General features: G+C 36.0%; 1 protein-coding gene and 1 long non-coding RNA gene across 6 annotated transcripts; both read right to left on the reverse strand.

Annotated features, from left to right (window-relative positions):
* Positions 1–12,478: 12,478 nt before the first annotated feature.
* Positions 12,479–27,803, reverse strand: LOC143242536 (uncharacterized). Of its 5 annotated transcripts, none has more exons than XR_013022886.1 (4): positions 27,743–27,803; positions 23,797–24,111; positions 23,623–23,703; positions 12,479–13,244 (listed from the first exon to the last, which is right to left on the reverse strand). It is a non-coding gene; the product is annotated as an uncharacterized LOC143242536 (long non-coding RNA). The 5 variants fall into 5 exon arrangements; XR_013022885.1 differs by lacking the exon at positions 27,743–27,803 and adding an exon at positions 27,344–27,571 and having other exon boundaries at positions 23,797–24,077; XR_013022883.1 differs by lacking the exon at positions 27,743–27,803 and adding an exon at positions 27,344–27,570.
* Positions 24,004–109,113, reverse strand: LOC143243282 (sodium- and chloride-dependent GABA transporter 2-like). Its single transcript, XM_076487134.1, has 3 exons — positions 109,015–109,113; positions 107,859–107,959; positions 24,004–24,111 (listed from the first exon to the last, which is right to left on the reverse strand). The coding sequence occupies exons 1-3, from the start codon at positions 109,109–109,111 to the stop codon at positions 24,004–24,006; spliced, it is 306 nt and encodes a 101-aa protein (XP_076343249.1). The 5' UTR covers positions 109,112–109,113.
* Between the last annotated feature and the right edge of the window lie 17,241 nt (positions 109,114–126,354).

Raw genomic sequence — 126,354 nt, forward strand, 5'->3', positions numbered from 1 at the left:
GATAATGACAATATATTGCACTCCAGTGGTTCAGCTGCATGTCTGCGAACTTGCAACGCTAAAAACAGGTTTCGATATCCGTGGTGGGCAGAGCACAGATAGACCATTGTGTAGCTTTGTGCTTAATGAAAACAATGACGACATATTTCCAAAATTTGTCACCAAATGGCGCGCTCATTGCTCAGTATGGCGTCGTTGTTCCAGAAAGTGTCACCAGAGGCTGGTTTCTCGAGCGCCATGAGTTGTGTCACGACGTTATAATCCGTGATGCCTTCTCTACCCACAGCAGCCACTTTTAAATATATATTGACGTTATAGTTCCACAAAGTAGGACTAGCATAAATTTGGTCAGTATGAGTATAACTAATACAGTTAGTTTAAATAAACTTACAGTTTGACTCTTTAATTATAAATCTAGCGACTAATAATTTTTAATAACATGATTATAATATTTCTTTTTTAAACAATTTATTACTTTTCTTACTGTAAAGATTTTGGAATTTGATACATAAACGACATGACTATTAACACAACGTTTTGGGAAAACATGTAACCTGTTGGTCCACCTCGGCTGTTCCATAAGTAAAAAGATTTAAAACCAACCCTTATCATTCATATACTAATCAAGCTTTCTTTTGAACTCACTTATATTTACTGCCACTACAACATCCAAAGATCAATCAAACTTTTAGATTTCAGCCTCTCCTTATATGACAACCCCCTCTATCCCAGGTACCGTAGTAACAAATAGGCCGGGTGGTTAAGGCACTCGACTCGTAAGCGGAGGGGCGCAGGTTTGAATCTGTCACACCCAATATGCTCGCTCTTTCAGCCGTGGGGTTTTATAATGTAGCGCTTAATCCCACTATTCGTTGGAAAAAGAGTAGCCCAAGAGTTGACGGTGAGTTGACTAGCTGCTTTCCCTTTTGTTTTACACTGCTAAATTAAGGACGGTTAGCACAGATAGCCCTCGTACTGCTTTGCGTGAAATTCAAACCAAAACTGAACACAATATTCCAAATGAAGTCTAACCAGTGACATGTTTAATGAAGTTATGACCTCGTTAGCTTGTATTCAATATTTCTGTAGATACAATATGAAGTCCTATTTGCCCTACCGCAAGTAACCACACAACACTTGGATAGCTTTAAAGATTAATCACTCATTATACCATAAATCATGTAATGTCATATATTTGATGTCTTGTAACTGTTACAATAATAACACTTTAACAGTAAGCGAAAATTACGCGTTTAATGATTTTATTCACTATAATTTAAGCCAATCTTTTACTGTTAAACTGAACGACTCTTGTATATGGGACTTTGACAGATTTGTATTAGACCAAGGGCTTTTGCCTAAAATATATAAACTGACATAGCCTGTTTTTGTTTGCTCTTAAGTTATATAATATACCTGCCAGGCGAGTTGTTTAAAGAATTTTTACAACAATAATTGTGATTATCTAACAAGTATTGTTGTCAAACAACAATATTTTGTAATAAAAATCGCGTAACCTTTAACATTCTGTGGGCTAAGCAGATAGCCCGATGTGGTTTTGCTGTAAGAAAAACAAACACAGACATAATCTTTAGATTTTTTCCATCTCCTTTTAAATTTGTATACTTTGAATTCAAATCAAAGCTGTTTCCAAACTGAATTGTAGTTCTGTTGTGTTACCACAAATGCTCCACCTTCTATTTTCTGTACTTTGTCAGTTTTTGGTGTTTAACATGTAAATTTTTATAATACATTATTTGTCTAGTATCTTTGTTCCCTCTAAGGATTATAGAAACACGTGGTTACAATATTAATATTATTAACAATGATTTAGTTTCTTAGCGACACAGAAATTAGGAAAATTTTATTACCTTCGTTACATAAAACGATTACATTTACTGCAAGCATACATTAAATTCTAGTGAAGATGAACTTATTTTTACAGGCATTTATTTTTATAGTACAAGGTGCTGTATTAACCGCAATGCCCACACGCACAAAAGATACACGTGAAGGTATTAAACTCGACGCCTTGAACAGCTTATTTTATTAAGTAGTTAATATCTATTACTGAGTATATCTTTAATTTTGGGCCCGACATGGCCAGGTGGCTTAAGGCGTTCGACTCGTAACCTGATGGTTGCGGGTTTGAATTCCCGTCGCACCAAACATGCTCGTCCTTTCAACCGTCGTGGCTATATAATGTTACGTTAAATCCCACTATTCGTTGGTAAAAGAGTAGCTCAAGAGTTGGCGGTGGGTGATGATGACTAGCTGCCTTCCGTCTTGTCTTACACTGCTAAATTAAGGACGGCTAGCGCAGGTAGCCCTCGTGTAGGTTTGTGCGAAATTACAAAAAAACAAATCTTTAATTTTGATCTAAGTAGATATCTTCGGCTGTCGGAAGTTAGTGTTATACGTGTCAATGAAAAAGGCAAAATTCGAGAATAAATACAGCACTGCGTATTGTTCTCTCTCTTGGGATTTGGGTATCATATGGTCATGCAGTGTTGGTTGGTGTTAGTTACTACTTTAGGGTCAGAATGGGATGAATTTACTCCGACCCTTTTATCATCAATGCTCATGTACTGGTATACATATATAGATTGTTTGTTTTGGAATTTCGCACAAAGCTACTCGAGGGCTATCTGTGCTAGCTGTCCCTAATTTAGCAGTGTAAGACTAGAGGGAAGGCAGCTAGTAATCACCACCCACCGCCAACTCTTGGGCTACTCTTTTACCAACGAATAGTGGGATTGACCGTCACATTATACGCCCCCACGGCTGGGATGGCAAGCATGTTTAGCGCGACGCGGGCGCGAACCCGCGGATTACGAGTCGCACGCCTTACGCGCTTGGCCTTGCCAGGCCGTACATATATTGATATTATTTTGCCCTATCAGTTTGAAGTCTAGTTTGGTGGTGGCCCTTTTTAAAATACATATATATATTATTATTTTGTTATTTTTTTCATTTATTTATTTTTGTGTTTAAAATATATGCTGATCGGATAGAAATGTTTAGGACTATCTTCATCGTGTTTGAGGTATGTTTTGTAAATATTTAGTAAGTTGTCTGTTGATGCTCTACTTTTCTTGCGAATGAGACTCCGAGCATAGTTGGTTCTTTGCCAGACTTTAATTTCATTTACATGGTTAATACATATTAATTTTGAGTCATAGGTTAGACCTAGAAATTTTGCCGATGTGGTAGGCGGAAGTAGTGTTCCATTCATATATATTTCAGGCTGTAGTTTTTTGTATTTTATCAACTTTGTAAAGACACACAAGTTGCGTTTTTGCTGTATTTATTTTTATTCTGTATCTTTGACAGTAGTCGCTTATTCTGTTTAGTTGTGGTTATATGTTTGTGACTGCTATTGTTGTTGTTGTGGCACTTTTCCAGACGGCCACATCATCACTGAACTGTGAGGAGAAAATATGATTAGGACCCTTCAATGGCAAATTGTTTACATACATGGTGAAGAGTATAGGGCTAACCACCCCTTCCTGAGGGACGCCAGCTTCTGGAGTAAAGTACTCAGAAAAGGTTCCCTCTACATTTATTCTACACTTTCTAGTTTCGAAAACGTTAGATTACAGCGAATAATTCCACGCGGTTCATTCATGTGGAACTGTAGACCATTGTACCATACAGTGTCACATGCTTTCTCAATGCCAAGAAAGCAGTGCACTGGTTTTGTTAAAGGTTTATTAGGTTTATTTGCTGGCTGTTATTCCTTATGGAACATCAATATATTAGCATGCTTCCGAGAAACTGGTATGTGTTCTGAGGATAGTGATAAGTTAAAAAGTGCTTTTAGGTGGTCAAACAATTTTGTAGTGCCCTTTTTTAGAAGGATGGCTTGTATCTCATCTTCACACGGAGATTTGCTTTTTTATTGCTTCAAGAAGTTCATGTATGGATATTTCTTTCATTAGGATCGTGTCTTTGTAATTTGTGATGAGTCTTGTATTTGTTTCAGATATACTTGTTGGGACAATTGGTCCTAATTGTTCTTTGTTGTTTAGTGTATAATTTGTTACTTTGTTGTAAAATAAGCATTCATATCTGGATCTGTATGTTTTGAATGTATTCTGTAGTTGGTTCACTTACATTTGTTTGTTTTGAATTTCGTACAAAGCTACACGTGGCCCATCTGCGCTAGCCGTCCCTAATTTAGCAATGTAAGGCTAGAAGGAAGGCAGGTAGTCATCATCACCCACCGCATTTACATTATAACGACCCCACGACTGAAAGGGCGAGAATGTTTGGTGGGACGAGGAATCGAACCCGTGACCATCAGATTACGAGTCGAGTGCCTCAAACACCTGGCTATCCTGAACTATTTGCAAAAAAAAAAAAAAAGAATACTGAACAAAATTTGTGTATATATTACAATGTACATCAATTGATAAGGAAGTGACTGAAAACAGAAAGAAAAAGAAAACTTCTAGAAGATTGTTTACCCTTCTCAAGTGTGAAAACATTTAAAATTTTGCTAAACAAGTTTAAACACCTGGCCATGCCGGGACCTGTTTACTCTCTCTTCTGTAAAGATAATAAACTCAGGAGTTCGTAAATAATTTTAATATTTTTGGAATATCGTCTTTCCAAGATTTGCAGTCACGTTATGTTTTTTCTTATTATGAAAATGTGTGTTTTTCTTATAGGAAAGCAACAACGAGAAATCCTCGTGTCTACCCTAGGGAGATCGAACCCTAGATTTTAGCACTGTAAATCCTTACATATCGTTAATAATGAAAATATATTGAGTTGAAACCTATGGTGACTTACAATACCAAAAAAATATATTTTAGGGCCATAATAAATTATTAACTACTTTTCTTCAGGAAAGCTCATAAATCGAAAATTCTGTTAGGAATAAACAAAGTTTAACAAATGTAGTTGATAGTTTATCTTGCTCTTTATCTATTTAATAAAACGTAGTTTATCGACTTGTAGAAGTTTGGTATAATAACATTAATGTTATATCAGTTCAAAACATACTCCCGTGGTACAGCGATATGTCGGTAGACTTCCAGTGCTAAAACCGGGTCTCAATATGTGTGGTGGGCAGAGCACAGATAGCTCATTGTTTAGGTTTATGTTAAATTCCAAACAAACAGTACAAAGTAGTTTTCCTGATGTCAACAATACTTGAACTATGAATTATATTATTCTTTATTTTAGCATTCGAACAACCAGACAAAGACTTCGACGAATGTCCTGATGGATACGCGATGAGATTTAATCTGTGTTGTGACCAGTATTTGTGACTTCTAATTTTAAAATAAATCGAAAAAGGAAACACTGTTTTGAACAAACTAAGCAGTCAATTATTAATTATATATTTCATCCTGCATTTTATTATTAATTGTCAAAGTTAACACTATTTACATATACGGACGTTTTTTAGATCCATGTGAACCAGAAGTGAATGTCTCATCATTCAGTCCTTCTCCAAACAAAAGTTAGTTACTATACAAATGATGTTATTCAACGCTTATTTTCAACATGAGACAGTATGTTTAGAAAGGCTGGTGACAAGATGTCGTGACGGAAAAATGTTACTGGTCATTATTTTCTATCATGAAGAATACATCTCTTACCATTTCACCACCCGTAGCAACTTTAAAAAAAAAACGTTTATTCACTTTGAATTGTTTCCGATAGTTTTTCAAGGTGTTCTCTTTGGTTTTTAGTTCTTGTAAACACTAATTATAGATTTCTATGAGTAGTCTATCAGATAAACAGTATTCAGTTTACAAATTGTAAGCAAGTCAGTATCGACAATCATGCATCTTTGAAAGTCTGAGAAATCGTTACTCTTGTCTTTTGTCTTGTTATAAATATATCTGAAATAAAGGTGTTTAGTCACATGTTACATAAAATTATCATACTATTTTAATGTGAAAACACAGTCAGTATATTTGGTTATTATAAAGTACAAAAACAAGAGATAAAATAAATTTTAAAATGTGATAAATAAATATATTTACTGGTATTATCACTGGAGAAGTAAAGCCATACTGATACTTCACACTTCGTCACCTGTACTGTTTTATCGATGTGTATGTGTATCTCTGTTTGAATACTGAATGGAAATTTGATTCTAGTAACTCAGAACGCTGTCATTATATGGTTCTCTTAACCGTAGGTATAATGTATGAAACATAATCTCCTTCAATATTATCACAGAACAAAAAACAAACTGCTCTAAATTCATTTTCTTTTAACTTGTATTTTTCCATTTCAGTAACATCAATATTAGATCATCCCATTCCCCTCATGATTGGTGCAGCAGGAATAATACTTTTGATAACTTGTTTAAGGCAAGAAAAAATATTATTTTCTTATGTTTAGTTAAATAGATCTTAATATAATTTCTAAGATAATAATAGTTGAACCATTTGTGTACATTCTTGATGATAAATTTCAAGTGGCTGAGAAATCCAAAATGTTCATTAACTGGAATAATAAATAATGGTTACAAACACTTGCAGTAAAAAGAAATAATAAGGTGAAATTAGCATCATTAATTTATAATAAACTAATTTATGTGTGGATCATCATTTAAAACTTAAATTGTGGAGCAGTTTTTTCAATATTACAAGTTCTTGTAAGTATGTTATTGTTTAACCAGTTTTATATGTAAATACAATAAGGTACTGTGTGTTATTACAAATACTTGAAGTTGAAACGTGTTAAAAAATTTGGAAACCTAAACTTTTACAATTAGAGTAATTGGAAAACACTTGAGATAAATACAAAAGGCATTTTCATTCAAAGAAGTTATTTTTTAATTAATGATTATCGTATTTATTTTAATACGATATTTAATTAAAAGTGGAATTTATTAGCAAGTATAATATTTATTAAATTATCCCTGTTATGTTATAACATTTTATTTCTGTTTAATTACTGCCATTCAACATGTTGAGGAAGCCCTGTGCCTCTGGTTGCTAAATATTATTATTTCTAGATTATAATTATATTCTATTTTTAATTGAAATAACACTGATGTATAAATTATAGTTAAATTAAATCACTTATGTTATTTATTGGTGGTTTTCTTCTGTAGTCTTATAAGTTTGAAATGGTGCTGCCAGTCAGAAAGGGGGAAAAAAGATGAGGTGATCGTCGAGAAAAATACATTAAAACCACAAAACTCAATAGTAAAATCAAATAAACATTTAAAATACAATAGAAAACCACACAATATTATGAAAAATAGACCAAGGAAAGTGCGGTATGTTCAACTGCCTCAAGTAAGTAATGTAATGATAGAAAATGTCATCATATTATTCTCTTTCCCAGCAAGAGCCTTGTAGTGGCAAAGCGGTAGGTCTGAGGACTTATAAAGCTAGAAACCGGGTGTCGTTAGCCGTGGTGGGTAAAGCACAGATAGATCACTATGCTTAATTTCAAATAAACAGACATAAGAATAATGTAATTTATCTTCAATCATGTATGTTAACTTACTTTCTATACATTTTTATGCTTGTGTTCTTCGTGAAGGTTAGACTCCGTTATAAATATAATGTGTTAAGGTTATAAACTTTACTCTCTAATCTTCCACCTTAAAATAAAGTTTCAATTTGATGGCACGGTATCACTTTTGGATGGAAATTGTAGACGGTTTGAATGGACACCTAATGATACCTACCTTCTGGAAACGTTGTATATATCTATATAAAATACAGGTTTCTTCTTTATCTCTGCAGCCATTTCCAAACATGCATGAAATTTGTATACTCACTTGACCCTGTTTATGCGTCATGCGTTTCCACAGTAAATGCACAAGTTACACAGCTACGGATGAATCTTAACCAAGTTTGGTGTACAGCTTCCCTGTATAACAACGATCACTTTGTGTCATGTCTCTTAACAACAAATGTTATAACCTGATATTGTTGTTTGTCTATAAACTGAAAGTATATGATGAAATGTATAGACAACAAAAGTGGAAAAATTACACATTTTCTACTGTTTTAACATTTGGAAAGATATATATATGCAAAAACGGCTCGTTTGGGTTGAGAAAATATTTTACATAGAAGAGCGAACAACGTTTCGACCTTCTTCGGTCATCGTCAGGTTCACAAAGAAAGAGGTAACTGACCGGAAGCTGACCACATGTTTAGAAAGGGTTGTGTAACTGAGTGTCGGAATGTAGAGGACGGTGTTATATGTCTCAATATATAATTTTATTATATTATATTAATATAGGTATAATGGCGTTCCTTTATATTGGTTTATTTTGGGTTAACGAATTTGCATTTATGTTAGCTAGAAAGTATTGGATTCTTTTACGGTCCACAGAAAGTTTAAAAATGTTTCATTTCATTTTTTATGAAGCTTCATTATTGTCGTGTTCTTCTTCCTCTTGCGTTTTAATTCAAATCTATATTCTCGATGTTGATAAATGTTGCAGCGCCATCTCGAAGCCAAACGGCTTCCAGACAAACCTTGAATGTTAGAATATTGAAATGAAAAAGCAGTCATAGATTAAGAACCACTATTGGAACTCAGTAGTAAGACCGAGTGCTCATTACTCTAAAACTGCTTTTAATACTTGTGGCGAGTACACACAGATAGCCCATTTTGTAGCTTTCTGATAAAAAACAAACAAATAAACATGGAGGAAACTTATTGCCTCACAATTTTCTCGATATTTACAATAAGCTAACTTAAATATGCATCACGCAATTTAACATCCTCAAACGTAAAGCTGTAAATACCGAAATCCTTTTCATTTCAATTTCTTCTGTTCTTTATTGCTTTTGACATTCTCATATTTTTAATATAACTTATAAATAATTGTTTACATTTTGTTCTCATTAGTACAAGAGGAATGTGATATTTTCCACATACTATCCCCCAAATCATTAAAGTTGTAAATATTTTGCTATATATAAGATAAACATTCCCCCATTTTACTCATTAAAATCAATCATGGAGCCAATTAGTTTGTTTAAAATTTGGATATTTAACTAGAAATGTTGATTGAAGACGTATTATTTTAGCTGATATCCATTAAATTGATATAAACCAGTTATAAGTTTTGCCCTGTATAAATTTTCTATATAATGGTATTTAAAATCAACTTATCATGATTCTTGATGTTTTAGGAAGAAACAAAGAAAAAAAAAAGAAACCATTTAAGAAATACAGAGCTTACAGACCACCTTATTTTAAAGAATTAAGAGACAAGTTCGAGAAATCCCACAACAGATTCTGACAGTCCATAAAACTATCCCGAATGTCTTTTCCATTCTCGACGATTTTCTCCACCAATCAGAGATACTGAAATGAAAAAGCCCGGGGCGAATGGAAAGCCCTGAAAACCGCGTCCTCGGGTCTTGTGGAGTTTTGCCTATTCAATGCTAGAAGACCAGGCGCTTGTAACTGAAAAGATCACCCTAGTGAGTTAGATATTTTAGAAGCTGTTTCAATGATCCCTGATTATGAAAAGGCCCCGACAAATAAGTTTAATAAAAGAGAAAATAATATGATGTTAAAGCAAAAACTGACACAACCAACCATCTTGCAGACAAAAAACGACCCGCTTGTACAGCGGTAAGTCTACGGATTTACAAAGGTAAAATTAGGGGTTCGATTCCCTCAGTGGGCCCAGCAGATATCCTTATGTGGCTTTGCTATAAGAAAACACATACACATAAACACCCATACAATAAATGAAAAGTACACAATAGAAAGGAAAACAGAAAGAGCGGAAAACATGAGAAAGCCTGCTTCAGGTTCTGATAAAACTAAACCAAAGAAATGCGCTAGGATAATCGTGAATGATGACAAACCTAAAGAGACATTAAACTCTGATTTACTGACAACGGTTTGTAGATTTAAAATTCTTTTTCTTTATAGTACTCAGTATTATACAGCATCAGTATATAACCATTAATAACAAGGATCTGCTCTTTATATTAAACTTTCACTTCATACAAGTTTATTTACACCTACACATATATATATATTGCACTGAGCAACTGAAAAATAATGGAATTAATAGTACATTATTAATGCTAATACAAAATTATTGTTATAAAATAATTACAACCATTCTCATATTTAATTTCTGTGAATATCTGACATCTTATTATCTGTATCTGGTTCAAAATTCAATTAATTTTTCATTTATCTTACGTTTACGATTAATATTTAGTAGAAATGAATTCACATTTTTAGAGTTAAAAACATTTCACTTTAATTTATATGCAAAAACGGCTCGTTTGGGTTGAGAAAATATTTTACATAGAAGAGCGAACAACGTTTCGACCTTCTTCGGTCATCGTCAGGTTCACAAAGAAAGAGGTAACTGACCGGAAGCTGACCACATGTTTGAAAGGGGTTGTGTAACTGTGTGTCGAAATGTAGAAGGCGGTATTAGATGTTTGGATATATAATTTTATTTATTTTATTATATTAATATAGGTATAAAGGCGTTCCTTTATATTGGTTTATTTTGGGTTTAAGTTGTTGTATAAGTAAGGCTTCTTTAATTTTGCGTTTGTTTATGTTTGTTTCTTTATTTAGTATTTGAGTGTTTTCTATGGTTATGTTGTGTTTATTTGACTTGCAGTGTTCGAAAACGTGTGAAGGTGACTTTTTATGTTCTTTGAACCTGGTTTCCATTTTTCTACTTGTTTCTCCAATATAGAAGTCGTGGCAGTTATCACATTGTATTTTATAAATAATGTTGGTGTGGTGTTTGTCAGTGTACTGACACACAATTCAAAACAGAAATCCACCGAAAAATCACCCATACTGGACTATACATTCCTTGGGACTCAGCACATGAAACAAAACAAAAACTCAACATACTAAGAAACCAAATAAACACAACCATAAAACTATGCTCACCAGATAAAATTAACGATGAATTAGACAAAATAAAACAATACTTCATCAACATCAATAAGTTTCCTCCACAAACCGTAGAAAACATTATAAGCACACACCTACACAGAAAGCAAAATCAACCAACTAAAGTAAATACAGCTCACGAATCAAAAAAACCACGAAACCATATACTGCTGTATACCATATATTCCTGACATCAGCAAACAAATAACCAACATTTGGCAAAAATTAGTAACAAAATATGACATTCCAGTTAATACCAAATTTATTCAAAAACCCGGCACAAAACTGAGGTCTATACTATGTAAAAACTACACTGACAAACACCACACCAACATTATTTATAAAATACAATGTGATAACTGCCACGACTTCTATGTTGGAGAAACAAGTAGAAAAATGGAAACCAGATTCAAAGAACATAAAAAGTCACCTTCACACGTTTTCGAACACTGCAAGTCAAATAAACACAACATAACCATAGAAAACACTCAAATACTAAATAAAGAAACAAACATAAACAAACGCAAAATTAAAGAAGCCTTACTTATACAACAACATAACCCAAAATAAACCAATATAAAGGAACGCCTTTATACCTATATTAATATAATAAAATAAATAAAATTATATATTCAAACATCTAATACCGCCCTCTACATTTCGACACACAGTTACACAACCCCTTTCAAACATGTGGTCAGCTTCCGGTCAGTTACCTCTTTCTTTGTGAACCTGACGAAGACCGAAGAAGGTCGAAACGTTGTTCGCTCTTCTATGTAAAATATTTTCTCAACCCAAACGAGCCGTTTTTGCATATAAATTTCTCAACAAGTGGGTTTCTCGACATCACTGATTATTATTTCACTTTAATGTAATGTATACTGTGTCAAACTGTGTGACCAATATCATATCGATGTTGCATGCTTACAATCAGTGTTGTTAAGATCCTGAGGCATCCACAACTACTGAAAAAGATGCATTCAGAGAATCCTTAATGTTCAGTCATTTAAATACATGTAATTCTTCCAAAAGAGACCGATACATGTTCGATACTATTGAGGTCTGATAATTCTGTACCCTAGTTAAGCTGATCAATCATCTCTTCTTCAATATTATTACACGTGGGAAGACAATTATCATCCATTCAGCTGAAGTCAGAACCAAACGTTAACATATATGACAGCATATTATGTATCGTCTTAATGACATCTGGAAAACATAAAGGTCAGAGTGTCCATTCGTGATTTTTCATTATCACACATATTTCCACCACTGATATAAAAGTGAGTTATTTTGTGTCTTACTATAACTAAAATATACCTTGTCTCAGTAGTATTACCAAACCTCTTGTGTTTTTAACCGTACATACACTGAAATGAAGTTCTGTTGTAACTACGAACATCTGATTCTGTTTTTAACAGTTATCACATAATTGTAGCGAATCGTTAGATGACGGTAACTTACTTAAATGTGGACTTTATTCTTTTCAGTCCAGTAACAGTGTATTTGTACCATTTTGTTACACGTGATTCCACCATATCTTGTTAATAACACTTTGAGACATTTTGCATCAGTGTTTGTTTTATAGTCAGTCAACTTTCATTGGTCTGACAGACATTTAGTGAAATATCCAGCTGTCTTCTTTTGGACTTTACTAAGATTATTGAATATTTTAAAGAACTATAAACTCCGTGATTTACTACAGTGTTACAACTATGATAAGACAGTTTGAAAACTCTTCCTCTTTATAGTCATTTGTAGATCAGATTACATAACTTTTCATGCTTAATTTATATAACAATGAAATGAGGAGAACAATTGACATTTATTTATAACAGTAGTTTTATCTTGTTTTAGCAAGTTAATATTTGTGAACAAACAATATAAATGTAAAACATTATTTAAAGCTATTATCTGCTCTATATTACCTTTCTCACTATTTGGGACAATACTTGAGATATATTTCGTAGTTTTGAGAAAACGTTTATCAGACACCTGAAACCAATTTCATAACTTACAATTTTCATACAAACATTTATTTGGTTTTACTCATATTATAGTAAAACGACTGCTACATAAAGAATAAATTATATATTTTTAAAATGTTTATTAACTTATTATTGTTATTAAAACATTTTTTCGATTGATGATTAATCACTAATTATAATGAAATCTTCAGGCAGAAACACCAGCTTCAAAAGAAATAAAAGACGATGAATGTATCCAGAGGGATATGTCAAGCAACATCAGGCCTCCCTCTACTAGACTTGTCTACAATGCTGATAAAAGTATCACTGTAAGACTTGGCAGTAAATCAGAACATCACCAGAGACACGTTTTTATTGTTATTGAAAATGCTGAAACCGAAACAAATTTATTACTGGGAGAGCTCCGAAATCAACACTCATGTGTCAATTAAAATGTTGCCAAAGCGAACATAATCTTATTGTACATGAAACTAAAAATAATAATCAAGTTAAATATGTTGACATCCCTCACAAGATTGTTTTTACAAGAGATCCGAAACTGAAACCAAAACCCAAAATTAAATAACCCATGGGCTGCTCAAAAGCATACCAAACTAAAAAGAATTACTTTACCTTATCTCATAAGTTACATTTTGTACATTTTACTCAGTGATATAAATAATAAATAAAACACACATATGAAAAATAAAGAATATAATATTCTCCTGGGTCTTCTCTTTTTTTGCTGTAAACTGTCATGAAACTTAAGCTCACTTTTCTATTTACGAAATTATTACAATTAATAATGTTTTATGTAATTAAATAGTACAACTAAGAACAGAGAATAATAATACACAGAAAACACTGTTCTATAAATGTGATAATATACGTTAAGGAAATCAGCTAAGCTCACCTGTGTGATTACTGTGTAATCAGTAATTTCCATCAAAAAAATTTGAAACCAAATGATAAAATAGACAAAACTGCATAAAGAAAACAACAAACCAGATCGCTTGACAGATTGAAACTTTAATTTTCTATTGGGTATAAATAATGTAGTGTATAACTATTAGCATTTGTGAAAGATGAAATTGCAAGAGTTGGTCTGATTATCTAGTTAATGGTTTGTAGACGAATAACAAACAGAGCTATATCACCGTGTTAGCTTTGGTGTTAATTGAACAAGAAACGTGGAGACATATGAGAAACAGACACATACTGACATTTATTTATATAAATTCAATGATAGTGAACATTTTAAAAATTCAACTAAAGCCCAGTAAAGTATGGCTGAAAGCTCCATTGTAGAAAACAATAGGTCGTAATGAAACTCCTTTACAAATATAAGGTAAACCATAGAAAATTATGGCTGATACCTAATGGCATAATATTCAAATTGTTTTTATAAGTAAGAATGCCATCTTTATTAATTTCAGTGAATATCTTGGCAGTTTTTCATCACTTTTATTAATAGGGTTACTCTACAGCTCCTCTGTCTTTACGAGAAACTATCAGAGAGATGGATCGTTAGTTCCCACTGATATATGAACGATACTACACCACAATACAGGTAGACCTAACTTTCAAATGAGTTGCTCAATTTTAGTCAAGAGTGAGATGTGGCGAGTCAGCTGTAAAGATATTGTTAGTTTAGTTACTGTGAGGAAAATATTCATGTTTGCGCTCCCAGTGGGGAGAAATAACTCCATCATTGATAAGGGTAACATGTGTAATAATCTTAGGTGGATCACGCATTAATGTACAATATTCTTTAACAAATGCTACATACATCAACTAGGTGGCATTCGTGACAGTAACACTAGTAGATATTGATAACTATCATTTTCTCCCCCTTATTCATACCTGTGAGCATCACCCAACAAGGTGAAGCACCCATACAGAAAACACAACACTCCTACTACTGAAGCTGGAATCAACATACAGGTGTAAAATCCAAGTCAAGCAAAGTACAAGACTATCTTAAGTCCAAAATATTCCCTGAAAAATTGAAAGGAACAAACACTGAAATGTTTCTTATCAAACAAAATATAGTGGATACAATAACTAATGAGACTTCTAATTTAAAATGTTGAACATTTTCAGTAGCATATAAAACAATCAGATCACTTTCAGTTAGTGACTTGGGTACACCACCTGTGACTAAACCTGGATTTTAAAAAGATCTATTGATAACTATATTTAAGTTGAACTATAGTTAATTATGAAAACTTCTTTCACACCTACAAACACATGGAAACAACAAACTATGGATATCACAAACCTAATGGATGCTTCCTCCATGATCAATTTTAATCAATACAATCTTAAACATAGACATCATAAACAATGTAATGCATTTCTCTGCAACTGAGACCAACAGTAACATGAGCATGTTTCAACATGAAAAATAACGTTAAAGACCTAACAAGAGCCCATTGATAATGTGCTCAAAAGGTGCCTCAGACAGCAGACAACAATTAAGGAAAGTTTAGTTCTTATATGCTTTCAGCAAAAACAACAACTTATGTTTGGGCTAGTACGGTATGTTTAGTATGATTTACATTTTATAAATTGTACCATGTAGTTTCCATGTACACACAAAAGCTTATAAGAGAACAGTTTTGGAAAAATAAACCGAGGATAAACATGGGTGAGTTTTCAGTGAACATTTCACTGAAATATATATATTAGCTGGAGTTTTAAAAGCCACCTAGCCCTCTTCCCCCAAAGCTATGGGGTTGTACATATTTTTAGATGCATATTGAGCTATCCTGGACAACTTTCAGTATGAATTAGGCTTTGTAAACAAAAATCAAATCACTTACTTGTCATTTTACCACATGAATCAATCTGACAATCACATAAACCTAGTAAAGTATTTGAAACAACATATCCAATTAGGTTTGTAAGACCTCTAGTTACACATTTCTAAATTAACCAGCTATGATTTGTCTTGTAAAAACAAAAGTTTATTTCACATTAAATCTGAATGAAGTTTTGTGATCATATGCAATAGATGTTTAAATATTGTATAAAATGCAACTTTACGATATATGTGCAGCTGTCCAGTCAACAGTTTTGTTTTTAATCCTTGAGAAGCACAACCTAATACTGAAGTATTAGGTCACATATACCAGAGGTAAGACATACAAAATTTATTTCAGTACTGCTGAATTTTGTTTACATGCTTTTGGTTTCAAATAACTCATCTTCACTGTCCCCATCAGAATCTAATGCTATACATTATTTTACCAAATTTAAAGTTTAAGTCAAAATAACTTAGGAAGAAAGGATATGTTTAAATTTAAGCATAAAGCCACATGATGGGCTATCTGTGCTCTGCTCACTGTGGGTATCAAAACCTGGTTTCTAGCATTATGAGGTATGTGGATGTATCACTGCCCCACTGAGGGAGCAGAAAAAAGGACAAGCATCTATAATACAGAAATTGTTCCTGCGAGTAATGACTAATGAGAGTAGTGTTTGTAAAAATCAAATTAAGGCCACATATGGGTATGTATTGATTCATTTTGTCTCAGCCAAATCCAGCTTTTGGATTGAAAAATTCTGTGAAAAACAATCAACAACAAACTACATTTTCATTGTTACAATGATATCAAACAAAGCTTTATATGGCTCAGATATCCAACTTTAATGTTATATGTATCACAGGAGACAAAAAACAAATACAGGAATTATTCCAGTAATACCATGATTCTTGCTGTACTTTAGTGTTTATCTTATTCTTGATATATATAAAACAAAAGGTTTATTTCTTTGTAATTAAGTATATAGTTGCGCAATGGGCTATCTGTGCTGACTATCTTTTATAATCATTAGACAAGGTTCTAGAAATTTCAGTTGGCAACAATACTGGCAGTCACTAGAACTTAAATACACATATCTTCAATTGATGATTCTTTACTCTAGAATCTTCTACAAATTTATATAACAGATGAGAATTTCACAATACATATTTAACACAAGAAGTGGCGTGCTTTTCCAAATATTAATATATACTTAACTAAAACAAACGTTCATATTAAAATAAATATATGTTAATGAAATGCCGTTACAATCGAAACTTCGTGAACTAAACCCAGGTTTTGTTTGCTTGTTTTTGAATTTCGCACAAAGCTAGTCGAGCTAATCTGTGCTAGCCGTCCCTAATTTAGCAGTGTAAGACTAGAAGAAAGGCAGCTAGTCATCACAACCCATCTTACGGATGTTTATAAGAGAATAACTGTTGAAATAATCAGAAAAATCGTTTCATTGAACTTGTAATTTCATGTTAACGTACGTTAGCATTTTGTAGCAATGACTGTTATTTTCATTTTTGAGGGTTAAAAACTTTAATGATTCATGACTATTTTATAATACTTATTATTTTTTGTGGTTTTTCTTTTTGTTATATTATCTTTTGACAATTCTGTACATTTTCACAATATTTGAATTAAATTTTGACAAACTGAAGTGATTTTGTACCATGAAATGCAGTGTAGGGAAAAGATGCATGTTGTGTGCGTTTTATTATTGCAAAGCCACATCGAGCGATCTACTGAGCCCACCGAGAGAAATCGAACCCCTGATTTTAGCGTTGCAAATCCGTAGACATACTGCTCTACTAGCGGGGGGGGGGGTTATGGAAGAGATTTCTTTTTTTTTTCTACATCCAGGTAAAGGAGAAACACCTTCTGTATTACTACTACCCTCAAGTAGAGGCAAAATTTAAGATTTAGAGTCAATATAAAAGTAGAGAATTGTAAAATGTTTGTCTTTTTTGGTGATTTTTAATGATTTTGAGCTATTTTTAGATGTTGCTATTTCTGGATGTTCTAATGACCTTTTTACATCTTTCTTTTTTTTTTAATTTATTCATATCACAGTGGAATACAAACTATTTTTATTTATTTCTTGAGGGGCCCGGCATGGCCAAGCGTGTTAAGGCGTGCGACTTTGTTGTTTTTCTATTTATTTAATCTAAAATCATCATTGTTTCATTTTCTTTGTTTTCAGTTATAATATGAACGTTGATATGTATGTCATTCATGTGGCTTTCAAAATATTTCTTTTTCTTCTTCAGAGTTGTAGCTGCAAAAACATCATCGATAGCCAACACCAGATTTTGGATTGTTTTGAATTGCGCGCAAAGATACTCGAGAGCTATCTGCGCTAGCCGTCCCTAATTTAGCAGTGTAAGACTGGAGAGAAGATAGCTAGTCATTACCGCCAACTCTTGGGCCACTCTTTTACCAACAAATTGTGGGATTGACCGTCACATTATAACCTGGATTCGAGCTCACGACTCCTCAGATTAAGAGTCGAGTGCCTTATCCACCTGGCCATGCCGGGCCCAGATTTTGGAGATGACAATGTTTAAGGTACTAGAAAATATTGTTTCCAATTTTATAAGCTTTTGAGTTCTTCTTTATTCATCATCTAGTAACCCAAAGAAAATAAAAGAAATTTGTAACATTAAATAGTTGGTCAAAATCATAAATTTGGCCAAGGAGAACAATATTATTCACACACTCAAATAATCTTGGTTACAAAATAATAAGTTTAAAATGACCTAAAGACTTTATAAATATTTCACCTCTGGAAATATGTACGTAGTGCTGTGGCGACATGTAACTGATAAGTAAATAAATATTTATATAAACAATCCAGTTATGTTGCGTGTATAAAGCATTTTAATATACAAAGTTTGGGATTAAAAAACAACTGTGTTCCTTTAATATGAAGAAAGCCACCCGGCGGAGAGCATGGTAAGTCAGTGGATTTGCAACGTGCAAACACGGGTGCGACCTCGACGCCTGTGTTGAGCACAAAACAGATTGCCAATTGTGCAGCTTTGCGCTTATCAACAAGCAAAGAAAAATAATCCTTATCTTGATAGTAACACATATATTGATTACTTAATTATCAATTTATTTGATTTACTGAAAATCAGCGTGGGATGTTTGCACATTTTATAAACAAAAATAATGCAGATTGCACAGTGTTATGGAAGAAGAGTTCTAGAAGAAGAAATAGTATCTCACCCTCCAAGTGGTGCACAACACAACCAAAACACCTATAATATTTTAATGTTATTTAATCAACATCAATAATTCTTTGACCAAATACGAAATGTTCAAATTATCTTAAGAAAAATGCGTGGAAAAGTATTTTTAGACAAGAAAAATAAGTTGTTTTTTTTCTAATGTGCAAATGCCGACATTCAGAAGGGGTGTATTGAAATCACTGGATATTTCGGAAATTATGAAATTAGCTAGCACGCACATTTAAGCCCTCCTGGTGGCACAACAGAATGTCTGCGGACTTACAACGCTAGAAACTCGTGGTGGGCAGTGCGTAGATAGCCCATTGTGTAGCTTTGAACTTAACTTATATCAAGTTAAAATCACACCTTTTATTATTATTGTATGTGAGAGGGTGTAGAGGGTGTGGACAAATAAAATAAAATAGCATTAACCGATTGTGAAGTATGACTAAACGTTTAGTGCTGAAACGTTAATGATAGAAACTGGTATGTTGTTAGAGTAATAAAACAAAGTAGACCTTTTCATCAATTTTTTTTCTAGCTTCACTGAAATTCGCGTTTCGTGAAAGAAATTCACAAGTGAAACATTTAAAACAACCTGTTCAAACACCTAAATTAATGATGAGTAATACAGTCTACAAAATAAAATTTAAATCAGGTAAACAACATACATTCCGTCCCTATAGGGCCCGGCACGGCAGATGGGTTAACGCATGCGACTCGTAATCTGAAGGTCGTGGGTTCGCTTCCCCGTCGCACCAAACATGCTTGCCCTTTCAGTCGTGGGGCGCTATATAATGACGGTCAATCCAAGTATTCGTTAGTAAAGAGTAGCTAAAAGTTGGCGGTGATGACTAGCTGCCTTCCCTCTAGTCTTACACTGCTAAATTAGGGACGACTAGTGCAGATACCCATTAAGTAGCTTTGTGCGAAATTCGAAAACAAACAAACCGCCCCTAAAGGCATAGAACATGAGGTTTAGGTAATTAATTTTCTTTTATCATAACCAATGTCTCCCACTGGTACAGCGGTAAGTCTACGGATTTACAACGTTAAAATCATGGGTTCGATTCCCCTCGATGAACTCAGCAGATAGTCCGATGTGGCTTTACTGTAAGAAAACACATACGCACACTGATGGCCTGTATTTTTAAGAAAACAAGAAAGCAGCAAATCAAAACATAAACTGGGTACTAATTAATCACTGAATTTAGACGTAAGTAGTTAAAACTCATAAAAATAATTGTTTGTTTGTTTTTGAATTTCGCACAAAGCTACTCGAGGACTATCTGTGCTAGCCGACCCTAATTTAGCAGTGTAAAAGTAGAGAGAAGACAGCTAGTCATCACCACCTACTGCCAATTCTTGGACTACTCTTTTACCAATGAATAGGGGGATTCACCGTCACATTATAACGCTCCCACAGCTGAAAGGGCGAGCATGTTTGGTGCGACGGGGATGAGAACCCGCGACCCTCAGATTACGTGTAGCATGCCTTAACTCGCTTGGCCATGCCGTGCCTAAATATAATTAAACATGCCATTACTGATTCATGTTTCTAATTACTTGTCATTTGCTACCCAGTGGCTCAGCGGAATGTCTGTAGACTTACAACGCTAAAAACCGGGTTTCGATAGCCGTGTTGGGCTGAGCACAGATAGCCCATTGTGTAGCTTTGTGCGAAATTTAAAAAAAACAACAACAAACTTGTCATGTAGGTTTTACTGCATGTAATGTAACTCCTTATTTGAATTAATTTTGGCAAAATTAATAAAAATAAAGTGGTTGTAAGAATTATGAAAAATGTGTTAAAAGGGGATTACTTAAACATTTGTTAGGTTTAGAAAATATATTCATTTTTCTTTTCGTTTTGTAAAGTGTCGCTTGTTCCTAGCTAAATTTGATTGGTTACAACACTTATACTATGTCTTATAGCATCGTTCTATTCTGAGATATTGTTATTCGGTTGCTTAGCAAAATAGAACGTTTCTAACCGTTTTGAGAGTAGGATTTAAACGTAAGTACACTTAGTTATCTATTTACCCACATATTCACGTTTTGATAAACCAAAACTTTTATTAAACTTGTATGTTTTTAATTTAGTGATTTATTGAGTTTTAAGTTTACTCTGTTCCAGACATTAGGTTAAAATGGCTCGTGCTATCAGGAAGCAACTGAAGATGCGGCGTAAAGCAAAAGGCATTGAAAATTGTAATGTAAGTATGTGTGATTCACATAATTATGTTTGATTTATATTAATTTGTAAAAAGTAGGCCAGTATGTTTCACCAACACATTTTTTCCTTTAACCTGTATTGGCAAAATTCTCGAAAGAATAATCAGTAATAGACTCTCCACATTTTTGGAGATAACATCAAAATTACCAAAAGAACAAAATTGATTTAGGAAATTTAGACAAACAACAGATCATTTAATTAGATTAAGTGAAACTATAATAAACAGCTTCAACAATATAGAATGTACTGTTGCTTGCTTCCTTGATATCGAGAAAGCATTTGACAGTGTATGGCATGATGGTTTAAGGTTCCAAATGATTGAAATGGGACTACCGCGTGGAATTATTTGCTGGCTGTCCAACTTCTTGGAAAATAGAAAGTGAAGAATAAATGTTGAGGATACCTTTTCTGTGTACTTTACTCCAGAGGCTGGTGTCCCACAGGGAGGGTTAGTTAGCCTTATACTCTTCATCATGTATGTAAACGTTTAATTTACCATTGAAGGATCCAAATCATGGATTCTCTTCACAGTTCGCAGATGATGTGGCAGTCTGGAAAAGTGCTATAATACCAATAGTAGCAGCCACTAACATACAACCGCAACTAAATAGAATAAGCGAATACTGTCAAAAATAAAAATGAACACAGCAAAAACACAACTCGTAGTCTTTACGAAATTGACAAAACAAAAAACAACTGCCAGAATTATATATGAATGGCACACTACTTCAGACTGCCTCAACGGCAAAATTATAGGTCTAACTTACGATTCTAAATTAACTTGGATCAATCATATTAACGAAATTAAGAATAAAGTCTGGTGAAGAACTAACTATGCTGGAAGTCTAACTGGTAAAAACAGTGGAGCATCTACAGATAACATACTAAAAATCTATAAAACATATATTAGACCAGTAATAGATTGTGCAGCTCCAGCATGGATAACTGTAAGCAATAAAATAATGAAAACCAAACTACAAACAATCCAAAACACACTTCTTACAACAGCATATAGATAGAGTTCCAAGAACAACATCATCAAAATTCATACATAAATACTCAAACACACCAACCATACTAGATAGACTCCTACATAGTACAATAACATACTTTCATAAAAACTGGATGAAAAATGAATTACTATGCAAACTAGATAGGTACCTCATACGTGATGAAGCTGGTCCTAAACATCTCTCCCCAGTCAATTTATATTTTAAACATAAAAATGAAAATAAATAAGTAAAAATAGCATAAATTAATAAAAAATAATAACAATAAAAAATAAAATTAAAAAAATAAATAAAGTGCCACCAACAAACTTGACATTATGCTGTTATGGCAAAATAACAACTATAAATGTACCAAAATACATGGAAATTGCCCTGAAAAGGACCAAAATAATTTTCAGTCTAAATTATATTACTGTAAGACCAATATAAATACAGGGAGGAGGAAGTGGTCAAGTAGAACCTGACCCTCCAGGGTAAAACATATACCGAGACAGAGAGAGTGGAGGGGGTAGGTATTTAACCATTTCAAAATAATTTCAGCTGTTGAAACACAAAACTAACATGTTTAAAATTTAAACTTGTACCCACAAAAGTTCATCTTGATTACAGAAGAGATATAGAGAGTAAGTTGTAAAACACATAAGCAATCATACCGAAAGATATTTCAACTAAATGTACATCACAATACAACAAAACTGAAGAGTTAACTGTTTGGTTCAGAGGAAAAGAATGTAGTAATTTTGAGTACAAGTGCTTGAATGTAGATACTGAGCATGGAGGATGCATCATCCTCCAAGTGTTGTTATACTCCATTACAGTTCCTCCAAACAAGATTTTTAGGTGAGAATCAGCTCGACCCTGGAAGCACACAAATTCCATCATCTCCAAAGCCATATTGTCCATATGAATGCCAATCTTTTGGTAACCTGGTCTAATAACTTATGTTGGAACTTCATCTAGATTTTGGTTTGTCTGTATAAATAGGTCTCTCTGAGCATTCTGATTTTCAGCATACCAATAAACACCTAGGAGAATTTATCAAAAAGTCTAAAATCAACAGTAGAAACATTTTATCTGTTGCTTGTTGTTAATCTTCTGTTAGCTGTCTTACATCACAGCTTCATCCATTTATCTGTGTGCAAGAAGTTAAAGTTAACATCTGCAAACCTATATTTTATTCTGGTTCTCTCACATGAATATTATTTAATACCTGTAACCTTTGGCCAATTTTCCCTTTGGACCAAGTATTTTTCCAATAGATATAGAGGCAAACATTTTTTATATTTAAATTCCTTTTCACTTTTTGTTTTACATTGTTAAACAGTAAGCACAAGCAATCATTTGATTTCAAGAGAGAATTACCAACTCTAACAAAATCTGTCACAGTAACACTCATTTGTATGTATCATGGGCAACTTTTCATTGACTAATCCCTCTATTTTAGAAAAATGTTAATTCTCAAAACATTATATTTACCTTTTTCTTCATTCAGTCTTGATCCACTACTTTTTGGATAATCTCTACTCATGTGTCTCTCTTTGTTGCATTTGTAGCAAACTGCAATAATTTCCAATATTAAAAAATTAATTCAAAGCAATTTGAGCAATAACAAGTTATTGCTAATACCTAATTTTCTAATTTTCCTAATACCTGAATTGTTTAATATTTCTATGAGTTTCTGCCTCTTCTCATATTGCTGGACTTGGTAGAAATTCTGTTTGACATCCATATTAGCAGAGCCAACAACACCAACTGCTAAAATTAAATAATCTGGCTTACGAAACTCCGCTGCTTGTCGCTATATTTCTTCAGAAAATGTAGTATTAAATATGAGAGTCTGATGCTTCAATTTTACTGTCATGGAAGGATCGTCCACCATTTTTTTTTCACAGCAGGCACAAAACCCATGTCTAACATTCTGTCAACTTCATCTAAAATCAGATAATGGACTTGAGAAAAAGTCACCTGTCAAAATAATAGAATAACTGTTAACTGAAAGAGGTAAATAACATTAAGCTTTGAAAAACTTAATATATCCCCTTAAACTTTCCTCCAAAATATCTTATATGATGAGATATTAAAAGTTCTTTTGATCTTTTACAACCATTTGTTTCAGATAAGAGTAAGCAAAAAACTGAAACTTTTGCCCATAATTTGATTTTTATTCCATTGTAATAACTATCAAGATGGTAGACTATTAAATTTTCAGCATATGTGAATACAGTTAGGTATAGACTATTAAATTTCACTGCACAACTTTTTGAAAAGTTTTGCTTCCTGAAAAGTTTTTGCTGATTGTGACAGGTACCTGGTGGGAATGCACAAATATAGTTTTGGTTTTGCTACATCACGTAGGAACTCTGAGAAATAGACAGTTTACTGGCAATAACGTATTTAACTGCATTTATGTTTCTAATACGCTATTAAGTTCAACATAATTAAAAGTGTTTTGCTCCTGATTTTTGTTTGTATTCAATGTCTGGTGCATCACGTTGGAGTATTCAACACTAGTCAGCAAGCATTGACAGATTCCACTTGCCCTGATATCGTTTTTCCATTGTAGCAATGTTCTGGTGAAATTGAAGATTTTGATGAAACAGTACATGATGGGCAAATTTGGATGTGATTTTTGTGATCAGCATCCAAAAATCTACAAGGAACACCCAACAGTGTTCAGGAAGCAAACACTTTGTTGTGCAGTGTTTTCAGCATATGTGTATACAGTTATTCAGTGTATAAAACTGAGTAATAAATCTATAGATTCCTAAGATTCTCAATTTTTTGAAGTTTACAAAATCATAAATATATTGTCTGAAACCTGAGATTTTCCTTCTTTTAAACTCCCTTCCTTGCAAACTTCATCACACTGTAAAGTTGTGAAACCCAGCATTTGGTAGCTACATTCAACTTTGATACTAATGCTTTTCTATTATTTATAAGCCTCTTACAGTTTCTCCACATCTGTTTTGGTACTTTATTAACAAGAACAAGTTTTGGTTTATGGTTATCAACTTTATTAATTCCAGGGTTATATTTTGCTCTGAGGTAAAGGAAAGTGTTACATTTCTTGAACACTTACATAAATTAGTATAAGGACAGTATGCAAGTTTTCTGTATACAGTGGGAAAAACACTAACTATTTATATTAGTTTTAATATTTTAATTTACCATTGCTCCATCTCTAATAATGTGCCCTATTATGGTCTATATACAAAAACTATCAGATGAACAGTTAAGTAGGTTTATGCATAATAGCATAGCAAATAATTATCTAGAAGTTTTTATTGTGCAATAAATAGTTAACTGACCAGACATTCAAGTTGACACTAAACTGTCCCACAAGTCCCATGCAAGTGCATGTTACAGTCAGTACCTAATGAGTCACCAATGGCGGATTAACTTGTAATAAACATTAGTAACAATTTTACAGCCAATATACATTCATTAGTCAGCCATTCTGCGATTTTCATTCAGCTTTGGGCGTGATGGTGAGTAAAACAAAATACATAAAATATAACACGCGGCCAAACTGACTAATGAATGAATACCAGCTGTAAAATTATTACCAAAGGCATAAATGTAGCTACAAGTTTGGCCTCCAAATTTGATTTGATATCTTTAATTCGCACGCTCAATCCATTTTTAGCCACACTTTTTTCCCACTTAAGGTGTTTTTTATTAGATTTTAAAGTAAACACGAATTATTTAAAACCTTTCAATAAAGATACACTTTGAAAAGATTATTTATTCGTGAAATAATTTACATAAATGTTTTTAAACAACGTGGTAGATAATTTAATCAAGAAATATGATTAACTAACCTCTTGTTTGGGTTGAGAAAATATTTTACATAGCAGAGCGAACCTGACGATGACCGAAGAAGGTCGAAACGTTGTTCGCTCTTCTATGTAAAATATTTTCTCAACCTAAACGAGCCGTTTGTGCATATAAATTTCTCAACAAGTGGGTTTCTCGACATCACTGATTAACTAACCTCGTTGTATTTCAACAACTTTGGAGATTTTAATTATTTAATTCTAAGTCAGTTATAAGGACAGCATAATTATCTAATTTTATATTTATTATATTATCTATATAGGACAGCTTAATTTTGAACGCTTTTTCTAAGCCAGCAAAACATGAATTTAATTAAATATATTGGTCGTGAGCCGTTGTGTTAGGCCTAACGTACTTTTAATATTACATCTTTTACGAAGAGTGTGTTTCATTGAATTCTCACATTGCTAGATTAGAAAAGACGCTTACATCCCAACACTTAGAGAATAAACAATATCATGTGTTATTATTTACATTTAGATTCTGAAAACATTAACTCTGAGTTTGTGATTTCTGCTTAATTAACCTCAAAGAAGGATAAAGGAAAATCTAAAAGTTTACTTTGAATGTATTCGGTAAGAAAAAATAAATATTTACTTATCTAACGTCATTTTCTTCAGGATGTGTATTGAAATGTTTCACAACATATTACTTTTACATGATAAGATTACTGTTTGCTTATGCTCTGCCCATCACGGGTATCGAAAACCAGTTTCAGGACGGCTGGTATGGTGATAACACTTTTACCAAAATAAAGCGGTGAACAACGTTTAGACTTTCGTACATTTTAACTGCAAGTGGGTTTCTTGTCATTACGAAACCGTTTTATTATCGGTTTGAGTCCACAGACATATAGGACTACTGAAGACAGACCAGAAAAACAATGAGTGAGACACTAAAGAAAATGGATAAAAGCCTGATCCCTTTTATACGATTGAATCACTGAAGGCAGATTACAGGAACAAAATATGAAGGACTAAAAGGGAATGGGCTTCTTATCCTTTCGTTTCTTACTGTTAATAATTAACACTAAAATCGCTCTTTTCTTACAATAAATGATAAACTAGTTTTTATTTGTTGTTACAAATGATACATCTTTCTTAATTAGATTAAAAGTTTCCATCCTATCTAGTTTGAAAAAAAATTGTCTTTTTTATCGTGTTAGGATACAGAATATCATAAAGTAAAAAAATATGAATAAATGCATGATACAAAAGTTCAGTTAGATATGTATTTTTATCTAAATATGAAAACCTAAGAATATTAATATTTTAATGCTATCAGTGTTGGAAGGAAAGTAAGTTAATTTTAACAGACATTTAAACAATTACACGTGCTATGCACAAACATAAAAACTTACAGCTTCCATGCTTTTCTGTTTCACAAGTACAAACGTCAGCCACAAAGATTTCCTTTGACTGTACATTTCTCAGAAGCTTAGACACATGCCTGATTGTTTACATGTAATGTTGGTTTTATGAACCTAATGACCGAAGTTACCTTAACACTTAACCAGAAGTACAAAATAACTTTATATTTATTAAAAATATTTTCGTTTTAATATGCACCTTTATTTTGGCGAATGAGGTCATCGCTTAATTTGCTTTAACCCAATTAAAAACATATTGTTATGTGTTGATATTTAAATTACCGCCAAGTGTCAATTACATAAGCATGTAATAAAAAAATTAATAGTGCCAATAAGCATGCAATTACATAAGATTTAAGTAATTCGTAAAAGAGTAAAAAGTTTACTTACGTGGAACCTGCAGGGTTACCAAGAAGGACAGAAATATCCAGTCGTACGAGGACTGTTCAAAATACGCGGACTGACGTCATAAAACAAAATGCACTTTATTTAGAAGTTACAGGTCTGGGATCCCTTCAAAGTACTCTCCTCCCCAACGCACATACTTATCCCAACGGTGTTTCCACTTGTTGAAACAGTCCTGGTACGCTTCTTTTGTCCTCCAGCTCCTTCGTTGCATTTGCCTTAATCTCGGGAAACGTCTCAATCTTCTTCCTTTCAAGGGTCTTTTGAGTTTGGGGAACAAGAAAACATCGCAAGGAGCAAGGTCAGGTGAGTAGGGGGGGAAGAACAGTGATCGAGTGTTTGGCCAAAAACTCATGAGTTCTGAGGCACAAATTTCGCAGCAACGCAGTGCATCTTCAATTTTTCGGTCAAAATCTCGTAACAAGATCCAACTGATATCCCACACTCTTCAGCAAGTTCCCTGACAATCAGACGTTGATTTGCCTGCACCAGGGTGTTGATTTTGTCGACGTGTGGGTCGTCAGTTGACGTGGAAGGACGTCCAGGACGCTCATCATCTTCAATGGACTGTCGACCATCCTTAAAATGTTCATGCCACTTGAAACATGCCGTACGATTCATAGCAACATCACCGTAAGCCGTGTTAAGCATAGCAAAAGTTTCAGTCGCAGATTTTCCAAATTTAACACAAAATTTCACAGCAAGTCGTTGCTCCTTCAGGTCATTCATTCTGAAATCCGCCAAACGAAAAAATCGCACTTCACTTAAGACCGCGTAGCTAATACACAAAAGAAAATATCTGCAATCGGGAAATGGCGTCATAATCAGCTGATCTGTGCGAACCTAGCAACACCAAGTGGATTCCCCTGGAACCAACTGGAGCCGCGCAATTCAAACAGTTCGCGTATTTTTTGAACAGACCTCGTACATACAAGATGTTAAAGTCAGTCACGACACAATAAGATTTGGAATGTGAAAGTTTCACCGTCTATTTCCTCGTTATTGAAGGTTGTAGAGCAGTTTACGCGTCAATGACGTCAAGCCACGTGAAACAACGACAGATTCAACACAAGTTTAAACAGTAAAATGTGTTGTTGTTTTTTTAAAAATTGATTACTTTTATAAATGTTGGTTCATTCATCGATCTGTCAGGTGAAGTCTATGTTGTCCAGGTGTGATAGTAAAGAGCTAGCTTTAAGCACTTTCATTTTGTTGTGCGATTCCAATCTATCATTGGTAGACTCACTCACGTGCTCTAGTTCTCACCTATTCATTGGGTTTGTAAGTGAGTTTAATTATTTACCATTTTCTGTAGAAACTCATCTTTCTCGTAATAATTTAGCCAGAGAATCAATTCAAAGCGTAATTAATCAAAACGCCGCTCAAGTGGTGTAAAATAACAACAGTTTATTAAATTATAACAACAGATAACCAAAATAACTAGCATCCGAGTTTTATTGTGTACAAAACAAGAGTTAGTAAGCCAGTATCTGGTCAGGACTAAGTTATATATATATTAATAAATAATACAAAATAAATGTCACTTAGATGAATATCAACAAATATCAAACAAAAGAAGAAAGAACCAGAGAATAACATAATGCTTCAAAAATGAACCATTTCTTGTATCAGTAACAATATTTAGCAATAATTCTTTTTAACTAACTCGTTTAGCCATCTTTATCTACTGATTAGACCACGAGATTGCATCTCATGTGATTAGTTATTACCATTAATCTACATAATCTTTCACAACATTAATATCTGTACCTCAACGCTAGGGGAAACTTGTCTCGGTTTCATAATACATGAGAACTCAAAATTAACGTGTTGTATCGAGAAAGTGAGTTAGCACTTTAACATAATTAAAAATTCATAGTTTAACTAAACGATCGAAAATGTACAAACTCAATGTTAACCGAAACGTCACAAAATAAAACTACAATCTGCTATCTCACAGTAATTATACAACATTATCGAATTTTCAAAATGTTATGAGACCAGATTTAATTCTAAAGTAAACAATGTTTCAAGTTGTTGTTTGATCAACAGTTTTTCGACTTGCTTTTAAGTGTAATGACTCAGAAGTTACAGAATTCTTCTAAAGACTGGTGAAGGTAATGTTAGGTTCAATTGTTTTTTTGTTGTTTTTGAATTTCGCACAGAGCTACTCGAGGGCTATCTGCGCTAGCCGTCCCTAATTTAGCAGTGTAAGACTAGAGGGAAGGCAGCTAGTAATCACCACCCACCTCCAACTCTTAGGATACTTTTTTACCAACGAATAGTGGTATTGACCGTCACATTATAACGACCCCACGGCTGAAAGGGCGAGCACGTTTGATGAGACCGGGATTCGAGCCCGCGACCCTCGGACTACGAGTCGAACGCTTTAACACGTTTGACCATGCCGGGCCGTTAGGTTCAATAAATCACGTTGTTTGAAGAAGTTTATTTACGTTAACATAATATCTGATAAAACAGATATTAAAAATATGTTATACTGTGTTACTCACTAGGTTTTTTTCTGAAAACTTAAAAACAAAGATGTTCCAGAATTATATGTTTGATGTTGAAAAAAAACTAATTTTAGGGACAAAGAAAAGAACTTTTATTGTTTTATTTTTATATACGCATTACGTATTCTTAGATTTAGTTCGACTGACCTTATGTGTCAGTTAAACTAAGTTCAGCTATTAAAACAACTCAACATTTCCGATAAAAATAGACGTAAAACACTGTAAACATTTTATTTTTTATTTGAGTTTTTACAGTAGAAATACAATATATACATAGATTTTATCTAAAATTGTAAACTAAAATAGAATGACTAGAGCTGACAGGAACATTTCATATGTTACGTTGTTTAATTACACATTTTGTTCGACTTGCAAAGCAAAAATTCGCCGAGTAATTTCATCACCAACTGAACAATATAAACAAGAATTATTTAAACACAAACAACAGAGAAATATTATGACACGGGATTCATGGTTTCATAGTAGAGTGAATTCGGTTTGTCGATTGATGGTATTAGCTTCTGCTGGTACATTTGGATTGTGAGTAGCTTCAGTTCGTGTACCGAGCCAACTAGCTGCTTTCCGGGTTTATGATCTAGGCTCGCCAGACGATAAAATCGCAGGCTATTGCATATAGATCTCGTTTTTGATGTCCATTTTGGTCATTTTCCAGAGGGATGAAACACGAAAGAACGACAACATAAAAGGGAAGTCCGGTCTCATTTGTGACAATAATAGTTTTTGTGCTTTTGACACCCGAACAGTGTCTGCCACTTATAATATCGTAAGCTGGTGTTTTCCGTATCCAGAATTGTGCAAGTTCACACATATCTTCTCCAATAACACGGACCGATAAAAGCTAGAATTTTTAAGTTACGATAGCATGAATTCAGTAAATTAATTTAGAGTATTTGTGTTTCCGTTATGTCACCAAATATTAACACAGATAACATACCTTCACACCGTACATGTTGTGATCGTCCGTAAGTTAAAAGTATCTCAACCCTTTTGCTCAAACTCTATTATACTGATATATGATGGATTAACTAACACATTGATGGTTAAATGTGGTAAGTACATGTGTCTATATAAAATACGTGTTATTTTTAGAATAATTCATTTATAATAACTTGAGGAAGTACACAAAGAAACAAAACAAAACATGAACAATATGTGAAGTAAACAAGTGTGATAACATAACAACTAAGGCTGACGGTGGGAAACATATCAGAATCTATTAAATGTTTTACATACATATATACTATTGATAAATTATAAATAAAGTTGAACCTCAATGAAAAACAAAATCATTGTTTATTACAACCCTTGTCTTTTCAGAAAGTTCATTTCGCTCAGAACATTAAAGAACATTAAAAAGGCAGTAAGCTAACAGAACTCGTCGTCAACTCTTTGGCTACTCTTGAGTGATCTGTTGATGTATATGACTGTCACACTTAGTGTAGCCACGCTACAAGAAGAAGTTATGAACATATTTTTTTAAAAAAGTAACGTATGAAAATAATTAGTTTTTGAAACTGATAAAATGGAGGCAGAATACAAAAAGAACAAATTACAATAAAGTCAAGACTAAGTAATAATGTGAAGTTAAAGTGTGTGTGTTTTGTTTTAACAAAGTCACATCGGGATATCTGTTTTGTTTTAACAAAGCCACATCGGGATATCTGTTTTCTTTTACCAAAGCCACATCGGGATATCTGTTTTGTTTTAACAAAGTCACATTGGGATATCTGTTTTGTTTTAACAAAGTCACATCGGGATATCTGTTTTGTTTTAACAAAGTCACATCGGGATATCTGTTTTGTTTTAATAAAGTCACATCGGGATACCTGTTTTGTTTTAACAAAGCCACATCGGGATATCTGTTTTGTTTTAACAAAGTCACATCGGGATATCTGTTTTGTTTTAACAAAGTCACATCGGGATATCTGTTTTGTTTTAACAAAGCCACATCGGGATATCTGTTTTGTTTTAACAAAGCCACATCGGGATATCTGTTTCTTTTAACAAAGTCACATCAGGATATCTGTTTTGTTTTAACAAAGTCACATCGGGATATCTGTTTTGTTTTAACAAAGCCACATCGAGATACCTGTTTTGTTTTAACAAAGCCACATCAGGATACCTGTTTTGTTTTAACAAAGTCACATCGGGATATCTGTTTTCTTTTAACAAAGTCACATCAGGATATCTGTTTTGTTTTAACAAAGTTACATCGGGTTTTTTTTTTTTTTTTTAACAAAGCCACATCGAGATACCTGTTTTGTTTTAACAAAGTCACATTAGGATATCTATTTTGTTTTAACAAAGTCACATCGGGATATCTGTTTTCTTTTAAGAGAGTCACATCAGGATACCTGTTTTGTTTTAACAAAGCCACATCGGGATATCAGTTTTCTTTTAACAGAGTCACATCAGGATATTTGTTTTGTTTTTACAAAGCCACATCGGGATATCTGTTTTCTTATAACAAAGCCACATCGGGATATCTGTTTTCTTTTAACAAAGCCACATCGGGATATTTGTTTTGTTTTAACAGAATCACATCAGGATACCTGTTTTGTTTTAACAAAGCCACATCGTGATATCTGTTTTCTTTTAACAGAGTCACATCAGGATACCTGTTTTGTTTTAACAAAGCCACATCAGGATACCTGTTTTGTTTTAACAAAGTCACATCGGGATATCTGTTCTCTTTTAACAAAGTCACATCGGGATATCTGTTCTCTTTTAACAAAGTCACATCGGGATATCTGTTTTGTTTTAACAAAGTCACATCGGGATATCTGTTTTGTTTTAATAAAGTCACATCAGGATACCTGTTTTGTTTTAACAAAGCCACATCAGGATATCTGTTTTGTTTTAACAAAGTCACATCAGGATATCTGTTTTGTTTTAACAAAGTCACATCGGGATATCTGTTTTGTTTTAACAAAGCCACATCGGGATATCTGTTTTGTTTTAACAAAGCCACATCGGGATATCTGTTTCTTTTAACAAAGTCACATCAGAATATCTGTTTTGTTTTAACAAAGTCACATCGGGATATCTGTTTTGTTTTAACAAAGCCACATCGAGATACCTGTTTTGTTTTAACAAAGCCACATCAGGATACCTGTTTTGTTTTAACAAAGTCACATCGGGATATCTGTTTTCTTTTAACAAAGTCACATCAGGATATCTGTTTTGTTTTAACAAAGTTACATCGGGTTTTTTTTTTTTTTAACAAAGCCACATCGAGATACCTGTTTTGTTTTAACAAAGTCACATTAGGATATCTATTTTGTTTTAACAAAGTCACATCGGGATATCTGTTTTCTTTTAAGAGAGTCACATCAGGATACCTGTTTTGTTTTAACAAAGCCACATCGGGATATCAGTTTTCTTTTAACAGAGTCACATCAGGATATTTGTTTTGTTTTTACAAAGCCACATCGGGATATCTGTTTTCTTATAACAAAGCCACATCGGGATATCTGTTTTCTTTTAACAAAGCCACATCGGGATATTTGTTTTGTTTTAACAGAATCACATCAGGATACCTGTTTTGTTTTAACAAAGCCACATCGTGATATCTGTTTTCTTTTAACAGAGTCACATCAGGATACCTGTTTTGTTTTAACAAAGCCACATCAGGATACCTGTTTTGTTTTAACAAAGTCACATCGGGATATCTGTTCTCTTTTAACAAAGTCACATCGGGATATCTGTTCTCTTTTAACAAAGTCACATCGGGATATCTGTTTTCTTTTAACAAAGTCACATCGGGATATCTGTTTTCTTTTAAGAAAGTCACATCGAGATATCTATTAAGCCATCTGAGAGGAATTGAACTCCTGATTTAAGCGTTGTAAATCCGTAGACTTACCGTTGTACTAGCGAGTGAGGGGCTGAAGTTAAAGTCTCTACTATGTAACTAGATGTTTATGTGAAACAAGTTTGGACACGTTCATGTATTTTATTCAACTGGAATTCAGAAATAATTTTTATGTCTTTTCAACAGATCAGTAAAGCATAGTATTATATTAACTTTAAAAGTGAACCAGTACCTTGTCGCTATATTTAGACATGTTTATAGCTAAAGCAAAACAAGAACTGTTATTTCTATCTATAGAAAACCAACAAGAATTTTAAGCAATGTTCACCTCTTGTTATACTACTACGAAAGGATAGAAAGTTTAATGTTTTGTTTTGAAATGTTACGATATATTATAGGATTTATCAAAAAATGGCCATCTAAGGACTTTTGGTTTGTTTGGAATTTCGTGCAATGCTACACGATGCTGGTATGGATGTAAGTCTAAAATAATATAAATAAATAGCCCAAGTGAACATATTGGATGTTAGTGTAAAATATTATATATAAATAGCCTTAGTGAACTCGTTGGATGTAAGTCCAAAATATTATACATAAATAACGTAGTGAACACATTGGATGTAAGTTTAAAATAATATAAATAAATAGCCTTAGTGAACACATTGGATGTAAGTCTAAAATAATATAAATAAATAGCCTTAGTGAACACATTGGATGTAAGTCTAAAATAATATAAATAAATAGCCCTAGTGAACATATTTGATATTAGTGTAAAATATAATATATAATTAGCATTAGTGAACTCATTGGATGTAAGTCCAAAATAATATAAATAAACAGCCTGAGAGAACACATTGGACGCAAGGCTAAAATATTATATATAAATAGCCTCAGTGAACTTGTTGGATGTAAGTACCAAATATTATATGTAAATAACGTAGTGAATACATTGGATGTAAATTTAAAATCACATATATCAATAATGTAGTGAACATATTGGATGTAAGTGAAAGACGTAAAATGGGTGAAAAATTAAGCTTTCTTTCTTTCTTTGTTTGAGATAAAGCTTTCTGCAACCTGTTCACTACGGATATCGAAATTCGGTTTCTAGCGCTATAAGTCCGTAGACATTCTGCAGTTTTACTGAGGGGTGAAATTCTACGAATATAGCTTTAAAAATAAGAGAACATTACAAACAATCACATAACATCACGAACAATCATATAGCATTACAAACCATCATATAACATTACAAACAATTATATAACATTAGAGACAATCATGTAACATTACATACAATCATATAACATTACAAACCATCATATAACATTACAAACAATTATATAACATTACAGACAATTATATAAAATTACAAACAATCATATAACATTACAAACTATCATATAACATTAGACAATCATATAACATTACAGACAATCATGTAACATTACAGACAATCATATAACATTACAGACAATCATGTAACATTACAGACAATCATGTAACATTACAGACAATCATATAACATTACAGACAATCATGTAGATTATATATGAAACAAGGAATAATATGTTTGTTTCTCATGCCTAGAAAAACAAGTTGTTACTGTTAGCCACCATTTGATATTACCGGCAGAAAAAAAAAACAAACTGTTTTTCAAAATACAGAACATGGAAATTAACGGAAAAATCTTGAAGACGATACACAGAGAAAGAGTAGATACACTAAACCTTGACAGATATAAGATGTTTGGATGCAAAGATAATCATTAAGATATAGTGACACATGATGAAGAAATGAAATACATGATGATAAAACTGGTATAAAATATATTGTTTAAAGTTTGAGACAGGTATAGTGACACATGATGAAGAAATGAAATACATGATGATGAAACTGGTATAAAATATATTGTTTAAAGTTTGAAAGAGGTGCAGTGACACATGATGTAGAAATGAAATACATGATGATAAAACTGGTATAAAATATATTGTTTAAAGTTTGAGACAGGTATAGTGACACATGATGAAGAAATGAAATACATGATGATAAAACTGGTATAAAATATATTGTTTAAAGTTTGAAAGAGGTGCAGTGACACATGATGAAGAAATGAAATACATGATGATAAAACTGGTATAAAATATATTGTTTAAAGTTTGAGACAGGTATAGTGACACATGATGAAGAAATGAAATACATGATGATAAAACTGGTATAAAATATATTGTTTAAAGTTTGAGACAGATATAGTGGCACATGATGAAGAAATGAAATACATGATGGTAAAACTGGTATAAAATATATTGTTTAAAGTTTGAGACAGATATAGTGGCACGTGATGAAGAAATGAAATACGTGATGATAAAACTGGTATAAAATATACTGTTTAAAGTTTGAGACAGATACTGTGGCACATGATGAAGAAATGAAATACATGATGGTAAAACTGGTATAAAAGTCAGTAGTACGAGTGCACAAATCTTGAACATCCAGTAAAGTTTAATTTGTTAACATTCTCAATCGATTTAATTATGAAATTTAACAGTAATTGTTAAGGACACTTTCTGAGATGTCGCTGAAACAGATAAAATATAACAATAAACAAGATTTAGTGAATATATATTTTAGATACGTTTTATTTCAGTTGTGGAATATTCGATTTAAAATGTTTCATTATAATTAGAGTTATAAAAACCATTCAACCGTAACTCATGTTGTTGATTTTTCAGAGAAGACTACGTTGGGCTATATGCGGAGAATCGAACCTCGTATATCAGTTTAGACATTTCGCTGTTCCATGTGTAATATCTAAATCGATCGATTGGTCTCTAATAAGTAGACAGAAACTGTTTAAACATAGTGTACAATATTCCTTGAGTTTATATCCTCTCGTAACACGCAAGAGAAACAAAATGATAAAATGTTCGCAGACCTTAACTGAATATTTACATTGGTTACAGTAAATCATTGATGTTTGTTTCTAGAGACGATTCATCAATTGGTTTAAGAATTACAATCACAAAATATATTTCATTTTATTCTAAATTATAGCCATATATCTATAGTTCAAGTTTTGTGAAATCTGATGTGAATTGTAAATATTCTGTTAAATGTAGTTACGCTATAGGGAGTTATGTTGTGATTAAGCTATGTTACCTATACATATTCACGTGTTATCATCCGGGAACTGTTCAGTAGTACAAATACACGATTCTTTGTGATATTGTTTAAAACATAGCATGAAAGTCCTAAGTAACAGGACCTTTAAAAACGTATTGTTTGAAAAACCATGTGCACATCATGACTTCATTATTCTTGGACAATATCTACAACGTCTTGTTTCAAGCAAGCAAATGCACAATACAAGGTAAACAGATGTATAGAACGAAGTTAATAATAGAACGAAGTTAATACACAATACTAGGTAAAGAGATGTATAGAATGAAGTTAATACACAATACTAGGTAAAGTGATGTATAGAACGAAGTTAATACACAATACTAGGTAAAGAGATGTATAGCATGAAGTTAATACACAATACAAGGTAAAGAGATGTATAGAACGAAGTTCATTCACAATGCCAGGTAAAGAGATGTATAGAACGAGGTTAATACACAATACTAGGTATAGAGATGTATAGAATGAAGTTAATACACAATACTAGGTAAAGTGATGTGTAGAACGAAGTTAATACACAATACTAGGTAAAGGGATGTATAGCATGAAGTTAATACACAATACAAGGTAAAGAGATATATAGTACAAAGTATGGTAAGGGGGTCTAGAATGAACTTAGTACACAATACTAGATAAGAGAGTGTAGAATGAAGTTAATATTTCGTGCTCGGTGATGGAGTGTAGAATGTGGTTACAACACTGGATTATGAACAGATTTATAAGGCTTAAGATGTTATCCTTTAGGATTTCCACACAACCAGTAGGCACGAATCCATAATGTTAAAGAATTTCTATCCAATTCGAAATTCACCGTGCAGTTTCACAAGTTATCATTGCAATGAAATAGGTGTATTACATTAAGAATCGTCTTAGAACAAATTAATTCTGGTAAGAGATTCCCAAGGTGCGAATGAAAGAAATAATATAAGAAGGTTTTACTGGTATTTCTAAATTATATTAGATAAATGTAATCGAAAGCATTATGAGACCTAACCTGTCTCATGTGATTGCTAAGATAAAAGAAGATATAACTTTATTTCAGAATAATATGCCCATGGTTGCAGTAATGTAATAGAATGATATGATATTCAACATTATATAATCATATTATCTTGACTGACAGTGTGACGTGTACATTAAATCATCAAATTATTTACGGTATTCTGACAGAAATAACGTTTTACCTTTGTGTGGAAGTTTTGTTTGCTTGGTAATGTTTAGAGCAAAGCCAATTTAGGCTATCTGTTGTATCTACCACCGGGAATTGAACCCTGGATTTTAGCGTTGAAAGTCAGTAAGATTGAAGCCGTACCACCAGAGGGACAAAATAAAAAAAAATATAGCAAAGGATTATGGACAGTTTTATCACCTCGAAAACAGAAAAAGGCAATACATATATAAGTTAAAACACTTTAATTTATTAATATATGTTTATGTTTGTGAAGTTAACGATATTTTATCCTGATTATGTGAACATTTTAGTAATCATATCTTCTTTATGAAAAGCATTGTGAATACCTTAACAATTTATTTTGCATGATTCCCATCATTTGCTAGTAACGCTAGTTTGGTGCAATGTAGAGAAAATTAATATTGATAAAGTTAAGTAAACAAAATTACAAGGAATGATTGCATTGAAAACAGCAAATCCAAATCTTTGACTAATTATATTAGTTTGTTTTAGCCTAAAAACAAGCCGAAAACAAAAATAAATTAAAAATAACAAACAAAATAAAAAACGCTGAACTAAATGAAAAGATCACAGGATACAAGCTATGATGTGGGATATAAAATGTACCCTAGGTTTTGGAGGTGACTGAAGAGGTAGGGCCCACACTATGGTGGGGATACACCGTCTTAACCTCCATTAGCCAGTCTCACATAAAGAAAGAAAATAAAGGAATAGCAATAGATATAGAAATAGAAAATAGAAATTGGGAGAGCAAGATGTGGCTGCTGAAGCCCACAACGTCCCACATCCATATCACCCTTCACTGCCTGCAGGGAGTTATGGGAAGGTGACTGATTTCCAAAGTAAAGAAGAAAATAATGAATTGAAAAATAAATATAAGGTAAGAATAAGAAAAAGAAACAAACAATCTGTAACAGTTTCATCAACTGACATTCACACCTCAACTCACTCAACAATAACTTCATGTCTGAAAAGTACATTGCTGGTATTTACACTTCATAATGATCCACAATGACTCTACCATTGCACTTTACAGCTCACAATGGTTAACACTAACTTCTAAACATTTTTCGTTGTTATCCGCTAGAAATGTTCAGTATATACTTTTTACCTGAGTGAAACATTAGCTAAATAGGCGACTAATTCATTTTCTCAGGTAGTTATTATTGATCACGCATGCGTTGATCATAATCGATCAAGTCTACTAAACAGGAGCCATTTTTGAATAAATCAGCGCCATCTTCAGGCAGACTGTGAGTGTCATATTTCTTGTTATCATTAACCAATAAACTCCATAATTCCTCCATAGCCTATTTGTATTGATTCAGGAAAGTTACGGTTTGATGAGACAACAGAAAGTCTCATTCATTTATTACCCTGTTTTTTTTTACGATTTCCAAATCCCATGTGTACAGCTGACACTTTATGCACCTGGCAGTTTTCTAGCAGAATTAAAACAGCTTTTAGTGTCTTCATCATATCCCACTGTTTGTGGTAAGGGCTTCTTTTAGAACACCCTGTCATGGTATTGTTTCTCAGAAGACAACATGCAACAATAAATAAGAGATTCATCAGTTCACATCCATGTAATATATCTTAACCTGCAACCATTATATGACTTTCACCATGGAATTCAATCTTGCGAAATCATCTAAACTTATATTCTTAGTTAATGGGAAGTTTTAGTTTGCGATACAAATGAACTTAGATTAGCCAGAACGAGTCTTGTTTTGTCTTGGAATTTCGCACAAAGCTATTCGAGGGCTATCTGTGCTAGCCGTCCCGAATTTAGCTGTGTCAGACTAGAGGGAAGGCAGCTAGTCATCACCACCCACCGCCTACTCTCAGGCTACTCTTTTACTAACGAAAAGTGGGATTGACGTTCACATTATAACGCCCCACGGCTGGGAGGGCGAGCATGTTTTGGCGCGACTTGGGCGCGAACCGGCGACCCTCAGATTACGAAGTGCACGCCTTAACATCTAGGCCATGCCAGGCCCGAGGGCATTGTCACCAAAATGTGTTATAGTTGTTACAATGTAAACATATTGTCATCATTCATTATATCAAAACCTATTCATAAAATACTCATTCTAAGAAGAACATACATTGACATTCGCAGGCAGAAAGAGTGTGGAACATGCCACAACTGTAACCAAGTCTAACCAATAACAAAACCTTAATTAATAAACACTGCAATATCTCCGTAATGAGCCATATCTGTCCGTTGATATTGTTGTGTGTTGGACAGGACTGGACAGCATAGCTGGCATATCTGCAGATGAAGAAACAAGACAATCGGTTTTACCAGTTCATGATTTTTTACACATGCGCATTAGAATAAGATGATTTTCTTAGCAATCACATAAGGTGTTACATTGTCATTGACTGTCCAATATTTTTCGTCACTATATCGCAGGTAGATGATGAAAAATATTAACATACCATTGCCAGTATAACTTACCAATTGTGCTTATGGTGTTAAGTTTCTGTGGCGACGGTGAAACTATGCCAGTAGATGTATTTGTTTGTTAAGGACTAACAATGTAATAAAAAAACTACTTATTTGTTTCTTTGGAGCAACTCCCGAATATTTTATTTTTCGTTTCTCTCTTGCTAGTGAAGAAACTATGGTTGAGCTATTCGACCATAAGTGAAGCGGCACGTGTACAGATGAATAGGAAAAAGATCTTTATTGATGTTTGAAATGTATCGTCACTTCTGATAAAGAAAGGCCACACAATGTTCAGGTTATCTTTAAGCTTTTCCAAATGGTTTTAGATTAACGTTCTCTTTATCTCAGAGACTTTCATGACACTTGAATTGAACTTGTTGACTTACGGTCTAACGCATCAATTGTAACAAACTGAATGTTGCTACACGTTTCTTTTTTTCAATACTTCCAAGTATTCCACTATCTGATCATTCTTTGTAGAACGATATAAACTATATCACAACCTTTTGTAACACAATTTCAAACTTTCATTCTTAAAAAGACTTATGTTTCTTTATGAGGTCTTTCTCCAATAATGCATTTGTCGTTTTAGTTCTGTTTTACGTCAAATTTGTATGGCAGTAAAACAAACTCGAACCGTAATAACTTTATTATTTATATTTTGATATTTATTTCTTGTCACTGTTACGTCTACGTCTCATACGTCTATTACTTAATTTGCTATTATCATATTCACTTTGACCTCGATCTGGCAGAGCGTGTACTACAAATTATCATTGTTTAAGTATTGGCTTACCAACTATAGCCAGGTGGCAACTAGCACTACTAATAATACACAAACATACATTTTGTTTGTCTCTTTTGGATATATGTGAAAACTACACGAGAGACATCTGTGCTTTCAATTTTGAGTTGTTAGATTCAAAAACACAACAACAACAAAAACCAGCAACCGCTGGAAACTCTTGGATTTATCTAATCGAATAATGAAATTTAAATGTTACTCCTATAACACATCCATAGCTTCAAAATACGATGCTTCGATAACGGGACACAAACCAATAACTCTTTGCTCGATAGTCCCTTATATATATGTAATGTGGAAACGTAGCTACAGTCATTATATTATTACCGTACCTGTGAAACTAAACAATAGATAGTAATGGTGCTAATCAAATGTGTTTGTAACTACAATGTGTATTTATGGAAAAATAAATTGTGAATATACCATTATAAAATTCAGTGATCTGTTGTCTAAGTCTGATGTGTAAAATTGGGTCACATTTACTACTATGGAATCAATATTAATTTCTTTATAAAGTATGGTTAAGTAGCTTGTTGTAATGGTTTCACATCTAATAAACTTTCTTACAATTTAATTGATAGTTTCAGTATATATAATTTTCATCACTTACTCACCACTTTGTCCCCTAGTGGGGCTAAGGTAAGCTTACGTACTTGAAATAACCTGCAGATTGTTAACTCATTCTACAACAAGATCGTATTCTGTGTCGTATAGCTTTAGTTACCATGAAAGTTTATGGTTTAGTTAAATTTCTGAAGTTCAGGATTAAACTTGTCTATTTTATGCTCTTTGCTAAAGATAATTTTACACTACATAGAATGTATAGAAAATTATATAAATATCAAGACATTTCTTTAACACTATTTGAATGGTGACTGCTTTACTCGGGTTATAGAAATATTCGCCAAATAATTAACATTTTTTATTATTTTATTGTTTTATCTATAATTTTCTTGAGTGGTAACCGATTTTTCTCTCTTCTGTGTCTTTTTTTCGAAACGAGTTTATAGTTTCAAATGTTTACAAAATTCTTTCGTAATAACGATATTTTAAAGTAGTTAATGTGTATGGTTCAAACTGGTAATTGTAACTATAAATCTATCCACATAGCAGCATTCAAATATACTAGGGTTCTGTGCACTGTTAACGTGCCTGAGACTTGTGGCTCCAAAATCGCCAAAGAAAGAAAAATAGCTTCAAGAGCTGGCGGTAGGTGGTGTTGACTAGCTGTCTTCCTTTTGCGCTGCCACCTGCAGATTCACACCTCTAAAAATCGGGTTTCGATATCTGTGGTGGGCATAGCTTTGTGCTGAATTCTAAAAGCACGACCTTCTGAGTTCTAATTTACTGGACAAAATTATAGATGGATGATTTACGTTGAAAAACGTAAAGAAGAGAAATCACGTTCATTGTATAGAGCTTGTTATAGAAACAAGTGTTCGTGATTTTGCTTAAATTTTTTACCAGTTTCTATGCAGCTTTGGGAAGTATACAAGTAACAAATATAAAATGAAAAATGTGATCGCTACTAGTAAATATTTCACAAGTGTGTTAAGGCGTTCGACTCGTAATCCGAGGGTCGCGGGTTCGAATCCCGGTCGCATTAAACATGCCCGCCCTTTCAACCGTGGGGGCGTTATAATGTTACGGTCAATCCCACTATTCGTTGGTAAAAGAGTAGCCCAAGAGTTGGCGGTGGGTGGTGATGACTAGCTGCTTTCCCTCGAGTAGCTTTGCACGAAATTCAAAAACAAACGTCGTTATAGTTGAAGGACTTAACGATGTTTCATTTGATTATAATTAGAAAAGTGTGATTTACATTATTAGAACAACTGTCTTAAAGGATAGGAAAATGATAAAGAAACAAAAATGACAACTTGGAATGATATCTGTTTCTGCTTTGGGTGCCTAAAATTAACATTTTACTTTTTGAACACTAAAATACCAGTTTTCGATTGAAATGTTTCTGATTCATCTTAAAAATTAGATTATCTGACGGAAGTTCCATATTCAACGCAAAATTTCTAAGTTTCTGAGAAAATATACCACAAGAAAATGACACATTTCATAATACTTAACCCTAGTTTTCTATCACTACACACAGTTAAATTACTTTATTCAAAGAGTTTAAATCCAATAAGATTTTCAGAACACTTACACTGTATATAGACTAATAATGTAAAAATAACATACAACCATAAGTTTTTGTACTTAAAACGCTAAAATCCGGGGGTAGATTCCCTGCAGAGGACGCTGCAAGCGGCTCAGTGTGATTTTGAGTTAAAACAAATGTATGCATTTTGACTAATATGCTATAACATATCTCAACTCACAACCTTTGAAACATGAATTGAATAAGTAAGCAAATAAGTAACTGGATTGAAGAGCATTCAAAATTCATGACAAGCACCTTTAAATGATTTTAACAGTTGTTCGTTTGTTTGAATTTCGCGCAAAGCTACACGCTATCAGTCCCTAATTTAGCAGTGTCAGACTAAAGGGAAGGTAGCTTAGTCGTCACTACCACCACCAGCTCTTGTGCTACTCTTTTACCAATGAATAGTGGGATTAACCGTAACATTATAACGCCCATATGTTTGGTGTGACGGGGATTCAAACCCGCGACCCTCAGATTACGAGTCGGGTCTAGAAATTGGGATAAGATTACTGCATTAATTCTGAGAAATTTGGATAAGGAAAATTGAGAAGTTAAAAAAATTGATAAGACTTCTGGGACAGATAACATTCTCCCAATGGCTTTGAAGGAAGTTAAAAATCGGATTTCTGAGTAATTTACTATACTTTTTTTCAGTCCTTGAAAAGTTGGAATTTAACTAATGTAATTCCTCCTTTTGAGGTTGGTGATAAAACTATTTCAATAATTATAGAGCCATTAGTCCTACATCAGTTGTGGAAAATTATTTAAAAATGTGTTAAAACAAGCCTTGCTAGGTCATTTAACTAAGTTTAACATTTTTTTGGATGCTCAACATGGTTTTGCTGAGGGAAATATTTTCTTACAAATCTTTTGACTATCTTTGAAAATGTTAATGGTTACGATTTTCAGAAAGCATTTGACATGGTGCTACATAAAAAAGGTTTGTAAAATTGTTTATGAACCTGTAAGGGATAGGTTGGATAGGAGAAAGGCTGGGTGGAAGAGAGCAGAACGTTGTTATAAATGGAGTTCAGTCTAACTGTATTAACATCACAAGTGGGGTACGTCAAGATTCGGTCTTAGGACTTTTGTTCCTTTTGATTTACATCAATGTCAGAGATGAAGAAGTAGTCAATAAGTTATTTAAATGATGTCAAAGTTTTGGGTGTTGCTAACTGTGAAGAGGATGCTGTTGATTTGGAAGACGATTTACATCATTTAGTGAGTTGGGCAAATATAATGGTAGATGGGTTTTAATTATGTTGAATCCAAGATAACACATGTGGGTTATCATAATTTGAATTGTAGCCATAATTTTGGTGGGAATAACCAGTGTTATGAAAGAAAAGGGATCTTGGTGTAATAATGGATCAGACTCTAAAGACATCCAAGCAGTGTGCTGTTGCTTGTGGTAAGGCATATAAAATTCTAGGTTGTATCTAAAGAAATGTTGAATATAAGTCTAAAGTGGTTATCATTTCATTACATAGGTGGCGTACCACATTTTGAATATTGTGTTCAGTCATGGGCTTCTTACCTTAGGAAAAGGTATTGAATTATGGAAAATGGTTCATAGCTGGGTTACTGCAACGGTGACTGGGATGGAGGGGTTGTCATATAATAATAGATTGAAATATTTTAAATCGTTTTATCTTGGAGAAACGAAGAGTTAGAAGAGATCTGAGCGAGATGTTTATAAAGATAATATAAAGTAATGGCAAAACACGGTGGGAAATAGAAAAGTGATAATGTGATGTAATATGTAGAAAATAATACCAGTGTAGAGAAATTAAAACACGAGTGATACTAACAATGAAAAGTAAGTTGAATTGTAAGTTTAACCTTGGAAATTGTTGTGGGATCGAGATTTGGCATCGAAGTATGTAATAATGTAAGATTTTTAAGTTTCCTGTTCCAATATATGTATATGGAATTATCTTTGATGTAAGTTAACGTCAACTATATTCATAGTTGGCGCCACGTCTTATACATAACCCAATAAAAAATAAAGAATATTACATTTTCTATAACACATCATACATGCAGTGTATAAAAGGCCGTATAAACGTCTTACATGTCTCGGACAGAGCTCTAGTATTACTTGTGGTGAAATTAAATGGAAAAGCATGACCATAATTATTACAATAATACATAAACTGAACTGAAGTTTCTGCTTCAACAGCCACAACAATGCTGATAAGAAGAGCCTTTGAGGTATATTAACTTCCTTGTTTGATCCGTGACCTTTCAACTTCGGTTCGTAAGGCACTTCTTCAGCCATTGACCTTTGCTAATTAATTACATGAAACACTGTGAGAGAACATTAAGATCTCGGTGTTGAAAGTGGGGGAGGCACAGATAGCCAAGCTGCTTTGTGCCATAAAACACTAAATCAATGAACAACAATGTTGAAAGTGGGTGAAAGAAAGTGTCCCTTCCGCCACAACTTTGGCCACTACCTTTTTCTACAAAGTCACACTGACCATTGCACAGTGTATATCTTGTTTAAAGATATAAATATTGAGTTTTCATAGCTTATAGACAGTTTTGGTAAGAATATAAGGGGGAATGTTATAATATCTTATGTTATAAATAAAGTGTGTGAAAGTTAGGACTTTTCTGTTGTTTATTATAGCATCAACCCACGCATTTTATTTTTAAGTTCATTATCCGGACAAAGGACCTCAGCTTGTATAAATCACATAAAACATTTCTTATTTCTCTTTATTTAATAACGTTTTCAGATTAAATACAAAACAGCACATTATTTTTCAAAAGTCTTGAAGAACAAAATTTATTCAAAATTAGGCTTAAAAACTATTATAGGGTGAATGATGTACAAATATGATTCGCAATTTCTACCTCTAAGCAAACACTTGAAATTATTTTGTAGTTTATTTGTTTGCAATTAAGCACAAAACTGCATAATGGGCTATCTGTGCTCTGCCTACCACGGGTATATAAACCTGGATTCTAGAGGTGTGAGTCCACACCAAACTCATGGAAACTAACACGTGAAATACGCACACTAATCACCAAAAGGCGCAGACTCAGACGTCAGTTCATAACTTCCCGTAACCCCATGATTAAAACAGAAATTAATCGGGTAACCAGCCTAATTAAGCGTCGCATCAACGAACAAAGAGAACAAAACTGGAACGAGTTTTGTGACTCTTTAGACAAGTCTTATAAAGACCCAGCCACATTCTGGAAAAAGTTCAGAAGTATCTGTAATGACAACTCAACCAGCAAAATTCCTAATCTAAAATACAACAACACTGTTGCAACTAATGACATAGAGAAAGCCAACTTACTCGCTGAACACTACAAGCAGGTTTTCTCTACCCCCAATTCGCCGCATTTTAATCATTCTCATATGTACACGGTCCAAAATTTTATCCAAAATAACATGGCAGCGTTCAGTTCACATTTCCCGTGCCGTTTGCCTCACGATAACTCTGTCTACAGTACTGCCCTTCAAAACTAGTCAAGCCAATCACACCAGCCGAAATAAAACTGATTATTAAAACTCTAAAAAACACTGCCCCAGGCGAGGATGGTATACGAAATATCATTCTCAAAAAAGCTTCGCCTTTATTCTTAAAACACCTAACCGCTTTTTTCAACATTTCCTTTTATTCTGGCTATTATCCACCACAGTGTAAATCCACCATTATTAAAGTCATACCTAAAACTAACCCAGCATCCAGCAACCCCAAAGATTATCGACCCATTAGTCTACTTAATAACATTGGAAAATTGTTAGAAAGGTATTAGCTAATCGTATATCATGGTACCTGGAAAAACAAGAACTTCTCTCTGAAATACAAAACGCTTCCCGCAAAAATAGACAGACAGCTGATCACTTAGCTCGGCTTACCGAATCAGTTATTCAAGGTTTCAACAGAAATCACACCACAGTTGGCTTATTTTTAGATGTAAAACAGGCTTTTGACTCTGTTTGGCACCAAGGGCTTAAATTTAAACTCTTCCAGTTCAACTTCTCGCCTACCCTAACGAGTTGGATTTCCAGTTTCCTTGATGACAGATTAGCTAAAGTTAAAATCAGAAATGCTACATCTCACATTGTTCCCCTCTCAGCGGGAGTTCCCCAAGGATCAGTACTCAGCCCTTTGTTATACATTCTTTATGTCAATGATATTCCCTTCCCGCCGCTCAAACATACTTATGCGTCGCAATATGCCGACGATATCGCGGTATGGAGCATATCACGTGATCCCTCCTCGCTGCCACGAAAGTTCAAGCCACATTAGACAAGATTACCACCTGGTGTAATACCTGGCGAGTAGAACTCAATGCCTCCAAAACGCAGGCCATAATATTTAAACGTAAAATTACGCGGAAGAATATATCCCTTCCCAAAGTCAAACTGAAATTGGCAAACACTGAAATTAAATTTTCGTCTACTATTAAATTCCTGGGCATCATATTTAACAGAAAGCTAACATGGACAAATCACTTTCAGTCAATCCTTTCTAAAATATATAAACGTATCTTTTACCTAAGACGCATCAGCAGCATAGTCCGTGGGTGTAGATCTAGCACGGTTCTCGCCATCTACAAAACCTATATTCGGCCAATAATCGAATACGGTAACATGATTACGGTATCCGCTCCCTCCACCCATCTTAAGAAATTGCAACAAGCCCAAAATTTGGCCATCCGTCTCGCGCTCCGTCTTCCCAGATATACTCCTTTAGCATACATTAATAGAGCTAGCTCCATCCCGCCTCTCAAAAAGAGACTAATCTATCTTGCAACTAAATACTATAAGAAAGCAAAAAACCGGACGCCATTAACAAACCAAATTCCACTATTAGCAGCTACCCCGTGCTCGTGGCAACGATACCTCTCACCTTATAATTACATACACGCCCTGGATGTAAACTCAAGTTTATAACCATTTATGTTTTCCTTTTCAGCATCGGGCACTGGTGAGGTTGGTTTCTTTCGGCGCCTCACCAGTGAAAGTGGGTTTTCTCGGGGTACTCCCGTTTCCCCCCACAGCTAAATTTCCGTTTGATAGGATCTATAGATCCCGGCCCTGAGAAGAGGCACATCATTTGACTTACTGTATTCAAACATAAATTCTATCATCAGTTTAGTTCTCAAAATTTCAAATAATCATAACGTCTCGTGACAACAACTCCTGTCCATGTCGACGCACTGTGTTTGCATCTCCCGGCTCTCTTTACGTCAGTCAATCAATCTAAACACATCTCATCGTAAGCCTGTGGATGTGGTTCTGGATCTCTCTTCGGCGGGCCTTACCGTGCTGACTCTCAGCTCTCCATGACGCTCCTCCTGATGAAAACTTATACCATATTAGACTCGCGGTCATCTATGACCATCACATTCGGAAAAATAAACCATTCGCCAGCAATTGGAACCTTACTCCATCTCTCCTATTCTCACTTACACTAGTTATTCTTGCCATGTGTGGGGTGAAGAGAAACAGCAGTTTCTGACCGCCCCTGGTTATTTCGTTCGTAATGAACGAAATCATAATTTAACCAAAATTCCTACCATGACCTATGAGTGTGAGTCCACAGATATCCATCTGTGCCACTAGGGGGACTTATTTCACGTCTCTTTGAAGGTTAGCGTAAACGAATGAGTTATATTATCATATTAAGTTATTATGGTGCTATGATTCATATTTTAGAAATTTAATTTGGTAAAAAATAAAACTCATTTTAGTAGATTAACAAGTAGTTTTGGAACTTTACTGCTTGGGTTTTGTTTTCCTTCATTTTGAGGTCGTTTGGTTTGACCCCTTTCGAATATTCACATAAAAAACTGCATAGCGTACTATTCGACCCTAATTTTGATGGGAAAGACTAGAAAGAAAACAGCTAATAAATGAACTTCAACGTTAGCACTTCTAACCCTTGGTTTACTTTAATCAAGTAGGAGGATTTGACTGTCACTCTTTTAATGCATCCATGAATTGAAAGTGAGGAACGCGATTCATTTTAATTTGTTTTAAACAGGGGACGGTTAACTGACCCTGAGTGGACAATGAGAGACGTTAACAGTATATTACACTCGATAATAATTTTAACGGGCAGTAATAAATATCAGTTTATATCGAAACTTCACTAACTTGAATAGCGATAGATGCAAATTTTTTTTATATCGAAACAGCAAACACTATTCAAGACGATTTCATTAACATATGTTACGTTTTTTGCTTATTGTATTTGATAAATAACTGCTACTCATAATACACGACCCGCGTGCTCAACTTCAAACAAACATACTTCGATAAACAGCTGCCATCTATCGGTATATTTTTAGATACTACCTTTGCAAAGCAAAAGTTAGTTTAAGTTAAATAAGCAATGTATTTTATATAATGACGACTATGAATTAGACGGCCAACCAATGCTGAAAAACAGTAGAAACGATCATACCCTATCATAAAAAACAACTGTAATCTGTGGTGTGTTTAATACATTATATTCGTAATTTACAACAAGTAAACATACATATAATGTTTCCTCTTTCTAAGTGTGAAATTTACCCTTCTGATTTCAACTTCACATGACTTTTTACATTATCACATAATACTACAAAACTCCTTTTATTTTCACATGTGTTAAATTAAATTGCATTTTATCGGTAAATTACGTTGAGAGCTTAATTTTAACAACAGGTAATGAGTAAAACTGAGTTTAATTCTTACTAAACTATCTACTGAAGATCAAGTATTTATAAGCCAGTTGAGGACTTACAAGATGTCGTACATTTTGTAAAGACCAAATGACAGAGGACTTACAAGATATCGTACATTTTGTAAAGACCAAATGACAGCAAAGGACTGGAAACCACAGACAGCCTATGGATGTGCTCAGAAGGTTTCATCAGGGCTCGGCATGACCAAGTGTGTTAAGGCGTGCGACTTGTAATCTGAGGGTCGCGGATTCGCATCCCCGTCGCGCCAAACATACTCCCACTCCCAGCCGTGGGGTCGTTATAATGTGGCGGTCAATCCCACTATTCGTTGGTAAAAGAGTAGCTCAAGAGTTGGCGGTGGGTGGTGATGACTAGCTGCCTTCCCTCTAGTCTTACACTGCTAAATTAGGGACGGCTAGAGCAGATAGCCCTCGAGTAGCTTGTGCGAAATTCAAAAACAAAACAACCAAACAGATTTCATCAGAAGACGTAACATACGTAACTTTAATTTGTTTAGAATAAAACGAACTAATTATATCTTACCATATTGACAGTAGTGTAACAGACATTAATAAATAAATAATTGCACCTATATTGTTTTATAACATTTTTTTGGGGGGGGGTTGATATTAACCTTCTTGTCCGATAGGTTACGTTCTGTATCGTGAACACTGACATCTTATTGTTTAATAAATATAGAGTTTATCGTAATTATACCATAAGGTTAACATTCTCACACTGGAAGAAATGTGAGATCATGATGGGATGTTATTTCTGTAAGTCATTTATCGAGGTTGTTTAATGATAAAAAATGAGCACAATGGTATACTGACTGTCTCTACTTATAACTAACATGAGAAGAGGTGTGAGTACTTTATATGTACCAATTGAGTAATTGCAATGAAGCTAGAAACGTTCACAACTGCTAGAAATTTACAGATGTCTAAATGGTATAAAAATGTTTTGTCACCTTCAAGCGATACTATTTTTACTACATTAAAACTTTTAAGCACAAAAAATAAAAATCTTTTAGCCAGCCATTATCATTCCTATAACTATTGAGAGTGAATTGATAGCCATTAGCAAGTAAATTTTAACTATTAAGCTTTATCCAAAATTCACTTAAACTTACTGCCTTCACACCATTCGAATGCAACTCGTTTTAAAGACCAAACATTCTGTTAGAACAATAAAACTCTTAGTTGAAGATGGCTCATATTAAATGTTTATATTTGTGTCCTACCATCATCACTATTAACCAAAATGATGCATCAACACTGTAAATTTCCTTTGAAATCTTATACGTCTCAATCAGGTCTTCTTAAGTCTTCTTCCAAGAGAAAACAACTTGAGAGATTTCAATCTCTTCTTGTATGACAACCCTTCAAGCCCAGTCATCGTTCTGGTAACCCTTTTCTCAACTGTTACCAATTACATTTTGATCTCTTTGGACTTTTATTCAATATTCTAAAGACGCAACCTAAAATCTTATATGCAATACTGCTGCCATTATTAACCTGTTTTAGTGGCTTTGGAGATTCTTACGGTTATTTCCATCCAAATTATACTTATAATTCAAATGACCATAACCTACATGTATTATCTTGAGTTTTATCATCATGAAAACAACCTACCTGTTACTTATTTGCCAACTAACTAAATCATCTAAATCGTTTTATAAACTAGCAGCATCCTCTTCACAGTCAAAAACACTCAAGAACTTACATGTTACAGACTTGTTACTTATTATTGTTAAATTCACCAAATGAAACATTTCATTGTTATCGACACAGGATTTTTACATATTTCTAAATCCACTAAATGAAACGTTTAGATGCTACTGACGTCGCCTTGTTAGATATTATTAATGAGTCCATTAATTTGTTTGTGTGTTTTGAATTTCGCGCAAAGCTACTCGAGGGCTATCTGTGTTAGCCGTCCTTAATTTGGCAGTGTAAGTCTAGAGGGAAGGCAGCTAGTCATCACCACCCACCGCCAATTCTTGGGCTACTCTTTTACCAACGAATAGTGGGATTGACCATCACATTTTAACGCCTCTCCCGGCTGAAAGGATAGCATTTCTGGTGTTAGAGGGATTCGAACCTTCGACCCTCAGATTATGAGTCCGACGTCTTAACCCACCTGGCCATGCTGGACCTATGTCTTTTAATTAAAACATTGAAATTTTGAAGTTCTTTTATTTTAAATTGGAGAACTTAGAAGATATACCAGATTATGTGGCCATTCTTTTAAAGATACTTATAAATAATAACTCTAGAACACCGTTTGTGTTATCACAGAGGAATTTATGTGGTGTGGATAAAACTGCTGAACAGTCGTACAGTTTGTTTGTTAACAAAACACATTTTTTTAGGTGTTGAACGTCCTAGAACTTTCATTTCTGAATAACTCATAGTTTCTCGAAACACATTCCTAATTCTATTTCGAAACTAATACTTGACATGTTGACAAACAAATTGATCCCAAACGTGTTGTGTCCTAAGGGTATATCATAACCAAGAAGTACAAATTTTTCGTAAGTTTTATGTACCAAAATAGTTCCGTTATGATATTTTTATGCTAACTAATCCATGAAACAAAATATGCTTTCATGTTATGAAGCTTCTTCCAAGCCGAACGAAAACATCCTAATCATTTAAATAAACTACACAAATCTGATTCGGTCACCCCTTGAAAGTGGTCATTCAATCACAGTCCCTTTTTCTGTTTACATAATCCCTAATTGTGTACAGTGGAACCCCTCTAATTAGGCCAGTCTGTCTCAGTCATGAAGGTGACTGCTTTATAGGGGTTCCACTGTATTGGGTCGAAACTATACAAGAATGGTATTCCAAGTGTGCAGTTTTAGTTATGTATTTTGATTTTACTTCATATTGCACAGAGATGTATGTGAGAGAACATAAGTATCTGAATTTTAAAAAGGAAGTCCTATTATAAATAAATTAGCTTTAGTCTGAACTTAATTTTAACTATAATTCCACATGTGTATTGCTTTAAAGTTATTTGAATTTTTAGCGAGTTGTTCTCTTACACATATTATCCAAAGTTATGACATGGACAGAATGGATTCAACGATGTTTGTTATGACATGGACAGAATGGATTCAACGATGTTTGTTATGACATGGACAGAATGGATTCAACGATGTTTGTTATGACATGGACAGAATGGATTCAACGATGTTTGTTATGACATGGACAGAATGGATTCAACGATGTTTGTTATGACATGGACAGAATGGATTCAACGATGTTTGTTATGACATGGACAGAATGGATTCAACGATGTTTGTTATGACATGGACAGAATGGATTCAACGATGTTTGTTATGACATGGACAGAATGGATTCAACGATGTTTGTTATGACATGGACAGAATGGATTCAACGATGTTTGTTATGACATGGACAGAATGGATTCAACGATGTTTGTTATGACATGGACAGAATGGATTCAACGATGTTTGTTATGACATGGACAGAATGGATTCAACGATGTTTGTTATGACATGGACAGAATGGATTCAACGATGTTTGTTATGACATGGACAGAATGGATTCAACGATGTTTGTTATGACATGGACAGAATGGATTCAACGATGTTTGTTATGACATGGACAGAATGGATTCAACGATGTTTGTTATGACATGGACAGAATGGATTCAACGATGTTTGTTATGACATGGACAGAATGGATTCAACGATGTTTGTTATGACATGGACAGAATGGATTCAACGATGTTTGTTATGACATGGACAGAATGGATTCAACGATGTTTGTTATGACATGGACAGAATGGATTCAACGATGTTTGTTATGACATGGACAGAATGGATTCAACGATGTTTGTTATGACATGGACAGAATGGATTCAACGATGTTTGTTATCATGGACAGAATGGATTCAACGATGTTTGTTATGACATGGACAGAATGGATTCAACGATGTTTGTTATGACATGGACAGAATGGATTCAACGATGTTTGTTATGACATGGACAGAATGGATTCAACGATGTTTGTTATGACATGGACAGAATGGATTCAACGATGTTTGTTATGACATGGACAGAATGGATTCAACGATGTTTGTTATGACATGGACAGAATGGATTCAACGATGTTTGTTATGACATGGACAGAATGGATTCAACGATGTTTGTTATGACATGGACAGAATGGATTCAACGATGTTTGTTATGACATGGACAGAATGGATTCAACGATGTTTGTTATGACATGGACAGAATGGATTCAACGATGTTTGTTATGACATGGACAGAATGGATTCAACGATGTTTGTTATGACATGGACAGAATGGATTCAACGATGTTTGTTATGACATGGACAGAATGGATTCAACGATGTTTGTTATGACATGGACAGAATGGATTCAACGATGTTTGTTATGACATGGACAGAATGGATTCAACGATGTTTGTTATGACATGGACAGAATGGATTCAACGATGTTTGTTATGACATGGACAGAATGGATTCAACGATGTTTGTTATGACATGGACAGAATGGATTCAACGATGTTTGTTATGACATGGACAGAATGGATTCAACGATGTTTGTTATGACATGGACAGAATGGATTCAACGATGTTTGTTATGACATGGACAGAATGGATTCAACGATGTTTGTTATGACATGGACAGAATGGATTCAACGATGTTTGTTATGACATGGACAGAATGGATTCAACGATGTTTGTTATGACATGGACAGAATGGATTCAACGATGTTTGTTATGACATGGACAGAATGGATTCAACGATGTTTGTTATGACATGGACAGAATGGATTCAACGATGTTTGTTATGACATGGACAGAATGGATTCAACGATGTTTGTTATGACATGGACAGAATGGATTCAACGATGTTTGTTATGACATGGACAGAATGGATTCAACGATGTTTGTTATGACATGGACAGAATGGATTCAACGATGTTTGTTATGACATGGACAGAATGGATTCAACGATGTTTGTTATGACATGGACAGAATGGATTCAACGATGTTTGTTATGACATGGACAGAATGGATTCAACGATGTTTGTTATGACATGGACAGAATGGATTCAACGATGTTTGTTATGACATGGACAGAATGGATTCAACGATGTTTGTTATGACATGGACAGAATGGATTCAACGATGTTTGTTATGACATGGACAGAATGGATTCAACGATGTTTGTTATGACATGGACAGAATGGATTCAACGATGTTTGTTATGACATGGACAGAATGGATTCAACGATGTTTGTTATGACATGGACAGAATGGATTCAACGATGTTTGTTATGACATGGACAGAATGGATTCAACGATGTTTGTTATGACATGGACAGAATGGATTCAACGATGTTTGTTATGACATGGACAGAATGGATTCAACGATGTTTGTTATGACATGGACAGAATGGATTCAACGATGTTTGTTATGACATGGACAGAATGGATTCAACGATGTTTGTTATGACATGGACAGAATGGATTCAACGATGTTTGTTATGACATGGACAGAATGGATTCAACGATGTTTGTTATGACATGGACAGAATGGATTCAACGATGTTTGTTATGACATGGACAGAATGGATTCAACGATGTTTGTTATGACATGGACAGAATGGATTCAACGATGTTTGTTATGACATGGACAGAATGGATTCAACGATGTTTGTTATGACATGGACAGAATGGATTCAACGATGTTTGTTATGACATGGACAGAATGGATTCAACGATGTTTGTTATGACATGGACAGAATGGATTCAACGATGTTTGTTATGACATGGACAGAATGGATTCAACGATGTTTGTTATGACATGGACAGAATGGATTCAACGATGTTTGTTATGACATGGACAGAATGGATTCAACGATGTTTGTTATGACATGGACAGAATGGATTCAACGATGTTTGTTATGACATGGACAGAATGGATTCAACGATGTTTGTTATGACATGGACAGAATGGATTCAACGATGTTTGTTATGACATGGACAGAATGGATTCAACGATGTTTGTTATGACATGGACAGAATGGATTCAACGATGTTTGTTATGACATGGACAGAATGGATTCAACGATGTTTGTTATGACATGGACAGAATGGATTCAACGATGTTTGTTATGACATGGACAGAATGGATTCAACGATGTTTGTTATGACATGGACAGAATGGATTCAACGATGTTTGTTATGACATGGACAGAATGGATTCAACGATGTTTGTTATGACATGGACAGAATGGATTCAACGATGTTTGTTATGACATGGACAGAATGGATTCAACGATGTTTGTTATGACATGGACAGAATGGATTCAACGATGTTTGTTATGACATGGACAGAATGGATTCAACGATGTTTGTTATGACATGGACAGAATGGATTCAACGATGTTTGTTATGACATGGACAGAATGGATTCAACGATGTTTGTTATGACATGGACAGAATGGATTCAACGATGTTTGTTATGACATGGACAGAATGGATTCAACGATGTTTGTTATGACATGGACAGAATGGATTCAACGATGTTTGTTATGACATGGACAGAATGGATTCAACGATGTTTGTTATGACATGGACAGAATGGATTCAACGATGTTTGTTATGACATGGACAGAATGGATTCAACGATGTTTGTTATGACATGGACAGAATGGATTCAACGATGTTTGTTATGACATGGACAGAATGGATTCAACGATGTTTGTTATGACATGGACAGAATGGATTCAACGATGTTTGTTATGACATGGACAGAATGGATTCAACGATGTTTGTTATGACATGGACAGAATGGATTCAACGATGTTTGTTATGACATGGACAGAATGGATTCAACGATGTTTGTTATGACATGGACAGAATGGATTCAACGATGTTTGTTATGACATGGACAGAATGGATTCAACGATGTTTGTTATGACATGGACAGAATGGATTCAACGATGTTTGTTATGACATGGACAGAATGGATTCAACGATGTTTGTTATGACATGGACAGAATGGATTCAACGATGTTTGTTATGACATGGACAGAATGGATTCAACGATGTTTGTTATGACATGGACAGAATGGATTCAACGATGTTTGTTATGACATGGACAGAATGGATTCAACGATGTTTGTTATGACATGGACAGAATGGATTCAACGATGTTTGTTATGACATGGACAGAATGGATTCAACGATGTTTGTTATGACATGGACAGAATGGATTCAACGATGTTTGTTATGACATGGACAGAATGGATTCAACGATGTTTGTTATGACATGGACAGAATGGATTCAACGATGTTTGTTATGACATGGACAGAATGGATTCAACGATGTTTGTTATGACATGGACAGAATGGATTCAACGATGTTTGTTATGACATGGACAGAATGGATTCAACGATGTTTGTTATGACATGGACAGAATGGATTCAACGATGTTTGTTATGACATGGACAGAATGGATTCAACGATGTTTGTTATGACATGGACAGAATGGATTCAACGATGTTTGTTATGACATGGACAGAATGGATTCAACGATGTTTGTTATGACATGGACAGAATGGATTCAACGATGTTTGTTATGACATGGACAGAATGGATTCAACGATGTTTGTTATGACATGGACAGAATGGATTCAACGATGTTTGTTATGACATGGACAGAATGGATTCAACGATGTTTGTTATGACATGGACAGAATGGATTCAACGATGTTTGTTATGACATGGACAGAATGGATTCAACGATGTTTGTTATGACATGGACAGAATGGATTCAACGATGTTTGTTATGACATGGACAGAATGGATTCAACGATGTTTGTTATGACATGGACAGAATGGATTCAACGATGTTTGTTATGACATGGACAGAATGGATTCAACGATGTTTGTTATGACATGGACAGAATGGATTCAACGATGTTTGTTATGACATGGACAGAATGGATTCAACGATGTTTGTTATGACATGGACAGAATGGATTCAACGATGTTTGTTATGACATGGACAGAATGGATTCAACGATGTTTGTTATGACATGGACAGAATGGATTCAACGATGTTTGTTATGACATGGACAGAATGGATTCAACGATGTTTGTTATGACATGGACAGAATGGATTCAACGATGTTTGTTATGACATGGACAGAATGGATTCAACGATGTTTGTTATGACATGGACAGAATGGATTCAACGATGTTTGTTATGACATGGACAGAATGGATTCAACGATGTTTGTTATGACATGGACAGAATGGATTCAACGATGTTTGTTATGACATGGACAGAATGGATTCAACGATGTTTGTTATGACATGGACAGAATGGATTCAACGATGTTTGTTATGACATGGACAGAATGGATTCAACGATGTTTGTTATGACATGGACAGAATGGATTCAACGATGTTTGTTATGACATGGACAGAATGGATTCAACGATGTTTGTTATGACATGGACAGAATGGATTCAACGATGTTTGTTATGACATGGACAGAATGGATTCAACGATGTTTGTTATGACATGGACAGAATGGATTCAACGATGTTTGTTATGACATGGACAGAATGGATTCAACGATGTTTGTTATGACATGGACAGAATGGATTCAACGATGTTTGTTATGACATGGACAGAATGGATTCAACGATGTTTGTTATGACATGGACAGAATGGATTCAACGATGTTTGTTATGACATGGACAGAATGGATTCAACGATGTTTGTTATGACATGGACAGAATGGATTCAACGATGTTTGTTATGACATGGACAGAATGGATTCAACGATGTTTGTTATGACATGGACAGAATGGATTCAACGATGTTTGTTATGACATGGACAGAATGGATTCAACGATGTTTGTTATGACATGGACAGAATGGATTCAACGATGTTTGTTATGACATGGACAGAATGGATTCAACGATGTTTGTTATGACATGGACAGAATGGATTCAACGATGTTTGTTATGACATGGACAGAATGGATTCAACGATGTTTGTTATGACATGGACAGAATGGATTCAACGATGTTTGTTATGACATGGACAGAATGGATTCAACGATGTTTGTTATGACATGGACAGAATGGATTCAACGATGTTTGTTATGACATGGACAGAATGGATTCAACGATGTTTGTTATGACATGGACAGAATGGATTCAACGATGTTTGTTATGACATGGACAGAATGGATTCAACGATGTTTGTTATGACATGGACAGAATGGATTCAACGATGTTTGTTATGACATGGACAGAATGGATTCAACGATGTTTGTTATGACATGGACAGAATGGATTCAACGATGTTTGTTATGACATGGACAGAATGGATTCAACGATGTTTGTTATGACATGGACAGAATGGATTCAACGATGTTTGTTATGACATGGACAGAATGGATTCAACGATGTTTGTTATGACATGGACAGAATGGATTCAACGATGTTTGTTATGACATGGACAGAATGGATTCAACGATGTTTGTTATGACATGGACAGAATGGATTCAACGATGTTTGTTATGACATGGACAGAATGGATTCAACGATGTTTGTTATGACATGGACAGAATGGATTCAACGATGTTTGTTATGACATGGACAGAATGGATTCAACGATGTTTGTTATGACATGGACAGAATGGATTCAACGATGTTTGTTATGACATGGACAGAATGGATTCAACGATGTTTGTTATGACATGGACAGAATGGATTCAACGATGTTTGTTATGACATGGACAGAATGGATTCAACGATGTTTGTTATGACATGGACAGAATGGATTCAACGATGTTTGTTATGACATGGACAGAATGGATTCAACGATGTTTGTTATGACATGGACAGAATGGATTCAACGATGTTTGTTATGACATGGACAGAATGGATTCAACGATGTTTGTTATGACATGGACAGAATGGATTCAACGATGTTTGTTATGACATGGACAGAATGGATTCAACGATGTTTGTTATGACATGGACAGAATGGATTCAACGATGTTTGTTATGACATGGACAGAATGGATTCAACGATGTTTGTTATGACATGGACAGAATGGATTCAACGATGTTTGTTATGACATGGACAGAATGGATTCAACGATGTTTGTTATGACATGGACAGAATGGATTCAACGATGTTTGTTATGACATGGACAGAATGGATTCAACGATGTTTGTTATGACATGGACAGAATGGATTCAACGATGTTTGTTATGACATGGACAGAATGGATTCAACGATGTTTGTTATGACATGGACAGAATGGATTCAACGATGTTTGTTATGACATGGACAGAATGGATTCAACGATGTTTGTTATGACATGGACAGAATGGATTCAACGATGTTTGTTATGACATGGACAGAATGGATTCAACGATGTTTGTTATGACATGGACAGAATGGATTCAACGATGTTTGTTATGACATGGACAGAATGGATTCAACGATGTTTGTTATGACATGGACAGAATGGATTCAACGATGTTTGTTATGACATGGACAGAATGGATTCAACGATGTTTGTTATGACATGGACAGAATGGATTCAACGATGTTTGTTATGACATGGACAGAATGGATTCAACGATGTTTGTTATGACATGGACAGAATGGATTCAACGATGTTTGTTATGACATGGACAGAATGGATTCAACGATGTTTGTTATGACATGGACAGAATGGATTCAACGATGTTTGTTATGACATGGACAGAATGGATTCAACGATGTTTGTTATGACATGGACAGAATGGATTCAACGATGTTTGTTATGACATGGACAGAATGGATTCAACGATGTTTGTTATGACATGGACAGAATGGATTCAACGATGTTTGTTATGACATGGACAGAATGGATTCAACGATGTTTGTTATGACATGGACAGAATGGATTCAACGATGTTTGTTATGACATGGACAGAATGGATTCAACGATGTTTGTTATGACATGGACAGAATGGATTCAACGATGTTTGTTATGACATGGACAGAATGGATTCAACGATGTTTGTTATGACATGGACAGAATGGATTCAACGATGTTTGTTATGACATGGACAGAATGGATTCAACGATGTTTGTTATGACATGGACAGAATGGATTCAACGATGTTTGTTATGACATGGACAGAATGGATTCAACGATGTTTGTTATGACATGGACAGAATGGATTCAACGATGTTTGTTATGACATGGACAGAATGGATTCAACGATGTTTGTTATGACATGGACAGAATGGATTCAACGATGTTTGTTATGACATGGACAGAATGGATTCAACGATGTTTGTTATGACATGGACAGAATGGATTCAACGATGTTTGTTATGACATGGACAGAATGGATTCAACGATGTTTGTTATGACATGGACAGAATGGATTCAACGATGTTTGTTATGACATGGACAGAATGGATTCAACGATGTTTGTTATGACATGGACAGAATGGATTCAACGATGTTTGTTATGACATGGACAGAATGGATTCAACGATGTTTGTTATGACATGGACAGAATGGATTCAACGATGTTTGTTATGACATGGACAGAATGGATTCAACGATGTTTGTTATGACATGGACAGAATGGATTCAACGATGTTTGTTATGACATGGACAGAATGGATTCAACGATGTTTGTTATGACATGGACAGAATGGATTCAACGATGTTTGTTATGACATGGACAGAATGGATTCAACGATGTTTGTTATGACATGGACAGAATGGATTCAACGATGTTTGTTATGACATGGACAGAATGGATTCAACGATGTTTGTTATGACATGGACAGAATGGATTCAACGATGTTTGTTATGACATGGACAGAATGGATTCAACGATGTTTGTTATGACATGGACAGAATGGATTCAACGATGTTTGTTATGACATGGACAGAATGGATTCAACGATGTTTGTTATGACATGGACAGAATGGATTCAACGATGTTTGTTATGACATGGACAGAATGGATTCAACGATGTTTGTTATGACATGGACAGAATGGATTCAACGATGTTTGTTATGACATGGACAGAATGGATTCAACGATGTTTGTTATGACATGGACAGAATGGATTCAACGATGTTTGTTATGACATGGACAGAATGGATTCAACGATGTTTGTTATGACATGGACAGAATGGATTCAACGATGTTTGTTATGACATGGACAGAATGGATTCAACGATGTTTGTTATGACATGGACAGAATGGATTCAACGATGTTTGTTATGACATGGACAGAATGGATTCAACGATGTTTGTTATGACATGGACAGAATGGATTCAACGATGTTTGTTATGACATGGACAGAATGGATTCAACGATGTTTGTTATGACATGGACAGAATGGATTCAACGATGTTTGTTATGACATGGACAGAATGGATTCAACGATGTTTGTTATGACATGGACAGAATGGATTCAACGATGTTTGTTATGACATGGACAGAATGGATTCAACGATGTTTGTTATGACATGGACAGAATGGATTCAACGATGTTTGTTATGACATGGACAGAATGGATTCAACGATGTTTGTTATGACATGGACAGAATGGATTCAACGATGTTTGTTATGACATGGACAGAATGGATTCAACGATGTTTGTTATGACATGGACAGAATGGATTCAACGATGTTTGTTATGACATGGACAGAATGGATTCAACGATGTTTGTTATGACATGGACAGAATGGATTCAACGATGTTTGTTATGACATGGACAGAATGGATTCAACGATGTTTGTTATGACATGGACAGAATGGATTCAACGATGTTTGTTATGACATGGACAGAATGGATTCAACGATGTTTGTTATGACATGGACAGAATGGATTCAACGATGTTTGTTATGACATGGACAGAATGGATTCAACGATGTTTGTTATGACATGGACAGAATGGATTCAACGATGTTTGTTATGACATGGACAGAATGGATTCAACGATGTTTGTTATGACATGGACAGAATGGATTCAACGATGTTTGTTATGACATGGACAGAATGGATTCAACGATGTTTGTTATGACATGGACAGAATGGATTCAACGATGTTTGTTATGACATGGACAGAATGGATTCAACGATGTTTGTTATGACATGGACAGAATGGATTCAACGATGTTTGTTATGACATGGACAGAATGGATTCAACGATGTTTGTTATGACATGGACAGAATGGATTCAACGATGTTTGTTATGACATGGACAGAATGGATTCAACGATGTTTGTTATGACATGGACAGAATGGATTCAACGATGTTTGTTATGACATGGACAGAATGGATTCAACGATGTTTGTTATGACATGGACAGAATGGATTCAACGATGTTTGTTATGACATGGACAGAATGGATTCAACGATGTTTGTTATGACATGGACAGAATGGATTCAACGATGTTTGTTATGACATGGACAGAATGGATTCAACGATGTTTGTTATGACATGGACAGAATGGATTCAACGATGTTTGTTATGACATGGACAGAATGGATTCAACGATGTTTGTTATGACATGGACAGAATGGATTCAACGATGTTTGTTATGACATGGACAGAATGGATTCAACGATGTTTGTTATGACATGGACAGAATGGATTCAACGATGTTTGTTATGACATGGACAGAATGGATTCAACGATGTTTGTTATGACATGGACAGAATGGATTCAACGATGTTTGTTATGACATGGACAGAATGGATTCAACGATGTTTGTTATGACATGGACAGAATGGATTCAACGATGTTTGTTATGACATGGACAGAATGGATTCAACGATGTTTGTTATGACATGGACAGAATGGATTCAACGATGTTTGTTATGACATGGACAGAATGGATTCAACGATGTTTGTTATGACATGGACAGAATGGATTCAACGATGTTTGTTATGACATGGACAGAATGGATTCAACGATGTTTGTTATGACATGGACAGAATGGATTCAACGATGTTTGTTATGACATGGACAGAATGGATTCAACGATGTTTGTTATGACATGGACAGAATGGATTCAACGATGTTTGTTATGACATGGACAGAATGGATTCAACGATGTTTGTTATGACATGGACAGAATGGATTCAACGATGTTTGTTATGACATGGACAGAATGGATTCAACGATGTTTGTTATGACATGGACAGAATGGATTCAACGATGTTTGTTATGACATGGACAGAATGGATTCAACGATGTTTGTTATGACATGGACAGAATGGATTCAACGATGTTTGTTATGACATGGACAGAATGGATTCAACGATGTTTGTTATGACATGGACAGAATGGATTCAACGATGTTTGTTATGACATGGACAGAATGGATTCAACGATGTTTGTTATGACATGGACAGAATGGATTCAACGATGTTTGTTATGACATGGACAGAATGGATTCAACGATGTTTGTTATGACATGGACAGAATGGATTCAACGATGTTTGTTATGACATGGACAGAATGGATTCAACGATGTTTGTTATGACATGGACAGAATGGATTCAACGATGTTTGTTATGACATGGACAGAATGGATTCAACGATGTTTGTTATGACATGGACAGAATGGATTCAACGATGTTTGTTATGACATGGACAGAATGGATTCAACGATGTTTGTTATGACATGGACAGAATGGATTCAACGATGTTTGTTATGACATGGACAGAATGGATTCAACGATGTTTGTTATGACATGGACAGAATGGATTCAACGATGTTTGTTATGACATGGACAGAATGGATTCAACGATGTTTGTTATGACATGGACAGAATGGATTCAACGATGTTTGTTATGACATGGACAGAATGGATTCAACGATGTTTGTTATGACATGGACAGAATGGATTCAACGATGTTTGTTATGACATGGACAGAATGGATTCAACGATGTTTGTTATGACATGGACAGAATGGATTCAACGATGTTTGTTATGACATGGACAGAATGGATTCAACGATGTTTGTTATGACATGGACAGAATGGATTCAACGATGTTTGTTATGACATGGACAGAATGGATTCAACGATGTTTGTTATGACATGGACAGAATGGATTCAACGATGTTTGTTATGACATGGACAGAATGGATTCAACGATGTTTGTTATGACATGGACAGAATGGATTCAACGATGTTTGTTATGACATGGACAGAATGGATTCAACGATGTTTGTTATGACATGGACAGAATGGATTCAACGATGTTTGTTATGACATGGACAGAATGGATTCAACGATGTTTGTTATGACATGGACAGAATGGATTCAACGATGTTTGTTATGACATGGACAGAATGGATTCAACGATGTTTGTTATGACATGGACAGAATGGATTCAACGATGTTTGTTATGACATGGACAGAATGGATTCAACGATGTTTGTTATGACATGGACAGAATGGATTCAACGATGTTTGTTATGACATGGACAGAATGGATTCAACGATGTTTGTTATGACATGGACAGAATGGATTCAACGATGTTTGTTATGACATGGACAGAATGGATTCAACGATGTTTGTTATGACATGGACAGAATGGATTCAACGATGTTTGTTATGACATGGACAGAATGGATTCAACGATGTTTGTTATGACATGGACAGAATGGATTCAACGATGTTTGTTATGACATGGACAGAATGGATTCAACGATGTTTGTTATGACATGGACAGAATGGATTCAACGATGTTTGTTATGACATGGACAGAATGGATTCAACGATGTTTGTTATGACATGGACAGAATGGATTCAACGATGTTTGTTATGACATGGACAGAATGGATTCAACGATGTTTGTTATGACATGGACAGAATGGATTCAACGATGTTTGTTATGACATGGACAGAATGGATTCAACGATGTTTGTTATGACATGGACAGAATGGATTCAACGATGTTTGTTATGACATGGACAGAATGGATTCAACGATGTTTGTTATGACATGGACAGAATGGATTCAACGATGTTTGTTATGACATGGACAGAATGGATTCAACGATGTTTGTTATGACATGGACAGAATGGATTCAACGATGTTTGTTATGACATGGACAGAATGGATTCAACGATGTTTGTTATGACATGGACAGAATGGATTCAACGATGTTTGTTATGACATGGACAGAATGGATTCAACGATGTTTGTTATGACATGGACAGAATGGATTCAACGATGTTTGTTATGACATGGACAGAATGGATTCAACGATGTTTGTTATGACATGGACAGAATGGATTCAACGATGTTTGTTATGACATGGACAGAATGGATTCAACGATGTTTGTTATGACATGGACAGAATGGATTCAACGATGTTTGTTATGACATGGACAGAATGGATTCAACGATGTTTGTTATGACATGGACAGAATGGATTCAACGATGTTTGTTATGACATGGACAGAATGGATTCAACGATGTTTGTTATGACATGGACAGAATGGATTCAACGATGTTTGTTATGACATGGACAGAATGGATTCAACGATGTTTGTTATGACATGGACAGAATGGATTCAACGATGTTTGTTATGACATGGACAGAATGGATTCAACGATGTTTGTTATGACATGGACAGAATGGATTCAACGATGTTTGTTATGACATGGACAGAATGGATTCAACGATGTTTGTTATGACATGGACAGAATGGATTCAACGATGTTTGTTATGACATGGACAGAATGGATTCAACGATGTTTGTTATGACATGGACAGAATGGATTCAACGATGTTTGTTATGACATGGACAGAATGGATTCAACGATGTTTGTTATGACATGGACAGAATGGATTCAACGATGTTTGTTATGACATGGACAGAATGGATTCAACGATGTTTGTTATGACATGGACAGAATGGATTCAACGATGTTTGTTATGGATTCACATGGACAGAATGGATTCAACGATGTTTGTTATGACATGGACAGAATGGACAGAACGGATTCAATGGATCAATGATTTGTTATGATGGACAGAATGGATTCAACGATGTTTGTTATGACATGGACAGAATGGATTCAACGATGTTTGTTATGACATGGACAGAATGGATTCAACGATGTTTGTTATGACATGGACAGAATGGATTCAACGATGTTTGTTATGACATGGACAGAATGGATTCAACGATGTTTGTTATGACATGGACAGAATGGATTCAACGATGTTTGTTATGACATGGACAGAATGGATTCAACGATGTTTGTTATGACATGGACAGAATGGATTCAACGATGTTTGTTATGACATGGACAGAATGGATTCAACGATGTTTGTTATGACATGGACAGAATGGATTCAACGATGTTTGTTATGACATGGACAGAATGGATTCAACGATGTTTGTTATGACATGGACAGAATGGATTCAACGATGTTTGTTATGACATGGACAGAATGGATTCAACGATGTTTGTTATGACATGGACAGAATGGATTCAACGATGTTTGTTATGACATGGACAGAATGGATTCAACGATGTTTGTTATGACATGGACAGAATGGATTCAACGATGTTTGTTATGACATGGACAGAATGGATTCAACGATGTTTGTTATGACATGGACAGAATGGATTCAACGATGTTTGTTATGACATGGACAGAATGGATTCAACGATGTTTGTTATGACATGGACAGAATGGATTCAACGATGTTTGTTATGACATGGACAGAATGGATTCAACGATGTTTGTTATGACATGGACAGAATGGATTCAACGATGTTTGTTATGACATGGACAGAATGGATTCAACGATGTTTGTTATGACATGGACAGAATGGATTCAACGATGTTTGTTATGACATGGACAGAATGGATTCAACGATGTTTGTTATGACATGGACAGAATGGATTCAACGATGTTTGTTATGACATGGACAGAATGGATTCAACGATGTTTGTTATGACATGGACAGAATGGATTCAACGATGTTTGTTATGACATGGACAGAATGGATTCAACGATGTTTGTTATGACATGGACAGAATGGATTCAACGATGTTTGTTATGACATGGACAGAATGGATTCAACGATGTTTGTTATGACATGGACAGAATGGATTCAACGATGTTTGTTATGACATGGACAGAATGGATTCAACGATGTTTGTTATGACATGGACAGAATGGATTCAACGATGTTTGTTATGACATGGACAGAATGGATTCAACGATGTTTGTTATGACATGGACAGAATGGATTCAACGATGTTTGTTATGACATGGACAGAATGGATTCAACGATGTTTGTTATGACATGGACAGAATGGATTCAACGATGTTTGTTATGACATGGACAGAATGGATTCAACGATGTTTGTTATGACATGGACAGAATGGATTCAACGATGTTTGTTATGACATGGACAGAATGGATTCAACGATGTTTGTTATGACATGGACAGAATGGATTCAACGATGTTTGTTATGACATGGACAGAATGGATTCAACGATGTTTGTTATGACATGGACAGAATGGATTCAACGATGTTTGTTATGACATGGACAGAATGGATTCAACGATGTTTGTTATGACATGGACAGAATGGATTCAACGATGTTTGTTATGACATGGACAGAATGGATTCAACGATGTTTGTTATGACATGGACAGAATGGATTCAACGATGTTTGTTATGACATGGACAGAATGGATTCAACGATGTTTGTTATGACATGGACAGAATGGATTCAACGATGTTTGTTATGACATGGACAGAATGGATTCAACGATGTTTGTTATGACATGGACAGAATGGATTCAACGATGTTTGTTATGACATGGACAGAATGGATTCAACGATGTTTGTTATGACATGGACAGAATGGATTCAACGATGTTTGTTATGACATGGACAGAATGGATTCAACGATGTTTGTTATGACATGGACAGAATGGATTCAACGATGTTTGTTATGACATGGACAGAATGGATTCAACGATGTTTGTTATGACATGGACAGAATGGATTCAACGATGTTTGTTATGACATGGACAGAATGGATTCAACGATGTTTGTTATGACATGGACAGAATGGATTCAACGATGTTTGTTATGACATGGACAGAATGGATTCAACGATGTTTGTTATGACATGGACAGAATGGATTCAACGATGTTTGTTATGACATGGACAGAATGGATTCAACGATGTTTGTTATGACATGGACAGAATGGATTCAACGATGTTTGTTATGACATGGACAGAATGGATTCAACGATGTTTGTTATGACATGGACAGAATGGATTCAACGATGTTTGTTATGACATGGACAGAATGGATTCAACGATGTTTGTTATGACATGGACAGAATGGATTCAACGATGTTTGTTATGACATGGACAGAATGGATTCAACGATGTTTGTTATGACATGGACAGAATGGATTCAACGATGTTTGTTATGACATGGACAGAATGGATTCAACGATGTTTGTTATGACATGGACAGAATGGATTCAACGATGTTTGTTATGACATGGACAGAATGGATTCAACGATGTTTGTTATGACATGGACAGAATGGATTCAACGATGTTTGTTATGACATGGACAGAATGGATTCAACGATGTTTGTTATGACATGGACAGAATGGATTCAACGATGTTTGTTATGACATGGACAGAATGGATTCAACGATGTTTGTTATGACATGGACAGAATGGATTCAACGATGTTTGTTATGACATGGACAGAATGGATTCAACGATGTTTGTTATGACATGGACAGAATGGATTCAACGATGTTTGTTATGACATGGACAGAATGGATTCAACGATGTTTGTTATGACATGGACAGAATGGATTCAACGATGTTTGTTATGACATGGACAGAATGGATTCAACGATGTTTGTTATGACATGGACAGAATGGATTCAACGATGTTTGTTATGACATGGACAGAATGGATTCAACGATGTTTGTTATGACATGGACAGAATGGATTCAACGATGTTTGTTATGACATGGACAGAATGGATTCAACGATGTTTGTTATGACATGGACAGAATGGATTCAACGATGTTTGTTATGACATGGACAGAATGGATTCAACGATGTTTGTTATGACATGGACAGAATGGATTCAACGATGTTTGTTATGACATGGACAGAATGGATTCAACGATGTTTGTTATGACATGGACAGAATGGATTCAACGATGTTTGTTATGACATGGACAGAATGGATTCAACGATGTTTGTTATGACATGGACAGAATGGATTCAACGATGTTTGTTATGACATGGACAGAATGGATTCAACGATGTTTGTTATGACATGGACAGAATGGATTCAACGATGTTTGTTATGACATGGACAGAATGGATTCAACGATGTTTGTTATGACATGGACAGAATGGATTCAACGATGTTTGTTATGACATGGACAGAATGGATTCAACGATGTTTGTTATGACATGGACAGAATGGATTCAACGATGTTTGTTATGACATGGACAGAATGGATTCAACGATGTTTGTTATGACATGGACAGAATGGATTCAACGATGTTTGTTATGACATGGACAGAATGGATTCAACGATGTTTGTTATGACATGGACAGAATGGATTCAACGATGTTTGTTATGACATGGACAGAATGGATTCAACGATGTTTGTTATGACATGGACAGAATGGATTCAACGATGTTTGTTATGACATGGACAGAATGGATTCAACGATGTTTGTTATGACATGGACAGAATGGATTCAACGATGTTTGTTATGACATGGACAGAATGGATTCAACGATGTTTGTTATGACATGGACAGAATGGATTCAACGATGTTTGTTATGACATGGACAGAATGGATTCAACGATGTTTGTTATGACATGGACAGAATGGATTCAACGATGTTTGTTATGACATGGACAGAATGGATTCAACGATGTTTGTTATGACATGGACAGAATGGATTCAACGATGTTTGTTATGACATGGACAGAATGGATTCAACGATGTTTGTTATGACATGGACAGAATGGATTCAACGATGTTTGTTATGACATGGACAGAATGGATTCAACGATGTTTGTTATGACATGGACAGAATGGATTCAACGATGTTTGTTATGACATGGACAGAATGGATTCAACGATGTTTGTTATGACATGGACAGAATGGATTCAACGATGTTTGTTATGACATGGACAGAATGGATTCAACGATGTTTGTTATGACATGGACAGAATGGATTCAACGATGTTTGTTATGACATGGACAGAATGGATTCAACGATGTTTGTTATGACATGGACAGAATGGATTCAACGATGTTTGTTATGACATGGACAGAATGGATTCAACGATGTTTGTTATGACATGGACAGAATGGATTCAACGATGTTTGTTATGACATGGACAGAATGGATTCAACGATGTTTGTTATGACATGGACAGAATGGATTCAACGATGTTTGTTATGACATGGACAGAATGGATTCAACGATGTTTGTTATGACATGGACAGAATGGATTCAACGATGTTTGTTATGACATGGACAGAATGGATTCAACGATGTTTGTTATGACATGGACAGAATGGATTCAACGATGTTTGTTATGACATGGACAGAATGGATTCAACGATGTTTGTTATGACATGGACAGAATGGATTCAACGATGTTTGTTATGACATGGACAGAATGGATTCAACGATGTTTGTTATGACATGGACAGAATGGATTCAACGATGTTTGTTATGACATGGACAGAATGGATTCAACGATGTTTGTTATGACATGGACAGAATGGATTCAACGATGTTTGTTATGACATGGACAGAATGGATTCAACGATGTTTGTTATGACATGGACAGAATGGATTCAACGATGTTTGTTATGACATGGACAGAATGGATTCAACGATGTTTGTTATGACATGGACAGAATGGATTCAACGATGTTTGTTATGACATGGACAGAATGGATTCAACGATGTTTGTTATGACATGGACAGAATGGATTCAACGATGTTTGTTATGACATGGACAGAATGGATTCAACGATGTTTGTTATGACATGGACAGAATGGATTCAACGATGTTTGTTATGACATGGACAGAATGGATTCAACGATGTTTGTTATGACATGGACAGAATGGATTCAACGATGTTTGTTATGACATGGACAGAATGGATTCAACGATGTTTGTTATGACATGGACAGAATGGATTCAACGATGTTTGTTATGACATGGACAGAATGGATTCAACGATGTTTGTTATGACATGGACAGAATGGATTCAACGATGTTTGTTATGACATGGACAGAATGGATTCAACGATGTTTGTTATGACATGGACAGAATGGATTCAACGATGTTTGTTATGACATGGACAGAATGGATTCAACGATGTTTGTTATGACATGGACAGAATGGATTCAACGATGTTTGTTATGACATGGACAGAATGGATTCAACGATGTTTGTTATGACATGGACAGAATGGATTCAACGATGTTTGTTATGACATGGACAGAATGGATTCAACGATGTTTGTTATGACATGGACAGAATGGATTCAACGATGTTTGTTATGACATGGACAGAATGGATTCAACGATGTTTGTTATGACATGGACAGAATGGATTCAACGATGTTTGTTATGACATGGACAGAATGGATTCAACGATGTTTGTTATGACATGGACAGAATGGATTCAACGATGTTTGTTATGACATGGACAGAATGGATTCAACGATGTTTGTTATGACATGGACAGAATGGATTCAACGATGTTTGTTATGACATGGACAGAATGGATTCAACGATGTTTGTTATGACATGGACAGAATGGATTCAACGATGTTTGTTATGACATGGACAGAATGGATTCAACGATGTTTGTTATGACATGGACAGAATGGATTCAACGATGTTTGTTATGACATGGACAGAATGGATTCAACGATGTTTGTTATGACATGGACAGAATGGATTCAACGATGTTTGTTATGACATGGACAGAATGGATTCAACGATGTTTGTTATGACATGGACAGAATGGATTCAACGATGTTTGTTATGACATGGACAGAATGGATTCAACGATGTTTGTTATGACATGGACAGAATGGATTCAACGATGTTTGTTATGACATGGACAGAATGGATTCAACGATGTTTGTTATGACATGGACAGAATGGATTCAACGATGTTTGTTATGACATGGACAGAATGGATTCAACGATGTTTGTTATGACATGGACAGAATGGATTCAACGATGTTTGTTATGACATGGACAGAATGGATTCAACGATGTTTGTTATGACATGGACAGAATGGATTCAACGATGTTTGTTATGACATGGACAGAATGGATTCAACGATGTTTGTTATGACATGGACAGAATGGATTCAACGATGTTTGTTATGACATGGACAGAATGGATTCAACGATGTTTGTTATGACATGGACAGAATGGATTCAACGATGTTTGTTATGACATGGACAGAATGGATTCAACGATGTTTGTTATGACATGGACAGAATGGATTCAACGATGTTTGTTATGACATGGACAGAATGGATTCAACGATGTTTGTTATGACATGGACAGAATGGATTCAACGATGTTTGTTATGACATGGACAGAATGGATTCAACGATGTTTGTTATGACATGGACAGAATGGATTCAACGATGTTTGTTATGACATGGACAGAATGGATTCAACGATGTTTGTTATGACATGGACAGAATGGATTCAACGATGTTTGTTATGACATGGACAGAATGGATTCAACGATGTTTGTTATGACATGGACAGAATGGATTCAACGATGTTTGTTATGACATGGACAGAATGGATTCAACGATGTTTGTTATGACATGGACAGAATGGATTCAACGATGTTTGTTATGACATGGACAGAATGGATTCAACGATGTTTGTTATGACATGGACAGAATGGATTCAACGATGTTTGTTATGACATGGACAGAATGGATTCAACGATGTTTGTTATGACATGGACAGAATGGATTCAACGATGTTTGTTATGACATGGACAGAATGGATTCAACGATGTTTGTTATGACATGGACAGAATGGATTCAACGATGTTTGTTATGACATGGACAGAATGGATTCAACGATGTTTGTTATGACATGGACAGAATGGATTCAACGATGTTTGTTATGACATGGACAGAATGGATTCAACGATGTTTGTTATGACATGGACAGAATGGATTCAACGATGTTTGTTATGACATGGACAGAATGGATTCAACGATGTTTGTTATGACATGGACAGAATGGATTCAACGATGTTTGTTATGACATGGACAGAATGGATTCAACGATGTTTGTTATGACATGGACAGAATGGATTCAACGATGTTTGTTATGACATGGACAGAATGGATTCAACGATGTTTGTTATGACATGGACAGAATGGATTCAACGATGTTTGTTATGACATGGACAGAATGGATTCAACGATGTTTGTTATGACATGGACAGAATGGATTCAACGATGTTTGTTATGACATGGACAGAATGGATTCAACGATGTTTGTTATGACATGGACAGAATGGATTCAACGATGTTTGTTATGACATGGACAGAATGGATTCAACGATGTTTGTTATGACATGGACAGAATGGATTCAACGATGTTTGTTATGACATGGACAGAATGGATTCAACGATGTTTGTTATGACATGGACAGAATGGATTCAACGATGTTTGTTATGACATGGACAGAATGGATTCAACGATGTTTGTTATGACATGGACAGAATGGATTCAACGATGTTTGTTATGACATGGACAGAATGGATTCAACGATGTTTGTTATGACATGGACAGAATGGATTCAACGATGTTTGTTATGACATGGACAGAATGGATTCAACGATGTTTGTTATGACATGGACAGAATGGATTCAACGATGTTTGTTATGACATGGACAGAATGGATTCAACGATGTTTGTTATGACATGGACAGAATGGATTCAACGATGTTTGTTATGACATGGACAGAATGGATTCAACGATGTTTGTTATGACATGGACAGAATGGATTCAACGATGTTTGTTATGACATGGACAGAATGGATTCAACGATGTTTGTTATGACATGGACAGAATGGATTCAACGATGTTTGTTATGACATGGACAGAATGGATTCAACGATGTTTGTTATGACATGGACAGAATGGATTCAACGATGTTTGTTATGACATGGACAGAATGGATTCAACGATGTTTGTTATGACATGGACAGAATGGATTCAACGATGTTTGTTATGACATGGACAGAATGGATTCAACGATGTTTGTTATGACATGGACAGAATGGATTCAACGATGTTTGTTATGACATGGACAGAATGGATTCAACGATGTTTGTTATGACATGGACAGAATGGATTCAACGATGTTTGTTATGACATGGACAGAATGGATTCAACGATGTTTGTTATGACATGGACAGAATGGATTCAACGATGTTTGTTATGACATGGACAGAATGGATTCAACGATGTTTGTTATGACATGGACAGAATGGATTCAACGATGTTTGTTATGACATGGACAGAATGGATTCAACGATGTTTGTTATGACATGGACAGAATGGATTCAACGATGTTTGTTATGACATGGACAGAATGGATTCAACGATGTTTGTTATGACATGGACAGAATGGATTCAACGATGTTTGTTATGACATGGACAGAATGGATTCAACGATGTTTGTTATGACATGGACAGAATGGATTCAACGATGTTTGTTATGACATGGACAGAATGGATTCAACGATGTTTGTTATGACATGGACAGAATGGATTCAACGATGTTTGTTATGACATGGACAGAATGGATTCAACGATGTTTGTTATGACATGGACAGAATGGATTCAACGATGTTTGTTATGACATGGACAGAATGGATTCAACGATGTTTGTTATGACATGGACAGAATGGATTCAACGATGTTTGTTATGACATGGACAGAATGGATTCAACGATGTTTGTTATGACATGGACAGAATGGATTCAACGATGTTTGTTATGACATGGACAGAATGGATTCAACGATGTTTGTTATGACATGGACAGAATGGATTCAACGATGTTTGTTATGACATGGACAGAATGGATTCAACGATGTTTGTTATGACATGGACAGAATGGATTCAACGATGTTTGTTATGACATGGACAGAATGGATTCAACGATGTTTGTTATGACATGGACAGAATGGATTCAACGATGTTTGTTATGACATGGACAGAATGGATTCAACGATGTTTGTTATGACATGGACAGAATGGATTCAACGATGTTTGTTATGACATGGACAGAATGGATTCAACGATGTTTGTTATGACATGGACAGAATGGATTCAACGATGTTTGTTATGACATGGACAGAATGGATTCAACGATGTTTGTTATGACATGGACAGAATGGATTCAACGATGTTTGTTATGACATGGACAGAATGGATTCAACGATGTTTGTTATGACATGGACAGAATGGATTCAACGATGTTTGTTATGACATGGACAGAATGGATTCAACGATGTTTGTTATGACATGGACAGAATGGATTCAACGATGTTTGTTATGACATGGACAGAATGGATTCAACGATGTTTGTTATGACATGGACAGAATGGATTCAACGATGTTTGTTATGACATGGACAGAATGGATTCAACGATGTTTGTTATGACATGGACAGAATGGATTCAACGATGTTTGTTATGACATGGACAGAATGGATTCAACGATGTTTGTTATGACATGGACAGAATGGATTCAACGATGTTTGTTATGACATGGACAGAATGGATTCAACGATGTTTGTTATGACATGGACAGAATGGATTCAACGATGTTTGTTATGACATGGACAGAATGGATTCAACGATGTTTGTTATGACATGGACAGAATGGATTCAACGATGTTTGTTATGACATGGACAGAATGGATTCAACGATGTTTGTTATGACATGGACAGAATGGATTCAACGATGTTTGTTATGACATGGACAGAATGGATTCAACGATGTTTGTTATGACATGGACAGAATGGATTCAACGATGTTTGTTATGACATGGACAGAATGGATTCAACGATGTTTGTTATGACATGGACAGAATGGATTCAACGATGTTTGTTATGACATGGACAGAATGGATTCAACGATGTTTGTTATGACATGGACAGAATGGATTCAACGATGTTTGTTATGACATGGACAGAATGGATTCAACGATGTTTGTTATGACATGGACAGAATGGATTCAACGATGTTTGTTATGACATGGACAGAATGGATTCAACGATGTTTGTTATGACATGGACAGAATGGATTCAACGATGTTTGTTATGACATGGACAGAATGGATTCAACGATGTTTGTTATGACATGGACAGAATGGATTCAACGATGTTTGTTATGACATGGACAGAATGGATTCAACGATGTTTGTTATGACATGGACAGAATGGATTCAACGATGTTTGTTATGACATGGACAGAATGGATTCAACGATGTTTGTTATGACATGGACAGAATGGATTCAACGATGTTTGTTATGACATGGACAGAATGGATTCAACGATGTTTGTTATGACATGGACAGAATGGATTCAACGATGTTTGTTATGACATGGACAGAATGGATTCAACGATGTTTGTTATGACATGGACAGAATGGATTCAACGATGTTTGTTATGACATGGACAGAATGGATTCAACGATGTTTGTTATGACATGGACAGAATGGATTCAACGATGTTTGTTATGACATGGACAGAATGGATTCAACGATGTTTGTTATGACATGGACAGAATGGATTCAACGATGTTTGTTATGACATGGACAGAATGGATTCAACGATGTTTGTTATGACATGGACAGAATGGATTCAACGATGTTTGTTATGACATGGACAGAATGGATTCAACGATGTTTGTTATGACATGGACAGAATGGATTCAACGATGTTTGTTATGACATGGACAGAATGGATTCAACGATGTTTGTTATGACATGGACAGAATGGATTCAACGATGTTTGTTATGACATGGACAGAATGGATTCAACGATGTTTGTTATGACATGGACAGAATGGATTCAACGATGTTTGTTATGACATGGACAGAATGGATTCAACGATGTTTGTTATGACATGGACAGAATGGATTCAACGATGTTTGTTATGACATGGACAGAATGGATTCAACGATGTTTGTTATGACATGGACAGAATGGATTCAACGATGTTTGTTATGACATGGACAGAATGGATTCAACGATGTTTGTTATGACATGGACAGAATGGATTCAACGATGTTTGTTATGACATGGACAGAATGGATTCAACGATGTTTGTTATGACATGGACAGAATGGATTCAACGATGTTTGTTATGACATGGACAGAATGGATTCAACGATGTTTGTTATGACATGGACAGAATGGATTCAACGATGTTTGTTATGACATGGACAGAATGGATTCAACGATGTTTGTTATGACATGGACAGAATGGATTCAACGATGTTTGTTATGACATGGACAGAATGGATTCAACGATGTTTGTTATGACATGGACAGAATGGATTCAACGATGTTTGTTATGACATGGACAGAATGGATTCAACGATGTTTGTTATGACATGGACAGAATGGATTCAACGATGTTTGTTATGACATGGACAGAATGGATTCAACGATGTTTGTTATGACATGGACAGAATGGATTCAACGATGTTTGTTATGACATGGACAGAATGGATTCAACGATGTTTGTTATGACATGGACAGAATGGATTCAACGATGTTTGTTATGACATGGACAGAATGGATTCAACGATGTTTGTTATGACATGGACAGAATGGATTCAACGATGTTTGTTATGACATGGACAGAATGGATTCAACGATGTTTGTTATGACATGGACAGAATGGATTCAACGATGTTTGTTATGACATGGACAGAATGGATTCAACGATGTTTGTTATGACATGGACAGAATGGATTCAACGATGTTTGTTATGACATGGACAGAATGGATTCAACGATGTTTGTTATGACATGGACAGAATGGATTCAACGATGTTTGTTATGACATGGACAGAATGGATTCAACGATGTTTGTTATGACATGGACAGAATGGATTCAACGATGTTTGTTATGACATGGACAGAATGGATTCAACGATGTTTGTTATGACATGGACAGAATGGATTCAACGATGTTTGTTATGACATGGACAGAATGGATTCAACGATGTTTGTTATGACATGGACAGAATGGATTCAACGATGTTTGTTATGACATGGACAGAATGGATTCAACGATGTTTGTTATGACATGGACAGAATGGATTCAACGATGTTTGTTATGACATGGACAGAATGGATTCAACGATGTTTGTTATGACATGGACAGAATGGATTCAACGATGTTTGTTATGACATGGACAGAATGGATTCAACGATGTTTGTTATGACATGGACAGAATGGATTCAACGATGTTTGTTATGACATGGACAGAATGGATTCAACGATGTTTGTTATGACATGGACAGAATGGATTCAACGATGTTTGTTATGACATGGACAGAATGGATTCAACGATGTTTGTTATGACATGGACAGAATGGATTCAACGATGTTTGTTATGACATGGACAGAATGGATTCAACGATGTTTGTTATGACATGGACAGAATGGATTCAACGATGTTTGTTATGACATGGACAGAATGGATTCAACGATGTTTGTTATGACATGGACAGAATGGATTCAACGATGTTTGTTATGACATGGACAGAATGGATTCAACGATGTTTGTTATGACATGGACAGAATGGATTCAACGATGTTTGTTATGACATGGACAGAATGGATTCAACGATGTTTGTTATGACATGGACAGAATGGATTCAACGATGTTTGTTATGACATGGACAGAATGGATTCAACGATGTTTGTTATGACATGGACAGAATGGATTCAACGATGTTTGTTATGACATGGACAGAATGGATTCAACGATGTTTGTTATGACATGGACAGAATGGATTCAACGATGTTTGTTATGACATGGACAGAATGGATTCAACGATGTTTGTTATGACATGGACAGAATGGATTCAACGATGTTTGTTATGACATGGACAGAATGGATTCAACGATGTTTGTTATGACATGGACAGAATGGATTCAACGATGTTTGTTATGACATGGACAGAATGGATTCAACGATGTTTGTTATGACATGGACAGAATGGATTCAACGATGTTTGTTATGACATGGACAGAATGGATTCAACGATGTTTGTTATGACATGGACAGAATGGATTCAACGATGTTTGTTATGACATGGACAGAATGGATTCAACGATGTTTGTTATGACATGGACAGAATGGATTCAACGATGTTTGTTATGACATGGACAGAATGGATTCAACGATGTTTGTTATGACATGGACAGAATGGATTCAACGATGTTTGTTATGACATGGACAGAATGGATTCAACGATGTTTGTTATGACATGGACAGAATGGATTCAACGATGTTTGTTATGACATGGACAGAATGGATTCAACGATGTTTGTTATGACATGGACAGAATGGATTCAACGATGTTTGTTATGACATGGACAGAATGGATTCAACGATGTTTGTTATGACATGGACAGAATGGATTCAACGATGTTTGTTATGACATGGACAGAATGGATTCAACGATGTTTGTTATGACATGGACAGAATGGATTCAACGATGTTTGTTATGACATGGACAGAATGGATTCAACGATGTTTGTTATGACATGGACAGAATGGATTCAACGATGTTTGTTATGACATGGACAGAATGGATTCAACGATGTTTGTTATGACATGGACAGAATGGATTCAACGATGTTTGTTATGACATGGACAGAATGGATTCAACGATGTTTGTTATGACATGGACAGAATGGATTCAACGATGTTTGTTATGACATGGACAGAATGGATTCAACGATGTTTGTTATGACATGGACAGAATGGATTCAACGATGTTTGTTATGACATGGACAGAATGGATTCAACGATGTTTGTTATGACATGGACAGAATGGATTCAACGATGTTTGTTATGACATGGACAGAATGGATTCAACGATGTTTGTTATGACATGGACAGAATGGATTCAACGATGTTTGTTATGACATGGACAGAATGGATTCAACGATGTTTGTTATGACATGGACAGAATGGATTCAACGATGTTTGTTATGACATGGACAGAATGGATTCAACGATGTTTGTTATGACATGGACAGAATGGATTCAACGATGTTTGTTATGACATGGACAGAATGGATTCAACGATGTTTGTTATGACATGGACAGAATGGATTCAACGATGTTTGTTATGACATGGACAGAATGGATTCAACGATGTTTGTTATGACATGGACAGAATGGATTCAACGATGTTTGTTATGACATGGACAGAATGGATTCAACGATGTTTGTTATGACATGGACAGAATGGATTCAACGATGTTTGTTATGACATGGACAGAATGGATTCAACGATGTTTGTTATGACATGGACAGAATGGATTCAACGATGTTTGTTATGACATGGACAGAATGGATTCAACGATGTTTGTTATGACATGGACAGAATGGATTCAACGATGTTTGTTATGACATGGACAGAATGGATTCAACGATGTTTGTTATGACATGGACAGAATGGATTCAACGATGTTTGTTATGACATGGACAGAATGGATTCAACGATGTTTGTTATGACATGGACAGAATGGATTCAACGATGTTTGTTATGACATGGACAGAATGGATTCAACGATGTTTGTTATGACATGGACAGAATGGATTCAACGATGTTTGTTATGACATGGACAGAATGGATTCAACGATGTTTGTTATGACATGGACAGAATGGATTCAACGATGTTTGTTATGACATGGACAGAATGGATTCAACGATGTTTGTTATGACATGGACAGAATGGATTCAACGATGTTTGTTATGACATGGACAGAATGGATTCAACGATGTTTGTTATGACATGGACAGAATGGATTCAACGATGTTTGTTATGACATGGACAGAATGGATTCAACGATGTTTGTTATGACATGGACAGAATGGATTCAACGATGTTTGTTATGACATGGACAGAATGGATTCAACGATGTTTGTTATGACATGGACAGAATGGATTCAACGATGTTTGTTATGACATGGACAGAATGGATTCAACGATGTTTGTTATGACATGGACAGAATGGATTCAACGATGTTTGTTATGACATGGACAGAATGGATTCAACGATGTTTGTTATGACATGGACAGAATGGATTCAACGATGTTTGTTATGACATGGACAGAATGGATTCAACGATGTTTGTTATGACATGGACAGAATGGATTCAACGATGTTTGTTATGACATGGACAGAATGGATTCAACGATGTTTGTTATGACATGGACAGAATGGATTCAACGATGTTTGTTATGACATGGACAGAATGGATTCAACGATGTTTGTTATGACATGGACAGAATGGATTCAACGATGTTTGTTATGACATGGACAGAATGGATTCAACGATGTTTGTTATGACATGGACAGAATGGATTCAACGATGTTTGTTATGACATGGACAGAATGGATTCAACGATGTTTGTTATGACATGGACAGAATGGATTCAACGATGTTTGTTATGACATGGACAGAATGGATTCAACGATGTTTGTTATGACATGGACAGAATGGATTCAACGATGTTTGTTATGACATGGACAGAATGGATTCAACGATGTTTGTTATGACATGGACAGAATGGATTCAACGATGTTTGTTATGACATGGACAGAATGGATTCAACGATGTTTGTTATGACATGGACAGAATGGATTCAACGATGTTTGTTATGACATGGACAGAATGGATTCAACGATGTTTGTTATGACATGGACAGAATGGATTCAACGATGTTTGTTATGACATGGACAGAATGGATTCAACGATGTTTGTTATGACATGGACAGAATGGATTCAACGATGTTTGTTATGACATGGACAGAATGGATTCAACGATGTTTGTTATGACATGGACAGAATGGATTCAACGATGTTTGTTATGACATGGACAGAATGGATTCAACGATGTTTGTTATGACATGGACAGAATGGATTCAACGATGTTTGTTATGACATGGACAGAATGGATTCAACGATGTTTGTTATGACATGGACAGAATGGATTCAACGATGTTTGTTATGACATGGACAGAATGGATTCAACGATGTTTGTTATGACATGGACAGAATGGATTCAACGATGTTTGTTATGACATGGACAGAATGGATTCAACGATGTTTGTTATGACATGGACAGAATGGATTCAACGATGTTTGTTATGACATGGACAGAATGGATTCAACGATGTTTGTTATGACATGGACAGAATGGATTCAACGATGTTTGTTATGACATGGACAGAATGGATTCAACGATGTTTGTTATGACATGGACAGAATGGATTCAACGATGTTTGTTATGACATGGACAGAATGGATTCAACGATGTTTGTTATGACATGGACAGAATGGATTCAACGATGTTTGTTATGACATGGACAGAATGGATTCAACGATGTTTGTTATGACATGGACAGAATGGATTCAACGATGTTTGTTATGACATGGACAGAATGGATTCAACGATGTTTGTTATGACATGGACAGAATGGATTCAACGATGTTTGTTATGACATGGACAGAATGGATTCAACGATGTTTGTTATGACATGGACAGAATGGATTCAACGATGTTTGTTATGACATGGACAGAATGGATTCAACGATGTTTGTTATGACATGGACAGAATGGATTCAACGATGTTTGTTATGACATGGACAGAATGGATTCAACGATGTTTGTTATGACATGGACAGAATGGATTCAACGATGTTTGTTATGACATGGACAGAATGGATTCAACGATGTTTGTTATGACATGGACAGAATGGATTCAACGATGTTTGTTATGACATGGACAGAATGGATTCAACGATGTTTGTTATGACATGGACAGAATGGATTCAACGATGTTTGTTATGACATGGACAGAATGGATTCAACGATGTTTGTTATGACATGGACAGAATGGATTCAACGATGTTTGTTATGACATGGACAGAATGGATTCAACGATGTTTGTTATGACATGGACAGAATGGATTCAACGATGTTTGTTATGACATGGACAGAATGGATTCAACGATGTTTGTTATGACATGGACAGAATGGATTCAACGATGTTTGTTATGACATGGACAGAATGGATTCAACGATGTTTGTTATGACATGGACAGAATGGATTCAACGATGTTTGTTATGACATGGACAGAATGGATTCAACGATGTTTGTTATGACATGGACAGAATGGATTCAACGATGTTTGTTATGACATGGACAGAATGGATTCAACGATGTTTGTTATGACATGGACAGAATGGATTCAACGATGTTTGTTATGACATGGACAGAATGGATTCAACGATGTTTGTTATGACATGGACAGAATGGATTCAACGATGTTTGTTATGACATGGACAGAATGGATTCAACGATGTTTGTTATGACATGGACAGAATGGATTCAACGATGTTTGTTATGACATGGACAGAATGGATTCAACGATGTTTGTTATGACATGGACAGAATGGATTCAACGATGTTTGTTATGACATGGACAGAATGGATTCAACGATGTTTGTTATGACATGGACAGAATGGATTCAACGATGTTTGTTATGACATGGACAGAATGGATTCAACGATGTTTGTTATGACATGGACAGAATGGATTCAACGATGTTTGTTATGACATGGACAGAATGGATTCAACGATGTTTGTTATGACATGGACAGAATGGATTCAACGATGTTTGTTATGACATGGACAGAATGGATTCAACGATGTTTGTTATGACATGGACAGAATGGATTCAACGATGTTTGTTATGACATGGACAGAATGGATTCAACGATGTTTGTTATGACATGGACAGAATGGATTCAACGATGTTTGTTATGACATGGACAGAATGGATTCAACGATGTTTGTTATGACATGGACAGAATGGATTCAACGATGTTTGTTATGACATGGACAGAATGGATTCAACGATGTTTGTTATGACATGGACAGAATGGATTCAACGATGTTTGTTATGACATGGACAGAATGGATTCAACGATGTTTGTTATGACATGGACAGAATGGATTCAACGATGTTTGTTATGACATGGACAGAATGGATTCAACGATGTTTGTTATGACATGGACAGAATGGATTCAACGATGTTTGTTATGACATGGACAGAATGGATTCAACGATGTTTGTTATGACATGGACAGAATGGATTCAACGATGTTTGTTATGACATGGACAGAATGGATTCAACGATGTTTGTTATGACATGGACAGAATGGATTCAACGATGTTTGTTATGACATGGACAGAATGGATTCAACGATGTTTGTTATGACATGGACAGAATGGATTCAACGATGTTTGTTATGACATGGACAGAATGGATTCAACGATGTTTGTTATGACATGGACAGAATGGATTCAACGATGTTTGTTATGACATGGACAGAATGGATTCAACGATGTTTGTTATGACATGGACAGAATGGATTCAACGATGTTTGTTATGACATGGACAGAATGGATTCAACGATGTTTGTTATGACATGGACAGAATGGATTCAACGATGTTTGTTATGACATGGACAGAATGGATTCAACGATGTTTGTTATGACATGGACAGAATGGATTCAACGATGTTTGTTATGACATGGACAGAATGGATTCAACGATGTTTGTTATGACATGGACAGAATGGATTCAACGATGTTTGTTATGACATGGACAGAATGGATTCAACGATGTTTGTTATGACATGGACAGAATGGATTCAACGATGTTTGTTATGACATGGACAGAATGGATTCAACGATGTTTGTTATGACATGGACAGAATGGATTCAACGATGTTTGTTATGACATGGACAGAATGGATTCAACGATGTTTGTTATGACATGGACAGAATGGATTCAACGATGTTTGTTATGACATGGACAGAATGGATTCAACGATGTTTGTTATGACATGGACAGAATGGATTCAACGATGTTTGTTATGACATGGACAGAATGGATTCAACGATGTTTGTTATGACATGGACAGAATGGATTCAACGATGTTTGTTATGACATGGACAGAATGGATTCAACGATGTTTGTTATGACATGGACAGAATGGATTCAACGATGTTTGTTATGACATGGACAGAATGGATTCAACGATGTTTGTTATGACATGGACAGAATGGATTCAACGATGTTTGTTATGACATGGACAGAATGGATTCAACGATGTTTGTTATGACATGGACAGAATGGATTCAACGATGTTTGTTATGACATGGACAGAATGGATTCAACGATGTTTGTTATGACATGGACAGAATGGATTCAACGTGTTTGTTATGAGAATGGATTCAATGACATAATAATTCAACGATGTTACAAATGTTTGTCAGAATGGATTCATTGTTTGTTATGACATGGACAGAATGGATTCAACGATGTTATGACATGGACAGAATGGATTCAACGATTTTGATCGCATGGACAGAATGGATCATTCCAAATATGTTATGTTTTTAGACATGGATGGATTCAACGTGTTATTATGACATGGACAGATGGATTCAACGTTGTTAACATGACAGAAAACGATGTTTGTTGTGGTGGACAGATGGACAACGATTTGTTTTGACATGGACAGAATGGATTCAACGATGTTTGTTATGACATGGACAGAATGGATTCAACGATACAAAATCAAACATGGTGGTTTTCTTATTATTGGACAGAATGGATTCAACGATGTTTGTTATGACATGGACAGAATGGATTCAACGATGTTTGTTATGACATGACAGAATGGATTCAACGATGTTTGTTATGTCAGTTACAGCAGTTAATAGTTCAACAGTTTTCACATGCAGTTAACAAGAATGTTTTCACATGCAGTTAACAAGTTTGTTATCACATGCAGAATGGACAACGATGTTTGTTTTCACATGCAGTTAACAAGACCAGTTTTCACATGCAGTTAACAAGATGTTTGATTTCACATGGACAGAATGGATCAGTTTTCACATGCATTAACAGAATGGATTCAACGATGTTTGTTACACATGGACAGAATGGATTCAACGATGTTTGTTATGACATGGACAGAATGGATTCAACGATGTTTGTTATGACATGGACAGAATGGATTCAACGATGTTTGTTATCATGGACAGAATGGATTCAACGATGTTTGTTATGACATGGACAGAATGGATTCAACGATGTTTGTTATGACATGGACAGAATGGATTCAACGATGTTTGTTATGACATGGACAGAATGGATTCAACGATGTTTGTTATGACATGGACAGAATGGATTCAACGATGTTTGTTATGACATGGACAGAATGGATTCAACGATGTTTGTTATGACATGGACAGAATGGATTCAACGATGTTTGTTATGACATGGACAGAATGGATTCAACGATGTTTGTTATCATGGACAGAATGGATTCAACGATGTTTGTTATGACATGGACAGAATGGATTCAACGATGGTTATCACGAGATAAATGGATTCAACGATGTTTGTTATGACATGGACAGAATGGATTCAACGATGTTTGTTATGACATGGACAGAATGGATTCAACGATGTTTGTTATGACATGGACTGGCGTATTTATGTTCCATTCTGAAAGTTCACTCTCGAAGGTGACGGGAAAAACTTTGAATCAATGTCGATTATAACGTTGTATGTTATTTATTTACTATTTTAGAAACCTAATTTGTTGTTATTTTTTAATTCGTAAAGTTCCTTACAGTACGAGGCTTGGTCAGGAGGTTAGGGGAACTGGACTTGTAATATGAGGGCCGCATATTCGAATCCCTTTAACACCATATTAAATGACCCATGAACCCTCGTGGAAGGTTAGTACATATTAAATGAACCATGAACCCTTGTGGGAGGTTCGTACATATTAAATGAACCATGAACCCTTGTGGGAACTTACTACATATTAAAGGAACCATGAACCCTTGTGGGAGCTTACTATATATTAAATGAACCATGAATCCTTGTGATAGAGTACGTACATCTCCACTATAAACATTTCTGCTGAATCACTTCTCATATTAAGTGAAATATACTCAATGTCCAGTATTAAGCCCCCACGTGGTTGTCAGAACACAGATAGACCATTGTGTAGCTTTATACTTAATTTCAAACAAACAAACAAACTGTACGAAGTTCTGTAGGTTCATTCTTTTTGATGCCAGATTATTTGGTAATTAGCCCTATAGGACTGACTTTCTTTGATGCAATATTTGGTATTAAGCACAATAGGTTTACATTCTTTTTGATGTACAATTCGGCATTAAACCCTATAGGTTTGATGTAATATTCGGTATGAAGTCCTGTAGTTTTGATTCTTTTTTATGTAATGTTTGGTATTAAACCCAATAAGATTGAATCCTTTTTATGACTTGGTTTTTGGAATTTCGCACAAAGCTACTCAAGGGCTATCTGTGCTAGCCGTCCCTAATTTAGCAGTGTAAGACTAGAGGGAAGGCAGCTAGTCATCACCACCCACCGCCAACTCTTGGGCTACTCTTTTACCAACGAATAGTGGGATTGACTGTCACATTATAACGCCCCCACGGCTGGGAAGGCGAGCATGTTTGGCGCGACTCGGGCGCGAACCCGCGACCCTCAGATTACGAAGCGCACGCCTTAACGCGCTAGGCCATGCCAGGCCCTTCCATTTTATGTAATGTTTCGAAATAAACACAATAGATTTGATTCGTTTTGCTGTAATATGTCGTATTAAACTAAATATGTTTGATTCTCTTTGGTGCATTTTTTCGCATAAAGTTCTACAGGTTCGACTCTTTTTCATGTAATATTTGGTATTAAACTAAATATGTTTGATTCTCTTTGGTGCAATTTTTTGCATAAAGTTCTACAGGTTCGACTCTTTTTCATGTAATATTTGGTATTAAACTCAATAAGTTTGATTCTTTGTGATGTAATATTCGGTATTAAGCCCAACAGGTTTGAATATTTTTATGTAATATTCGGTATTAACCCCAATAGGTTTAAGTGTTTTCATGCAATATTCGGTATTAAACCCAAGAGGTTTGAATATTTTTGTGTAATGTTTGGCATTAAACCCAAGAGGTTTGAATATTTTTATGTAATGTTTGGTACTAAACCCAATAGGTTTGAATATTTTTGTGTAATGTTTGGTATTAAACCCAATATGTTTGAATATTTTTATGTAATGTTTGGTGCTAAACCCAATAGGTTTGAATATTTTTATGTAATGTTTGGTATTAAACCCAATAGGTTTGAATATTTTTATGTAATATTTGGTATTAAACCCATTAGGATTTATTTTTTTATCTTAACTTTTTCTAATGATTTATTTCAAAGTGCTTTGCGAAGGGATGGAAATAAGATAAAATTAAAGCTGTCTGTGGCTCAGATCTTGAGTGATTTATCTTTTACCTCCTTTAATAATGATGCCAGGTTTAATACCTTGTCCAATTAAGTGACATCAAAAAAAAATGGACATGAAAGCTCACCCTGTTTTGGGCTGTCATTGTGTACCTTACGAAAAAGAAACATGAAAAATACAGCATAAGAATTATATATTTTTAAAAGAGTTATTGTTGCCTTAAAAGTATTGAAAGTTTACCAGATGTGTTCCAGTTTCTTGGTGTGTTTTAAAATGAAATATATATATATATGTCTAACGAATCACTTCTTTGTAAATAGCAAAAACGGCCTTGAAGCAGGACATAAAGTTTACACGAGATTCATTTTAATTCTGCAGACTGATAGGGACTTTCTTTTCTATCAATACTTTAAAACAACATGATGTGTTTGGTAAAGCTTTCCACACGATCTGATGCAAGGATTCAGACTTATGTATCTTGTTCTGATGTAGCACTTCTGTTGCACCCAAAACAGACAAACGACTGGCCCGTTCTACAAGTTATGAAGTAAGATATGCTACAATAAGTAAAGTATCAATGTTCATTTAAAAAGTGATAAATCATTTGTTGTATTCATGGGAATAATAACTAACCTCAAAGAATCATGCTTGTAATGGTGTCAATGTGGTAATCGTGATACCAGATCGAAATCTTCTCAGATTAAACTGTTCGAAGTAGCAACGTAACATTGAGCATGCAGATGTAGCTCAAATTTTACAATTTGTACTATGACGCAGAAAAGCCCAATAAAATCCAACAAATACTTAGCCGAACGTATTTGAAGCCCTTTCACAATGAGGCTAATGTAACAATGACAGGTTCAACACAAGACAATTGGTTTCTTGAATGGTTACAAGATACACCCGGGCCCGGCATGGCCAAGCGTGTTAAGGCGTTCGACTCGTAATCCGAGGGTCACGGGTTCGAATCCCGGTTGCACCAAACATGCTCGCCCTCCCAGCCGTGGGGGCGTTTTAATGTGAAAGTCAATTCCACTATTCGTTGGTAAAAGGGTAGCCCTATGAGAGCGTTAGATGTGAGAATAATAGCGTGAGACTGGCCATTAAGCGAAGTTTAAACATTTCAACATGAAATTAATTCGTTCTTCGTGAACCGTCGATAAAATATCAAAGAAGTTCCAGATCAGACAGAAGGCTCAGTACTGTTTATAAGTTTGTAAAACTTTTGTATATAAATAATGATTTATTACAACTAATGAGTTGTAATAACTATTCGTAATAGCCCTTATTATAAGTTTTATTGTTGTTTGTGTTAAGAACAAAATTGTGTGTAACAATATTGTTGGCAAATATCATAATTTTGATACATATCGACATGCAATTAACTTTTAAATTAAAATAAAATTTCCGGCTATTTGAACTTGCAGTACGTTACAAAATATATCGGAGACTCGTCCAGGATTATTATAATACGTAACAATAGACTGAGACATGTTGACATCTGGGACTCCCTCTGGTGGCATTCTACATATCAAATTGACATTCATATAGGATGCTGGACGTTGATTAGTGGATCGAGTAACATTACTTATGACGTCATAGTAGAATAACTTCAATGTGTTCCACTAGGTGTGAATAGTTCAAACTGTGCTGTTAATGAAAGATTACTGTTCTTGTCCCGACTCATTCTCCTCCTTCACTCATGGTTACTTCTCATGATCCATGAGGGTGTGTTATTGACACTGTTTATTCTTATGTATTCTGTGGTGGATGTTGTTAAAAAGATTGTTTGTTTGTTTTTTGAATTTCGCACAAAGCTACTCGAGGCCTATCTGCGCTAGCCGTCCCTAATTTAGCAGTGTAAGACTAGAGGGAAGGCAGCTAGTCATCACCACCCACCGCCAACTTTTGGGCTACTCTTTTGCCAACGAATAGTGGGATTGACCGTCACATTATACCGCCCCCACGGCTAAAAGGGCAAGCATGTGAACACGCGATCCTCGGATTACGAGTCGCACGCCTTAACACGTTTGGCCATGCCGAGCCCAAAAACAAAGTGTGATTGGAGATGCGAACCCCTCAGCTTAGGAGTCGAATACCCAAACCATCTGGGTTAAAAAGATGACTTCCCTCTCGTTTATCACTTTACAGTTGGGGATTGTACGAGCAGATATCCCTGGAGTATCTTTGAAAGAAATGAAATGTAAGAACTAACCACAACAACAAACAACTTAATATCTTGTGTTTTATAAAATTGAGTAGCAGTTTCAAAATTTCCTTTAATAAACAACTTGTTTTTTAATTTTTGTATTACCCTCGTTGAAGCGTGTTGATTTTGGTTTCATCATTGTTCAAAAGTTTTGCAGGGTTTTGTTTAATTTTCGTCAAATATTTTTTCCCATAATCTTTGTTAATGACTTTTTCTATCTTTTGGGTTTTATTATCTTTGAATTTTTTGGAATTACCGTGTTTTAAATATAATTTGTCTCCGACCCGATGTTGGAAATACAAGACATGTTTTAATAACTGTAGATACTATCTCTTCGTTACTTTAGGACTAGCCATTAAAAATGACATAAAATGTAGAAGTTCCATTATGTCTTTTTTCTATGACGAATTTTCTTTATAAACACATATATAATCAAATGAAAGTTGACTATATTTCCACTTATCCAATCAGTTACTATTTGTGGCTGGCATCTGGAATTATAAGGCGCCTCATCTGACGCTTTATGATAAGGACAAATACAATTAGTAGACAAATACAGTTAGATGACGTATAAAGTGGCTGAACCCTGATGTAATTATAAAGAGAGAATGAGGAGGAAGGAAATCAGCTCGGGGTTTGAAAGAACTATTTTATATCTTCACAAACACTTCTTTAGATAAACGTATCCTTATTCGTCTTGAATCACCAGTTGTTGAGGATCATAATGTAATTGTACAACTTCTCTTTTGAGTGGTCATCCAATAATTGAATACTGATTTTCTAAATGAAATTGCTTTGCTCTGTATACTTTTGAAGATGTTTCGAATGTTACAAAGATCCTAGACTCGATCTCTATTATAACAATATAACTTTAATTCCTAAAACCAGACTGTTCTTGTGTAAAAAAAACAACAACAAATTAATCAAACTAGACATTAAAGTTTTTACTTGCACAGTAATTTATTTGTAAAATTAAAAAAATATATATAAGTTAAATTTTTGTAATAATTCTACACGATTTGGTGGAAACAACTCCACAATTTTCCAGATGACGAAGTAAATATAAAGCTTCTCATCAACATGAGGCTAGCATGGCCAGGGGTTAAGGCACTCCAGATGTAATCCGAGGGTTGCGGGTTCGAATCCCTGTCACACCAAACATGCTCGCCCTTTCAGCCGTGGGAGCGTTATAATGTGACGATCAATTCCATTATTCGTTGGTAAAAGAGTAGCCCAAAAGTTGGCAGTGGCTGGCGATGACTAGATCCTTCCCTCTAGTCTTACATTGCTAAATTAGGGACGGCTAGCGCAGATAGCTCTCGTGTAACTTTGCGTGAAATTCGAAAACAAACAAACAATCATCAACCGATGCATTTATGTAATTAACATATTTTTATAATGGTGCCATTCACAAAAACAAGCCTCCCAGTGGCTGAGCGGTATATCTGCAGACTTACAACGCTAAAGTCCGGGTTTCGATGCCTGTGGTGGGCAGAGCACATTGTGTAGCTTTGTGTTTAATTCAAAACAACTACAACAACGATTTCAAAAAATTACTTCCATGACTCCATGGCCTAAATCTTTGTTTATATTAATTCTATTTTTAACAATTTCTAATGATTGTCATATATTTAGTTCAACTCTTTCGGTTACTTGTTTAAATACTTTTACAATATCTCAGTCAATAACATGTGTAGTGTACGAGTAATAGAAAAAGTTTGTTCCTGAATCCAAGAGACAGTGGATTGTTGAACGAAATGTTTGTATAGTAATACAACGTAGAGAAGGTTATGTGTAAAAAGCGGTTGGTATGGGTAGAGAACAAGAGTTGGCGGTGGGTGGTGATGACTAGCTGTCTTCCCTCTAGTCTTACACTGCTAAATTAGGGACGGCTGGCGCAGATAGCCCTCGAATAGCCTTGCGAGGAAATTCAAAAAACAAACAAACAAACAATGGATAGAGAAAACACTATGTAGAGGAGCGAACAACGTTTCGACCTTCTTCGGTCATCGTCAGGTTCACAAAGAAAGAAAGAGGTAACTGACCGATAGCTGACCACATGTTTGAAGGAGGGTTATGTAACTGAGTGTAGAAATGTACAGGGCGTACTTAGAAGGTTTGATTGTATTATATTATATTATTAATATAGCTATAAAGGTGTTCCTTTGTATTGGTTAATTTTGGGCTAGAGTTGTTGTATAAGTAAAGCTTCTTCAATTTTAAGTTTGTTTATTTATTTAGTATTTGGATGTTTCTTATGGTTATGTTGTGTTTACTTGATTTGCAGTGTTCAAAATCTTTTTGAAAGTGACTTTTTGTGTTCTTTTTTAAACATATATTTTTCTCTACAAATGGGTTGTCTCGTCATCACGAATTGAAGTAGAGAAGGGTTGTTGCTGTTGCTTTGTTGGCAACTGTGAACCAAAGATATTTCGTTAGACCAGTCCCCCGCTAGTACAGCGGTATGTCTCCGGATTTACAACACTAAAATCAGGGGTTCGATTCCCCTCGCTGGGCTGAGGAGATAGCCTTTGTGGCTTTCCTAAAAGAAAAACACACACACTCGTCAGACCAATTCTTCATATTCAACTTCAAGGACTCGATGTTTTGTTTTGAAACATTCAATACAACTTTCAAAATATATAAACGTTTGGGTTGAGAAAATTGTAAAGGACCGAACAACATTTCGGTCATCGTCAGGTTCACAAACCTACATAAAACTTTTTCAACCCAAACCAGCCGTTTTTACATATATATATTTCCCTACAACTGGGTTTTCTCGTCATCACTGATTACAGCTTCCAAAATGCTATTTCAATGTTGATAAACTTTTCCAAGAGTAAGACTATTTTTACTGAGGACAGTTATTTGTCAACCTTGAACTGCACTGTGTGAATGGTTTTCAACATCCTCATAACATCTATGATGCTTTGTGAGCCTATTAAAAAAATAATAAATGATCTTCAACTATATCTTACGACTTTCCTTATATTAGGTGTAACCACGATCTAAAACACAAAAAGTGCGTCTGGTAGGATGAATTTATTTTTGTTATTATTGTTTGTACATTGATCTCATTTGATTAGGATTTAATGTTTCTGGTTAACCCCCCTTTGTAACCGGTTTAACTGAAAAACCTTTGGGACTAAGCCCCTAAAGCTTGTATTGCTTGTAAAACTTACACCATTTAAAGTCTAGGAAAACCATGACTTCCACATAATTTCTGCCAGTTGGTATTGACTTTAGTGTAACTTTCACCGGCCTTCTTGAAATCAATTATTTTAGAGGAGGTTATGATCTTCACACATGTTGGAGAAAAACTCATTTAAGAACACAGCTTTCTCTATAAAAGTTTTATTAACATGTTTTTATTGCTCTTTTTAATTTCGCGCAAAGCTACCCGAAGGATATCTGCGCTAGCCGGTTCCTAATTTAATAGTGTATGACTAGAGGGAAGGCACAGCTAGTCACCATCATCCACCACCAAAATTTAGGCTACTTTTTTACCAACTAATATTGGGATTGACCGTCACATTATAACGTTAAAAGGCAGAAAGGGCGAGCATATTTGATCAGATGAAGATTCGAACTAGTGACTCTCAGATTGCGAGTCGAGTGCCTTTATCACCTAGCCATGTTAGGCCCAATATGGTTTTGTAGAACATCTTAAGGTTTGATATTTTGATTATATAAAACGATTTAAAATGTAATGAAAACTTCGTAAAGTTGCTTGTTACATGTTTGTGATATAATGAAGGCTGGATTGAGCTGTGTGTAGCATTTGAATTGCATATACTACACTTAACTAGCTCAAAACATCCAGGGTCGTTTTATATTTGGAATCATCTTGTACACCAAAAAATATGGTAGTAGTTACAAACTTAAACAACTATTCTGGCTAACTATACCGTTATCATTAATTGTTACAGACAAGAAACAATTAGAATATAATTTAAATCATTATACTTTATTTTCACATGTACTACCCTATAAAATAGTTTATTCTCAGTTTAGGTAATATATGTTAATTAATGAAAGTTAGAACACCACATTACATAATTATCAAACATATAATACATTGAAAACGTGGGGGCGTTATAATGTGACGGTCAATCCCACTATTCGTTGGTAGAGTAGCCCAAGAGTTGGTGGTGGGTGGTGCTGACTAGCCACCTTTCCTCTAGTCTTACACTGCGAAATTAAGGACGGCTAGCGCAGATAGCCCTCGTGTAGCTTTGCGCGAAATTCAAAAACCAAACAAACTCAAACCAATAATATTTTATTGATCTAAACTTATTAATTTCTACTAATTATGACATTTTCTGAATTATCTTCTCATTATCAATGTTCACATGAAATTATTTTACCATAAAACAAGGTTGACAACTTATATGGTGAATGTATTTTACATAATTTATAGTAGATGGATATTTTTTATTTTAAAGAGAAATATGTGTACCTGTAATAACTGTAACAATACCTGTACTCGTAATAACGTTACAAGCTCAGAGTATGTGATGTTACACGTGTTAAGGCACTGATTGTCAGACCAAAATGACAATAACAGTTGTGCACTTTGAAAACGGAGGAAAACATTGGATTTTTCGCCAAAACGCATTCGTGTTTAATAAATTTTTGAGATCTGCATGTTCTGCAAGTGAAACATGTGCAAAATCCTATAAAAGTGACGGGTTCTCAGTTTCCATAGCTCAGTGTTAAGCTACCGACACGCAATACAGTTACGGCAAGACTGACTGAAGCACAACGCAACAATGCCATTGGTCGCTTGGAAGCAGGCGAATCTCGATCAGATGTTGCCAGAGCTGTGAATGTCCACCCAAGCACCATCACAAGGCTATGGAATCGTCACCAATAACATGGATCAACTCGTGACCGTTCACTATCTGGCAGACCTCGTGTGACCACGCCCGCACAAGATCGCTACATCCGGTTACGTCACCTTCGGGATAGGACCACCACTGCGACATCTACTGCCTCAAACATACAAGGGCTGCGTAGGATTTCCGATCAGACCGTACGCAACCGTCTACGAGATGCAGGAATCCGACCTCGACGTCCAGTCAGAGGCATCATCCTCACCCAGCAACATCGTCAAGCACGGCTGCAATGGACTCAGGCACATCGGGTATGGTCTCATCGACGATGGAGGCATGTTTGGTTCAGCGATGAATCGCATTTATGCTTTGTAGGCAGGATGGAAGGACTCGTGTTGACCGTCGCCGAGGTGAACGTTTTGCTGAAAACACAGATTTGGTGGTGGCAGCGTCATGATGTGGGTTGCCATCGCCTACAATGCCAGAACAGACCTTTTGCACATTCGAGGGAATCTTACGGCTCAACGATACGTCGACAAGATTCTTAGACCCCATGTGCAACCCATCATGATGAACGTCAACGACGTTTTTCAACATGACAATGTCCGTCCTCACACAGTCCGACTCACCACTATTTTCTTGAGACACCACAACATCAACGTTCTGGCCTGGCCCTCCAGATCACCAGATTTAAACCCCATCGAACATCTTTGGGACGAGTTGGACCGACGTCTGCGACGGCGACAACCTCAACCGCAGACTCTACCTCAGCTTGCAGCAGCTTTGCAGGCTGAGTGGACAGCCATTCCACAGGATGTGATTCGTCATCTCATCGCTTCCATGGGCAGGAGATGCCAAGCAGTTATTGATGCTCACGGGGGGCATACTCGTTATTGAAGTTGAGTGACGTAAAACTTCAACTAGTGAGCGTGGACTTTACCTTTGCAGACTTTGGATGTTCAGCAGTGAATGTAAAAAGTTTCAAAATGTCATACAGAACGACACGGAATAAACTTGTTAACAATTTATCTCCAATTTTGCCCTTTGCGCTTCTTTTTTGAAAAGTTTAGTTCATCCTCAGCTTTTAAAGGACACACTTCTCTAATCAGTGATTGACACCCATGTTGATGTGGTAGCAGGAAGTAGAAACAGTTCATCCTCAGCTACTAAAGGACACACTTCTCTAATCAGTGATTGACACCCATGTTGATGTGGTAGCAGGAAGTAGAAATATACTCTTCAAAAAAGAAATGCAAAAGGGATATTTTTTTATTTTAAAGAGAAATATATGTAATAACGTTACAAGCTCAGAGTATGTGATGTTACACGTGTTAAGGCACTGATTGTCAGACCAAAATGACAATAACAGTTGTGCATTTTGAAAACAGAGGAAAACATCGGATTTTTCGCCAAAACGCATTCGTGTCCAATAACGTTTTTGAGAGATCTGCATGTTCTGCAAGTGCAACATGTGCTAAATCCCTATAAAAGTGACGGGTTCTCGGTTTCCATAGCTCAGTGTTTAGCCACCGACATGCAATACAGTTACATCAAAACTGACTGAAGCACAACGCAACAATGTCATTGGTCGCTTGGAAGCAGGCGAATCTCGAACATATGTTGCCATAGCTGTGAATGTCCACCCAAGCACCATCACAAGGCTATGGAATCGTCACTAACAACATGGATCAACTCGTGACCGTCCACGATCTGGCAGACCTCGTGTGACCACGCCTGCACAAGATCGCTACATCCGGTTTTGTCACCTTCGGGATAGAACCACCACTGCGACGTCTACTGCCTCAACAGACCTTTTGCACATTCGAGGGAATCTTGCGGCTCAATGATACGTCGACGAGATTCTTAAGCCCAATGTTCAACCCATCATGGTGAACGTCAATGACGTTTTTCAACATGACAACGCCCGTCCTCACACAGCCCGACTCACCTCTGTCTTTTTGAGACACCACAACATCAACGTTTTCCCTGGCCCTCCAGATCACCAGATTTAAACCCCATCGAACATCTTTGGAACGAGTTGGACCGACGTCTGCGACGGCGACAACCTCAACCGCAGACTCTACCTCATCTTGCAGCAGCTTTGCAGGCTGAGTGGCCAGCCATTCCACAGAATGTGATTTGTCATCTCATCGCTTCCATGGGCAGGAGATGCCAAGCAGTTATTGATGCTTACGGTGGGCATACTCGTTATTGACGTTGAGTGACGTTAAACTTCAACTAGTGTGCGTGGACTTCGCTTTTGTAGACTTTGGATGTTCAGCGGTGAATGTGCAAAGTTTCACACATGTCATACAGAACTACCCGGAATAAACTTGTTAACAATTTGTCTCATATTTTGCCTTTTGCGTTTCTTTTTTTTGAAGAGTATATATTCAACTATGCTTATTTTATCCATAGTCTGATGTGAGTGTCTTAAACCCTTCAAATTTATATTATTTCGTTTAACTAGAAACTACAATTCTCAGATGTTCATAATTTGTATGTTTACCTGGTAGCTAGACCAACATATTTCGTATTATTTGTGAAACTGAAATCATAATCTAATTTATATAACAGAACCAGTTAACTTTATGACCTTATCTTACTCGTGTTATTTGTAATTTTACTAGTTCAAAACGTCAGTTTTTGGTTTTACTGGTGGTGTTCACATGTGTCTGTCTTCTAACTCAAAATTTCATGCTTACATTTTATTGGTAGTGTTTAGTCGTGTCTGTATTCTAGCTCAAAAGTGAAGTTTTGGTTTTACTGGTAGTGTTCACATGTGTCTGTATTCTTGTTCCAAACATCAAGTTTTGGTTTTACTGGTAGTGTGCACATGTGTCTGTATTCTTGTTCCAAACATCAAGTTTTGGTTTCACTGGTAGTGTTCGCATGTGTCTGCATTCCAGGTTAACATTGGTTCAGGTGTTGTTCGAAATAAATGGCTGCAAGTAAAGGTCGAAAATAATGAACATTATGAAATGTTTGAAACATAACAGTTGAGAACAGCAAGTTTGAACGTTACTAGATATATTTAACCTAATTTTTGTTTAATTATAAGTTCGGAAATAGAAGTTGTGTATATTTTTGTATTCATGAGATCTCGTAGTGCTTGAGCCGCAAGTCGTAGCTGGCTGTGGTACTGTTTGTCATTTAGTATAAGCTAGAATGTTTTAAACTAGGAAGCCTGTAAATTATTTTATAGAGTATAAAAGTGTTGAAAAATGTGTTTGTTTGTTGGACTTAAAGCCACTTTGAGCTGTCTAGTATAGGTGTACAAACAGAAATACTGTTTTATACTATATTTTTTAATTTTGTAATTTAAATGTTCGGTAGTGGGAGTTGCGGGTCCTAAAGATAGTATTGACATGAAAAGGTTTAATAACTTAGGTCAAGAATACCAAGAATACCTTAGGCCAAGAATTTTCATTTTAAGCTATGAGACATTGTGGAGTGATTAGAGTTGTTTCAACAGCATAATTAGATAAAAGAAAGTCACGTGGATATTGGGAACCAGTTTGTGTGTTCGCTATCGCTGTTATTGAGTCGTTCTACGTTAATTAGTTTGTTTGTTTTGTTTAATTTTGTGCAAGGCTACACGAAGGTTACCTGCGCTAGTCATTCCTAATTTTGTAGTGTAAGACAAGAGAGAAGACAGCTAATCATCACCACCCACTGCCAACTCTTGGGCTACTCTTTTACTAACGATACATTAAGATACGCGGTTTCTTTTTTCCGCAACAAAACAAAAAGAAAAAACAAAAAATGGCAAACCGAGTGTTTGTAATTTCAAAACTTTAAACAACTCAGAAAAAAAATCGCAGGGTGCGGTATCTATCAGATGCAACAATGATTTAGTAATAAATCTAACTCGAAGTGAGTTTGTGACGGTTAGGGTCTTTGTTTACTATGATTTCATCTGTTGCTGTATGTGGACAGAGCCAACTACTGAAGATTTCTGTCATTATTTTCAAGAAAGCAACTAATAAAACTGTTTTGGGTTTGAATTTTGTAGCTGGGAATATGGTTTATAATTATTTTTAACAGTGAGTTTTCGACAGTGAAATGTAACAAAACGATTGTTTGTTTCTTTCTTAGGTTGGCACAAAGCTCCATATTTTACTATATACTTTCTGTCTACAGCGAGAAATCAAATTCCACCACCAACTCTTGCACTATGCTTTCACCAGCAAATAATGGGACTGACCGTCACATATAATGCCCCATGGATGAAAAGACAAGTATTTTTGGTGACGGAGATTCGAACCCATGACCCTTAAATTAAGAGTCGAGCGCCAACTATACAACAGCTGTAATAAGTTATCAGAAAAGTGTAGTGCAGCGATTCACGACCTCTAACCTTGTACCTAATCTCAAAATGAAATTTCTTGGGTTCGAAACGTGCGTATTCAGTTTTATAGTGAATTTATAGAAGTGGAATATTTAGAGACAAGGATTAATGTTAAATTTTAATGTAATCATAAAACTGATATCTGGACGTATTTTATTACTCACAATCCCCAACTGTTACAGATTAGAAGTCTGGGAACAATGTATTTAAGACTATAGAGTGATATACGAACACCTGTAACTATTTATTGTAAGAAAACGTAATTTGAGCTTATTTTTAATCAGGCAAGTGCTAAGGATCGTAACACACAACAGTATCTATCTAGGCAAATACTAGCGATCAGAACATAGATGATTGTTTATCTAAGCAAATACTAGAGATATGAACATAGGTTACTATTTATCCAGACAAGTACTAGAAATCAGTAAAACGTGCGCATGCCATAAATCACGAGTAAAATTATACACTCTCTTAGCTAGAACACAGCATGACATATGAACCATAAAAGCAAGAAATGAAAATACTTGTTACTTTTAATTTCAGTTTGGAAGTACATCTAGTTCACATGGTGTCATTCGTTACTGAGGTATAGTTTGTTCTTTACCTGGTTTTCTTTAATTTTTGGCTTACTGTGTTTCTCCAAAGAATATTACAAGATGTAGCTTTCAGTAGGACCCGGAACTATGAGGAAGACAGCACCAATAAAGTTATTGAATGGTGAAGAAGGAAACATTACCGTGTTTTGTAGATAGACCACAAGACAACCTTTAGAATCTTGACCGTAGGAGTTTATTTCTGGTGCTGTCATTAGTGAAGATGTGCAATCTCTTACCTTACTGGACCTGTTCATTATCAGGTCACCACTTTAGTTTCATTAGTCAACGGACTTTCAGAATGACCAGTACGTTGGAATGATCATATGGAGGTAGTGAGAAGATTTGGCACCAAACTAACACACTTCTGGTTTCGGTTCATGAAACAACAGTTTATCTCTTTACACGTTTTAAGAGCCAAACTAAAGAAGAACTGTCTGAGCTGGATAACTTGGTAACATAGAGTTAGCCATAAACATTATGACGAGTTGTATGTCTGACTGCAATGCATCCAAGAGAAGAGAACCTAAAACTTTGCACACATAGTAAGGGGATAGTGTGGGTGTGTACTAAGGTACTATGTGTTAGATTTGACTCAAAAATGTTCTTTATCCTAATTATTCTGCTTTGTAAAGGTCTATAGAAAAGTATCATTTTTCTCTCTCTAACTGAATACAGTATTTTCAACATAAACTTGGGAACTCTAAACATTTAAAGTAAACTAAGTTTTGGAAACAGAAATAGAGAATACTGCAGAATTTAAAGACTGAAAAAATTCAGATAAAATCACAGTAATAAAATAATCGAATCTGAGAAACTAAAGTAAATCTATTTGTTTTTAAAAAGGGTTGGACTGAATTAAGATTGGAAAATCGTAAAATAAAAATCATTAAAGAATTGGTGCATTGGGGTAGCGATAAAATTAATTGAAATAAAGGAGACACTTAACTGGTATAGTAAGATCTTAGTGGATCCACTCCTTACTATGTTTTAGTACTGTATTTTGTGTCCAGGTTAAATGGGTTATAACTAAAATATTCCTGGTTGACCAAGTATGATAATGATTGAAAATGTTTCATGACCAATGCTGTCAGTGAACAAAGGTCATGGAGTGACATTATTCACTGGACAAAAAATGTAAGTTGAAATTCTAGATATGAGTATGTTTTCTTTGTACACACCCCCACTAAATGATCAAGAAAAAAGATGTTTAACATTACAGATATCAATCTTGAGGTAAAAAGGACTGGAAGGTTAAACACTAACCATTAGTGGAAGAGGAATATTATATTGTTTGAAATGGTGAGTTGTACCAGTGATGAATATTAGTTGTCTGTTCTCTTTATTATACTTTTAAAATTAAACAATAAGATATCCTCTTATAAACACTCTCAAACTCCTATATTTTTTTTTTTCTTTAACTAATTTTTTTTTACCCAGTGTTTTCCTTACATCATTGCAATATGTTACTGATTTGCATGTTTGTTTGTTTTTTCTCTTCATCATTTAATACTGAAACTTATGTTAGTGAACTTTCTATTTGTCTTTCCTACAAGAAAACATCTCTTAAATAGCAACTTCTATAACATTTTAAGAAATAAAAATCATTCAATGTTTTTAGGCAAAAATATAATATCTACTATTTCTAAACGATTTGGTTTAGATTTGAATTTTTTCAAAATTGCAAATAAACTTTAAGAATATAATATAACAAGCTAGAAACTTAACATCTCCCTCTGAATGCATTAATTAAAATAAAAACTACATGTACTTTAGACTTCAAAGGTTTTATTACATGCATTAATGATCTAATGATTTCATTCATATATAATTTCAGTCAGACAATATGGTGAGTGGATGGTAGATAATATTCTAAACATATCAGACAGAATGTTTTTGTTTTGTTATAGCAAAGCAACAACGGGCTATCTACTGTGTCCACCAAGGGGAACCAAAACCCTGATTTTAACATTATAAATTCAAACACTTACCTCTGTCCTACTAGGGAACAGACAATGAACACTTGTATAACAGCTGTTATGGAGTGAATACCTTTTCTAAGTTAGCATTCACAAACTTCATATTATAAAAACTGTTGTAATAAGAAACTACTTACATCAATAGTATTCCAACCACTACTGTAGTTGTTGTATGCCAGTGAGCCTTATAAGCTGTTAAATGCAATGGTAGCCAACATCAAGATCTTTTGTCAAGGTTAAAATAGTCTTCTTGTTTTCAAATTATAAATTTTTCTAAAAAAAAGATACCTAATTCTTTTAGCTTGTTTCACCACAGTCAAATACATTAGAATACTGAAGGTTTTTCAATGTGTGTAAATAATCATATTTAAATAATGTTAAACCTTCACACCACCATTATTTTCTAATGGGATTCAAAACATATTTATATATGGTGTCTTTGTTGTTAATATTTGCAATAATTTTATCAAGATACAAATAATAGTTGGTACTATGGAATAAGAACCAGAATCTCATTTGATTAAGTAAGTGGTTCAAAAGTTGTATGAAGTTTAAAGTTAGAAAATTGAAAACAGATGTTTCATTTCAAAGAGAATAACTGATATTTACCTGTAAGACAGGAGTATTTTGCAGTGAAAACAATATTTTATTGTTAAAAAGGCTCCAATGCATACAAAGATTCATTAAAAATCCATCATCATATCATATTATTTACAATAGAAAAATAATTAAATGTTTAAAAAAATTACCTTTCAAAATTATACAAGAGTGTACACGTTATCTTGTATAATTATATGAGAGTAGACAAAGTGTTGGGGTGGGTAATGATGACTAGTTGCTTTCCTACAGTACTTAATCAGGGACGACTAGTGCAGATAGCCCTCATGTAGCTTTGCACGAAATTCAAAGCAAACCAAATTAAAACCAACTGGTCGTTTGCCTTCACTTTTTCCTTCAGTATATAATTATTTATTGTTTCTATCAGTTTACATGCTATTCTATCCATGATTCCGATAGCATGTGACCCAATTTAAACACGTTACTTTTGGCCTTCTGCCAAATGAATAATTTTTTGTGTTTTTATGCGAGGGGAGAGTAGTAAGCTTGAGTAATTACTGCCTCCAGTCGGCACTGCAAGTTCACGCTGAGTGATTTAGTGATTTCGATATTAGTTGTAACCTGTTATCTTGAACTCGGAAAGTTGGAGAGAAATTCAGATTCTTTTAAAAACAAATCTTAGTCAAAGTGACGCCTGGTAGAAATTGATGAAATAACATTTAATTTCGTTTTGACCCCGAGTGTCTCAGTATTTAAATTTATAAAACTATAAACATAACCCATATAGCCCTTTTCACTAAAGTTTCTGCTACATTTACGATTTCAAACAATCGTTTATAAACTGACACTCAGTGAACATGCGCAAGTTAAAGAATTTTGTGAAAACCTATTCTGACCTTCAAGACACGTGTTACTGAAAACCTAGCTATGATCTAATTTGTCTTAATTTAACATCTTAATTAAATAATTATACAAAACATCTTTAGTTAGCATACTTGAACGTCATATAAAATAATTAAGATTCAAATCGAATTAAATGTTTGTCTTGAAAACTTATCCAACACGTAATCGAACAGTTTTGTGAAACGTTAGGATTAGTGTATTTAACTATTACGTCACTCGGAAAAGGGTTCACTGCGTCTCATAATGATGGACGTGCGAGGTGTGGAGACGTCGAGGAGAGCGATTTTCCGTAATGGTTCTGTAATGGTCTAAGCAGGCATATGCTTGGGTGGCCGCTCCGACTTACTCATACTCAACAGGGTGCTCTGAATGCACGACAATATAGAGACGAAATTCTGGAACCCATTGTGAGGCCTTTGCCGGTGCTGTCGGCGATGGGTTCATTTTCATGCAGGTTAACGTGCTAGCCCCCGTCGCCTAACTGTGCACGCGTATGGACTTCCTTGATGAGGAAGACATATAGACTTTTGAGTGGTTCGCCAGATCTCCAGATTTAAATCCGATTGAACATTGTTGGGATATGTTGTCGAGGTGTGTTATTGAACGGCACCACTCAGAATGTACAGGAACTCCGACAAGCCCTGCTAGACAAGTGGGCTCCCATGCCCCAAGATAACATTGATAGACTGATTCGAAGTGTGCCAAATCGGTGTCAAAAGTGTATTACAGCCCGTGGAAGTCACATTAGATATTGAATGTTTCAAACATTTCTTGAATAAACGCATGTAAACTGTTTAAAGTATTGTATCGTATGGGATATCAGTTTTTGTGATACTAGTCATTTTTTTTTAATTTTATTTCTCCATGTTTTACACTTCATCACACATTAAAAATGGATATAGATGGAACTGAAATAAGACAAAATATCTAAAAAAATAAAGTATTCTCACATTTGGAACAATGAGATAAATTATATAAGAAAATGTACTTGTTCTTTTAATTTTGTATGCTGTTGTACAGCAATTGTACACAAATAATTGTGTTATGTGTAGCCATAATTTCTTTATCACGTAATTATAAATAAAAGTATTGTGGGCTCAACATGAACAGGACTTTCAGTATGTCAAGATCCTGATTATATACTTATTGATAAATGCTTTAAATGTAATACTAAAATTGCGATTGTTAAAACTAAATTTAATTTTCAATGAACGGTGCCATATTTAACACATAAAACATTAATGTTTATATCAGAAACATATGAATGGTTTGAGTTCTGTACTTTGAATCATTTTGGTGCAACATTACTAAATTACACAATCCGAACACATTTCCCATGAGGTGCTCATTCCTTTGGTCATGTGTAGCTGGAGCATACACCTTTGATCCTGCTAGCTTCTTGTGAGGCCCGGCATGGCCTAGCGCGTAAGGCGTGCGACTCGTAATCCGAGCGTCGCGGGTTCGAATCCTCGTCACACCAAATATGCTCGCCCTTTCAGCCGTGGGGCGTTATAATGTGATGGTCAATCCCACTATTCGTTGGTAAAAGAGTAGCCCAAGAGTTGGTGGTGGGTGGTGATGACTAGCTGCCTTCCCTCTAGTCTTACACTACTAAATTAGGAACGGCTAGCACAGATAGCCCTCGAGTAGCTTTGTGCGAATTTCAAAACAAACAAACAAAGCTTCTTGTGTAAGGTTTCAAAGAATTGTGCCTTTTGAACCCTTGAAAGTGCCACAAACAAACTCCGATATCAGAGTTCGATTCAACAATCATGGAAATCTATCCTTAAATTTCCATTACTACAGTTGGATTTTCGGTCGAATTTCGTCCTCTTCTTCTTGGAAAGGAGTCTGTGGCATTTAGGTGAGAACGTTTCTTGAGACCAAACCTGAACTCACCATTGAAATACCAATAATCGCGTGCTGATATAATCAACTAATTCAATGTTATACTGTTATTGGTAATATATGGGTATCAAACTTACCAAACAAACGGCTGGAGAGACAAAAACCCAGGTAGCGAGGAAGTACCAGTTAGGCCGATATCCTGTCATCTCTTCAATGTTGCTAGACAACCTTTTTACACCTGCAATAATTTATTGTTATTCATATTTTAACAAATTTATTGTTTTACTTGCTGTTACCTTCACGTAAAAAAACACTTGACATAAAACCTGAAATCTACAAATTAAATGTATATTTGTTAATTAATAGTTCAAGTTTATAATGAAAACAACTGAAAATCCCACAAAAGATTAAAAAACAAAAGGCCCTGGTGGTTAGGGGCGCTCGACTCGTAAACTGAGGGTCGCGGATCCGAATCCCCGTAAAACGAAACATGCTCGCCCTTTAAGCCATGAAGGCATTATAAAGTTATGATTAATCCCACCATTCGTTGGTAAAAGAGTATCCCAAGAGTTGACGGCGAGTGGTGACACCTAGCTGCCTTTTCTCTAATCTTATACTACTATATTAGTGATGCTAGCGCAGACAGTCCTTATGTAACCTTCGCAAATTTAAAAACCAAAACAAAAAGTAAGAAGGTAATTTAAAGGATGAATAGCGAATCTGATCCTTTGTGGTGATAAAGTTAAAAAAAACAAACTAGAAAAGTGAAGCGAAGAAAAAATTAAGTTGTTAAAACTATTGACTTTTGAGTACAATAATACAAGGATTAAATGTAATGAATAATTAACTATCATCTCTAAAGTGAAACTTGAGTAAGACACAATCTTCTACGGTTAACTTGAGAATAATATATCATCATCTTTAGGGAGAGCTTGCACATAGTACAACAACACATTCTGGGGTTAACTTCAGAATAATGCAACACCACCATTGAGGGGCAACTTGCATATAGCACAACAGCGCGTTCTAGATTAACTTGAGAATAATACAACAACATATTTTAGGGGTAACTTGCATATAGTACAACAGCATGTTCTAGGGTTAACCTGCATATAATAAGATACCACCCTTCAAGATTAACTTGTTTATTGTACAACAGCTCCTCCTAGGATTAACATACGTAAAATACATCATCACATTCTATGGAACAGAATAACAACATATAAATAAACAGATATATAAGAAGTGGGAAGTGACGTAAGAAATAATGAAGGACATGAATTTGAAACTTACCATAAACCCATGTAATAGCTATAGTTTGAAAGAAAACAGTGAACAGTAGAGTCATTCCACTGGCAGAATAATAATCCATCAGTTGAAATATGTACATGCCCCCCTGAAAAGTAAAAAGATTATTTTAGTGAATAATACGATCAGTTTAAAGAAATCCAATCAGAATTATTTATTAACAGTTTCGTTTTTATTAAATATATTTTATTACAAGTTACAGTTTCTATATTCTAGATACAAGATAACACCATGGTAAAGCCACAGAAATAAACAGATATATCAGAAGTGGAACGTTACTGAATAAATATAATAGTATTGGGAGTTGTGCTTATGGTAAGTTTTATTTATTACGTCATTTTACAGTGAATAAGATTTGTTTTAGACTACCCCAATATTAGACATCATGCACTACACACCCAGCATAGAGTCTTCATGCATTACACATTATCATGAGACATCATGCAATACACATCATCATCAGACATCATGCAATACACATCATCATTAGATCACGTACTACACATCATCATTAGATCACGTACTACACACCCAACATCAGACATCATGCACTACACATCATCATTAGATCACGTACTACACACCCAACATCAGACATCATGCACTACACATCATCATTAGATCACGTACTACACACCCAACATCAGACATCATGCACTACACATCATCATTAGATCACGTACTACACACCCAACATCAGACATCATGCACTACACATCATCATTAGATCACGTACTACACACCCAACATCAGACATCATGCACTACACATCATCATTAGATCACGTACTACACACCCAACATCAGACATTATGCACTACACATCATCATTAGATCACGTACTACACACCCAACATCAGACATCATGCACTACACATCATCATTAGATCACGTACTACACACCCAACATCAGACATCATGCACTACACATCATCATTAGATCACGTACTACACACCCAACATCAGACATTATGCACTACACATCATCATTAGATCACGTACTACACACCCAACATCAGACATCATGCACTACACATCATCATTAGATCACGTACTACACACCCAACATCAGACATCATGCACTACACATCATCATTAGATCACGTACTACACCCAACATCAGACATCATGCACTACACATCATCATTAGATCACGTACTACACACCCAACATCAGACATCATGCACTACACATCATCATTAGATCACGTACTACACACCCAACATCAGACATCATGCACTACACATCATCATTAGATCACGTACTACACACCCAACATCAGACATCATGCACTACACATCATCATTAGATCACGTACTACACACCCAACATCAGACATCATGCACTACACATCATCATTAGATCACGTACTACACACCCAACATCAGACGTTATGCACTACACATTATCATTAGACATCATGCATTACACATCATCATTAGACATCATGCAATACACATCATCATTAGATCACGTACTACACACCCAACATCAGACATCATGCACTACACATCATCATTAGATCACGTACTACACACCCAACATCAGACATCATGCACTACACATCATCATTAGATCACGTACTACACACCCAACATCAGACATCATGCACTACACATCATCATTAGATCACGTACTACACCCCCAACATCAGACATCATGCACTACACATCATCATTAGATCACGTACTACACACCCAACATCAGACATCATGCACTACACATCATCATTAGATCACGTACTACACACCCAACATCAGACATCATGCACTACACATCATCATTAGATCACGTACTACACACTACACCAACATCAGACATCATGCACTACACATCATCATTAGATCACGTACTACACACCCAACATCAGACATCATGCACTACACATCATCATTAGATCACGTACTACACACATCATCAGACATCATGCACTACACATCATCATTAGATCACGTACTACACACCCAACATCAGACATCATGCACTACACATCATCATTAGATCACGTACTACACACCCAACATCAGACATCATGCACTACACATCATCATTAGATCACGTACTACTACACCAACATCAGACATCATGCACTACACATCATCATTAGATCACGTACTACACACCCAACATCAGACATCATGCACTACACATCATCATTAGATCACGTACTACACACCCAACATCAGACATCATGCACTACACACATCATTAGATCACGTACTACACACCCAACATCAGACATCATGCACTACACATCATCATTAGATCACGTACTACACACCCAACATCAGACATCATGCACTACACATCATCATTAGATCACGTACTACACACCCAACATCAGACATCATGCACTACACATCATCATTAGATCACGTACTACACACCCAACATCAGACATCATGCACTACACATCATCATTAGATCACGTACTACACACCCAACATCAGACATCATGCACTACACATCATCATTAGATCACGTACTACACACCCAACATCAGACATCATGCACTACACATCATCATTAGATCACGTACTACACACCCAACATCAGACATCATGCACTACACATCATCATTAGATCACGTACTACACACCCAACATCAGACATCATGCACTACACATCATCATTAGATCACGTACTACACACATCACATCAGACATCATGCACTACACATCATCATTAGATCACGTACTACACCCAACATCAGACATCATGCACTACACATCATCATTAGATCACGTACTACACACCCAACATCAGACATCATGCACTACACATCATCATCATCACGTAGATCATGCAATACACACACATCATCATTAGACATCATGCACAGACATCATGCACTACATCATCATTAGATCACGTACTACACACCCAACATCAGACATCATGCACTACACATCATCATTAGATCACGTACTACACACCCAACATCAGACATCATCTACACATCATCATTAGATCACGTACTACACACCCAACATCAGACATCATGCACTACACATCATCATTAGATCACGTACTACACACCCAACATCAGACATCATGCACTACACATCATCATCAGACATCATGCACTACACATCATCATTAGACATCATGCACTACACATCATCATTAGATCACGTACTACACACCCAACATCAGACATCATGCACTACACACACATCATCATTAGATCACGTACTACACACCCAACATCAGACATCATGCACTACACACACATCATCAGACATCACGTACTACACATCATCATCAGACATCATGCACTACACATCATCATCAGATCATGTACTACACATCATCATTAGATCACGTACTACACACCCAACATCAGACATCATGCACTACACATCATCATTAGACATCATGCACTACACATCATCATTAGATCACGTACTACACACCCAACATCAGACATCATGCACTACACATCATCATTAGATCACGTACTACACACACCTACACAACATCAGACATCATGCACTACACATCATCATTAGATCACGTACTACACACCCAACATCAGACATCATGCATCACGTACTACACATCATCATTAGATCACGTACTACACACCCAACATCAGACATCATGCACTACACATCATCATTAGATCACGTACTACACACCCAACATCAGACATCATGCACTACACACATCATCATTAGATCACGTACTACACACCCAACATCAGACATCATGCACTACACATCATCATTAGATCACGTACTACACCCAACATCAGACATCATGCACTACACATCATCATCAGACATCATCAGACATCATGCACTACACATCATCATTAGATCACGTACTACACACCCAACATCAGACATCATGCACTACACATCATCATTAGATCACGTACTACACACCCAACATCAGACATCATGCACTACACATCATCATTAGATCACGTACTACACACCCAACATCAGACATCATGCACTACACATCATCATTAGATCACGTACTACACACCCAACATCAGACATCATTGCACTACACATCATCATCAGACATCATGCACTACACATTAGATCAACATCAGACATCATGCACTACACATCATCATTAGATCACGTACTACACACCCAACATCAGACATCATGCACTACACATCATCATTAGATCACGTACTACACACCCAACATCAGACATCATGCACTACACATCATCATTAGATCACGTACTACACACCCAACATCAGACATCATGCACTACACATCATCATTAGATCACGTACTACACACCCAACATCAGACATCATGCACTACATCATCATCATTAGATCACGTACTACACACCCAACATCAGACATCATGCACTACACATCATCATTAGATCACGTACTACACACCCAACATCAGACATCATGCACTACACATCATCATTAGATCACGTACTACACACCCAACATCAGACATCATGCACTACACATCATCATTAGATCACGTACTACACACCCAACATCAGACATCATGCTACTACACATCATCATTAGACATCATGCACTACACATCATCATCAGACATCATGCACTACACATCATCATCATACATCAACATCAGACATCACGTACTACACATCATCATCAGACATCATGCACTACACATCATCATCAGACATCATGTACTACACATCATCATCAGACATCATGCACTACACATCATCATTAGATCACGTACTACACACACACATCAGACATCAGACATCATGCATTAGATCACATCATCATTACATCACGTACTACACACCCAACATCAGACATCATGCACTACACATCATCATTAGACATCATACTACTACACATCATCATTAGATCACGTACTACACACCCAACATCAGACATCATGCAATACACATCATCATCATGCACTACACATCATCATTAGATCACGTACTACACACCCAACATCAGACATCATGCACTACACATCATCATTAGATCACGTACTACACACAACATCAGACATCATGCATACACATCATCATTAGATCACGTACTACACATCAACATCAGACATCATGCACTACACATCATCATTAGATCACGTACTACACACCCAACATCAGACATCATGCACTACACATCATCATTAGATCACGTACTACACACCCAACATCAGACATCATGCACTACACATCATCATTAGATCACGTACTACACACCCAACATCAGACATCATGCACTACACATCATCATCAGACATCATGTACTACACATCATCATTAGATCACGTACTACACACCCAACATCAGACATCATGCACTACACATCATCATTAGATCACGTACTACACACCCAACATCAGACATCATGCACTACACATCATCATTAGATCACGTACTACACACCCAACATCAACATCAGACATCATGCACTACACATCATCATTAGATCACGTACTACACACCCAACATCAGACATCATGCACTACACATCATCATCAGACATCATGCACTACACACATCATCATTAGATCACGTACTACACACCCAACATCAGACATCATGCACTACACATCATCATTAGATCACGTACTACACACCCAACATCAGACATCATGCACTACACATCATCATTAGATCACGTACTACACACCCAACATCAGACATCATGCACTACACATCATCATTAGATCACGTACTACACACCCATCACATCAACACATCATCATGCACTACACATCATCATTAGATCACGTACTACACACCCAACATCAGACATCATGCACTACACATCATCATTAGATCACGTACTACACACCCAACATCAGACATCATGCACTACACATCATCATTAGATCACGTACTACACACCCAACATCAGACATCATGCACTACACATCATCATTAGATCACGTACTACACACCCAACATCAGACATCATGCACTACACATCATCATTAGATCACGTACTACACACCCAACATCAGACATCATGCACTACACACATCATCATTAGATCACGTACTACACACCCAACATCAGACATCATGCACTACACATCATCATTAGATCACGTACTACACACCCAACATCAGACATCATGCACTACACATCATCATTAGATCACGTACTACACACCCAACATCAGACATCATGCACTACACATCATCATTAGATCACGTACTACACACCCAACATCAGACATCATGCACTACACATCATCATTAGATCACGTACTACACACCCAACATCAGACATCATGCACTACACATCATCATTAGATCACGTACTACACACCCAACATCAGACATCATGCAATACACATCATCATTAGATCACGTACTACACACCCAACATCAGACATCATGCACTACACATCATCATTAGATCACGTACTACACACCCAACATCAGACATCATGCACTACACATCATCATTAGATCACGTACTACACACCCAACATCAGACATCATGCACTACACATCATCATTAGATCACGTACTACACACCCAACATCAGACATCATGCACTACACATCATCATTAGATCACGTACTACACACCCAACATCAGACATCATGCACTACACATCATCATTAGATCACGTACTACACACCCAACATCAGACATCATGCACTACACATCATCATTAGATCACGTACTACACACCCAACATCAGATCATCACTACACTACACATCATCATCATGTACTACACATCACATCAGTACTACACACATCATCATCAGACATCACTACTACACATCATCATTAGATCACGTACTACACACCCAACATCAGACATCATGCACTACACATCATCATTAGATCACGTACTACACACCCAACATCAGACATCATGTACACTACACATCATCATTAGACATCACGTACTACACATCATCATCAGACATCATGCACTACACATCATCATCAGACATCATGCACTACACATACATCAGACATCATACACATCATCATCAGACATCATGCACTACACATCATCATTAGATCACGTACTACACACCCAACATCAGACATCATGCACTACACATCATCATTAGATCACGTACTACACACCCAACATCAGAACATCAGACATCATGCATGCACTACACATCATCATCAGACATCATGCACTACACATCATCATCAGACATCATGCACTACACATCATCATTAGATCACGTACTACACCCAACATCAGACATCATGCACTACACATCATCATTAGATCACGTACTACACACCCAACATCAGACATCATGCACTACACATCATCATTAGATCACGTACTACACACCCAACATCAGACATCATGCACTACACATCATCATTAGATCACGTACTACACACCCAACATCAGACATCATGCACTACACATCATCATTAGATCACGTACTACACACCCAACATCAGACATCATGCACTACACATCATCATTAGATCACGTACTACACACCCAACATCAGACATCATGCACTACACATCATCATTAGATCACGTACTACACACCCAACATCAGACATCATGCACTACACATCATCATTAGATCACGTACTACACACCCAACATCAGACATCATGCACTACACATCACATTAGACATCATCATACACATCACATTAGATCACGTACTACACACCCAACATCAGACATCATGCACTACACATCATCATTAGATCACGTACTACACACCCAACATCAGACATCATGCACTACACATCATCATTAGATCACGTACTACACACCCAACATCAGACATCATGCACTACACATCATCATTAGATCACGTACTACACACCCAACATCAGACATCATGCACTACACATCATCATTAGATCACGTACTACACACCCAACATCAGACATCATGCACTACACATCATCATTAGATCACGTACTACACACCCATCATCAGACATCATGCACTACACATCATCATTAGATCACGTACTACACACCCAACATCAGACATCATGCACTACACATCATCATTAGATCACGTACTACACACCCAACATCAGACATCATGCACATCATCATTACATCATCATCAGACATCATGTACTACACATCATCATTAGATCACGTATACACACCCAACATCAGACATCATGCACTACATCATCATTAGATCACGTACTACACACCCAACATCAGACATCATGCACTACACATCATCATTAGATCACGTACTACACACCCAACATCAGACATCATGCACTACACATCATCATTAGATCACGTACTACACACCCAACATCAGACATCATGCACTACACATCATCATTAGATCACGTACTACACATCATCATTAGACATCATGCACTACACATCATCATTAGATCACGTACTACACACCCAACATCAGACATCATGCACTACACATCATCATTAGATCACGTACTACACACCCAACATCAGACATCATGCACTACACATCATCATTAGATCACGTACTACACACCCAACATCAGACATCATGCATACACATCATCATTAGATCACGTACTACACACCCAACATCAGACATCATGCACTACACATCATCATTAGATCACGTACTACACACACCAACATCAGACATCATGCACTACACATCATCATTAGATCACGTACTACACACCCAACATCAGACATCATGCACTACACATCATCATTAGATCACGTACTACACACCCAACATCAGACATCATGCACTACACATCATCATTAGATCACGTACTACTACACCCAACATCAGACATCATGCACTACACATCATCATTAGATCACGTACTACACACCCAACATCAGACATCATGCACTACACATCATCATTAGATCACGTACTACACACCCAACATCAGACATCATGCACTACACATCATCATTAGATCACGTACTACACACCCAACATCAGACATCATGCACTACACATCATCATTAGATCACGTACTACACACCCAACATCAGACATCATGCACTACACATCATCATTAGATCACGTACTACACACCCATCATCAGACATCATGCACTACACATCATCATTAGATCACGTACTACACACCCAACATCAGACATCATGCACTACACATCATCATTAGATCACGTACTACACACCCAACATCAGACATCATGCACTACACATCATCATTAGATCACGTACTACACACACCCAACATCAGACATCATGCACTACACATCATCATTAGATCACGTACTACACACCCAACATCAGACATCATGCACTACACATCATCATTAGATCACGTACTACACACCCAACATCAGACATCATGCACTACACATCATCATTAGATCACGTACTACACACCCAACATCAGACATCATGCACTACACATCATCATTAGATCACGTACTACACACCCAACATCAGACATCATGCACTACACATCATCATTAGATCACGTACTACACACCCAACATCAGACATCATGCACTACATCAACATCAGACATCATGCACTACACATCATCATCAGACATCATGCACTACACATCATCATTAGATCACGTACTACACACCCAACATCAGACATCATGCACTACACATCATCATTAGATCACGTACTACACACCCAACATCAGACATCATGCACTACACATCATCATTAGATCACGTACTACACACCCAACATCAGACATCATGCACTACACATCATCATTAGATCACGTACTACACCCAACATCAGACATCATGCACTACACATCATCATTAGATCACGTACTACACACCCAACATCAGACATCATGTACTACACATCATCATTAGACATCACGTACTACACATCATCATTAGACATCATGTACTACACATCATCAGACATCATGTACTACACATCATCATCAGACATCATGCACTACACATCATCATTAGATCACATACACACCCAACATCAGATCATCACCCAACATCAGACATCATGTACTACACATCATCATTAGATCACGTACTACACACCCAACATCAGACATCATGCACTACACATCATCATTAGATCACGTACTACACACCCAACATCAGACATCATGCACTACACATCATCATTAGATCACGTACTACACACCCAACATCAGACATCATGCACTACACATCATCATTAGATCACGTACTACACACCCAACATCAGACATCATGCACTACACATCATCATTAGATCACGTACTACACACCCAACATCAGACATCATGCACTACACATCATCATTAGATCACGTACTACACACCCAACATCAGACATCATGCACTACACATCATCATTAGATCACGTACTACACATCAACATCAGACATCATGCACTACACATCATCATTAGATCACGTACTACACACCCAACATCAGACATCATGCACTACACATCATCATTAGATCACGTACTACACACCCAACATCAGACATCATGCACTACACATCATCATTAGATCACGTACTACACACCCAACATCAGACATCATGCACTACACATCATCATTAGATCACGTACTACACACCCAACATCAGACATCATGCACTACACATCATCATTAGATCACGTACTACACACCCAACATCAGACATCATGCACTACACATCATCATTAGATCACGTACTACACACCCAACATCAGACATCATGCACTACACATCATCATTAGATCACGTACTACACACCCAACATCAGACATCATGCACTACACATCATCATTAGATCACGTACTACACACACAACATCAGACATCATGCACTACACATCATCATTAGACATCATGCACTACACATCATCATCAGACATCATGCACTACACATCATCATTAGATCACGTACTACACACCCAACATCAGACATCATGCACTACACATCATCATTAGATCACGTACTACACACCCAACATCAGACATCATGCACTACACATCATCATTAGATCACGTACTACACACCCAACATCAGACATCATGCACTACACATCATCATTAGATCACGTACTACACACCCAACATCAGACATCATGCACTACACATCATCATTAGATCACGTACTACACATCATCATTAGATCACGTACTACACACCCAACATCAGACATCATGCACTACACATCATCATTAGATCATCATGCACTACACATCATCATCAGACATCATGCACTACACATCATCATCAGATCATCGTACTACACATCAACATCAGACATCATGCACTACACATCATCATTAGATCACGTACTACACACCCAACATCAGACATCATGCACTACACATCATCATTAGATCACGTACTACACACCCAACATCAGACATGCTACACATCATCATCAGACATCATGTACTACACATCATCATTAGATCACGTACTACACACCCAACATCAGACATCATGCACTACACATCATCATTAGATCACGTACTACACACCCAACATCAGACATCATGCACTACACATCATCATTAGATCACGTACTACACACCCAACATCAGACATCATGCACTACACATCATCATTAGACACGTACTACACACATCATCATTAGACATCATGCACTACACATCATCATTAGATCACGTACTACACACCCAACATCAGACATCATGCACTACACATCATCATTAGATCACGTACTACACACCCAACATCAGACATCATGCATCACACACATCATCATCACACATCATACACATCATCATTAGATCACGTACTACACACCCACATCAGACATCATGCACTACACATCATCATTAGATCACGTACTACACACCCAACATCAGACATCATGCACTACACATCATCATTAGATCACGTACTACACACCCAACATCAGACATCATGCACTACACATCATCATTAGATCACGTACTACACACCCAACATCAGACATCATGCACTACATCATCATTAGATCACGTACTACACACCCAACATCAGACATCATGCACTACACATCATCATTAGATCACGTACTACACACCCAACATCAGACATCATGCACTACACATCATCATTAGATCATCACTACACACCCAACATCACATCATGCACTACACATCATCATTAGACATCATGCACACATCATCATCAGACATCATGCACTACACATCATCATTAGATCACGTACTACACACCCAACATCAGACATCATGCACTACACATCATCATTAGATCACGTACTACACACATCAACATCAGACATCATGCACTACACATCATCATTAGATCACGTACTACACACCCAACATCAGACATCATGCACTACACATCATCATTAGATCACGTACTACACACCCAACATCAGACATCATGCACTACACATCATCATTAGATCACGTACTACACACCCAACATCAGACATCATGCACTACACATCATCATTAGATCACGTACTACACACCCAACATCAGACATCATGCACTACACATCATCATTAGATCACGTACTACACACCCAACATCAGACATCATGCACTACACATCATCATTAGATCACGTACTACACACCCAACATCAGACATCATGCACTACACATCATCATTAGATCACGTACTACACACAACATCAGACATCATGCACTACACATCATCATTAGATCACGTACTACACACCCAACATCAGACATCATGCACTACATCATCATTAGATCACGTACTACACACCCAACATCAGACATCATGCACTACACATCATCATTAGATCACGTACTACACACCCAACATCAGACATCATGCACTACACATCATCATTAGATCACGTACTACACACCCAACATCAGACATCATGCACTACACATCATCATTAGATCACGTACTACACACCCAACATCAGACATCATGCACTACACATCATCATTAGATCACGTACTACACACCCAACACATCAGACATCATCATTAGATCACGTACTACACATCAACATCAGACATCATGCACTACACATCATCATTAGACATCATGCACTACACATCATCATTAGACATCATGTACTACACACCCATCATCAGACATCATGCACTACACATCATCATTAGATCACGTACTACACACCCAACATCAGACATCATGCACTACACATCATCATCAGACATCATGCACTACACATCAATCATCAGACATCATGCACTACACATCATCATTAGATCACGTACTACACACCCAACATCAGACATCATGCACTACACATCATCATTAGATCACGTACTACACACCCAACATCAGACATCATGCACTACACATCATCATTAGACCCAACAGACATCACGTACTACACACCCAACATCAGACATCATGCACTACACATCATCATTAGATCACGTACTACACACCCAACATCAGACATCATGCACTACACATCATCATTAGATCACGTACTACACACCCATCAGACATCATGCACTACACATCATCATTAGATCACGTACTACACACCCAACATCAGACATCATGCACTACACATCATCATCAGAGATCACGTACTACACATCATCATCAGACATCATGCACTACACATCATCATTAGATCACGTACTACACACCCAACATCAGACATCATGCACTACACATCATCATTAGATCACGTACTACACACCCAACATCAGACATCATGCACTACACATCATCATTAGATCACGTACTACACACCCAACATCAGACACTACTACATCATCATCAGATCATACACACCAGACATCATGCACTACACATCATCATTAGATCACGTACTACACACCCAACATCAGACATCATGCACTACACATCATCATTAGATCACGTACTACACCCAACATCAGACATCATGCACTACACATCATCATTAGATCACGTACTACACACCCAACATCAGACATCATGCACTACACATCATCATTAGATCACGTACAACACACCCAACATCAGACATCATGCACTACACATCATCATTAGATCACGTACTACACACCCAACATCAGACATCATGCACTACACATCATCATTAGATCACGTACTACACACCCAACATCAGACATCATGCACTACACATCATCATTAGATCACGTACTACACACCCAACATCAGACATCATGCACTACACATCATCATTAGATCACGTACTACACACCCAACATCAGACATCATGCACTACACATCATCATTAGATCACGTACTACACACCCAACATCAGACATCATGCACTACACATCATCATTAGATCACGTACTACACACCCAACATCAGACATCATGCACTACACATCATCATTAGATCACGTACTACACACCCAACATCAGACATCATGCACTACACATCATCATTAGATCACGTACTACACACTACACCAACATCAGACATCATGCACTACACATCATCATTAGATCACGTACTACACACCCAACATCAGACATCATGCACTACACATCATCATCAGACATCATGCACTACACATCATCATTAGATCACGTACTACACACCCAACATCAGACATCATGCACTACACATCATCATTAGATCACGTACTACACACCCAACATCAGACATCATGCACTACACATCATCATTAGACATCATGTACTACACATCAATCATCAGACATCATGCACTACACATCATCATCATTAGATCACGTACTACACACCCAACATCAGACATCATGCACTACACATCATCATTAGATCACGTACTACACACCCAACATCAGACATCATGCACTACACATCATCATCAGACATCATGCACTACACATCATCATCAGACATCATGCACTACACATCATCATTAGATCACGTACTACACACCCAACATCAGACATCATGCACTACACATCATCATTAGAGATCACGTACTACACACTACACCAACATCAGACATCATGCACTACACATCATCATTAGATCACGTACTACACACCCAACATCAGACATCATGCACTACACATCATCATCAGACATCATGCACTACACATCATCATTAGACATCATGCTACTACACATCATCATACTACACATCATCATTAGATCACGTACTACATCATCATCAGACATCATGCACTACACATCATCATTAGATCACGTACTACACACCCAACATCAGACATCATGCACTACACATCATCATTAGACATCACGTACTACACATCATCATCAGACATCATGCAATACACATCATCATCATTAGATCACGTACTACACACCCAACATCAGACATCATGCACTACACATCATCATTAGATCACGTACTACACACCCAACATCAGACATCATGCACTACACATCATCATTAGATCACGTACTACACACCCAACATCAGACATCATGCACTACACATCATCATTAGATCACGTACTACACACCCAACATCAGACATCATGCACTACACATCATCATTAGATCACGTACTACACACCCAACATCAGACATCATGCACTACACATCATCATTAGATCACGTACTACACACCCAACATCAGACATCATGCACTACACATCATCATTAGATCACGTACTACACACCCAACATCAGACATCATGCACTACACATCATCATTAGATCACGTACTACACACCCAACATCAGACACATCATCATTAGACACATCATCATCATTAGATCACGTACTACACATCATCATCAGACATCATGCACTACACATCATCATTAGATCACGTACTACACACCCAACATCAGACATCATGCACTACACATCATCATTAGATCACGTACTACACCCAACATCAGACATCATGCACTACACATCATCATTAGATCACGTACTACACACCCAACATCAGACATCATGCACTACACATCATCATTAGATCACGTACTACACACCCAACATCAGACATCATGCACTACACATCATCATTAGATCACGTACTACACACACCCAACATCAGACATCATGCACTACACATCATCATTAGATCACGTACTACACACCCAACATCAGACATCATGCACTACACATCATCATTAGATCACGTACTACACACCCAACATCAGACATCATGCACTACACATCATCATTAGATCACGTACTACACACCCAACATCAGACATCATGCACTACACATCATCATTAGATCACGTACTACACACCCAACATCAGACATCATGCACTACACATCATCATTAGATCACGTACTACACACCCAACATCAGACATCATGCACTACACATCATCATTAGATCACGTACTACACACCCAACATCAGACATCATGCACTACACATCATCATTAGATCACGTACTACACACCCAACATCAGACATCATGCACTACACATCATCATTAGATCACGTACTACACACCCAACATCAGACATCATGCACTACACATCATCATTAGATCACGTACTACACACCCAACATCAGACATCATGCACTACACATCATCATCAGACATCATGCACTACACATCATCATCAGACATCATGCACTACACATCATCATCAGACATCATGCACTACACATCATCATTAGATCACGTACTACACACCCAACATCAGACATCATGCACTACACATCATCATTAGATCACGTACTACACACCCAACATCAGACATCATGCACTACACATCATCATTAGATCACGTACTACACACCCAACATCAGACATCATGCACTACACATCATCATTCAGACATCACGTACTACACATCATCAGACATCATGCACTACACATCATCATTAGATCACGTACTACACACCCAACATCAGACATCATGCACTACACATCATCATTAGATCACGTACTACACACCCAACATCAGACATCATGCACTACATCATCATCATTAGACATCACGTACTACACATCAACATCAGACATCATGCACTACACATCATCATTAGATCACGTACTACACACCCAACATCAGACATCATGCACTACATCATCATTAGATCACGTACTACACATCAACATCAGACATCATGTACTACACACATCAGACATCATGTACTACACATCATCATTAGATCACGTACTACACACCCAACATCAGACATCATGCTACTACACATCATCATTAGACATCACGCACTACACATCATCATTAGATCACGTACTGCAATACCCAACATCAGACATCATGCACTACACATCATCATTAGATCACGTACTGCACACTACATCAGACATCAACATCAGACATCATGTACTACACACCCATCATCATAGATCACGTACTACACATCAACATCAGACATCATGCACTACACATCATCATTAGATCACGTACTACACACCCAACATCAGACATCATGCACTACACATCATCATTAGATCACGTACTACACACCCAACATCAGACATCATGCACTACACATCATCATTAGATCACGTACTACACACCCAACATCAGACATCATGCACTACACATCATCATTAGATCACGTACTACACACCCAACATCAGACAT

Source organism: Tachypleus tridentatus, unplaced genomic scaffold (genome assembly GCF_004210375.1).
Source record: "Tachypleus tridentatus isolate NWPU-2018 unplaced genomic scaffold, ASM421037v1 Hic_cluster_2, whole genome shotgun sequence".
NCBI lineage: Eukaryota > Metazoa > Arthropoda > Merostomata > Xiphosura > Limulidae > Tachypleus > Tachypleus tridentatus.

Excerpts from the sequence above, each read along its gene's own strand:
- LOC143243282 (XM_076487134.1), bottom strand. The coding sequence starts at position 109,111 with ATGTACATATTTCAACTGATGGATTATTATTCTGCCAGTGGAATGACT. Across the intron at positions 107,960-109,014 it reads AGCTATTACATGGGTTTATG|GTGTAAAAAGGTTGTCTAGC; the intron begins GTAAGTTTCAAA and ends AAATTATTGCAG. Across the intron at positions 24,112-107,858 it reads TCTCTCCAGCCGTTTGTTTG|GTGACTTTTTCTCAAGTCCA; the intron begins GTAAGTTTGATA and ends TTATTTTGACAG.